The sequence below is a fragment of the Globicephala melas genome, chromosome 5 (genome assembly GCF_963455315.2).
Source record: "Globicephala melas chromosome 5, mGloMel1.2, whole genome shotgun sequence".
Classification (NCBI taxonomy): Eukaryota; Metazoa; Chordata; class Mammalia; order Artiodactyla; family Delphinidae; genus Globicephala; species Globicephala melas.
The window spans coordinates 82,542,650-82,686,828 of record NC_083318.1 but is presented as its reverse complement, the minus strand read 5'-3'; the positions used below and the strand labels follow the sequence as shown (position 1 = coordinate 82,686,828).

Sequence of the window (144,179 nt, the reverse complement as noted above, 5' to 3'; positions counted from 1 at the left end):
TGTCAGTACAACACACAATCAAGCTACGGAGAGAGCAAGGAACAGATAAGGGTCTTTTAGGCCATTTAAGGGTTTTTGCCACTAATTTTAGAAAAAGTTTTTAAGAATGAAAATTATCCAGTGTAATATAGCTACATATTAACACAGACAATTTTTATTGGTTGTAATTTAAAACAAAGTATTTTTTTTTCTTTTCTTTTCCCATTAAATGTGTTCATTGAACAAGGTTCCTTCCTGATGCTGTATGAAAACTCACAGTCTTACAAAATTTCTGACTCCTGTTAGTTTAAAAAAAGAAGGCTACTGTCAATTAATATCACCAAATATACCCTGAATTCAAATATTCTGCTTAGGGGCTTCCCTGGTGGCACAGTCGTTGAGAGTCAGCCTGCCGATGCAGGGGACACGGGTTCGTGCCCCGGTCTGGGAAGATCCCACATGCCGCGGAGCGGCTGGGCCCGTGAGCCATGGCCGCTGAGCCTGCACATCTGGAGCCTGTGCTCAGCAATGGGAGAGGCCACAACAGTGAGAGGCCCGCGTACCACAAAAAAAAACAAAAACAAAAAATATTCTGCTTGTTAAATAACAATACTTAAATCTTCATACACAGGTGAATTTCTCTACTTTTCTTAATCAAGGATGCTAAGCAGATAAATGCAGGGCTGCTCTGACTAAAGCATTTGGCTGGCTGTCTAGAGTTCTGCTCAGTTGACCCTGGCCTTTCTCCCAGAGGTGACACAGAGTCACCATAGAGGCAGTCATATGAGATAGGGTTTGGAAACTACTAATATGGAGGCAGGTATAAAGGGAAATACTAAGATGAATACAGATTGTCTCATAATGTTCTTACTTTATAAGTAATGAAATACAGGATGAAAAATATTTGTTACTGTAGCTAATCTTGGAAAATAAACTGGGAAGGAATATTCAGAAGAGTAGATTTGACCCCAACATCCTACACGGTCCATTATGTCTTTAACATTCTGGATGAAGTTCTTTTTGACATATTTTTTAAATGATTCCTCTTCTTCTCGCTGAAGGTTAATGGTATGTTTCTTATGATCTATTTCTTATACCCGCTAGTTTTTTTCTGATTTATGTTCTACTTTTCCTTAACAATAGAACCTTGCCCTGAACCCCAGCCTTCTTTATTTGATCCTGGAAGCCTGCTTGGCTCTCCCTGTCTTTCTCCCCATGCCCATAGTCTCAAACTACTTTAATTTTAAGTTGGATCCTTATCTCAGTTATGTTTTTTATCACCACAATGAATTGTACTGCCATCTGTCTTACTTCTCATATTGACTGCTAGCCATAATGTCCATTATTCTCTACTGTATTAAACCTATTGGATATAAATCAAGCACAAAAAAATCAATCGAAAGTACAAAATCAAAAGGTGACAAAATGGAATTAAGACTTATACAGCATAAGGGTCAGTCCAAGAGTTGGTCCAGTTCCTAAAACCTCAATTCTTTCTATATTTGAATGTTTCCTCTTCTTTGCTTGTCTAAATGAAAAGTCCCAGGATGCTTTTTAGTCAAGTACTGTTCAGATCTCTTTTTTGTTATATTTATGTTTGAGAATATTAATGCCAGAGCCCTTATCCACAGTCCTAATAGTCCCTCAGTGACTTTCCAATACGTGACACAAAATTTTCTTATTATTTCTTTTTATATTTTGTATAGCCCACCTGTAATACAAGAAAATTCTTATGGTAAATCTGCTGCATATATCAACTTCAACATGTTAACTTGAGTGTTTTTTTTTAACAAATAATAGAAGTGGTTTATGGATTAAATCTGTTTTTCAACATTTACAAATGTATCCTATACATATTTTATTAGCTCCCACAACTATTAACAGGAAAAAATAGCAGGTATAAAATAATATGATTTTGGAATTTTATTATACATTAATATATGAGAAAATAAATCTGCAAGCTTTCATCCATTCACTTTTGAAACATATTTATTTAGGGTCTGTTATTTGGTAGTGTGGCTCAGGCATAAAATAAATCCAGACCCCCATTGTTCCCATTTTTAATCTAGATCTCTAACCTCAGAACATCTACTACTGTATTTATAGCCATAATTTGTTTTAATGTTTTGGCTAGTCTTGTGATTCAGTTTTGTTACAAATAAGTATTCATCCTTTAGCATCTTCATCCTTTTAAATATGGCCCCAAGTTTTTTTATAATTTCTACACATATTAATGCATATAGGTGTAGGTCATGCAACCTGGAAAATATTAAAAATAAAAAAGTAGGTTTGATTCATTCTCAAGAACATCAAGCATCATCAGATTTTGGTTTTGTTTGTTGGGTACATTTCATTAATAGAAATATTTATTATAAATATATATTTACTGTTAATATTTCAAAAAGAGTATTTTTTAAAGTTTCCACTTAAAGATTCATCTTAATCTTGACAAATGATTTTCAACTGTGTCTAGCCAAGTAACCCTAGAATACTGGTAATTATAACATAGAATATGTATACTAACTATAGATCTGTAGTACATATATTTTTTTCTTCCAGTTTTATTAAGATATAATTGACATACAGAACTGTATAAGTTTAAGGAGTACAGCATAGTGATGTGATTTACATATATCATGAAATGAGTACCTCAGTAAGTTTAGTGAACATCCATCATCTCATACAGATACAAAATGAAAGAAAAAGAAAGAAAATTATTTTTTCCTTGTAATGAGAACTCAGGATTTACTCTCTTAACAACTTTCATATATAACATACAGAAGTAATTATATTTATTATATTGTACATTACATCCCTAGTACTTATTTGTCTTATAACTGGAAATTTGACCTTTTGACCACCTTCATCCAATTCCCCCTCCTCTTCCCCCACGCTTCTGATAACCACAAATATGATCTCTTTTCCCATGAGTTTGTGTGTTTGATTTTGAAGTATAATTGACCTACAATACTATGTTATATCTTGTGTGTATATTTAATATGAGAAACTGACAAAGTATAATAAATGAGTATAATAAAACACATTTATACACAGGCCCCAGGTATATCTTTTAATGGAAAATGATTAAATACAATAAATTATTATTAGCTAGTTGATTTTCTATGGAGCCTCCTCATCAAATATTTTTATAAAGTGTCCTTTATAAATTAAATCAGCAAATACTTACCATATATTGTAACAGCAATTTTCTATCAACACTTCATCAACAAAGTTTTCAAGAAAATATTTTAGATTAAAATGCTCTATATAATTCTATTAAATGAAAGAAAATAGTCAGAATATTTCTATATTATAATATTTCTAAATGAATGTAACATAAGTCAATTTTATTGATCTGCTCTTAGATCTTTGTATTAAAATGGGGAATATATAATATCACCTTTATTTTCTCTAAGTTATAAAAATTACAGTGTTTCTAATGCACACCAGATATGTGCAAAATCCCTTTCTTTTCTGTTATAAAATCTGTTTTGTAGCACTAGGAAGGCTACTTTCATTTACATGTTAATTGAAAAGAAAATAGTGGGGAAATGTTAGCAAGATGATAAAAAGAAGTCTATTTATCCCACCTAAACTTCGGTGTCACTTACTCATTCCTGTTAGATAGAAAAATAACAAGACTATCCAATTAATTACTCATATAGATTGCAATTTTGCAGCTATCTCCTGGCAAAAATGAGAAATCTATTAATCAATGAAAATGGAATGAATCATAATCTTCCCTTCCCCCTACACACAACTTTAATTTTTGTCTGATATGGGCTGGGGTTTTTGTGTAGATTTGAAGATGAAGAAGCTCATTTATTTAGACAGATTTCATTCCTAAAATGTTCCATTAGTCTCTGCTGTTATGAAATCAAACTACTCTGTATAAAATCCTGTTTAGTTTTCAAGATGACAGCCTTGCTATCCCTAAGAATGGCTAGAATGGTGTGATATGTTTATAACTCCCTTGTTTTCAGTATAATTGAGAAAATACTATTTATAAAGCTGAGGGAGCTGTATTACTTCATATATTTAATCATACTGAAAAATATCTGGTGAAAATTATAGTAATATTCCCTATTCAATCAACTACATGTATGTGAGTAAAATAGCTAACTGTTTAGCTAAACAAAAAAAACCCTACCTATCCATCTTATTTTTGTGGAAAAATATAATATTTGTAAGGAAATATGTATTTCAGGTTGATTGTCTTCTAAACTCCTGCAAATTTTTTTCTTTATCTTTGGGATAGCTTGATCTAATGTCTCTCATTCAAACCTGCAGAGGATTCTGTGCTTGATAATAATTATAATTTCAATTCTTTATCAAAATAATTAAATGACATATATATGACTAATTCTAAGTTTATTACAAAAAAAATAATCACTGGGTTTAGAAAGGGGACAAACAAGGAAATACCAAATCATTCCCTAGTATAAAGGGTAATATTTTTAACTTAAGCAAACTCTATCAAAAAGCAAATTGAGCAACAGATATATACTAGTTGTCATGAGATAAAATATAAATAGTAGTTTTAAATGGATATCTTTATACTTTCATAAAATCTATTAACACTACATCTATAAACAGATTTTTGAGGCTTCCATTAAGCCAATTAGAAACATCCCCACAAACCATGCCTCTGAACTCTGAAGAGTTTTGAAATTTAACAGTGAGAAAAGGAAGAAAATGTAAAGTCAGTCACCACTCATTTCATCCTATATCTTGGAAAAATTGTTTTATTGTGCCAAAACTGGAAGAAAAAGTGTCTCAGCTCTTCTTAATACTATTAACTCCTGAAGAGATTCTCTGAGAAATCCATCACCTCTTGTGCCCAACTCCTTCACCTCCATCATCTATCCATGAAGATCTCAATGGAATTTCCCTTGCTGCAAGCCCTCTGCCCACTTCAGTCCCACTAACTCTCTTTGCTATTTCTATGCTACCTCAAAGCTTAAAATAATTTGTCTCCTGGCCCAGCACTGGTAAGCCTGTGAGGCTAAGATCTGTATGCATAAAGCCATAGTAAACCAGCTTTTATCTGGAATCTTGCTTTATCCTTGAGCTTTATCCTGTAATTGGGATAATATCCTCCGTTTCAAATGCACAAGTGTTTTTAGAAGAAATTACTCCTTCATGTTTGGTCTGTGGAACAGTATAAAGGTTCTAATCTCTGATACCACAATATAATTATCATTTGTCCATTAATTTATCCATCTGTCCATTATTTTGACAATATTTATTGAACATCTACTGAGTGTTAGGTAATATTCTTGGTGCAGGGACTAAGTCATTCCACAAAACAGATAAAGTTCTTGACATCCTGGGTCCCACATTCAGGTGGAGTAAGAAATAAACAAATAAATCATGTGTACTCTATAGTTATGTGATGCCTGGTAAGAGGGACAGGGCATCTTGGGTAAGTCTAACTATTTTATAGAGAGTGATCAGGCAGAGCCTCTGTGACAAAGTCACAATAGTTCAGATAACAGAAAGAAGTGTCAGAGTGAGCATCTCCCACATGGAGGCATGGGGAGGTTTCAGGGAGAGGAAAAAGCAAGTGCAGAGGACTTGAAATAGGAACATCCTTGGTGTGTTTGGTGCCCATAAAGGAAGTAAATAGTACTGGAAGAGAATAAACTACAGAGATGAAGGTTGAAAATGAAGTTAGAGAACCATATATGTGGTGGGGAGATTACATGTAGCTCTATAGACCACTGGAGATGTTACAGGGTTGGCGTGCGTTGTATCAAATAGCTCCGATCCAGGAGGTCAACAGAAGACGCAGACCAGCAATCTCGGTCCTTGTGATAGCAAGCAAAGAATGGCAGACTACCACTTCGGGCTTAAGCGCAAAGCAAAGTTTATTAAAGCATGGTTACACTCTCAGAGGGAGAGCGGGCTGTTTCTGTTAAGTGAAACTAGCCCTCCTGTACAGGCTTAAGGGCATTTATAAGAAATGTTCATCGAGGAGGTGGGGTGCGATCATGGGTGAGCGACAGGGGATCATTATTCGATTGACAGTCCAGAGTTATGTAACAAGTTCATTATTGTGCATGCCCTTACCCTTGATTCACTAAGAAAAGGCCACGGGCGGGGGAAGGGGCAAAACCACATGCAGATTTTATTATAGTGATGGTATAATGAGTTTGGGTTTACTATAGGTTATAAGCCTGTGTAGTCTGGGCATGCGCAGCCTGGGGAAGTTTCCTCATGTCACTCTACTCCCTCTTTATCAGAATAAGTTGCTTAGCACCCGACCATAGTTTCGCCTGTATGGAGACTGCATGTTGGAAGCAGGGAGAACACTTAAGAGAATACTGAAATAGTCCAAGTGACATAGATTAGATTGTGCTACAGTGCAGGGCATGATTTGATTGTATATGTGTTTATGTGTGTGTGTGTGTGTGTGTGTGTAAATTTTAAGGAAAAAACGTATTGGCTATTAACATGACTTGGATGTGGGGTGAAAGAAAAAGAGAGAGTCAAAGATTGTTCTACTTGTGACCTTGATAAAAGGTTTCTTTGAACTGGTAGGTATGAAAGTCTGATTAGAGTGAGTTTAGGAAATAATTAGAGGTAAAGAAATGGAGTCAGTGAGTAAGGCTATGTTTATTTAGGAGTTTGGTTTCAAGAAAGAAGGGAAAATGAGATAGTTACTGAAGGGGAATGTGAGGTCAAGACAATATATATATATTTTTTTTTGTAAATAAGAGATGTTATAGAATCTTTTGCTATTATATCTATAGAATTTGTTCTAAGAATGATACACTTGAGAAACAAAATGATGGATGAGGAAGGGTAAACTACCTGGAGCACTACCTTTGTTATGCAAGAAGGGATGAGATCTAGTTTACAAAGGAGGTTGGTTTTAGAAAGGAGTATAAGAGTTTACCCCATCTTAACAGTAGTTAAAACAATTTAGATGAAAGCAAAATTTACTTATTCATGGGTAGAAGGAATGTGTGGAATATCTCTTTTGATTGATTTTATTTTCACTAAGAAATGTCAGCATGTTTATCTATTGATAACTTGCAGATGGAAGTAGTTCCTGAGTCTGAAAAGACGAAGAATTTGAAGAAACAAAACTAGGAAACTAGGAGAGTAGAGTAAAAAAATGTAAAATGGTTAAATTGGTTCTCATGACTTTTAATTGACTGTTTTTTAGGTTCATCAGAATGGAATTTAGATTGAATATGAGACTATTTTTCCTGAAGAAGATAAGAGTTTATTTTTCCCTAATTTGTATCAGTAATAGCCGAGAGAGAGAGAAAGAAAGAGGGAGTTTTCTTCACTTTGCTACCATTCTTACATTGTATTATCTTAAGACTTGATTTAAGCAAAATAATTATTTCCCCCAACAGATTTTGCATATAGAGCTAATTTTTCTAATCTCATTGATGAAAGGTTAATCCCATGACTTTTCTTTTTACTTTTATATAGTAAAATTATCTAATTATACTTAGTTCAAAATACATTTATTTTAATGATTAAAATATCTGCCTATATGTAATGATTAATTTTATGTGTCAACTTGGCTAGGCCATGATACATAGATATTTGGTCAAATGTCAGTCTAGATTTTTCTTTGAATGTATTATTTTTAGATAAGATTAACATTTAAGCCAGTAGACTTTGAGTAGAGCACACTACCCTTCATCATGTGTGTGGGTCTTGTAAAACAAAGAATGTTGCTTGCCATCAAGTCATTAGCCATTGTAGTTCCTGTCATACAGTATATATACCCTGAAAGGAATTCAAGATGAAGTGTTCTGTGTTTTGCATATAGGGACCCCTAAATAGTTCAGATAGTTCAGATTCAAATTCCAAAAAAGAATTTCAATGACCTCAGATTCTTGTATCTTCCAATACTTAAAAAAGCACTAGAATGATTGACTTGAGGTATCTGTTCATTGTGATTAGAAGTAATATTTTTATGCTTGACTACATGTATGACCCAGCCAAAAAATTCATATGTATATACTAGCCCCTCCCTATCTCTTCAGAGCAGTTCCTCAGAGCTATCTGAGAGGCTTCTCCCAGGCTATAGTCCTCAGTAAGGTTCCCAAATAAAACTGAAGCTCACAGTTCATGTGGTACATTGTTTTCAGTTGACAGCCTAATCCAATCAGTTGAAGGCTTTAATGCAAAAGAGACTGAGCTCCCTAAAGGAAAAGGGAATTCTACCAGCTGACTGCCTTTGGACTCATACTGCAAGTCTTCCCTGGATCTCTAGTCTGCTAGCTTGGCCTGAAGATTTTGGATTTGGCAGCCTCTACAATCACATGAGCCAATTTCTTAAAATCTCTCTCTATATATCTATCTCTGTATCTATCAACCTATCTGTATCTATCTATCCATCTATCTACATATACACACATATACACACACATGCACATCCTATTGTTCTGTTTCTCTGGAGAAACCTGACTAATAATATACTACATAATAGGCAAACTCTGAATCATATTTCTGAATCATATTTCAAGTTCAACTTATATTCTCCTTCTGACCTAACCTGCTCTAACAGGACACCTGAAGTGAGTACAATTGATTTTCTTTCTAATTTTCCCTAGTCTTATGCTTCTTTTCCTCACAATCTCTCCAACTTGCTAAACATGGTTTATGAGTATTCCAGTGTTGTAGCAGTAGCCAGGTCAGGTCTAGTTGACTAGTACTATCATGATCTATCATTGACATCCTCTAAGTTTAGTGGGTAATCAAACTATTTCTTGTGGAAAGCTTTGTGGACTTTTCAGAGACTGTTCTCTACTGGGGATCCCTCATCTGTATTTCACTTAAGAGAAGTCATACTTGCACCATATGGCCACTTAAAATCCCTCCTGTAACTCTTCTGAGAGGGTCCACGCCTCCTCAAGGCAGTCAGTTGAGAAAGATTTAAAAATATCTGGTCTCCATCCCCATTTTTAGTCCCTGAGAGAAAGATCTCATAATTTTGTGCCCCAACAAACTCTGGGAGGATTCCTCATGAATATAGCTCTCCTGGTTCTGTCCTTCACAAAGTCTTCATGAAACTACCCATCCTGGCTCTGTAAGCAGACTGCAGGGGACAAATATCAAAATTTGTCTGGTCTTTCATAAAGCCACTTGACTGAACCTGACTTGAGAGAGAAAATAATTCAATACCTTTCTTCATTGTGAGACAAGAGAATATATTACAGAGCTGTGATATTTACCAAAGAAATTCTAATCTCCAATTTCTTGAGGTCTTAATTTAAATCACTTTATATCCACAATCTGAATCAGCCACTAGTGCTACAAAATATAATTGTTAAACCTAAGTGAAGCAAAATGTTTTTGTTCGATAGTCTGTTTTCCTCTGTATCTCAGAACCATAAATTCTAATTCTAAGGATATAATATGTAATTCTAAACATAAATATTTACATGATCTTTTCTATTCCAAAAAAGGATACTAATTATAAGGCATTGTTGTTGGGATTGTTTTGTTTTTGTGTTGATTTCTTTTTTAAAGTTTGCTCATTTCTGGTATAGAATTAATCTCCTTTATTCCCTTAAGATTTAATCATATATTTCCATCAAACACTTGGAACAAAAGTACATGAACACATAATGAATAAACTTACATAATTTAACAATTGTGTGAGGAACCTGGCAGTTTATGTTAATAACCTGAAGTTTGGCTGAACCCAAATGAGTGAGTTCCTGGCCACTCAAATAAGAGAATAAAATGTGAAGAAGTTCACAGGCGAATTATATCAAACATTTAGAGAAGAGCTAACACCTATCCTCAAACTCTTCCAAAATACAGCAGAGGGAGGAAAACTCCCAAACTCATTCTACGAGGCCACCATCACCCTGATACCAAAACCAGACAAAGATGTCACAAAGAAAGAAAACTACAGGCCAGTATCACTGATGAACATGGATGTAAAAATCCTCAACAAAATACTAGCAAACAGCATCCAACAGCACATTAAAAGGATCATACACTATGATCAAGTGGGGTTTATCCCAGGAATGCAAGGTTTCTTCAATATACGCAACTCCATCAATGTGATATATGCTATTAACAAATTGAAGGAGAAAAACCATATGCTCATCTCTAGAGATGCAGAGAAAGCTTTTGACAAAATTCAACACCCATTTATGATAAAAACCCTGCAGAAAGTAGGCATAGAGGGAACTTTCCTCAACATAATAAAGGTCATATATGACAAACCCACAGCCAACATCGTCCTCAATGGTGAAAAACTGAAGTCATTTCCAGTAAGATCAGGGACAATACAAGGTTGCCTACTGTCACCGCTATTATTCAACATAGTTTTGGAAGTTTTAGCCACAACAATCAGAGAAGAAAAAGAAATAAAAGGGATCCAAATTGGAAAAGAAGAAGTAAAGCTGTCACTGTTTGCAGATGACATGATACTATACGTAGAGAATCCTAAAGATGCTACCAGAAAACTACTAGAGCTAATCAATGAATTTGGTAATGTAGCAGGATACAAAATTAATACACAGAAATCTCTTGCATTCCTATACACTAATGATGAAAAATCTGAAAGTGAAATTAAGAAAACACTCAAATTTACCATTGCAACAGAAGGAATAAAATATCTAGGAATAAACCTACCTAAGGAGACTAAATACGTGTATGCAGAAAATTATAAGACACTGATGAAAGAAATTAAAGGTGATATAAATAGATGGAGAGATATACCATGTTCTTGGGTTGGAAGAATCAACATTGTGAAAATGACTCTCCTACCCAAAGCAATCTACAGATTCAATGCAATCCCTATCAAATTACCACTGACATTTTTCACAGAACTAGCACAAAAATTTTCACAATTTGTATGGTACACAAAAGACCCCAAATAGCCAAAGCCATCTTGAGAACGAAAAACAGAGCTGGAGGAATCAGGTTGCCAGACTTCAGACTATACTACAAAGCTACAGTAATCAAGACACTGGAACAGAAACAGAAATATATATCAATGGAACAGGATAGAAAGCTGAGAGATAAACCCACACACACATGGTCACCTCATCTTTGATAAAGGAGGCAAGAATATACAATGGAGAAAAGACAGCTTCTTCAATAAGTGGTGCTGGGAAAACTGGACAGCTACATGTAAAAGAATGAAATTAGAACACTCCCTAACACCATACACAAAAATAAACTCAAAATGGATTAAAGACCTAAATGTAAGGCCAGACACCATCAAACTCTTAGAGGAAAACATAGGCAGAACACTCTATGACATAAATCACAGCAAGATCATTTTTCAGCCACCTCTTCAAGAAATGGAAATAAAAACAAAAATAAACAAATGGGACCTAATCAAACTCAAAAGCTTTTGCACAGCAAAGCAAATCATAAACAAGACAAAAAGACAACCCTCAGAATGGGAGAAAATATTTGCAAACAAAGTAACTGACAAAGGATTAATCTCCAAAATTTACAAGAAGCTCATGCAGCTCAATATCAAAAAAACAAACAACCTAATCCAAAAATGGGCAGAAGACCTAAATAGACATTTCTCCAAAGAAGATATACAGATTGCCAGCAAACACATGAAAGAATGCTCAACATCATTAATCATTAGAGAAATGCAAATCAAAACTACAATGAGGTATTATCTCACACTGGTCAGAATGGCCATCATCAAAAAATGTAGAAACAATAAATGCTGGAGAGGGTGTGGAGAAAAGGGATCTCTCTTGCACTATTGTTGGGAATGTAAATTGATACAGCCACTATGGATAACAGTATGGAGGTTCATTAAAATACTAAAAATAGAACTACCATACGACCTAGCAATCCCACTACTGGGCACATACCCTGAGAAAACCATAATTCAAAAAGAGTCATGTACCACCATGTTCATTGCAGCTCTATTTACAGTAGCCAGGACGCAACCTAAATGTCCATCAACAGATGAATGGATAAAGAAGATGTGGCACATATATACAATGAAATATTACTCAGCCATAAAAAGGAATGAAACTGAGTTTTTTGTAGTGAGGTGGATGGACCTAGAGACTGTCATTCAGAGTGAAGTAAATCAGAAAGAGAAAAACAAATACTGTATGCTAACATATATATGTGGAATCTAAAAAAAAGAAAAATGGTCATGAAGAACCTAAGGGCAATACAGGAATAAAGATGCAGACCTACTAGAGAATGGACTTGAGGATACGGGGAAGGGGAAGTGTAAGCTGGGACAAAGTGAGAGAGTGGCATGGACATATATACACTACCAAACGTAAAATAGATAGCTACTGGGAAGCAGCCGCATAGCACAGGAAGATCAGCTCGGTGCCTTGTGACCACGTAGAGGTGTGGGATAGGGAGGGTGGACGGAGACGCTAGAGGGAGGAGATATGGGGATATATGTATATGTATAGCTGATTCACTTTGTTATAAAGCAGAAACTAACACACCATTTTAAAGCAATTATACTCCAATAAAGATGTTAAAAATATGTGAAGAAGTTTACATATACAAATGGTTTTACTCATTAACTAAAAAATACGGATGACTTTCTGTTGAAATCTAAAATGAGTATTTCTTTTGTTGAGTATTAGAATATATTTTTCCTTTCTATGTTCAACTAATCTACAACAAAGGAGGCAAGAATACACAATGGAGAAAAGAGAGTATCTTCAGTAAGCGGTGCTGGGAAAACTGGACAGCTACATGTAAAAAATTAAAATTAGAACACTAACACCATGCACAAAAATAAACTTGAAATGGACCAAAGACCTAAATATAAGGCCAGACATTATAAACTCTTAGAGAAAAACTCAGGCAGAACACTCTTTGACATAAATCACAGCATTATCTTTTTTGATCCACCTCCTAGAGTAATGAAAATAAAAACAAAAATGAACAAATGGGACCTAAATAAATTTAAAAGCTTCTGCAAAGCAAAGGAAATCATAAACAAAATGAAAAGACAACCCACAGAATGGGAGAAAATATTTGCAAACAAAGTGACCAACAAGGGATAAATTTCCAAAATATACAAACAGCTCATGCAGCTGTTTGTCAAAAAAACCAAGCAACCCAACCTATAAACGGACAGAAGATCTAAATGGACATTTCTCCAAAGAAGACATACAGATAACTAAAAAGCACATGAAAAATGCTCAGCATCACTAATTATCTGAGAAATGCAAATCAAAACTACAATGAGGTATTCACACCGGTCAGAACGGCCATCATCAAAAAGTCTACAAAGAATAAATGCTGGAGAGGGTGTTGAGCAAAGGGAGCCCTCCTACATTGTTGGTGGGAATGAAAATTGGTACAAACATCAGGGAGAATAGTATGGAGGTTCCTTAAAACACTAAAAATTGAACTGCCATATGATCCAGCAATCCCACTCCTGGGAATATATCCAGAGAAAATCATAATTTTAAAAGATATATGAACCTCAGTATTCATAGCAGCACTATTTAAAATAGCCAAGACACTGTCCTCAGGCCGACCATGGTGGACGATTTGAGTGCAGTTGATCCGTAGCCTGTGCGTCCTGCACCACCTCCTGTGGAAGCTTGAGCAGGCTGTGTAGCTTTCTCCCTTTGTCTCATAACAATGTCAACCAATGAGAATGGTAATTCACCATCTGCCCGCCTTAAAAGATTCAAGAACAAGGGGAAAGACAGTCCAGAAATGAGGCGGCGCCGAATAGAAGTTAATGTGGAGCTCAGGAAAGCTAAGAAGGGTGACCAGATGCTGAAAAGGAGAAATGTCAGCTCTTTTCCAGATGATGCTGCTTTCCACTGCAGGAAAACCGCAACAACCAGGGCACTGTAAATCGGTCTGTTGATGACATTGTCAAAGGCATAAATAGCAACAATTTGGAAAGCCAGCTCCAAGCTACTCAAGCTGCTAGGAAACTGCTTTCCAGGGAAAAACAGCCCCCTATAGTCAGCATAATCCGGGCTGGTTTGATTCCAAAATTTGTGTCCTTCTTGGGCAGAGCTGATTGTAGTCCCATTCAGTTTGAATCTGCTTGGGCCCTCACTAACATTGCTTCTGCGACATCAGAACAGACCAAGGCTGTGGTAGATGGAGGTGCTATCCCAGTATTCATTTCCCTGTTGGCATCTCCCCACGCTCACATCAGTGAACAAGCTGTACGGACTCTAGGAAACATTGCAGGTGATGGCTCGGTCTTCCAAGACTTGGTTATCAAGCATGGTGCAGTTGACCCACTGTTGGCACTTTTGGCGGTTCCTGACTTGTCATTTTTAGCATGTGGTTACTTACATAATCTTACCTGGACACTTTCAAATCTTTGTCGCAACAAGAATACTGCAACCCGCCTTAGATGTTGTTGAGCAAATTCTTCCTACTTTAGTTCGTCTCCTGCATCACCATGATCCAGAAATTTTAGCTGGTGCCTGCTGGGCTATTTCCTACCTTACCGATGGTCCAAATGAATGGATTGAAATGGTTGTGAAAACTGGGGTTGTACCCCAACTTGTGAAGCTTTCAGGTGCTACTGAATTGCCAATTGTGACTCTCGTGCTAAGAGCCATAGGGAATATTGTCACTGGGACAGATGAACAGACTCAGGTTGTAATAGATGTAGGAGTACTTGCCATCTTTCCCAGCCTGCTAACAAACTCCAAAACTAATATTCAGAAGGAAGCTACGTGGACAATGTCAAACATGACAGCTGGCCACCAGGACCAGATACATCAAGTAGTAAATCATGGATTAGTCCCATTCCTTGTTGGCGTTCTCTCTAAGGACGACTTTAGGACACAAAAGGAAGCTGTATGGGCTGTGACCAACTACACAAGGGGTGGAACAGTTGAGCAGATCGTATACCTTGTTCATTGTGGCATAATAGAACTGTTGATAAACCTCCTAACTGCAAAAGACACTAAAATTATTCTGGTTATTCTGGATGCCATCTAAAATATCTCTCAGACTGCTGAGAAACTAGGTGAAACTGAGAAACTTAGTATAAGTATTGAAGAATGTGGAGATTTGGACAAAATTGAAGCTCTACAAAACCATGAAAATGAGTCTGTGTACAAAGCTTCATTAAACTTGATTGAGAAGTATTTCTCTGTGGAGGAAGAGGAAGATCAAAATGTTGTGCCAGAAACTACCTCTGAAGGGTATACATTCCAAGTTCAGGATGGCACTGCTGGGACCTTCAACTTTTAGATTGTACATCTGAGGCATAAAGTTGTTTGTTGTGTACTATGTCTGGTAGAAGTTTGTTTCTTAAACTGTCTAAATCTCTGAATATCACCAGCCAAAGTTTAGCTCAATTTTCTTCACATATAGGAAGCTAATGTATAGAAATAAAGTAAAATTAAACAGATCTGCAGCAAGGAGTAGAGATCACAGGTCAATGGAAAAACCCAAACAAAGGCTCTCTAGCCCTAATTCTGGCTATCAAATTCCCTGTTGCAGGTTTGCTGGACCAGAGGTTTTTTGCTTAACTCTCCCTTATTCATGAAATATTCTAGTATCCCAACCATAAATCTCCCTTTCCTCCCTTTTCCTTTTGTTTTTCACAGTTAAAGTTGGTTTCAGTCACTTGCAATTGAAGCAGTACTTATTAATACAAAATTTGATATTTTTATACTGAGAGGAAATATTTTTTTGAAAACAGAATGCTATACTCTGATCCATAGGGATTATACCACCCAATTCCAATTTTTAACCAAACTTTTATCCATATGCCATATATCTCTCAAAATAAGAATTCAAAATGAGTAAATTATAATTGAAAAGATAGTGGAATGCACACAAGGAATCTAAACAAAATAACCTACCAAAAGAAAAGACTTAATTCTGATATGCTTCAGTTATTGTTATGGTAACAAAGAGTATAAGTGACTAAAACAAAAATCTTGAAAAGTCGTACTTAAATATAATACATTATGGGTTCATAATTTATTTTAGGATTACTTGTGTATTTATTAATAATATGCTTATAAGTCTACCTCTGAATAATCATCTTGAGTCATTATATAATCACATTGCTATGATAGGTACCAACTCCTACTTGCCCTGTATTTCCAATTTTGATAGTAACATTAATATTTAATTTTTCTTTTGTTTTGTTTTTAATAAGAAAAAATTAAATTGTTCAGCTCCATAGCCTTATGCCATCTCACTGGCAGCAATCTCTCCCTCTGTCTCATATTTTCTTTCTTAGGAGTAACATAATTTTTGTTTTATCTTATGTTAATCATTTAGTGAGGGTCTCAGTCTCAGTTCCAAGTGGCTTAACAAAAATATTGCATAACGGTTCATGCAATGCTCTCACCAAGAGGATTTCTAATGAATACAAATAGCTTTGCCCCATTAAAGTACCAAACAACAGCAATATGCAAGAACCATTTTGAGCCTAATGGGATACTGTAGTCAGTTCCCATCAGGGTTCTAGCTTACAAGCAACAGAATTCAGCTCTGGCAGAAGTAAGAAAAAAAGTGGAATTATTTTAAAGGTACGGAGGATGAGAAAGGGTCACTAAAGCCTGGAGAAATAGATTTTATATAGGACCAAATCTAGCATGTCTGTGGAAATTAATAATTAAGAACAGTCAGTCAAGGCACTTCCCCACTCCTGTGCATCACCACTACCAATGGATGTCGTTGCCCTTGCTAGACACCTTTGAATATTACAGTTTCCTCTCTCTTTTCAATGGAGTCATTCAATCAAGAAACTAAGTTGTTGGCAAGAAAGACTACTTACATAAGCCTAGGCTACCAATATCTTGTCTGGCAAAAAATGAAAATAAGAACATTCCCCTTTCAGATTGCCATGTCCAAGGGGCATAATGGGAATTCCCAAAACTTGTAAGAGTATTCAAATGTCCTAAGGGCAAGAAATTACAAATGTCAGTACCACTATTTATGAAACAGACTAAAAATATGGACAGCGAATAATATAAAAGAATAAAAGAGGAAGTAGGAAGAAGTCAAATCTTGTGGTATTTTGACTAAAGTGTTTTAAATTAAGTTTGTTTGTTCTAATTAAAGAGCACATTAAATCAATATTTACAGCAATTAAAAATAGCAATATTAGTATTTTAGAGTGTGAAGGGAAATAGTTGCATGCACTGCTCAAATGCATAAATTAGTAAAAACCACACTGGAAAATTATTTGACAGTAGATAGAAAAATATTTAAAATGTACATATATTTTTATATACATTTCATGTTCAGGGACTTATAAATAAAAGAGTAGAAATATTCACAATATTTACCTATAAATATGACCTCCTGATAGTCTCTGCCCCTCTCCTAACATATCTCCTTCTGCAGTCTTAGTTGTTTATAATAAACCTACCAGCAACTCCCGTTTGTGTCTTGCTCCAGAATTTGATCTGGGGACCAAATTATCCCCACTACTGCCTCTCCAGTATAAGTCCATCATCTTTGGCCTAGAACATTAAAGCAACCTCCTAACTGGTCTCACTGTTGTCTACTCTTTAGTCTATCCTCAACAAAGTAGTCAAAATGATACTATTAATTCAGATCATACCACTTCTCTCCTCAGAATCCCCAAAGACTTCTCATTTCTTTCCCAGTAAAAGGTAAATCCTCACTACGACCCCTAAAATCCAGCATGACCTGACCCTCTGGTACCATCTGATGTCATCCCATGCTCTCCAATGCCTCCTTCAATCCAGCATTCTGGCTTCCTACTCATGGCATGTTGCCACTTTGAGACTCTGTACTTGCTGTTTTCTCTTCCTAGCATGATCTTCCAGGTATCTGTATGACTGGTTTCTTATTCATATGTTAATCAAAACACTTTCTCAGAGAAACCTTTCCTGGACATGCTAATATTTCACACAGCAAGCCCTAATAATCTGTATTCACCTTTCCCACTTCATATGTTTTTTTCCTCAACATTCATCACATTAAAAAAATACTATATACTTACTACTATGTTATTTAGTGCTTGTTTTCACCAAGTAGATTGCAAGGTTTCTGCAGACAAAAATTTTTCCACATTTATTTCACTATCATATCCTAAAAACTGAGCATAAGAATGGAGAGATGGGAACAACTTAAATATTTGAAAGCTAGATGATTGGTTAAATTGGTTTATATATATAATACCATAGAGTCACCAAATTTATGTTGTAGAAGAATATTAATTATCTTGAGAAATAGTCTATGAAACTCATTTATATTAACTTTTCTATGTATACTTTTTATATCTTAGTAAAGCAAAAACAAAATAGTTGCTTATACTAAGATGTTATCATTTCTTGGAGTTGTGTTTAAAAGTGTTTTTCTGAATTTTTCATATACCACAAATTTTCTAAAATGAACCTGAACTATAATTGTAAATAAAAATTCACACTATTTTCAAAAAAGCTAATCCTAAAGTGAATTTTTGAAGACAAAATGACCAAGACATACGTAATTGAATGACACCAATTCTCACACTCTGTTAACCTAGTGACTCCAAAGGATGATAAGTAAAAAGAAATTCCCAGCCAGATATATTTTAGTGAAATCAGAACCAAAGATAAAGAGGGTATCTTTAGAGCATCCTAAAAGGGAAAAAGAGGAGTTGGATGGGATAGATAGACTACTTAGAAAAAAATGAAAATAGAGGGCCAGTTGATATCTTAGTAGTAACAATGGTTGCATAAACAACAAAATAATAGCTTCAAACAACTGATATCAATTGCACACCTAATGAAACTCTCTCTTGAGAAGAAAAGGGGGAAATATTTCCAGATATACAGTATCATACTGGGTTAGTTCCAACAGAGCATCTCTGTAGAAAACTGAAGGATGAGATTCAAGGAAAAAGAAAAATCATCTAAGAAATCTGAGGGAAAAAAATGGTAATCAAAGGAAATAGTAAATGTTTGGAAAATCGAGACAATCATTTTTTACAGCAATACTGCATAATAATACCAAATATGTGGGATAAATAAATCAATATAAAATAAACATGCTGAATAACAACAGCATGTGTTAATCACACAAAATAATCTAAAGTTCATTATATCACTTCAGAACTGAGAAAATCTATCAAATAGGATTCACATTATTAAGTTGAATGTGAGTACCAAAATTTTAAGATAAACCATTAACGAATATAAATATGTGTAAAATTCCCCCAAAAAAAGGAATAGGAAAAAATAGTGTAACACAAAGGAAAACAAAGAATGCATTAGAAAACAATCTAAGAAAGTGGTTAAAGACAGAATGGGTAAGAAACATATAAAAAAATAGAAATGAATCCGTATTCATCGTATTGGCATATGAGAGATATGTGATAAATGTAAATGGTCTTAACACTCCAGTTAAAGAAAACTATTATCAGAGTTGATTTTGAAAATCAGATTTCAGTTTCCTTGTTCAAAATAGGATACGACAGTCTGTGGCAAGCTAATCCTTACACTGAGAACAATCAGTAAAACAACTTAAAATATAAAAGTGATTTGTTCAGTCCAGGCAGAGGACTACTGCTGGTGGAAAAAGAAAACAACAGAGCTTCTGGTGGTTGCATGGGGCTGCAGTGACAAATCTGGACACTTGAGAGTCCTGAACAAACAATGGGTCAAAGAAGACATCAAAAGAGAAATCAAAGAGTGTCTCGAGACAAACAAAAATAGAAATGCAACAGCCCAAAACTTATAGAATGCAGCAACAGCAGTTCTATGAGTGAAGCTTATGGCAATAAATGTCTATATTAAGAAAAAAGAAAGATTTCCAATAAGCAAGCCAACTAGGAATTAGAAAAAGGAACAAACTAAGCAACTAGAAAAAGAACAAACTAAGCCCAAAGTTAGTAGAATGAAGAAATAACAAAGATGAGCAAAAATAGAAAGTAGAAAGGCAATAGAAAAAAATCAACAAACTGAGTTTGGTTTTTTGAAAAGATAAACAAAATTGTCAAGATTTTAGCTAGACTAAGAAAACCAATGAGCAAACACTGAAATAAATAAAATCAGAAATGAAAGAGGAGACATTATAACTGATACAACAGATATATGAAGAATCATAAGAGATTACTATGAATAATTACATACCAACTAACCTAGAAGAAATTTCTGGAAATATACAACCCTCCAATAATGAGTCATGATAAAATAGAAAATCTGAACAGACAAGTAAAGAGATCGAAGTAGCACTAGAAAATTTTCCAAAAAAGAAAAGTCCAGAAACAAATAGCTTCACTGGAGAATGCTACCAAGCTTTTAAAGAAAAATTAATGTCAATCCTTCTCAAATTCTTCCAAAGAACTGAATAGAGAAGAATATTTCTCAACTTATTTTACAAGGCCAGCATTTCCTTGATATCAAAGTCAGATGAGGACACTACAAGAAAAGAAAACTATAGGCCAATATTTCTGATGAATATAGATGGAAAAGTCCTCAATCTGGTCTGAGATTCTGGCACCTCTAAAGTCTTTGTGTTTTTCCAAATCCCTACCTCTGTTCTTAGTGGCCCCCAGGAGATTAGAATATGTCAAGTCCAGTCAGTGACCCAAAGGTGGGGAAATTTCCACATTCCCATTCCCATTTCCAGAGGACTTCTAATAGCCTGCCCTGTCAGCTCCCAGATAGGGGCTGATTGGAAGCCTTTCAGGCAGCAGCTGTGAAAGCTGGGATGTTCTATAGGCAGTCTAGCTCTTCTCAGGCAGAAACTGGGAACTGGTTATTTTGCCTACTAGCTCTTTGCTGAGCCAGAGGGAATAACCACTGGGGTGGTTGTGCATCCATATAAAACTGCCCTTTGTCTTTGTGTTCTTGAGGACATGAAATTGCAGAACTCCATCAGCTCCTAGAACTAGGTGATTTAGGAGCCAGTCTCTTGAGTGGCAGCCTTAGAAATTGGGGCACAAGATGGTGGACACTTTCTTCTAGGGAGAAACTGGAGACTGTTTTATTGTTGGAGCAAGCTGGGAGGAGAAGACAGGGCAAGTAAAGCCCTTTCAAGCTCCCAGAGGATCCCAGTCAGCTCCCAGATGCAAGCTGATTAGAAGTTTGACCCTCAGCTGGGAAAGTATGCAGTGAAACCCCATTCAGGGAAAAACTGGGAGCCTTGAGTTTTCACCTGCTCCTTCTGAGCTGGTCAGGGTTGGGTTGGGGGTGAAACAAAGCTGCCTCTTTGTTTCACGTGGTCCGGGAGACTTGCAAATGCTGAGACTCATCAGCTCTCAGAGGTGGGTAATTTGGGAGCCAGTTTCTCAAATAGCAGCCTTAAAAGTTGGGGTGCTAAATGTGCATCTCTGGGAGAAGCTGAGAGTTGAGGGTTCCATCCTGAATAGAAAACTCTGTACCAGGGGCTGTGTTGTATGGTGTGGGTGTTTCTCAGATTTTCCTACTCTTTTCAGTGTGGGTATTTTCTCAGTCACTGAATGTATAGGAGTCACTCAATTAATTTTCGTATTTCGGTCAGAGGGAATTGACCCCTGTGTAGTAGTTTATTCAGTGTGTCTGTAAGAGGAGAGAAAATCAGAAGTCTCTTATTTCATCATTCTTGCTGACATCTTCTCATCATTTCTTTTTAAAAATGAGTTACAAGTCCTAACCAGCAGAATAAGAAAAAAAGACAATGTAAAGATTCAAAATATTGTTATTTGCAGACAATTCAGAGAAAGAATATAAATCATACAAAGTTATTAAAGGTAATAAAATATTAGTTTCTCCAAATTGTAATCACAGTCAAAATCTACACAATTTTCCAAGGAATGTGATAACATATATCTAAAATTAATATAAAAGAGAAAGAATCCAAACATATACAAGATATACCTGCTGAACAACCAAATGGGAGGATTTGTCCTAGTTCATATTATGGCTCCTTATAGTAATAAAAATACTATAATAATGGTAGAGGAATGGGCAATTTCACCAGTTGCACCAAATAGAGACCCTGGAATGAGATTTATACGGAAACTTCATATAGAGAGAGATCTGGTGTTGCAAATTAGCAAGGCAATAGTGGCCCATTAAATCAATGGTGCTGTGTCCATTTGTTATTCATGTGGGAAAAAATATGAACCCTTCATTACAACATAAATTTTCAATTCTAATGAATTATGTAGTTATATTTGGAAGGAAAATTTTGAAAACCTTTAGAAGAAAATATAGAGGAAAAGCTTTACCATTTTAGTAAATAGAAAGTTTTCTTAAAGATCCAAAAGCAGTTAGGCAAAGAAAAAACCAACAAATTATACTACCTTGAAATTAAGAATTTGTGTTTATTAAATATACTACAGAGAGGGAGAAATGACAATTCAAAAATTTGTATATTAACAATATACATAAGCAATAAAATTTAAATACAGAACTGTAAAAAGCCTATACAAATTATTTGAATGAGCAAACAATTCAATATATAAATAAATATATAAACAAAAATCTTGAGTTGACTGTATTGAACAAGGAAAAGCATATCATCCAAAAATCTATGATGACATGCTTGACCATATGAGTAATCTAGAAAATGGAAATTAAAATTGCAGTCAAAAAACATTTTACACATATTGTGTTGGAAAAAATGAGGCTGGTGATAATATCAAGTGCAGAAAAGCTTGTAGGGCAATGGAAATTTTATGCACTCTACTGAAAGTGTATGCAACAACTTTGGAAAACAATTTTTATTTCCCAATACAATTGAACATGTATGCACATGTACTTCTGGGTGTACAGCACAGCTAATGTGTGTACCAAAGTCATGTTCTTACATTTTTGTTGCAGAATTGTTTGCAAAATAAAAAATTGCAAACAAAAACCCTGACAAACATATAATAAAAAATTATGTACAAACACAATTAAATAAATTTTACTATATGCCAAAACATGGAACGATATGATCTGACCATGTCATGTCTAATGATTGGTGACTATATTCTTCTATTGGAATCCCCTCTCACTGCATGCATGAATATATCTAAGTTTCAAAGAAAGTATATTTGGGAGAAAATGCAAATCACAGAAGAATGAGCACTGCTTATATAGATATCAAAAATTGGTTCTCAAAACCCCAAACAATACTATTTTTTTTAGGAATAAATAAGCCAAAATTAAGGAAAGGGTTAACTGAAAGAGAAAGCAAGATGATTTTGTGGAGGGGCATAAAAAGAACTTTAAATATTAGTTTTTAATTTTATGCCATGATACTTCAGTTTTGTTTTTTTAATAGACTTTAAAACTATATTATGTGGAGCATTTTGTACTCACAATACATTTCAGAAATAAAATGATTGAAACTCAAATGTACAATCACATGTTTATGTATATTTTCTTTTATATAGACAGAGTACCCACTACACCTATATAAACATGCACAAACACAAAGATTGGAGCCTATTAGGGTTAAGGTTTTAATATATGTCTCCATCATACAAGGAAACCTCCCTTTTGCTTATAAATATTTTCGTTTATCTTCATATTTTCTCCTGAACAAACTTTGGGGTTGAAATACTTTGTATCAGACAGTCATTTAAATTTTCCTCAGAAGACTTGGAGTCAAGCCCAGATGTGCCCTTTTTATAACTTTGTCAAATTGCTTAACCACCAGTTAAGGTTTTGCTGTACCCAGTTCTATTTAATGAAAATTTAAAAACCTTTAAAAGCACACACACACAAAAACCCTATCACACATGATTGTTTTGAGGAGCAGCTCAGATTATTAGAAAGTGTATGAGTGGCATTACACAAAATGTGATAATTTATTTGCTGTTTGTTTTCCAAAATCAACCTGTATGCTTTTCTGAAGTACAAATTGAAGTAGTATTAATGTAATTTGAATCAGGAATATGGTTGGTACTTCTCTGTTCTTCTATAATAAAAGCAAACATTATCTCATAGCAAATGACTTATTTGCTAAACTAATGATGACACAATTCAAATAACTCAGTGTGCCAGGAGCTATTCCACACAATGGAGTTTTCAACATCCAACATGACCTGCCACAAACAGTATAAGATTATGACTAATGATAGTGCCAAAGAACTATTAAAAATGTCAATTTATTTGTTTCATTTTGGCATTGGATCTTCAATTAAAGTATGTAATTATTAAGTAGAAAATCAAACAAAATTATTTTTCAATTTTTCAAAAATATGCATTCAGTGAAACGAATGTACAATCAAATATGATGATTCAACTGTATTTTAAAATGAGCTTAGTTTTTTCTTAATCCGATTTAAACTAGAAGAGTAAGATCCTATAACTTTGAAGTGTCTTTCCGGAAACCTCTTCAGACATAGAATTTACAAATTTATTACAAACAGTATAAATGGATATTAATTGCTTTAGTAATCTAAAGAGCATATCTTAAAAATTAGCCAGACTTTATAACAAGTTGAAATGAAAAGTGGTATAGAGTGAATATGTGAGTCTGAGCAGCATGCATGTGTGATAAATATGTTGTTTTACTGATGTAAAACTTTAACACTTTATGTAATGTCACACTAGTATGAACCATAAATCCATTACAGGCTGAGCACATAAGGGAAAGTAACATTTAAGAGAAAATCCCAAATCTGAATCTACTGAAGCAGCCATCAGTACACATTAGTTTTTACCCTAAAAATATATTGTCGCTCTGCAAAAGGTAAGCAGTCTTTTTTTTAGTGCTGTGGGAAAAGTTTCATATACCCATGTGTTCCTTATTATGCCAGGTAGTGTATTTATTTTCCATTCTCTATTGATTCTAAATTTCTATGTCAATATTCTATTCAAGATTATTCTTTATCAGAGTAACTGGATTAATAGATCATTTAGTTTTGCCAAACTAGTAAGCATTGATGTGGAGAATATGAAATACTAAATGACACAGGTTGATTTTTATGAGAAAAATGTATATTTAGAAATTTGACAAAAAATACTTTGTATAATTATGATGTGGATTAGGGGGAAATGAGAGGCTGTGAGATAGCGCATTAAATAAAATATGCATAACTTTGTTTAAAGAACAATTTCATGATTACTGAAAACATTTTTTAAAGAATTGTGACGTATAAGCACTTTTAAAAAATTTAAACTGTTGCTGAACACATTAGCTAGCCAGTGTTTGTGTCTGTTCTCAAAACTGGGATGGTCTACCTCCACTCTTTTTCTCACTTACTACATGGAAAATTCAAGATATCTATTTAGATTGGCAACTAAGAAATATTACTTATTCTATAGTATACTTGCATAATGTAGTCTACCTGAAGAAACAAGAAAAGAAATCCTAGAAATTCTTTTAAGAAAAGCTTCTGGTCTAAACATTTTTCTAAATGCAGAGGCAAATACATGTATATTTACATATACATACATTATTGTGTATCTTGTACATTTTGGTTTTGATAGCTACAAAACTACTAAATCTTAAGACTACTTTCAGCTACAATGATCTGCAGTACATTTAGACTGTCTGCTTTGTTTCATGTTTAACTTATTCAAGATACATTTAATAAATATTTTTCTTATACCTACTATATGCCTGACAATTATTCTTGGTGTTGAATATACAATGGTAAACAAACAGATTACTTCTTACTCTGTGGAGCTTATATTCTAGTGGAAGTAGGAGGAGAATATTTAAGATACATTCTTAATGTGTCAAATGATGATATGTGCTCAGAAGAAATGATGGAGGATAAGGACCCAGACTTGTGGCCAATAGAGACAGAATGGTTAAGAACATCCTCTTTAAAATGATGATATTTAAGCAGAGACCTGGAAAAAAAATTTTAAGTGGTCTTGCAAATTATCTGAGTAATTGGACTCCAAGGAGAGTGAAGACAAGTTGCAAATCTCAGGGGAGAGATGCTTGATGTTTTCCAGAAACAGCTGAACCAGAGTGATGGAGCAGAGTGAGCAAAGAGAACAGTGGGAAAAGACAAGAGATTGGGGCTCCAGCAGTACAAGACTCTGCAGTGTACATTATCTTTGCATTTACTTTTTAGGGAGATGATAAGATAGATTTGGTTTACTCAGGGCTTGGCTTTTGAGAAACAAGATTAGAAGAAGGAATAGGAGTTTGGAGGCTATTGCCATATTCAAAATGAGAGATGATGATGTCTTGAGCGATATGATGTCTTCACAGCATTTTCTGTGAAGGTTGTGAAAATGCTCAGATTCCAGCTATTTTTAAACAATAAACTCAACAGCATTTGCTGTTGGACTGGCTATGGGTTGTGAGAAAGGAGAGAGAGAAGGTTGATACATGAATGCTGGTCAGAAAAACTAGAATTGCCATTTACTGAAATGTAAATAACTGCAGGGAGAATGTTTGTTGGAGAAAATCAGGATTTTCAAATTTTGTTTTGTTTTTAGACATGCCATACTTGAGATGTCTCTTAGATTATTTATCCACATGAGATATAAGTAAGTAATTGGACATGGGAGTGTGGTGTTTATGGTACAGACCAGAGCTGGAGCTGTGATTTTTTTCCCCATGCATAGGCTGCATTTAAAAGTATATGACTTCCTGAGAATCCATTGCTCACTATTCCACTTTCTTCATGCCTTTGCTCAAATACCACCTACCCAACTTTTCTTAGCACTGATTTATTTTTCTCCTTAATATTTACCACCTTCTACTACACTGTATAATTTGCTGTATATTACAGGTCTCTCTACCCAACAGAATGTGCACTCCAGGAGGCAGGCTGCTTGTTTATTTTGTTCATTGATATATCTCTACCTGTTGAAGCAGGCCATCAAAACGATGTGACCACCAATTGACCCGTGAGCTGGACCTGGGCAATTGGAGGCTCCCCACCCCCTCCTTGTCCTTTGAATATGCTTTCAGCTTGCCTTCCCTGCTCCCAGAAGCTGCTCCAAGCATGCAGCCTTGAAATAGAAATGTGAAGCTATCCGTACTGGTATGTGACTGTGACTGAACCCAGTTAGGCTCTAAATAAACTTTTAAGGTTCTGGTGGGCAGGTGAAGAAATCTACTTGTCTTTTGGCTGCCCAAGACAAACCTCATAAGTAAATTCCCTTGCTTTTTAAAAGTTACCCCTGCCAATCTGGAGTGGCTACCTTTTTCTTAGGTTTCTCCCTACCCTCTGTGTAAGGGGGCCAGTTTCAGACAATACCCAGAAAGATCCGAGGAGTTTTTGAAGTAACACTATCACACAGCATAGTGTCTGGAACGTAGCAGGTGCTAAGTGAATATTTGTTGATTAAAGAAAAAGCCATAAAACAGAATAGTATTATTTAGAGAGTGATTGTTATGTGGAGAAAGCAAGAGTTTTGGGACTAACATAAGGGAAGAGCAGCAGCGTTTAGGGGTTCAGGAGGAATTCTAGAAAGAAATCCTTGGGAGACTATGCAAGTGATAAAGAAAGAATGAGGGGAGATGGAGTCTCAGAGGTCAAAGGCTGAAAATGTTTTAGAGATTGTGACTTAGTCGGTTAAACACTGCAGACTGGTTTGAAAACTGAAGACAGAATTGAAAATTTGATTTGTAAGAAGAGGAAAGGAAATGGGACAAGGATTTCAGATAAAATTTGTAAGGGTTTCTATATAGAGAGGAACATAGAAATAAAAGGGAACTAGATGGAAGAAGACATGGGGTAAAGAGAAGTTGTTTATTTTTTAATATCAGTGATATTATGACATTTATAAGCTAATATTAATGATACTGTAAGGAGAATTAAAACTGGTGATACAGAAAACAAAGGACTAATTGCTGGAACAATGTTCTTAACCAGCAAAAGGAAATGGGAATTTGTGTACAATTGGAGGCTCTGTCCTTAGGTGGGAGAAGGTCAGTCTTGCAATATGAGTGCAAAGAAGTAGGAATATATGGGCACAGAGGCAGGTTTATTGACAGATGTGGAACTTGTCTTACCACTGCTTATATTTTCTTATTGGTATGTGAAGAAAATTCAACAGCTGAGAGAGAGAAGGGTGGGGTAAAAGTGCTAGAAGAATAAGAAAAATGAGAAAGTTCCAGACACTCAGATATGTCCAGTTAAATACAGATGGGTCAGGAGTGGGTGGCAAAATGTACGGATTAGCCCTTTCCAAACAAAGTCTCTTACTATACATATTGGGCAGAAGAGAAATGATTTTATAACACATAATCTTCTGTTAACTTTTATTATTAAGAACTCATTTTATACATAGTTTTATATATATGAATATTATCACATTTACATATATACACATATGCACTTTCCTTTTTCATTAGCATTTAACCTTCAAAAATTTTAGTTTAATTTTCAGTAATGTATTCAGTTTAACTGCTTTTAAGGTCGACAGGCATAATAATAAGATTTATTAACAAGAAAGTTAATAGACATAATACTGGTTTGTTACATAAACTTGAATAGATGTAAAATAATGTTAACAGACACATACTTGTTTATAGAAAGATTTTAAATTGTGTTATATCAATCAGAAGTGAAATAATAAGCACATTAATATTCATCACTTAGCTGATGACCTATGTGATATTTAGAACCAACTTTAGAGTGTTTATAAAATCATCCTGCAGATTTACTGTTTACAGACAGAAGAAAAGAGTCAAGAGAAATAACTAAATTAGAAGAAAAACAATTTATGGCATTTTTCACAGTTCCTGTTATAAGGTATTGGTGCAATGTAAATTTCATAGTAATTTTATGGTAATCACTCATTTCTATACTTTATTCTAAAGTGCCCATTATGTGTAGACTCCACTAAAATATAAATGATGTAATGTCATAACAGTGAAACTCATTGCTCTGAAGACAAGCCAGGAAACAAAGCTACTAATACACTTACTAGGAGGTTAAAAATTGCAAGATGCCATGGATACCTGGAGGAAAACTCCAGATCCCTACTATTTTTTTCCATTTAATCTCATTGCAAATGAGAAATACATTTTAAATTAAAAGCTTGTAGCCTTATATATTTATTCTTCATCTCTTTTGAGTCATATAGTTTGAGACTTTTTCATTTATACCAGAAGTACTTCTTATTTTTAAGTAGTTACAAGGTTAAAGAGTAACAATAATAATATAAAGAACATCCTTAACGAAGATTTACCATTTTTTGACTTGTATAAATACATTTTATTTTCCTAAAACTATTTGAGATTTAGTTCCAAACATCAAGGCGCTTTCTTCCTAAATAATTCAGCATTTATTTCCCAAGTACACTTTCTTAAATAATTTTGTTAAAAATTATTCAACTTAGAACATTAACTATTTTTACAAAGATATTATTTAATATACAGTTCAATGTGTCTTCATTTATCTCAGATTCATCCTTTATAGCATTACACTAATTTCTACCTTATCCTGCATCCAATTGAGAAGTAAATACTAATTATTTTTCATGTTTCTTTAGTTTTTCTTCATCTGAAACAGCTATTTAGTAATTATTTTACATTGTAATTTTGAGGAATTTAGTTCAGATGTCTTATTTATTTTTATCTGATATTTCTTTATGATTAAAGTGAACAATTATTTATGGAAAGAGTACTACAGAATTAATATAGCCTTCTCAGTATATCATATCAGGAGATACAAGATATCAGTTTATGGTATTTTGTTGATGTTAATATAGATCACTTATGGTGATGGCTCCCAGATTTCTTCAATGAAACATTACCACTTTCCCTCTTTAATCTGTGATTATTTGATAGACACGTTGAAACTATGTAAATATCATGTTTCATTGTCCATTGAAGATTCTTGCCAGAAAAATTTTAATATGATGATAGCAAAATGGTGTTTTTGTGGTTCTCTTATTCCTTATTACTTGCTATTCTACTGTAAAGAATTGTCATTCTTCACTATTTATGTAATTGCATAGACCAATAAGAAAGGAGATACAATAAAAATCCTGAATTTTATATCTTTCTGATATATGATATTTCTTAATTCATCTATTGTCAGTACATTCTACCAGGAGACAGAAATGACAGAGTTTGAGTATGACTCTTCTGTATTCTTTTCTTTTCTTTTTTTTTTTTTACCTAGGTACAGTTGCTTTACAATATTGTGTTAGTTTCATTGTACAGCAAAGAATCAGCTATACATATACATATATCCCCTCTTTTATGGTTTTCCTTCCTATTTAGGTCACCACAGAGCATTGAGTAGAGTTCCCTGTGCTATACAGTTAGTTCTCATTGTTATCTATTTTATACATAGTAGTGTATATATGTCAATCCCAATCTCCCAATCCATCCCACCTCCTCATTCCCCCCCTTGATATCCATACATTGTTCTCTACAGAGTATGACTATTCTTGACTGGATGTTTCTTTGCTAATATAATCAAAGGAATATTCTGGTCCCACACACAATCTAACCAAATATTGATATTCACTGTACTTATTAACATAAAACTATATCTTACCCATTATTTTATACCATCTTAAGCATAATTTTTATATTGCCATTCATTTGTACATTCATTAAATTTTTTTGAGCACCTTCTATACTACACACTAGGTATTGTGCTGTATCCTTTCAAAAACAGGTTAAGATAAATACTGATATTTAAAGAAAATACAATTCCTTTAGAGAAACTGCATAATATACCAAATCAAAAGACAAAATAACATGGCTCTGAGTATGGTGCAGTTTAATTTCATTATATAGTAAACAGAAGGATCCTGTGATGGCCTATTTTAGTCCTTAAGAAAATTGTGTAACTCTAGGTATCACTATGGCCCAAGTAAATTCCAGAATGGCTAGGATGTAGGAATGGCAGGAAAACTGACTCATGCGTCAAATTTAGAGTGAATTGAAGTCAGAGAAGCATAAGCCTATATATATGTCAAGGGACATTATGTTTGTTATTTCGTTAAGAACAAGCTCCCCAAAGAGCAGCACCAATTGTTCTAAGATATCACACACACACACACACACACACACACACACACACATGCATTTGTAAGCACAGATATACTCACACATAGATGATATTGTGTGTTTGCCATTGCAAAATGTGTGTTGATCATTTTGCAGCCACATTTATATTTTGATAGTGTATACATGTAGCTTATTGAATGACTTTAACTATGCAATGACAAATAATAGATCCCTACATACGTATTTAGCTCTGTATGTGTATGTATGTGGTCATAAAATGTGATGCTGGAAAGTGATTAAGAACTTGGACTGGTTTGTGACTATGTCACTTTTTTTTTTTTTTCCTTTGCAGTACGCAGGCCTCTCACTGTTGTGGCCTCTCCCGTTGCCAACGGAGCACAGGCTCAGCAGCCATGGTTCATGGACCCAGTTGCTCTGCAGCACGTGGGATCCTCCCAGACCGGGGCACGAACCCGTGTCCCCTGCATCGGCAGGCGGACTCTAAACCACTGCGCCACCAGGGAAGCCCTATGCCACTTTTTGACTATTCACTTTGGTGAAGTTACTTAAATTCTCCATGCCTCTTTCTGCATCTATAATAAAAACTATATTATACAGTTGCTATGTGGATAAGCACTGAGTATATTGCCTGAACCATAATATGCCTCACATGGTCACTGACTATTATTCTGTGAATACCAAATACTTCACTACAAGCATAACTTCTGCTGTTTTCTAAATAGATTATGCAAATCTTGTGGCATAAAATATATAAAAATGAAAACAACATTACAACTCCAGAGAATCACCAGACAAGATAATGTTTCAAATAGCGCTAGTCAACCTCTCTCCCTCAACTTGAAAATGCACCTCAAACATCTCAGGTCATGCTACTTAAATTATTTGAAATGTGCATGAAAAACCTAAATAAAAATAATATTACTGACTTTTAAATTATGAGGATGAAGAGTTAATACCCTCACTCTGTTTGTACTGTCTCATTCTTATCTTTCTGATGTTTTTAAGTTTTCTTGAATATCTATGAAACCAAAAAATGTGCTGGCCTCAATCCCCCAAGCCCAATGAAGAAAGAAGCTGTACATAATACAGCTGAGTTCTTATTTCTCAAATGGAAAACTTTTTGTTTGACCATGATTTCCTCACAACTTACCAAAGTAGAGATAAAACTGCCTAGAAAGTGTATGTGTTTGTTTCTAAATATATATAGACCCCGAGTATTTGGATTTTTTTTTTCAAGTTTTTCTTTCAACATTGAGAAAGAAACTCTATAGTCCATACAGTTCATGGCAACACATCCCTTACAGAGGAGGAATAGGCATGGCCTCAGCTCCCAAAATAAAGGACAGCACTTGCCAACACACATCAGAGAACAACTGCAATCGCATGGCAGACTCTGGGAAGGGCAAGCCTGAATGTCTGGAAACTCTCCAGGGATGAATCAGAGAACACAGGAGAGGGCATAGCCAACTGCCTTAATGAAAACATTGTGTGCAATCAAGGATAAATGAAGAAGGCAGAGCTGAGTTAAAGACTGAGATTAAATGGTTTGTGGTGAGTTTGTAATTTATGTAAATGGCCCAAAGAAAACATTTTGGTAAATACTGAACTCAAAATTAAAAAAAAAAAATAGAGACAAGTTAAATAGAAATACATGGTCTGCTTGAAACTGAATATGAAGTAAGTTCCTCCTCCTTTTTACTTTTACTTTTCTACAGATATTTTAATTTTACAAGAAACTTGAACCTTGTACACACAAGATGAGACTATGCTTTCCTCAATTTAAAACAATGACTAAATCTCCGTTCAATTGATTCACTTTTCAGGAAACCATTTAGTTTCACCATAGTCTTAGTGAAATACAGAGACTTCCATTCCAGTCTAATTTATTAATTACTAATAATGTATAGGATTTCACGGTTCATTTTCACAAACATTATTTTAACGGTACAATAACTTTGTGAGGGCAAGACTACTATGCAGATCTTATTTCTATTTGTATTTTTTATTACAGGTGATTTTAAACAGGAAACAAACTTTTAAATATTACTTGGATATTATAGTTCGAAGGATCATTAGATATCATTCTGAGCATGCGTTCATTTTATGAATGATACAACCAGTATTAAGAGAGATTTCCCAGTTTATCCAGTATCACACAGCAGACATTGGCAGGGTTAGACCAAGAATCTACAGCTCTGAATTTAACTCCAGAGTTCTTTCCCCTACGTTTCAGTCTTTTTAGATAGAACTATTATTTATCTATAATCTGAATTAATTTATTCATCATTATTTCTTATTGATGACTGTTTTAGATCAACTATCCTCATGTTGGTCAAAAATGTAAAACTGAAACTTTGTCATGGTAAGAACACCTGTTTCTCTCTTAATCCTTTCCTTTATTACAAGTAATTTATTTCATATAACCAAAATAAATACTCAATTATTATATAAAATGTTTCAATGATTATCTATTAGTTCAAATGTTAACATCAGTGGTTTTAACCACTTAGTAGTTTCAGAACTTTAAGAAGCTTGTGTAATAAATCAGGATATAAAATATTCTTTTGGGAAAACTCATATCCTCTGGAGACTCAGAAAATAATTTATTTTCATATTAGTGAAATCCTTTCTATCTGCCTTTAGCCTGCCTATTCAGAGCCCATTTCATAGTTCATTGGTGTCATTAAAATTGAGAAAATTAGAGAAAAAAATAAGACTATATAAACTTTATAGAGGAAGAGGTTGATAAATATACTTGCAGATATTTTAAGGAGTCAATTGAACTAGGTTAGAAATCTGTCCACCCATCAGTGTGGTAATTATGAGTAAATTTCACTTTCCAGTGACTGTAACTATTTAGATTTAGAAAAGTAGAGAAGAGGAATAATCTGAATGCTTGAGTAGGGTGATGGGAAAGAAAAGCATAGATCTGATTTTGGGAGGTATAAATCTGATTTTGCAAACCAACACTGAAAATGTATGTTGTATGTGTATATTGAACACCCTCCATTTTTCAGAAACTTCTCTATTTACTTTATATGCATTGTCTGACTATATATCATAAGAGTCTTGCAAAATGCATAATGTTATCAAAATGTGACTGCTAATGGAAAGCTTGACATCACATAGCCATTTAAATATTACAAGGAACTTCTTGAACCCATACTATTTCTACTAAATATGTTATTTGCTAGACACATATTACTTGCTTATATATTTGCCTAGGTCCAAGTACAGTATGATTTGATGTTTATTTTAATATTCTGCTCCCACCTTAACTTCCTAAAATCGAATTCTTTGTACCTTATATATAAAATTTTCTTATGAACATTGACCAAAAAATATCCATGACAAGTGGTTGGTCTTTGGCTTCCTATTTCTTTCTTTTTCACCCAACTAACTCCAGGTTTAGTGTCCTTGAGGATTTACTCAGGAGACAGTACAGATTAAAGACATAGGTCTTATCATGAAGTTCTTTCTATTATCAAAGGAGTCCAGTGACTACCTTATTGTGATGTCATTGATTAGTATCTCAACTTAAAGAGGAAAATTTATTCACATGATGATTTATTCATTCAACAAACAATGTTGAGGACTTAGTATATGCCAGGAATTATACTATGCCTTGAAGGTAGAGTGATGGACAAAATTAGATCTGATCTTTGCCTCATGAATTTTATGCTGTGGTGGTTAAATATCACAAATATGTTTGGATAATTACAATCTCCATTACTTGACTAAAGTATCAACAAAAAATGTAAATACAGAGAAATGAACTACTCTCTAGAAAAATGGCTGAGAACAATTTATCCAATGATGGGCATAATGTCCTTTCTTTTTACATCTTTGTCATTGATTCATAGCAAAAGTGTATCAATTCTGTAAATTCCCAATATTATAATTTTATAAGAATATTCATTGTTAACATGGAGATGTTCAAATTTAAGAGACTATGAATTAGAAAATCCACAATGCAATTTTGGAAATACATGGCATATCTATCATAAAAACTGAACTAAGAAACAGAAGACCCTCAATATTGAAGAAGAACAAAGTCGGAGGGCCAACATTACCAGACATTAAGACTTATTATGAAGTTACCATAATAAGGATGATGTGGTGTTGGCAAACGAGTAGACAGATAGATCAGTGGAACAGAATAGACAGCCTAGAAATAGACCCACACAAGTATAATCAAGCAATTATAGGCAGGTCAATGGAGAAAGGATAGTCTTTCCAACAAATGGTACTGGGACAGCTCGAAACCCACATGCAAAAAGAAAATGAATCTATTCACAGACCTTTTATCTTTCACATACATTAACTCAAAATGGATCATAGACATAAATGTAAAATGCAAAACAATACAATTTATAGAAAACAACACACCAAAAGCCCAGTCCATGAATGAGAAAAAGTGGTAAGTTGGATTCATTAAAATTTAAAACCCTTGCTCTGCAAAAGATACTCTTAAGAGAATTAGAAAACAAGACAAACAGGTAGAAGGATGTGGAAAACACATATATGATAAAGGACTTATATCCAAAATACAAAAGAACTCTCAAAAATCAACAGCAGGGGAAAAAAAAGCAATTACAATATGGACAAGAGATCTGGACAGACACCTCACCAAAGATGTACAGATGGCAAATAAGCATAAGAAAAGATGCTCTACATCATTTTTCATTAGAGAATTGCATATTTAAACAATAAGATACCACAACACACTTATTAGAATGGCCAAATTCCAGCAACAGTGATAATACCAAACATTGTGGAGGATGTGGCACAACAGGAACTCTCATTCACTGCTGGTAGGAATGCAAAATGGTACAACCATTTTGGAAGGCAGTCTGACAGTTTCATACAAAGCTAAACATAGGCCTACCGTTCAATTAAGCAATCACACTCTTAGTTCTTTACCCAAATAAATTGAAATTATACTCATACATAAACCTGAACACAAATGTTCATGGCAACAACGAAGATGTCCTTCAATAGATGAATGAATAAGTAAACTGTGGTACATTCATATAATGGGGTATTATTCAGTGATTTTTAAAAAAAGCTCTAATTTTAAATGCATATTGTTAAGTGAAAGAACCCAGTCTGAAAACATTACATACTGTATGATTCCAACTAATGATATTCTGGAAAAGGCAAAACTACAAAGACAGTGAAAATATCAGTGTTTGCCATGAATTCAGAAGGAGTGCAGAGAGGGATGAAAAGGTAGAGCACAGGACATTCTCAGGTCAGTGAAACTATTCTGTATGATGCTATCATGGTGGATACATGAATTTATCCATTTGTCAAAAGTCATAGAACTTTAGTTTAGTTTAGTCCTAAAACACCAAGACTAAAGTCTAAAATGAAGTATGGACTTTAATTCATAAATATCTATCAATATTGTTTCATCAATTGTAACAAATGTTTTCACATTAATGCAAGATATTAATAATAGGATGTATAGTGTATTGGGAAGGAAGAGAATAAATATATGGAAACTCCGCACTTTTAATTGCCCAATTTTTGTTTGAACTAAAACTGCTCTAAAAATGTCTATTAATTATTTTAAATGATCTAAGAAGTAGCACTTCAAATGGAAAATAAATTGAAATGATATGCTTTCTGTCAAAAAAATGAAAAATATGAGGATAAAGAAAAATGATATTGTAAGCCCCCCTCTTCACATTTTACTTAAGTAAATGCAATTGGAATAAAGATTCCTGTTTTATGCTACATTGTTTTATAATAATTTTCTATTATAAATATATTTAAACTGCAATCTAGTTTAAAGTGGTATGCCAGGTCTAGTATTAAACAAATAGTAATTCATGGTATTAATTTCATTATGATGTATTTAGCAATAATCTTAAAAGAACACCTTAGCATATATAAAACATTTTATTTTTAAAGCTACTTCAAAATACAAAATGAAACAATAAATAGCATAATATCTGAAATGTTTTTTATTCTCTTCCAAAATTTTTAACTTAGGTGACCAGCAGACAAAAATCTACAATTTTCTCCTTTTAAATAATGCCATTTTTTTTTGCATGTGTCAGTATATGTTTACTTCATACCTTTTACTTTAGAATAATTTTACAAAAACATTGAAAAGAAAGTTTTTTGTGTAGTTTTTACTCAGTTTCCCCTATCTTAACATCTTGCATAACCTTGGTCAAAACTCAGAAATTAATATTGGTATAATACTATTAATTAAACTTCAGATGTTATTCTTATTTTACTGGATTTTCTATTCATTTATTTTCTCTTCCAGAAAACAATCAGGATACCACATTGCATTTTTATTCATGTCTTTACATAGTCTCTTTTGATCTGCCACAGTATCTCAATTTTTCCTCATTTTTTATATTCTTGACAGTTTGAGAGAATATTAGGTATTTTTGTAGAACATCCCTCAATTTGTGTTTGTCTGATATTTTCTCATGGTTAGACTGAGGTAATAAACTTCTGGAAGAATACCCCAGAGGTGAAGTGCCCTCACCTCATGATATCAGTTGGTACATGATATCAGCATGACTCTTCGTGGTGATATTAGACTTGGCCTCTAGGTTAAAATGCTGTTTGCCTGCCAGGTTTTTCCACCATAAAGCTTCTATTTTCCACTTCCATTCATTGTGTTACTTAAATGAAACCCACATCCAAGGGGAGATTTTTATATATAATTTGCAATTCTTGTATATGAAAATTTCACCCCTTGTCCCAATTTATCTATTATTTATTCAATCACTTATTTATAACAGTATGGACTCACAGATATTTACACTGTTCTTTGAGTTAGAATATATTATCATCAGTATTTATGTTCTTACTTGAATTATTCCAGTGTTGGCAATGGGAGCTCTTGCAGTTTGGCACCTGTGTCCTTCAACTATTCTCTTCTTTTTTTTTTTAAATAGAAACTATCTCTGAAGATTATATTATATGGGTTGCACAGTTATGTTACCTTGCTATAATGTGCTAGTAGTTTACCTCAGCATGCAATTAATTTACATCATTCTGCCTACACCGTTAAGATACATTTATTGATCGATTATTTATTAGTTGATTATTTGTTTAATACATATGTATTAGGCACCTGCTGTGTGCCAGACACTGTTCTGAGCACTGTGGATAGATTAGAGGATGAGATCAGAGATATTAAAAAACGCTGATGGGGCTTCCCTGGTGGCTCAGTGGTGAGAGCCCGCCGGTCCGGGAAGATCCCACATGCTGCGGAGCGGCTGGGCCCGTGAGCCATGGCCACTGAGCCTGCGAGTCCGGAGCCTGTGCTCCGCAATGGGAGAGGCCACAACAGTGAGAGGTCCGCGTACCGCAAAAAAAAAAAAAAAAAAAAAAAAAATGCTGATGATGCAGAGCCTTGTAGACGTTTACAGAGAAATTTGGCTTTTTCATTACATAAAATAGGAATCCCCAAACAGTGCGTTAAGCAGATAATTGCATTACCTGTTTTAATATAAGGATTGATCACTAGCTGCTGCCTTATAAAGAGACTATAAATTGAACAATATTGACAAAGGGAGATCAGTTTGGAAAAGCAATACAGGTGAGATTGATGCTTTGAAGTTAGCTATGGAGATGGTGACAAGATTGTGTTCTGGATTTCTGATGGATTAGATCTTAGGTGTGGGAGAAAGGGAAATGTTAAGGGTAATCCCAAGTTTAAAGTCCTGAACAACTGGGGTGATAAAATTGACTGTGTGTGTGTGTGTGTGTGTGTGTGTGTGCGCATGCAAGTATATATACACATACATCCGTCTTCTATTTTTTAATAATAAATATTGAGTGTGCTGGTGGTCTAGAGTAGGAAAATGATAACTGAACAATGTGTAAGTGAATCTCCAGCACATAATGTGTAGTCCAAATTTTTAAAACTACATTATTTTATTTAATTATAAAAGTAAAGATTAGTTTAATGTAGATATTTAGATTCCCCCATCTACTGTTGTAGCCATTTCCCTTTTCATGTTTTCATTGAAAATAACATCCCAGAATATTTTCCTGTAATATTCCTTTGAATCAGTGACACTGCAGTTTGGATTTTTGTCAGTTGTTCCTTCATCAGATTTACAGGTCTCAGAGTACCAGGAATCTTTCACAAATCCTTCTTTCTAATTTGTTTATCACTTTTCAGTGTTCATTCTGAGATTATTTGAATTTGCCATAACCTAGTTTTGTGATAAATGTGATGTTTAGTACTGATTTTGTATATAAACTTAATGATCTCCTTATGATGTAATGTGCATAAAAATGTTAAAATAAGGTTTACTTCCTTTTCCTTAAATTATAAAGTTCCTCTCTATATATTCCAATCTTATAGATGATTTGCCATTTTTCTACTCCCTGTATGGAATGAAGAACTTGTCTGCTTTCTATCAGATGTATATGTGTGCATTCAAAACATGGCACAAATCTTTATCCTAGGCAGCATTTACCAAAAAATGTTGTTATGTAATAATGTACTAGGTATTTTAAAATCTAACTATAAGATAGCAATAAGCTAATTTTAAATACATCTACATGTGAATGTGTGAATAATAATATATGTGTTTAAAGATTAGTGTATCCAGAATTCAGAGATAAAACTCTTGTCTATTCTTATCTTACTTTGGAATTTCAGATACTACTGGCCATATTAAGAAGCAGAGATAAAAGGAGAAAGCTAGAAATAATTCCAATGCTGGTCAAGTAATCTACATTGCAGCAATTCACAATAGTGTGTTATATATAGAAAGAGATCAGTCATTGTTTTCAAGCCTGCTAAATAAAACTGAACTCTTGGAATTGCATGCCACTTGACCTTTCCAGGTTTCACCAGCAGTATTTAACTTGTTTGAAGGGAACACACTTGCAAGTGTCTCCTGTTGACAAGACAGATTCTCCTGGTAGTTCACACAATGTTCAAAAGGCACAAGTTCCTTGCTTCAGAACGCAAGAGAGAATTAACTTCCCCAGGAGCTACACGGTCCATACTGAAGAATGACCTGAGAAATTTTCACTCTTTGTCGCAATTTATACTCTCAGCAGGCCCTCTAAGATCAACTCCAGCAGTTAAACATTCAAAAACTACTCACTTTGAGATTGAAATACTTGATGCTCAAACCAGAAAGCAGATATGTATTGTGGACAAGGTGAGTTTCATTTATTTATTTAAAATTCTCTTTTTTGCCCCAAAGATTACTGATCACTTGCTTAATGCTGATAAGGCAATACCAAAATGTATTTCTGGATTTTAATATTAATTTTAAGATGAGTGGGATGGATACTTTATAATATACTTTAAAGTATACTTTATATACTTTGTTTCAGTAGAAAATATTCATTGAATTTTCATACTCAATTTAAATGGTAGCTAATAATTATTAGGTTTTGGTTTTCCTCCTAACATTGGCCATTGGCAGCAGGTAAAATTTTAGTGCTCACCTTCTCAGCCTACATGACAAAATATCTTTCTATTCATGCACTTCCTTGCATATTCAAATTTTCAGTCTTAATAGTGTTTGTAGAAAACAGCAAGCAAAAGGCCCCAAAGTTATTAAAAGTAATATTTAGCATATGTGATAAAATTTAGTCATTTGAAAATTATTTATAATTGATTTAACTGTCTTGAAATATAACCATTTCACATTTTATGAAAAGTTAACTCATTTCAAAACTACAATGTTTAAGTTCCTAAAAAAAAGTCTTGCTTAATATGCTGTTCCTCTATATTCATATCACATATCAATGTTTCACTAAGGAAAGATAAGATATATACTTCCTAGGTTACAAAATTAAAAAAACAAATATATGTGTGTATTGTAGATATACATGTGTATGTACAATATTCCAGTCATTTTCAGTTTTCCTAAAGTTTGAAAAAACATTAGTATTTCAATTTATTATGAGAAAGATTGACATTTTTAATAAGACATATCTTTATTTTGCTTTACAGACAGGTTGAATAAGTTTTTTTCTGTTGTTCTAAAATTAAAGTTCAATCACTGATTCCATTTATCTATGCTCTAGCTGTGTTTCTAGATAAGAGGAAAAGAGAAGAAATTGTTTACTTGCTTTTAATTGCCAAGAAGATAATAATACTTTCTTATTTAGTAATTATAACACTATGGCCAGCCTATTACTCGTGTAATATTAACTTTTATTTACATATGGAAATGAAAAATACAGACCTTTTACAAGTTCATGTAGGTCATATGTGGCAAATATGAAATTCAAAACCATTTCTTTGCAACTCGAAATCATATTCTTTTCTATAGTACCACTGGGGCCATGTATAAATGATAAATATGAATTATGTATAACAGACCTTTAAATTATAAACTTCAGGCATGTTACCATTTAAGTATCTCAGTAAAATGTATTTTTATATCATACAGGAATAAGACTTTTTTTTTAATTGAAGTATAGCTGATTTACAATGTTTTGTTAGTTTCAGGTGTACAGCAATGTGAATCAGTTATACATATACATATATCCACTCTTTTTTATTTAGATTATTTTCCCATATAGGCCATTACAGAGTATTGAATAGAGTTCCCTGTGCTACAAAGCAGGTTCTTATTAGTTATCTATTTTATAAATAGTAGTGTGTATATGTCAATCCCAATCTCCCAATTTATCCCCCCCCCTTATCCCCTGGTAACCATAAGTTTTTTTTCTACATCCATAGAATTTTAAAAATAAAATTATCATCCAGAGGTTGTTGATGTTTGCAGTTTCTCACTACTGAAAATTTAAAACTTAGAAGGAAAATACAATGAAATGAAGGGGAATAAAACAATAAGTGGAATAGATATTATACTGGTCAAGGATTTCCAAAGACCAAAATTCTAAAATGAGGCTGGTTGTGTCTTTTCTGATATGTGTCTAAATGTTGACACAAAATCTCTTTAAAGTAATGAGAAAATGTTGGGCTACTAATTATTTTCCTAGTACATTTAACATTTCTGTTTTTGAGATTTTATTTGAAGCTAAGACATGGAGCTTTACATTTTTAGGTATTAATTAAACTGCACAAAATTTAAGCATGCAGAAAGCCATCATTCTTTCGAGGTAAGGATTTGGTTACACTTGAACTGTAAGAGTCCTGGTAATTGCATCTCCAGTGGCAAACCTTTAGGGAAACTCAGTAGACTAGCTAGAGATTAATTTTGGATTCCTCACAGACTTTATTGCACAATCAACACCATCTGATGTGCAACCTACTGCATCCAAATCTCTGACTTGTCAGCAGCACAAATTTTGTTTTGTCTTGTTTTAGCTTTGTAATTTAAAACTGTCTCATAAATAATGTCTCATAATAGTGTCTCATAATAATGGCAAGACATTTAAAAGAAAAAATAATCTGGATTAGTTTACTTTTTTTTTTGCTTAATGATTGTAAACATGAGAAACATTTTGTTTGTTGTCCAATATATTGTTTTTTTCTTGGACAAATTAACAGCTATATTAAGAGTAAGGTCATGTTAATTGCCTCTCATTAGACTTGGTTCTACCCAGTATACAAAAGAAGTGTTGCTTATAAATTAGTCCCTGTCTTTCAGTAACTATAATGTTATAAAGTAGTCAAGGTTGAAGGTCATATATTTTGGAACTAAGTATACCTGGACTGAATCCCTGCTACATCAGTCATATTTATCAAAGGCTTGGGAAAGTCACTGAATTGCTGATCCCCAGGACTCTTATTTAGAACATAGGTTAATAAAATCTATTTTGTAAGCCTATAGTGAAGAGTAAGATATGTAACACATTTAGCATAGTGTCTTGAACGTAATAGGGAAACTAATTTTTTTAATTTAATAATCACTTGGAAAGAGAAATTTAATCTGCATACAAATCCAAGAAAAAATAAGTGATGAAACTCGTGATACTGGCACAGTCTGTAAATTTGACTTCTTGACAATTGCCTATTGACATGATCTGGTATAATGCTTATGTTAGATATGAATTTTCAAATATGAGTAGGATGTATGTATTTTAGTAATATATGCTGATCTCAGAAATTTTGTTTGCATCTAGATATTATAACTTTAACTTCAGAATGGACAAAGTATTTACTCAAGATATTCATAAGACAAAACCATTAAATGAATTCCTTGGATTAAAGAAAACATATTGAATCATGTTCTTTTACTTACACACACACACAAACACACACCCCAAAGAACCACAAATCCTTCTACTGCCTTCATTATCTTCTCCAGCTTCTATCCCATTTATCTCCTTACTTTCATTGTGTTCATGTTGTCTGTACACATTTTCCTCTTCTCATTCTATACTGAACCCACTGTATTCAGACATTTGCCTCTATCACTTCTCAGAATATGAACTTGCTGAGGTCACCAGTGAGGCAGTAATAAATACCTTGCTAAATCCAAAGGTCGGTTCTCATGCTTCACTTACTTAGTATATGGTCAACATCTGCCACTGCTAAGCACATCCTTCTCCTGAAAACATGTTTGCTCTTTGAGTTCCAGAATAACACACACATTTTTTAAAAACCCATATCATTGGCTTCTCCCTTTTCTCCTGCTGCTTCTTCATTATCTGACTTATTAGGTGTGGACTGTCACCAACTCAGTCATCAGGACTTTTCCACATCTTTAGTCATTTACTTTATGGAGTCCTATAGCTTTAAATATCATCTGCATATTGATGACTCATAAACATAAAACTACAGCTTATTCTTTTCCCCTGAAATACAAATCCATTTATCTATGTATGTATCTATCTGTGTATTTATTATGTATCTGTGTATTCATCCATCTATCTATCCATCTACTTGGATGTTTACTAGGCATTTCAAACTTGGTGTATCTAAAACTGAGCGCTTGGTCTTCCCAAAAAAATTTTCCACAGAGTTTTCCAAATCAACAAGTAGCAACTACATCTTTCAAATAGCTCAAACCAAACACTTAGAGGCATCATGACTCATCTCTTAATCTCACAGCCCACATACAATCCATCTTCTTTGATACTTTCAAATATATCCAGACTGACAAATTTTCACCACCTCTAATGCCCGCACTTCTAAATCTTTCCTCTGCTCTGTCCTTAGCACATTCAATATATTCTCTACATAGCAACCAGAACTAGCCTGTTAAAATCATGTCAGATAATATCATTCCCTACTCAGAACTAGTCAGTGTCTTCCTTTAGGTCTTTACTTACCTGTCACTTTTTCCTTGGGGCCCTTTACCTGTGTAAAATTGCAAAATCTGCCAGTATCCTCTATTATTCTTCCCTGTTCTACTTCTTTGCTAACACTTATCACTATTTAACATACTGCTTATTTTCCTTTTTTTCATTTTGGTTATTATTTGGTCTACCCCTATTATTCCAGTTTCACAAAATCAGGGCTTTGGGTATTTTCATTCCTGTATCTCCAACATTTAAAACAGTGCTTGGCCCAAAGAAAGGGTTTAACCAATATTTACTGAATAAATCGATGCCTGTTCAAGGGATATATGGATTTGATAATGCACTCATGTTTAGCAGTGACAGTTTTTGGATGGAGGAGTATGATATTTGAAAGTACTTTTTACTATTTTCTAAATCTAATTATCAATCAAATAAATGTAAATATATTCACAGAAAAGGACATTTAATTAAATCATTCTACTGAATGCCCAAATTCCTCTCGGCTTGCTCCCAACAAAAATGTATAGAATTCAACTTTGTACTGTGTATAATTTACTAACAAATAGTCATGTTCTGATTACAAAGGCTAACAAGCCCTTCATAAAGAAGGAAATGCAGATGGGAATATTTAACTGATGTAGTTATTTCCCATGAATAATTAAAATAATATAACAATAAAGAATGATGAAAATGGAGAGCATATTTTTTAAAAATATTGTTAAATATCACCTTAATTATTTTTTGGAACATCAAAAATGTATATGAAAAATACATTTTAAAAATTTAACAGTGTAAAATGGAATAATTTCCAGTTGCTAACTATTCCTGTCTCACTTCTATTTTTTAAAATGTCAGAAGCTTATCTAGTGACAAGTGGATGATTCAAGAGCAAGGAAAGAACTCTAAAATGTTAGGGTTGATAAACATTTCCAATATCATCACATTCTTTTTTCTTTAATCTTTTCTTAAAGGAACTTGACCTCAAGAGCCCTCTATCACCTATATACGCTAAGTAAAAATTCTCAAAAGTTTTTTAAAGGCTTCTTATGAATAAAATAAAGTACTCAAAAATTCTCCTATCCTTTTAATGATAAAAATACCAATGTTCACCAGAAAACTGTAGAGAGAATAATAGGGTAGTAAGATTTCATAAAAACTGTACTTTTAATACTTCGGTTAGAAAATTTGAGAATTCTTAATGTCTGAGTTTGCCACTTTTAATACTTCACCTTGTACATGCGATTTAGCATATTTATGCCTTAATTTGCTCATCTGTAAAATGAGAATAGCACCTGCCTTAAAATGGCCTAATGGCAGTTTTCAGAATTTCATGTGTAAGCAAGTAACAATATCTTCTTTCTCTTCCATTACTCCTTTCTCCTTCTCTTCTGTTTTTTATTCCTCGTTTCCTCCTCTGTTTTGTTGCTCTCTTCTTCCCATGCCTGTCCCCTTTTTTCTCCTCTCCACCCCCATCCCCTTCATCCTATTTCTTATGATGCAGAATGATATAATTGAAAATTTATGACCTTTGGATTTACATAGACTACAATTTTAATATAACTCTGGCCTGTTTTTTCTTTTTCCTTGGATATGGTCTAATACCTCTGCCCCTTATTATCTTTTTCTACAAAAGGATTTAGATATTATTATTCTTCCCCTGTGTAGATGAAGAAAAGGTGGCACAGAGACTCGAAAAGAAGAACTTAGTTTGTGTTAGAACCAAGCTTTGAACCTGGCTAATACACATTCTGTGCCTTGCTCTTAACTATTATACAGTATAATGTGAAAGATTAATGACCTCCATTAGCCAAGATTCTCATGTTCTATTTAATTTCATGATTAGGGCATCTGACTTCCAATACAATGTGTTTCAGGACAGAGGTAGGAAGGATCTTACACATTCTATTTTATATATATAAATATAAAATAGCATTATTTAATAGTCAAACCTAGAAATTAAAAATATTTTAAATTCCTTTTAATAATAAAGACAAAATATGCTCAAATTTTTGCATCATTAATAATTAAGAAATTAAAATAAATAGTTCCTCCCAAAAGAGGTAAGTAATGTAATCATTTTATATGAACCCAGAGGATCTCCAATGTCAACCTCTCTTTTATATATACTTGAGAATTCCGTAATACAGCATGTGGTTCTAACTTCAAAAAAATCAGTGTTTAATATTATCTGCTCTGACTTATATTTCTCTCAGAAAATGTAGACCTATTATATAGATTTGGTCACAATATATAGTCCAAATATATAATGTGATGAGAGACAATGTAGTAAAAATGTGTATGCTCTGAAGTCAGACATATTTGTGTCTGCACTTGAGCTTTGCAAATCATTAAAGTCTTATCACCTTAACATATTACTTAACTACTCTGAGTCTTGGTTTTCCAAGTAGGGTAAATTACAAATCAAAGTAGGGTAAATATCTATCTTCCAGGAGTATCTAAGGATTTTATATTTGTATGCAAAATGTAACACCTTGTCTGCCACATGGTTATTTTTCTGCTAATGAACATTGTATTTTAGATAGTGGCAATATATTTTAAAATATTATTATTCCATTAAAGTAGGAAAATAACTGAATTGATACTTTTCTATTATGACTATAAAAATTTAGGCATTTAAAAATGATAGCTATTATTATCCCTTTCTGAAATGATTAGGAAGCATTAGAATTAGAAAACATAGTCACAGGGACCCATCTTTGTAGTATCAGTTTCTAGAATTCTGTATCCTACTCTCATACTCCAAATAATATGCATTGGTTACTTATACTATGTTATACCATGAAAGATACCAATGGATATACAAACATTGCATGTCAATTTAATAGTAGAGAAAAAAACAAATATACTCTAGAAAACTATTCATGAGGGGAATTTACAAAACTAATATATAGTATTACATATAATCAACTAAATTATGTCTATATTTTTCCACTTTCCAATTGTATCACCATCTAAGAAAACTGTTTTTATTTACAGTTAAGCTAAGAAGATGTACTTGCATTTTACTTTCTGCTGTAAAAGCTATGTAAAGCTATGTTATTTGCATGGCTACATGATATGAGCTCAAAGGTTTTGAGGCAATCATTGTTTGAAGTAATATTACCCTTAAAATGATTTCAATTGACTATTATCAAGTACCTACAAGAACGTCTTGCAGGGGCATAATCCTAGAACAGCACCTGCCTTCCATTTCTCTCCTCCCCTCCTTCCTACTTTCGTTTTTCCCTGTTTTTCTTCATATACGTTGAAGAATACCAGCCTTCTAGTTGGTAGGCCCTTTAATAGACACTAGGAACATCAGCATAGAAACCAATCCAAACCACACAAAATCTGTTCCCTCCTCTTCCAATGTTCACCATATTGTAATGGATAATTACATGTAAATAGTCCAACACAAGATGATATAACCTAAGCTAAAGTAGAGGTAAGAACAAAGTGCTGAGCACAGATGGATGATTTTTTTTCTTCTATTGAAGAAAGTGGCTTTAGAAATCTCTTCCTGTTATAAGGAGTCCCAGCACACTGAACGATCATCCTGGGGATGGCTCTAACAGTAAAGGGCAATCTCCTAAAGTAGAAATTATCTCCTCTAAATGCCTTACATCCTCGGCCTTTCAGGCTTTAACTGAAAGCATATTGCTATAAGCACACCTCTGGAGAATTTAGGAAGGAAGGCAAAGATGAACTCCCTACCTACTTAAGAACTTCAAATGTGTACACTTTTCACCATTAGTATACTATATTTTATTAGTGAATTTTTAAACTGACAGTCATTAAATAATTTTCAATCCCTGTTGATCTACTGGGATTCAACTAAGTAAACTGAGCCCACCAGTCTGTCACCACATAAAGCCTATGAAGCCTATGAATGTCACACACATTTATTTTCCTATGAGAGGTTAGTTCTCTTTTAGACAGATTTATTTTGAACTGCCTACTACATCTAGCTAACATATATTTCAGAATTGATCTTACTCTTAAACCAAGGAATGCTGTACTTCTGCCTTCTTATAAACTCATCATTCTAACATCATATTGTAAAAAGACTGAATTATTACCTCTCCTTTTTTTCTTATTGTAGTTTTTTTTCTCATTACACATTTTTACTGCCTCCCAAATAACCATGTAATATTACTTCATGTTGGGTGTCTCTGAATTGTAATTATTGGTTATTTGATTTTTTTAAAAAAAATCAAAATGTGAGGTAGTTAGTAATATCCTTTTAGAAGACATTTGATGAATTGCTGCCTAACTGAGCCCTTTACTTGTCAATACTGATCTGTGTGCCATTAAATATATATTTATTATCTGCTTCTCATAAACTTTATTTAATAAAATCCTGTAATAGTCTGAATTTAATTTAATCACAACTTTAACATAGAATCCTGAGGCAATCATTCAGATATAGGCTACTACTTTTTTATAGATAGAAAAGTTTCAAAAAGCTCTCACTCTAAAATCCCTGAGAAACTATTTCTATCTAAAGAGCTATTTTATGTAGAATTCTTTTAACTCTTGACATGATAAGAACACAAACAGCAAGAATAGCCACAAACCCTGAGGTGTTGATTGCTAAAATAAAACTGGCTTTATTTCAAACTGGGAAGAAAGAAATCAAATAGGTTTTTTGTAATTATAAATAAATAGATCCATAAATTTACTTGTTTGCTTTTACTTTTCAGTTGGCATTTCTGGCATTGTATAGACATAATGTCTTCCTAGGCCTTTGTTGATAATAGAATTCAATAACTTAATGCTCCATGTCAGTTTAAGTACGTAAGTACAATTTGGCTAAAATACCTAATTTTCTAGTTAACTGATATTGAGGCTGTTCTGTATTATAATAGAAAAAAAATCTGGACTCAAAGGTTAGCTTTACTTCTGTATAGAAACACACTCATTTCCTCTTTGCCTGATTATGGCTCTTCTATTTACACATACTACTTTTCACTAAAATGATGCATAATGTGTATGTGATGGAATGTGCCATTTTTCCATATCTGCTTATTGCCTCAAAGTTATTCATTTGGGAGGTTGAAGAGGCCAACAATCAGCAAGTGTTTGCAACATGATCAAAGTGTCCTCATCAATAGAGAATTCACCTATGAATATAATTCTTTAATGAACTGATGGAGAAAGTCTCACCTGAGCCAGTTTATCAAGCTGCTGACTCTCTAGAATCTCTCCCTGTTTTTACTACATGCAATCAATCAGTAAATCACTTCATTCTATACACAATATATCTCCTTACTGAACTGTACCCATCCAAGTTTAAATTACCATCATCTCTAACATATGGACTGATCTACACTCTACATGATTCTTCACTGAACACCCACAGTATATGTAGCAAAACAGAGTAACTATACTATATATACTAAAAATATACTATTTCTATCAGATGTAGTTATAGCCCACAGAGTTTCCACAATATTGCCAGGTGAAATAGAATTTGGCATTTGTTATTGCAGGTGAAATAGTTTTGTTATTGCATTATCACTTTGTCACCTAGAGTCTGTTCAATTTACAGAAGCCAGAAAACATATGTCCAGAGGTAGAATTCCTTACCTGTAAAATACTTTTCATTCTTATGTTGTGGTGTATTTAATGAAAACATTTTACATTTAAAACTGTCAATTGGAACTACGAATTCTGTGCTTGCCTTTTCTACATTTAAGTCTGTGAGATGAGTGTACTCTAGAAGCCTATGCCCTGCATAACTACTGAAGACTAATTTTTCTAGTTTCAAAAGAAACTGATAAAAGTTTCAAAAAAATGTTAACTGTACAACAATGAGGAGAACGATAATGTTATCGTGCCTAATAGCTACCACTTCTGGACCATGAGGAACAGAGACTAAACTGCCTGACATATGCAGTGGGGAAGGAATTTTGATTATTATTTGCGATCATGATTTTATGGACACTATATATAAGATCACACTGGTGATAGAGGTAACTTTGTAATTCATGTAACAAAATAGTTGATTTTATATTTATTCAATAGCTGATGAGCTGACTATATTTTATTTCTGTCATGTGCTTAGGAAACTAATGTCTTTCTTGGTCAATGATGGAAAGCCTATGTCTTATGTAAAGCAGGGAAAATGAATTATATTTCATATTCTGTCTCCCCAACCTGAAAAAAACTAAATTTTCTGGCCTCCCTCTCTTCTCTCCTCCCTCCCTCTCTTCTCTCTCTCTCTCTCTCTCTAGCATGTATAAAATAATGTTTGAAATATATATGTAACATTATATCTACATACCTATATCTATCTATCATGAGAGTAAAATAACATGCATTGTGTATTCTTACTTAAGACACACAGAGAAACGATGGAAATAGTGCCTGGTTTTATGGCCTTCTAGAATATTCTAGATAATAAAATTTTAATCATTTTGGACACTGACTTTAGAAGCATTAAAAGCATTTTTGGTTTCTCAACATCCATGGGTAGGAAGTGGGCTCTTGGAGAGCAGATACCTTGTCTTTTAGTTCATAGGTCTCTGAGTTGCATAAGTACATAATACCTCACATCATTCAGACATCTTGGACATTGAGATTGATACCATAATTGAAAAGAATTTTTCATTGCTTCTGTGAGGACATGGTGTTGTATTTTGAGTAAATGATAGGGGTGAGTAAAGGATACTCATGAGTAAAGGATAGGGGACCAACTATTTGATCAGAAGGTAAATATTAAACTCTGGTAAATATTGGTGCTGTTTATTAAGATTTTTTCTTGTTTTCACACAGAAACATGGTAGAATTAAACTTGCCTACCTCTTCAAAGTAACGGATTTTGTTCTGTGAAATGAGAGTGAAAGACATGTATTTATTTCCTGAGGGAAGCTTTAAAAACCTAATCTAATTTCACTACCATTTTTCCCCCTAACTTTTGCCTTGGAAACAAGCAATTTCCATATGTTGTCTGCTATGTCAATATAGATCCTAGACTAAGGAAAATGCAGAGTAGTTGCATCAGTCAACCTGTGATATACATGTAGTGCATGTGAAAACATAGCATATGTTGTTTCAAACCAATGAGTTTTGCAACACAACCTAAACTATTCTGACAGGTGCATTCAATGAAACTTGAATTAAAGATGAGAGTCATGATTCTGTCATTTCAATATTAGTGATCCTTTCATCATTAGAAAAATATAACAAAGAGAAAGAGAGAGAGGAAAAACAGTTATACATATATATATGTATATATATACATGTATATGTGTAATGTTTCCTTTTCTATTTAAAACTGTAGGATTACAGTAAGGCAGGATTACTCAAACTAAAAACTTCTTCATGGTAAAGAAAACCATCAATAAAATGTAAAGACAACCTATGAAATGGGAGAAAAATTTGCAAACCATATATCCAACAAGGGGTTATTATCCAAAATATATAAGGAACTCATATACCTCAATAGCAAAAGAATAAATAACCCAACTTTAAAATAAACAAAGGATCTAAATAGACTTTTTTCCCAAAGACATACAGGTGGCCAACAGGTACATGAAAAGATTTTCAAAATCACTAGTCATCAGGAAAATGAAAATCAAAACCACAATATCACCTCAAACCTGTTACAATGGCTATCATCAAAACAACAAGAGATAATATGTGTTGGCCAGGATGTGAAGAAAAGGGAACCTTTGTGCACTAGTTGGCGGGAATGCAAATTGGCACAGACACTATGGAAAACAGTATGGATATTCCTCAAGAAATGGAAAATAGAACTACCATATAATCCAATAATCGAACTTTTGTGTATATATCCAATGGAAGTGAAATCATTATCTCAGAGATATCTGTACTTCCATGATTATAGCAGTATTATTTACAGAAGCCAAGTATTAGTTACAAAGCAGTATTATTTACAAAGTATTATTTCCAGTATTATGGAAACAACCTAAGTGTCCATCTACAGATGAATGGATAAAGAAAATATGTAAATATATTGTGTGTATATATATATATATTCATTGTATATATATTCAATGAAATATTATTCAGCCTTTAAAAAGAAGGAGATTCTGTTATTTGCAACAGTATGAATGAAACTAAAGGGCATTATGCTAAAAGAAATGTCAGACAGAAAAATTAATACTGCATGGTATCACTTATATGTGGATTTTGTTTTTAAGTTAAACTCATAGAATCAGAGAGTAGAAAAGTGACTGCTGTTGGCTGGGGGTTGGAGGAAATAAAGAGAGGTTGTTAAAAGGGTATGAAATTTCAGTTATAAGATGAATAAGGCCAGAGGATCTATTGTATAACATGATGACTATAGCTGACACCACTGTATTGTATAATTGAAATTTGCTGAGAGTACAACTTAAATGTTCTCATCAAAACCAAAAAAGTAAATATGTATGGTGATGGTTGTGTTAATTAACTCACTGGGGTAATGTATACGTATATCAAGTCATCGTGTTGTACATTTTAAGTATCTTATCATTTAATTTTTAATTTTACCTCAATAAACCTGAAACAAATTTTAAATAAAATATTTTAATAAACACAGAAAACTGTAAAACAGGTTAATAAAATATCTTATTATACAAAGAAGATAATTCAATAAATTGACTATATTAGATGCTCCACCTATTCACTGGATATTAATTTCTTCAGTGAATATTTAATGAGTACTTAGTGTATATCTAGTAGGAGATATTGAATAAAATAGGCAGCAGAAGGGGGATGATTCTAAATATAGGAGGTTGGATCAATAGAACTCTGAAATTTCTCAGATAACAAAGTTGAAAATTCATCATTTATAAAAAAGATTCTAGTTTGAAAAACTCTTTGAATATTAGTGTCATTAATAGAATAGAAACAGTTCTTGGCTTAACCCACATAGCATTCAGTTCTGGATGTTTAAATTTGTGATCACTGTCAGATATCCATGTAAATGTATTAAATATCTAGCTGTATATATAAGTTTGCAGCTATGAAAACAAGTTAGTGCTGGAGATATACACCTGAGGGTATGAAAATACATGGCATTCAAAGTCATGAGAATGCATTAGATCAGCTTTACAGATAAAGCATGTCTTATTTTTACCCAGGACGTAATGTAAAATGATGTAATGAAGGTATTGAAGCTTCATGGCTCACTTAATCATCAAACATTTTTTAGATTTTCAGGCATATTAAATAATAAATGTTTCATTGTTCTAAGATGAAATATACTCAGAATTTGTTTAATTGTTGATGAATTTGTCCATGAACATGCAATACACAGTGAAATTTGAAAAGTAATGCAATCACTTTCAGTGGCTGGCACTCTGTAGTAGCATTTATGAAGGCAGTGAGCCAGTGATGCAGAAATAATTGTAGCATCTATCTCTGTGGTTTGATGTCAAACAATTAATTAATAATATAAACTTTCTAAAGTTGGTTTTCCTCCCTAATTATTTTTTTCTTGAAACTCATTTCACATTCTCCACATTTTAAAAACTGTAACATAAATCTTGAAGTAGCTAAAAAGAAGTTTATGACCATCACTTCAAAATTTGAAGTGATCTCTGATGTTTTGGAAGTCATATAAAATCTATCAAGGTTATAAGATATGGAGTCCTTCCACATCAATAGGTTTAATCTAGTTATCTAAAAAAAAGTCTCACAAATTTTTGAACAAGTAAAATTTATTTTATAAAACAAGTAAGAGTGACTTTCAGTCTAGATTAAGCAATGACTCCAAATAATCAATGATGGACAATAACAAAGGTTTAATTCTCACTCGTGGCATGCCAGTGTGGATGAGCTGTGGCTGTGCTCTGAGCTCTCTGTTCTGTAACCAGGTTGATGAAGCAGCTCTTGTCATTGTCATTATCATGTCAGTTTCCAAGTAGAGTGAACAGACAGGAGGCATCTTAGTTTCGACTACTATAAAAAGTGACATAGACGGGGTGGCTTTTAAACAACAGAAGTTTACTTCTCAGTTCTGGAGGCTTGAAGTCCAAGATCAGGGTGCCAGCATGGTCAGGTTCTGGTTAGGATCCCCTTTTGGGTTGCAGACTGCCATTCTCTTATTTTATTTAGAAGACTAAACGCTCTCTGGAGTTTCTTTCATAAGGGCACTAACTCCATCATGAAAGCTCCACCCTCATGACATAATTACCTCCCAAAGACCCCCAGCTCCTAATAACATAACATTGTGGGTTAGGATTTCAGCATTTGGATTTGGGGACACACAAACATTCAGTCCATGGCAGTTGGTGAGCTACACTCTGGCTTGTAAAGCTTCTGCTTGGACATTAAACATTTGTTTTCCTCTCATATTTCACTGGTCAATCTGTGTCAGGGCTGAGTTCAACATGGTAGAGATACCGATTATTCCCTCTAGAAGGCCTGTCCTCGGAAGGACAACAAGTATTTTGAGCAATTATAAATCTACCAGAGTAAGCAGACTCTTTGCAACGAAGTTATTTATTCCAAAATTCTCATTCAAATTCTACTCACAGATTTACTTAGTTGAAACAATACTGGATGCCTGGTTTATAAGCAAAAAAGAGAAGTGACACTGTAGCAAGAGAATGAAGGGAAAAGTTAAGAAATGAGAGCCAGCTTCCAGAACATGTACTTGTCATGGTAGAATTCAGTAGCTCCCAGATGGTCACGTGAAAGCTCATAATGCCTTTTAGGACCTAAGGCATGAAATTGACATTGCCTCATCTGTCCACATTCCATTGTACAAAGCAAGCCAAAGAGCCAAGTCCAACACAACCAGCATCACTTTCTAGAGAAGTGGAAATGATGAACAGAACAAATATTTGCTAAAATAACTAATATGCCACAGATATTCAGTTTCTAAGAACCATTAAAATTATCCTTCTTTTGGTAGGGCAATAAATATATTTTAGAAAGAAAATTATTCAAAGTGGATGGATTTAAATATTTGATGCATAAAGAGGTAGGTAAAATCCTACATTTCTAGAAAACTGGCCACCCATAATAACTCTTTTCCCAAGAGATACTATGAATCTTAAACTGTGGATTTCCTTGAATCACCAGGGGGAAAAAAACCTCACGTTTTAAGATCTTATGCAGTATAAGATTTTGGTTATATTTTTTGTTACTGTTTTTTGTTTTGTGTTGTTTTGGTTTTTGCTGAAATTCAGTTTAACTGCATTGTGCATCTTTCAAAAGCAAATACTAGGTATCTTGAATATTAAGGTTAAATATTTATGGAGTCATGAATAGTTTCAGATTTATTATAAAACTAAACATATGACATATTTCACAGTGGTACCATGTTAGTTTCATTTTTGCATATAGAATTTGACATTTGAGTGTATTTTTTTAAAGTTAATTGACATATCTCTTTAACATCGTCAGTAGAAAAAAGCCAAAAATTAATTACACAACAGAGTTAACATCGCAGGTGATTTACAAACCTGTACAATTTTAAAAAGTAAACATCACCCTTCTGAATTTGTTTGTAATCTGTACAATGAAATGGTTGAGCGATAAATTTCTTTTCCTTGTCCTCCTTACATGATTAATGTTTTTAATAGTTCTTTACCACTTGAGAGAAAATACTCAAGAACTTAGCAACTTAAAATAAAGGCCATTTATTTATCTCATTACTCTGTTATTTGGTTTAGCTTATAGTTGTTCAGCAGATCTGCTGATGTCTGCTGGGCTCAAGCCCGCTGCCAGGTAGCTGGGTGATTGATCTGGGAGTGAGCTCTAGGAAAGGGTGCAACAGGGCCATGTGTCTGTCATCACTGGGGAAGCTAACTCGGGCTTCTTTATGTGAGGATGTTGGCAGAAAGAATAGAAATACATGACCTGTCGAGTCTTAGATTCATGACTTGCACAGCCTCACTTTCAACACATGCTTTTGGTTAAATCAAATAATAAGGCTAGCTTAAATATAATGTCCAGGGAAATAAACTCTAGTTCTTGATGGGAGGATCTGCAAAATATTGTGGCCAATTTTACAATCACCACAATAGTATAGAATAACATATACTTTTATTACTAATAAATATTATATACATATGTACATATATACAAAACAGATTATAGATACTACTAATACTGAGCCCATTATTATTATCACTTTCATTGCTATTTTCACTATATTTGAGCCTTTATTCAAAATATATTTCATGGCACTTATAATTGAAGTATTCATAAACATCACCTTTTCCATTTACAACTAAAAGCAAAGCAACTTTGGTAAATGTTCTTGTCATTGTCACTGCAAATCAATAAATAGAAACCAATTATGTTTTAAGCAATAATTTTTCAATGGACTATAAATGCTTACTTCTTCCAAGACTTTTTATTCTGATTATCATTAGGCAATTATATCACTTAAATATGGCCCTGAAACATTTTACAAACTGCAATTAAGAAAATTCAAACTGGACACTGAGTCCACCATCTCCCCAGATTGCCAGAATTCTGATTAAAAACAACTTTCCTTTCTACCAAAAAAAAAAAAAAAAAAAAAAGAAAATTCAAACTAGATTTAAAATATATCACATGGACTTTTTATTTCCCCTTTATCTGCATTTATATTTTGATGAACAGTATTATTGATGTAGAATTTTTTTACTTATGGAAAAATCATCTTTTTCAAAGAAATGAATATAAATTAATTTGGATTATGCATAGATACATTAAGTCTTTTCCCTATGATTATGAAGCTGAATGATTAATCAATAGGTAGTAGAATATCATTCATTTGTTAACTATTTTCTTCATATAGTTAATTTTCATGTAATAATATGTGTGACTATTTGGAAAGGAATATGATTGTCATTTGATCACTACAGGGTTTTTTTTCTTTTTAACATAACAAAAGACACCTTTATTACGCTCATCACTTAGGAAGTTCCAAGGGTTTTAGGAGCCAGAAACAAAAGGAAGACAAAATATATATTTCTTAATATAAATCACAATTTCACACAAACCAAAAGAGTTTATAAGAACACATGAAATAACCCCCACTGCTACACACATACATTTTATACCTTCTTAGTGGTAATTTGACTGACACAAAGATCTACCTACTTCATGATATATAAAAATAAGAAGCAAAGCTAGATATAGACTACACCTCATGACCAATGTTTGAGCCTCCTATATTACTTAGAAATTACCCAGATATCCAAAATTATACTTACCATTCATACTAGATTTTAAAGTTAACTAAGGGCCTTGGGAATTATATTTAAGCTGACATATTACAGAACTTAATTATTGTTGCTATCAAAAAGTTTGTCAGAATTGTACTTCGGTTTAAATAAACATATAATTTTTTCTTACTAGTTATTTATTTTGTACATAGTAGTGTATCTATGTCAATCCCAATCTCCCAATTCATCACACCACCTCCACCACCCCCACCGCTTTCCGATCTTGGTGTCCATACGTTTGTTCTCTACATCTGTGTTCTATTTCTGCCCTGAAAATTGGTTCATCTGTACCATTTTTCTAGGTTCCACATATATGTGTTAATATACAATATTTGTTTTTCTCTTTCTGACATACGTCACTCTGTATGAGTCTCTAGATCCATCCATGTCTCTACAAATGACCCAATTTCATTCCTTTTTATGGCTGAGTAATATTCCATTGTATATATGTACCACTTCTTCTTTACCCATTTGTCTGTCGATGGGCATTTAAGTTGTTTCCATGTCCTGGCTAATGTAAATGATGCTTCAATGACCATTGTGGTACATGACTGTTTTTGAATTATGGTTTTCGCAGGGTATATGCCCAGTAGTGGGATTGCTGGGTCATATGGTAATTCTATTTATAGTTTTTTAAGGAACCTCCATGCTGTTCTGCATAGTAGCTGTATCAATTTACATTCCCACCAACAGTGCAAGAGGGTTCCCTTTTCTCCACACCCTCTCTAGCATTTGTTTATTGTAGATTTTCTGATGATGCTCATTCTAACTGGTTTGAGATGATACCTAATTGTAGTTTTGAATTGCATTTCTCTAATAATTAGTGATGTTGAGCAGATTTTCATGAGCTTCTTGGCCATCTGTATGTCTTTTTTGGAGAAATGTCTATTTACATCTTCTGCCTATTTTTTAATTGGGTTGTTTGTTTTTTTTAATATTGAGCTGCATGAGCTATTTATATATTTTGGAGATTAATCCTTTGTTTATTGATTTGTTTGCAAATATTTTCTCCCATTCTGAGGGTTGTCTTTTCGTCTTGTTTGTAGTTTCCTTTGTTCATAAGAGCTTTTAAGTTTTATTAGATCCCATTTGTTTATTTTTGTTTTTATTTCCATTACTCTAGGAGGTGGATCAAAAAAGATCTTGCTGTGATTTATGTCAAAGAGTGTTCTTCCTATGTATTCCTCTAAGAGTTGTATAGTGTCCAGTCTTACATTTAGGTCTTTAATCCATTTTGAGTTTATTTTTGCATACGGTGTTAGGGAGTGTTCTAGTTTCATTCTTTTACATGTAGCTGTCCAGTTTTCCCAGCACTATTTATTGAAGAGACTGTCTTTTCTCCATTGTATATCCGTGCCTCCTTTGTCATAGATTAGTTGACCATAGGTGCATAGGTTTATCTCTGAGCTTTCTATCCTGTTCCATTGATCTATATTTCCGTTTCTGTGCCAGTACCATATTGTCTTGATTACTGTAGCACTGTAGTATAGTTTGAAGTCAGGGAGTCTGATTCCTCCAGCTCCGTTTTTTTTCCCTCAAGACTGCTTTGGCTATTTGAGGTCTTTTGTGTCTCCATACAAATTTTAAGATATTTTGTTCTAGTTCTGTAAAGAATGCCACTGGTAATTTGATAGGGATTGCATTGAATCTGTAGATTGCTTTGGGTAGTATAGTCATTTTCAAAATATTGATTCTTCCAATCCAAGAAAATGGTGTATCTCTCCATCTGTGTGTGTCATCTTTGATTTCTTTCATCAGTGTCTTACACTTTTCTGAGTACAAGTCTTTTCCCTCCTTAGGTAGGTTTATTCCTGGGTATTTTATTCTTTTTGTTGCAATGGTTAATGAGAGTGTTTCCTTAATTTCTCTTTCAGATTTTTCATCATTAGTGTATAGGAATGCAAGAGATTTCTGTGCATTAATTTTGTATCCTGCAACTTTACCAAATTCATTGATTAGCTCTAGTAGTTTTCTGGTGACATTTAGAATTTTCTATGTATAGTATCATGTCATCCAGAAACAAGAAAGGACACTACATAATGATCAAGGGATCAATCCAAGAAGAAGATATAACAATTATAAATATATATTCACCCATCATAGGAGCACCTCAATACATAAGGCAACTACCAACAGCTATAAAAGAGGAAATCAACAGTAACACAATAATAGTGACGGACTTTAACATCTCACTTACACCAATGGACAGATCATCCAGACAGAAAATTAATAAGTAAACACAAGCTTTAAATGACTAAATAGACCAGATAGATTTAATTGATATTTATAGGACATTTCATCCAAAAACAGCAGATTACACTTTCTTCTCAAGTGCACACGAAACATTCTCCAGGATAGAGTACATCCTGGGTCACAAATCAAACCTTGGTAAATGTAAGAAAACTGACATCATATCAAGCATCTTTTCTGACCACAACGCTATGAAATTAGAAAGCAATTACAGGGGAAAAAATGTAAAAAACACAAAAACGCGGAGACTAAGTACAGTGCTAAATAACCAAGAGATCACTGAAGAAATCAAAGAGGAAATCAAAAAATACCTAGAGACAAATTACAATTAAAACACAATGATCCAAAATCTATGGGATGCAGCAAAAGCAGTTCTAAGAGGGAAGTTTATAGCTATATATGCCTACATCAAGAAACAAGAAAAATCTCACATAAACAATCTAACCTTACACCTAAAGGAACTACAGAAAGAAGAACAAACAAAACCCGAAGTTATAGAAGGAAAGAATTCATAAAGATCACAGCTGAAATAAATGAAATAGAAACAAAGAAAACAGTAGGCAAGATCAATAAAACTAAAAGCTGGTTCTTTGAGAAGATAAACAAAATTGGTAATCCTTTAGCCAGACTCATCAAGAAAAAGAGGGAGAGGACTCCAATCAATAAAATTAGAAATGAAAAAGGAGACATTACAACGGACACCACAGAAATACAAAGCATCATAAGAGACTACTACAAACAACTCTATGCCAATAAAATGGACAACCTGGAAGAAATGGACAAATTCTTAGAAAGGTATAACCTTCCAAGACTGAACCAGGAAGAAACAGAAAATATGAACAGACCAATCACAAGTAACAAAATTGAAGCTGTGATTAAAAATCTTCCAACAAACAAAAGTCCAGGACCAGATGACTTCACAGGCAAATTCTATCAAACCTTTTGAGAAGGGCTAACACCCATCCCTCTCAAACTCTTCCAAAAAATTGCAGAGGGAGGAACCCTCCCGAATTCATTCTATGAGGCCACATCACCCTGATACCAAAACCAGACAAAGATACTACAAAAAAAGAATATTACAGACCAATATCACTGATGAATATAGATGCAAAAATCCTCAACAAAATACTAGCAAACAGAATCCAACAACCATGAAAAGGATCATACATGATCACCATGATCAAGTGGGATTTATCCGAGGGATGCAAGGATTCTTCAGTGTACACAACTCAATCAATGTGATACACCATATTAAGAAATTGAAGAATAAAAACCATATGATCATCTCAATAGATGCAGAAAAAGTTTTTGGCAAAATTCAACACCAATTTATGATAAAAACTCTCCAGAAAGTGAGCATAGAGGGAACCTATGTCAACATAATAAAGGCTATATATGACAAACCCACAGCAAACATCATTCTCAGTGGTGAAAAACTGAAAGCATTTCCTGTAAGATCAGGAACAATACAAGGATGTCCACTCTTGCCACTCTAATTTAACATAATTTTGGAAGTCCTAGTCACGGCAATCAGAGAAGAAAAAGAAATAAAAGGAATACAGTTGGAAAAGAAAAAGTAAAACTTATCATAGTGTTTTTAACAGATTGTTTTCTTAATGATTACTTATTAGTTTGCCCATAGATAACACTATTTTATTTGAAATAGTCCTTTAGTATTTATACAGAAACCACTTCATTTAAATAGGATTTGAGCTTCCTTATTTCAGTAATATCATGTTTTAATATCATGTATTAAGTCTAAACTTTCCTGAATGCAAGGATTATTTTCTTGACATCACAAACCTGCAATAGGAAAGCATAATCAAAGTCATCTAAGAAGTAATCATACATTTCACCAGGCTTTATTTTATTCTTAAATATATGCTTTTAATTCTGTGGTCTTCATGATCCTCTCTAGTCCTAAAATATCCTCGCCTAGTTTATAAATCATACATCCTAAAAAATATTCCAGAAAGACCATTCACCATGGAAAATTGTGTGTTCTATAAAACCAGAATTATTTTCTACTTTAATAAAACATATTTCTTTTTTTTCTTTATTTTGATAGGGTATCAAACTCTAGTTGCAATGTTAAATTTTCTTTCATATTTTCCATATGTTAGAATTTCAAGTTATAAGACAGAAAACAAGTGTATAGAAATAACCATTTATTTAATACATATTATATAAAGACTACCATTTTCATATTGAATAGAAATGAAATGGCTTTGCAATAAATACTATAAATAAATATTCTAGTCACTAAAGGACATTTAATTTTATTGAAGGATTATAAAAATTAAATATTAGTTTTAGAGTGGCTACTGAGATTTTATTTATGTCTGCAATGTTGAAATAATATAACTATACAAAAATTACATATAATAAAATCAGATATTCAGTCATATTTTTCACCATATTTTCCCTCTACTCATATTTATAATATTTATATGATATATATGTATATGTAATAAGAAAATAAATAATATCTAGGCTATACTCCTAAATAAAATTTATATTTACACATAATTTACTGGGGAGTAAAGTATTTATTTAAAAGCTTATTATTCAAGGTAGTGGGAAGCAGCTGCATAGCACAGGGAGATCAGATCTGTGCTTTGTGACAACCTAGAGGGGTGGGATAGGAAGGGTGGGAGGCAGATGCAAGAGGGAGGGGATATGGGGATATATGTATACATATAGCTGATTCACTTTGTTATACAGAAGAAACTAACACAACATTGTAAAGCAACTATACTCCAATAAAGATGTTTTAAAAATTAAATAAATAAAATAAAATCAATATCATCAGGGTAATGTTATATTAAAACAATGTGCAAATAGATTTTTTCCAGTTATGAAACTTTAGGATAATAATAAAGTATCTTTTGTTTTTTATTTTAAAAAAAGCATATTATTTCAGAAGAATATATTTTTGAAAATTTCTATGGTAAAAATTATAAAGAATTTATTAATGTTTATTTTCTTTTTGAATTAAAAATGAATTGACTAAATGTGTTATTGCAACATATAAAGAACCATTTGTTATGATACTAAAAATTGAAAAATATGTGTATATACGTACATATAGTATTTTGACATAACAAAAACTCATTTTAAATAATCCAATGTAGTATATAAAGAAATAAAATTGATAGGCTAAAAAACAATTATCTAATTTCTTAAATAGTAAATGAAATCCAGTTAAATTTAAAATGTTTAAACCTTATTAAAACTGATATTTCTGCATATCTATAGTATCATGTCAATTTCATTCATAGCAAAAATTCTTGATATTCTATAAAATATCAAACATGTTCTGAATTTATAAGAATGTTTTCATATAGATTGCTTATTTGTATCTTAGTTACAATCTGAAGGTTATTCACTAGTAAAATAATATATTTTTACTCAGAAAACTTCCTGTCCATTCTGAGTAATGTATATGCAACTATATATTCTATGTGTCTTTTTGTTTTATGTATACTATATAGTCTCTCTGTGTCTTTAGTAAACACATTTTTTTACAAAGTTCATTAACAATTTTTGGTTTGCACTTTGCAATTACTCTGTCAAACAAATTTCAAGTTGTTATTTTTCCTTACTATTTAATGTTCATTTCTCTAAGCAGGACAAACAGTATTCTGGAGATATCTGTTCATTTTAAGGAGTTCCTGAGAAAGTGGCTAAAATATAGTTTTAAAAATTAGTAATAGTGCAAAAAAAAAAAGTTTTTTGTGAAATACTGCAGTATCTTCACAGGGGGCAAATTCAAGCAAATCCTAAATTTCACTTGAATGTGAAAAGCTTTATCTAAGTCCATCAACTTAAGTGTTGAATAAAGTAATGATGACCCAAAATTCAACTACGATCAGTTGAAATTCAGAGGTAAATTTCTGTTTCAAACATCATTTACCTTGTGTACTTAACATTTTAAGATTAATTTCCTCTAATTAGAAGGAAACATTAATGAAGAGAATTTCAGGATTTCAGATGACGGAATACTTATTTCTTCCATCTGCACAATTAATGGTGATATATAAAAGTGAATACATTATTGTAATGATAGTTTGTCCTTTTTAAGAGGTAAAACTGGCTAAAAAGTAGAAGTTATTACGAATAAACTTCTTGATGAAGCTACAGAGTCATCAATTTAGTAATCAGAAAGTCCTATATGCTCTGTTAATTATCATCTTTTCCTCTATTTGTGTTCTGAGTACAGCTAAAGTACTGAAAGAGTTGATCAAGCATAGTCTTGTGGCTAATTGAGCAACGCTGTCTGAATCATTTAATGGTTAATTATATTCTTTTCTGCTGTATTTGACTAAAATTGCTCCAGAAAGGTCAGTTCTCAAAGATTTATGCAAAATCAACATTTTAACAAGTGAAAGTCCAATGTAATTTAAAAAAATAAAAAAAAAATTTAAAACTTTGTGAGAAAGCTTTTAATAACAACCCACTTCCCACATGTAGGTATTTTCAGGAGAACATAATCTTAGTCTTGAAAGTTTGTAAATTCAGGAAAAAATATGCATATATAAATTAGAATATTGTCATTTAATGTATGCTGGTTTGGGAAAAAAACATACAGCTTTTCCATAGTAATCTACTTGTGAAACACTTCATATCAGATCAAGGAGCTTCTGTTTTCATGTGACTTTGCATTCACAGCTTTACTTTTGACTTCAACAAAAGTGACTTAACACTTCCTTATATGCTATGTGGTGTGCTACATGTTGAGACACAAACTGCAATACAGAAGATCATTGTTTTCAAGAACCTGATAGATTGTTGGAACTGCCAGCGCGTAAGCACAAGATTATGTGCCCTCATAAAGCAGAAGTTAAGCATATAGCAAATCCTAACAGAGGGATTGTTAATTATGAAAATTATTATTTTTTAAAAATTAGATGGCCCTTGAAAAGACTGATGGACCGGTATTTGTTACTGTAGAGATAGCACATGGATTTTAGGCATCCCTGTCAGAGGACACAACATATAATACTGCTTCGTGATTAAGTAACAGTGAGATAAAGCAATGAACATTGTTAAAACAAATCATCCCCTTTTAAAAATATAATTCAAATATCAAATGCAATAATCAAAATTAAAATGAAATATGACATGTTCACACAAATAAATATATATTACCCTCTCTAAAAACTTTTTCAAATATTTCCTAACATATTCCAGAAAAGGACAGTGCTATGAACAATTTAAAATTTCATAGTAACAGAATCATTTAGGGTTCTTTTGTTATTTAAAGCATAACATAACTGGAAATTAATATCATTTTTCATTGCCCAAATCTTAGAACTTTCTTGTTAGTAAACTATATAAATAGAAAAAATAAGAAAAAAATTCTGAATGGTATATCACACACTTGGTTATGGGAGGGAGTGGAATATAGTAAAAGAAATGAATTCATCATCATGCTTTTGATATATAATACAATATTAAATATAATATAATAATGTTAATAAGAACTGCCTGGAGTATTATTATGTGGCATCCCTTTATGCACTTTTTTTTCATTTTGTCCTCCAAAATAGCCATAAGAAGATTTTTAGTGTAGCAAAAAATAAAATAATGTATGCAATATTCTATACATGTTTAGAGAAAGGAAATAAATTTGACTTCCATGATCATGAAAATGTCTTTGATGTAGACTTTGAAGGATTGTTGGGTTTTTCATAAGCCAGTGAAGAATCAGAGGCAGAGGGGAATTTCAGTTGGCAAGTTTGATATGAACAAAATCAGAAAGTCAAAAAGTACTGTGATGGCTTGAGGTGTTTGGATAAAACTCTTATCATGAATTTTCCTATTTAGATGAAGAAATATTTTTCCCTTATGCACTTTTCTAACATTAGAAAGAGGTAATTTTAGTAGATTAGGATCAAATAACAATAATATACTTAAAGATTCCAAAAAAAAAAGGTATCTAACAGATTCTTGATGGACCTATTATATTTTTGGATGGAAGTTTTAAAAACATAACTAACTACAGGGTTTAGATAGGATATATATTTTTTTCTTATAATATTTTGAAGTAAACATTTCCCTCTTTTGTCCATGTAAATCAATTTTATATCCCTGGCCTCCTCTGATAAACTCTTTTACTATATATTTTTTCTCTTTTTGCATTTACTCATACTTTTAATTGATAGTCTCATCAATTTGGAAACCAGAAATTTAATAATATGGGCAGAGAAAATTCAAAAGTATATTTTGAGATAAAAATTTGGATGGACTCACATGATTATACTATTATTATTATATACAAATATAAAACTTTGGAAAAAGCTATACTGATGAAAATTTTCAAGGTTGTCAAAGCAGTAGTGCCTAAAGAGCTAAACAAAACAAGCTGGCTATTTTGTACTTATTTTACATTTTGAATATATTAAATTATGTTTTCTTCTTAAACAAATATGTAGCAAACAAATGAACACTTTTTCCTTATAATTCTATTTTATTTTTCAGGTGACACAAAAATCTACTATTCATGACGTGAAACAAAAATTTCACAAAGCATGTAAGTTTTATACACAATTTTGAATTTATATTACAGTCTTTTTTTTCTCAAATTGCTTAAGATTTACCTGTAAGAATAAGTTCAATATTACGCTGGAAAGAGTGTGTGGAAATCATATTTTTACATGGAACTCAGAAATATTCTATTCTATTCTAAACACTTCTTCATTGTGAACATTTTCATATCTAACTTTCTAATTCACATTTTAATCTTCAACACTCTTTCAGTTTTTTATTTGAACTTTTTTCATACTAACAAGAAACTTCCTATATGTGAAAGGCATTAATCAATATAAGATATTTCTTTACATTTAAGCAAATATAGAGCAAATTTTTACTTCAGTATTTATACTGGTCAAATATCTTCCACACAGAAATTCTTTAAACAATGCATTTAAATTGTTATTTAATTTTAATAGCTAGATTTAAGAGATCTCATTAAGAGATCTCCTGTTACTATTTATCGGGAAATAATTATATGAGATTTCTTTTATTTTTACAACTTTTCAATTAGTTTAGCTATAATTGTTAACATAGTGATAATGTCTATAATTATTAGGTAACAATTTTTAAGTAACTAAATTTTTAGAGCAGTTTTAGATTCACAGAAAAATTATGCAGAAAATACAGAGTTCCCATATACACCTGCCCCACAGGGGTACAGCATTCTCCACCACAAGCATACAGAGTCGTACATTTGTACACCCCCCAAACTTACATTGACACATCATAATTACCCAAAGTCCACAGTTTACATTAGGATTCATTTTTGGTGTTGTACATTCTGTGGATTTTGCTAAGGAGCATTTTTAATACTTTTGGATTTAGTTGAACAACATTTCTTTTCTGAAAATAGTTAAAGCTCACAATTTAATACATCAAATTGTTTAACAATACTTGAGAGTAAAATTGGTAGAACTGTTTTATTATTTTCATTATTTTCTTTCAGGAAAAATGTAGACTATTTGCTGAATACTTTTTGTGTATATGACATTATGCTAGGCATAATGAATAATCAAATGAAGATAGAAGACATCTTATTAGCCTTCAAAAAATTGCTCATGAAGAAGATTTTATATATATATATATATATATATAAAGAATATAAAAATAAAACCCAAGTAGTCAATGTATATAAAATTTATAAATATTTGGGGAAAGCTCTATTTAGAATTTTTAATAGGAACATAAAGCAGATACAGGATGAAACAGAATTATTTGAAATATGCTTAGCCAGTTTAAAATTCTTGAGGCAGGTGAGTTTTGATATTTTGCCATAAGGACATGTAGGATTTGGATATGCAGAAGAGAACCAGAAATGCATTATAGTAGAGAAAAAAGAATAAAACAAGTGAAGTGCAGAGATCTCTTGTGGATTAATTCTCTAACTTTTAGCTTGGTAATTAAATTCTCTGTATATTTATGCCAATATTTTCTAAATTATTGAAAACTCAAAATTTCTACCTTAGTACATATGTGAAAGATGTTACCCTGGTTATTTCAAGTATTTCCAGTTTATTTACATTCTAAATGCATTTGTTTTGTTAAGCTAGCAATTGAATTTCCATCCTTTGAAAGACTTAGTAATTTTATCTAGTAAAGTTTCAGAAAGTTTAGATTGTAGTAATAAGTGCGAAGACATTTAAAAAAGACTTTTTTGCTATAAAGCAGAAAGATACAACAAAATTATTTCATTTAAGTTAATAATGACAATGTAAGAATATATTATTTCTATCACTGTCTGGAAACAAGGAAGTTAGTCAAAAGCTAATGTATGTTTAGAAAGAATGTGCCGTCACCTTGATGTGTGATATTATGACTATTTTTATGTTAGTTTGTATCTACATATAGACATAATTATACAGTGACTTAAAATTTTAGAACCAGTTCTACATTTATGTGGTCTAGAGCCTTTTCTAGTAATTAGGAAAGTGAGGTGTAATAGCTTGTGAAAAATCCTAGTAACATCCAGTTTCAGAACTGGACAGTTGAAAATATGATGATAATATGGTTAGTTTTAATACCTGTATCAAGACTTAAGGATTTCTTGACCCCTATTATTTTATTCACTTTTTGAAGCACAGTTCTAAACTTTATCAGCTTTAAATAAATTGTAACTTTTTCTACTTTTTCAAAATTACCTTTACTTTAAAAGTATACCCATCACTTAAAGAAAAATAAGATTCAGAAGATCTTGTATTTATTATAGTGTATTTCAAAGACGTATTGGTCTTCAGGTTTTACAAAGTACAGAAACACAAAAACATTTTTTTCTGTATCACATTACAGAGAAATATCTAGAAGTGAATTAAATTGGACATTATGCTTAATGCATTTGCCAAACGGTGAAAGGAAATAAAAAAATATTGCTAAATCTAACAATATGTGACTGTATATATAATGGTAAAAAAAATTATGTGTTGATTGCCTTAATATTTCATGTTTTTAGCATATTTTAAGATTGACCAATATTGAATACTTTATTCAAATTCATAAATTATTTTAACATAAAAATATATATTATATATGTAGTTTTATATCTACAGTTGTTTTATAACTACAGTTTTGTAACAGTAAGGTTTTTACAGTTACTTCTTTACTTTTTGACACCAAATCATTTTTTATTAAGATGTTTTGGATGATGTTTATTTTTAGGCCCTGGAGTTATAATAGGAATTGTTAATCTTGTAAAGAAAAGAAAATAATATATATATATATATATAACTCTTATCAGAAGACTAGGTTTCCTGAGGGGAAAATTCTCTCTACATGTCGTTTATCTCTATCCTTTCTTCTCTTAGGTGTTCTGACTAAACTTGATTTCTTGTCTCCCTCCTATTTCTCTGACTTGTGTTAGTGTAACATTTTTCTTAGCTCTATTTTAGAACTTTCTTTACTCTGATTTTTCTTGTCCTATAAAATGACTATCTTATGCTCTTCTAAGGCTCATAATTTTTCAGTTCTGCTTTGTTATGAGTCATATTTTAGATTACCTTGGTGACACCATAACAATCAGACTGGTGAAGAGGTGGAAAGGGGAGGAAACTACAGTCATAATATTAGCTGTTAAGGCAAAAGGAAAAGAGCAATGGTTTTCATGAAAAAGAGATAAAATTATAAATTATATATATGCATACACATACAAATATATACTTTGACCTATTTCTCCTCTTCTTATTTCATGTACCAAAATGGTGAAAAGCCCTCAGCTGCAAATCCTCCACTAGTCTTTCTTTATCTCCATTTATTTATTCATTAACACTTGTAATTATCATTCTTGTTTGTATCTTGAAGTCTCTCCTGGAGAGCTTCAGTGATTTTCATACTCATGTCTCTATACACCACACTCTAGTCATTCTCATCTTCTCACAAAGGTCTCACAGAAGAATTAAACCTTGCTTTGAAAACTGAGATGAAAAATAAAGAATTATACAAGTCCAGGTGACATTCTGCCTAAAACTATGTGGATCTTTTTTTAAGATTTCAGGAAACTTAAAAAAAACTTCCCGTGGGCTTCCCTGGTGGCGCAGTGGTTGAGAGTCCGCCTGCCAATGCAGGGGACACGGGTTCGTGCCCTGGTCCGGGAAGATCCCACATGCCACGGAGCAGCTGGACTCGTGAGCCACGGCTGCTGAGCCTGCGCGTCTGGAGCCTGTGCTCCACAACGCGAGAGGCCACAACAGTGAGAGGCCCGCGTACCGCAAAAAAAAAAAAAAAAAAAAAAAAAAAAAAAAAAATTACTGGAGATATACATTTGCTTGGATGAGCAATACACATTCTCTGGATACATACCTAACTTTCCATAATAAAGCAATATTATGTTTGTTTATTCAGCAATATTTGTTGAATGTTGAAAAATATTTATTGAACATTTACCATGTACTATGCATTGATGTATTCATTATTGATGTAATACATTATTGCAAAATTTACCCTCCTAATTTACAGACTCAAAACAATACTTCAGAATGTCTTTTTTCCCTTTTCTCAATAACCCTGGATATTCACAGATATCAATTTTTAGTAATTAAGGATTGGAAAAACAATTTCATTTAGTATTAGATTCCATGTATTGGATCACTAGAGAAGTTTTTCATACCCTTGTTTGTGATTTATATGTATTTTTTCTGGATATTGCCCATTCAAGGTCTTTACCCACATTTTTGTTTATTCAGATGTTTTTATTGCCTTAATAATATATGTCTTTACTAATTGGTGTACAGGCCACAGTCACTGTTTTTTATTTTCTTCTGGAAAAAATAAATCTTATAAATCTAAATTTGCCAATTACATATTTCATATTTTCTGTTTTATGTAGCTTAGAATTATTTTTTTCATCCTCCAAACTTTAAAAATGTTACTGATGTTTTATTTTTACACTTGTAAGTTATGGTTTTGTTTTTTACATAAAATATTTTTGGTATCTGGAATATATCCTGGTATAAGGAATGGATATAGGATTCTCACCATTTCAATTGTCTTTGTCATTTTTAAAATTTTAGCTTCTACTCACATATTATTAATAAATTTATAGAGCTGTTTTCTCTCATATAGATATTTTATATATTTTCTTTTTTAAATATCTAAATCTTAGAAATTTAAATCTTAGAGAATTACTTCTACTTTAAAAATGTTCCCATGGTCATTTATTTTGTATCATGATTTCTCTCTTCTTTCATTCATAATTCTCAGAAGATAACTTCTTGACATCCCTTTCATTTATTTTTAGGGTTCATAAATTTGAATTCTAAACATTTTCAGGGGCATAATGCTTTACAAAATTATAATCCCAATATTTATATAAATCAGTAATATTTAATTTTTAATAGTTACCAAATATCACCCTGAATAGCACTCTTATCTTTTCACCATATAGTTTATTTTATTTTTTAAAATAAATTTATTTATTTAATTTATTTTTGGCTGCATTGGGTCTTCATTGCTGCACACAGGCTTTCTCTAGTTGTGGCGAGCAGGGGCCACTCTTTGCTGTGGTGCAGGGGCCTCTCATTGAGGTGGCCTCTCCTGTTGCGAAGCACAGGCTCTAGGAGCACGGGCTTCAGTAGCTGCAGCAAGCAGGCTCTAGTTTGTGGGCTCCAGAGCACTGGCTCAGCAGTTGTGGTGCATGGGCTCAGTTGCTCTGCGGCATGTGGGATCTTCCTGAACCAGGGCTCGAACCAATGTCCCCTGCATTGGCAGGCGGATTCCCAACAACTGCGCCGCCAGGGAAGCCCTCACCATATATTTTAATGAGTACTAGTTCTCTCTTGAAATGAGTTAGAATAAACTGTCAAATAAAGCCACACTGAAACAGCTTTTATTCATAGTACCATCTAAATGATTATAGGGTAGCATTATGTGGTATTATATAAGTATTCTGTGCATTTTAATATACAGAACTTAGGGTGTGTGTGTGTGTGTGTGTGTATGATTAGATGTTAGGGCAAGGTGTATCATCAATTGAACATATTGTTAAAATATTTACCTTTTCCACCATAGAGCTGGGCAAGTATAGAGATGTTCTAAAGTCTTTTCAGAAAATTATGAAATGCATTTGTATGAATTAAGCAATCTTTCCTGGCTAACTTATTTAGTATAGACAAAAGATTTTCAGAAACCCCAAATAATGTATATATAATACAAATATATTATGATTAACACGTTACTACTTGTTATATCTATATGTTCTTAACAAGAGAATATCTTAATTCCCTATTACAGTATCACTTGAGTCTAAAAGCCTATCTTGGTCATTTCTGGGCTGTACCTAAGTAATGTAGGAGAGTCAAAAGTAAAATGATTTAATCTAAAAAGAATATTTTAGATAGACATATCTATAGTATAATTTGAGGTTGACTGTATGTTCATCAAGTAAAATTCCTATATTTTGTCATAATCCACAGTACATCATTCATCTAGTTAACTTTTAAAATTTAAGTCATTAAATTTTCTTTCACATAAAACTTCACCTTCTGTAAGATTCATGTTATTCTAGTTTACTACACTTCATTCCTCTTTATTTTGTACTTACCTACATAACCTTTCTCTATTTTCTTTGATGGCTCTAGAATCTGACTAAAATTTCACCTTCATTCGAAGTTCTGGCATTTCATTGAAAATTACACCTAAAATAATAACCATCCAGTATGCTAGTCCCAGAACTCCTTGATTTTCTGCTATTTTCACTTCCACTCTGCTTTAGCTACTTACCCCCTTATCAATACCATGAGATTTGTCATTAGTTAGAAGTTAATTTCAATATTTGAAACTCTGAACAAATCTCTTGACCATCTATTATTCTAAACATCTCTCTCTTTTGCTTCAGGACTTCCAGTTTCTGGAACTCAGGGAGATACACAGTCTCTAGAACACCACCTGTCTTTGGATTTATCATCTAGCTTAACATTGATTTTTTTTTTTTGTAATTTACCTAAATTGCTCTCTTTCTGGTTGATCCATATCAAATTCTTAGCTCCACTGTGCAATCCTCTCTCCATATCGTTTAAATAAATGAGATTTATTCCTTTACTCTCATTCTCCTTATATCTTCAGATGCTTCCTCTTTATTCTTTTATCAAGAGTATCTGATGAATCAACTGACAAAGGATTAATCTCCAAAATTTACAAGCAGCTCATGCAGCTCAATATCAAAAAAAACAAACAACCCAATCCAAAAATGGGCAGAAGACCTAAATAGACATTTCTCCAAAGAAGATATACAGATTGCCAACAAACACATGAAAGAATGCTCAACATCACTAATCATTAGAGAAATGCAAATCAAAACTACAATGAGATATCATCTCACAACTGTCAGAATGGCCATCATCAAAAAATCTAGAAACAATAAATGCTGGAGAGGGTATGGAGAAAAGGGAACACTCTTGCACTGCTGGTGGGAATGTAAATTGATACAGCCACTATGGAGAACAGTATGGAGGTTCCTTAAAAAACTACAAATAGAACTACCATATGACCCAGCAATTCCACTACTGGGCATATACCCTGAGAAAACCATAATTCAAAAAGAGTCATGTACCAAAATGTTCATTGCAGCTCTATTTACAATAGCCAGGACATGGAAGCAACCTAAGTGTCCATCAACATGAATGGATAAAGAAGATGTGGCACATATATACAATGGTATATTACTCAGCCATAAAAAGAAACAAAATTGAGTTATTTGTAGTGAGGTGGATGGACCTAGAGTCTGTCATACATAGTGAAGTAAGTCAGAAAGAGAAAAACAAATACCATATGCTAACACGTATATATGGAATCTAAGAGAAAAAAAAAAAAAGGTCATGAAGAACCTGGGGCAAGACGGGAATAAAGACACAGACCTACTAGAGAATGGACTTGAGGATATGGGGAGGGGGAAGGGTAAGGTGTGACAAAGTGAGAGAGTGGCATGGACATATATACATTACCAAACGTAAAATAGATAGCTAGTGGGAAGCAGCTGCATAGCACAGGGAGATCAGCTTGGTGCTTTGTCCCACCCTAGAGGGGTAGGATAGGGAGGGTGGGAGGGAGGGAGATGCAAGAGGGAAGAGATATGGGAACATATGTATATGTATAACTGATTCACTTTGTTATAAAGCAGAAACTAACACACCATTGTAAAGCAATTATATTCCAATAAAGGTGTTTAAAAAAAAGAATATCTGTATAAAATAGATAACTAATAAGAACCTGCTATATAAAATAAATAAATAAATAAAAATTTTAAAATAATAAATAAAAAAGAATATCTCAACTTACAAACCACTTCTAGCAATACCATCACTCCTTCTTCTATCCATCACTTAGCAGTCACTTCAAAATAGTTTTCTTTGTCAGCATGCCAAAGACCTGTCTAAGGTCACTGGCAGTTTCTGTTTTGCTGAGGCAATGGATCATTTTTGGTCATGTGTAACTTGAACTCTCAGTTGCATTTGACCTAATACACCATTCTTCTCTTTGATTGTGTTCATTTGTTTGTTGATTTTAACTCTCTGCCCATTTGATTTTAAGACATTATATATGACTTTTGTCATCTCTAAAACTTCTTGTTCCCAGACTCCTTTGAGGACCGCTCATCATTTTTTGGACTCTTAAATATTCATTACTTCTCAGATTCTATTTTCAACAATTTCCCCTTTTAATTCTACATTTCTTTCTCTTATGTTATGTTCTCAACAATTCCCATGGCTTAGAAAATATCACTAATGAATAAAAGAAATCAAAACTGTCTCCTTCTTAGAACTTTCAACTGTATATTAAACAGCCAATCTGGCATCTCAATATCTTGTACATATTGCAGACACCTAAGAGCAATTCATTAGAATTTTGACACACATACCTGGGGGAATAGACTCAATCTGGAAACATTCAAGGTTTTTTCCAAGTCTTAACAATTGGTGAAAACTGAAAAGAAGTAATCTTTGGGACAATATATAATAAAATGTACTTCATATTAAATCATCTTGTGATATAAAAATGTCATTTAAAAAGTTCTAGGGTTTATTGACATGGAAGATTTTCACCTTATGAACTGTTTATCTGCCTTAGCTGAAAACTGTGTTTGGATTTCTCAGTAATTGTAGTAGTTTGATAATGAGAAGTCATATATATCCTAAGCATTTTGTTTATATTTGAAGCTATTGGGTTTGGGGAATGACAAATTAATGTAAACTTTCCTAATCCCAAAAAAGGTGAAATATCTCAATTATAAGAGCAACTATTTGTGTTTGTTTGTATATAGGTCTGGCTGTGCAGGCATGTGTACATAAAGCCATATTAAAATTCTTAGATTGTGTTCAGAAATTACAATGCGATTTTCTGAAAGGGGCCTCTGATTAATAAATAAGTGACTACTACTGAAAAAATTACCAATTTGATACCATTGGTATATTTGAAATCTGCAAATCACCTTAATTCTCATAACCACAGTTTAAGTCTTTGTAATTTTTAATCTGTAATTTTTAATCTAGATACCTGCATAGACTCCTGTTGGATACATTTTCTCATATATTGACCTACTCTAGTATCTTGTCCTTACTACCTAACTACCTCCAGCATCAGGTTCAAGCTTCTTATGGCACAGAAGATTCTCATAATGTCCTCATACTCTGCGTGTATGTGTGTATGTTCATCTTGGTGGCGGCAAAGAAAAATCTATTTAATGTATAATTTGAGGTGTGGGGTGAGGAATGTTTCCTTGGTTTTGTCCCTGTTGAAGAGCAACTGTGTTTTGACTGTGACATTATTCATACTCTATTATTTATTTGCTCTATTAGTTTCTGTAACTCTAGTGAGTTCATATATGATTGATAAATAGGAGAATTATATTAGCATAGTGTGAAATTTACAATTGTTCTTACACATTTTTTATGAGCATGATCACTTTGCACCACTGAGAAACAGTAACTTACTGCAAAGTAAATAACATGAACACATGAAGAAGATGTAGGCAAATAGACACTGTATCACAGTATTTATTTCTTACCTGGCTCAATTTGTCCATGCACTCTGTCTTGGAAATGATTACAATCTATTTCCCCCTTATCTTTGTTAATTTCAGCAGTCACAAATCTTTCTTACACACATCACATCTTTCAATTAGTTGTTAAGAGTTTTTGATTATTTGCATGCATTATCTCGTTTAAGTCTCAAAACATCCCTAAGAGTTAGATAACTTTGTTATCCCTCCTCTATTTGTTTTCAAAAAATTTTGCTTAACATACGAGAAAAATAGGATTCAGAAAGGTAACTTGCTCAAGATAAATAAGACAACTAGTAGATTATAGTCTCAGGATTTAAACCCAGTCAATGTCCACAGACTTTGCAATTAACTAGTAACAAGACACTGATTCATTATACAGGGAAAAGGATTTATTATAAATAACTGATATTACATTTTATTAAAACTATGGTGCATATCTTCTGCCAATTATTCTTCAATAAGAGGCCATGTGTTTATTCAAATCTTATAAATTCACACATTCCTCTGTGCCAGGTAATCTTCTAATCTCCCTATATAGTGGTAATACAAATGACTATAGCTACCTATCCTCATGATGTTGCACAACAGTAAGGAGGAATGTATACTAAGCATCTTAATAGCTACATAAAATCATTTCAGATAGAAAGATCAAAAAGCAAGGTAATGGGAAAAAGTAACTGGGAAGTAGTACTGGGGTCTGCTCATTCTGATAGTATAAGGGAAACCAGGGAAGTGATAGCATCAGAGGAAAACCATTCAAAAACTCAGATTCAGACACAGAGAATGGAATAGTTGAATACAACAAGGTTTAGCATTTTCTAAGTAGTGAAGTAGTTAAGATCATTGATTAGGTGTGATTACAATTATGGATACTAGAATTGAGCCTAGAGAAAAATTTAAATGTGGGAAAAATAAAAAACTTATCATAGTGAAAATAGTAAGATAATTTTTGGGAAGTCCTTGGAGAATCAAAAATTATCTGAGCTAGAAATACTAACTTAATTAAATAGGAAGGAATGGTAGTGATGATGAGGAAGTAGGAGGTTGGAAATATGTGTTTTGGAGGCAATGCATTTATTGGTGAGCATGAGACTCTGGGAAAGAGTAAGAGAGTAGACAGAGAATATTTGGATGAGTAGATCAAGGCACTAAAGGACAGGGAATTTAAGTGATATTAAAATCACCTACAATGGTACAATGGTAAATGAATAGTGGTAGAGAGGTTGCTCTGAGTTAAGTCCTCAGTGACTTAGATGGAAATACCTGTGGATCATAGATGTCAACAAGAAGAAATAATGCTAAGTAGTAAAGTGTGTTGATAGGCATTACCTGAGGAGAATGGGGAAAAATGTTTTGGATTTAACAGCAAGGAGGATTCCTAATATACTTCTAGGCACACAATTGGGTTTGGCATAAAGAATAAATACCAGTTGAAGAAGATGCAGAAAAGTTTTACATTAAAGTAAGAAGATTGAGGGATTTTTTGAGTGGAAGTTGTTGATTTAAAAGTTGTTGCTGATGACAGACTATAAATGCCCTTAAGTACATTGGAGGAGTCTGAGAAAACATGGATAGGTGGACAGTTAGGTCTGATTAGTTGTTGTACAAAGCCAAATTGGGAGAAGTATCACTCTGATATTGGATGCTCTGAGACACTTGAACAACTAAATGATATCTAAAGTAAATGGGAGTATAGGCATGATGATCAATCCTGGTGGTTCCTTAGAAGTATGGTGGGTAATTACGTGAACAAACTGGTTATAAACTTAAACCAGGGAAGACAAAGAAATAGTTCAGTTGTGCTCTGTATGCTCTTCTTCCTGTCCCACATTTTCTTGCTTTGTGCCCTGTATTTTACTGTGAAATTGGCTTGTTACTTTATGTCTCTTGCTTTCATAATCTTTATTTTATAATTCTGAATATTTGTTTATGCAGCTTTTAAATATTTTTAGAACCATGTCTGTTTTCCTACAGAAGGCTTGCCTTGTGGTTGCAGATTATACAGCATTATAACACTTTGTCTTTCTTACTTGAGAACTTTGTAATAGCAAACTCTCTAGCAGATGCATTTTCTTTTCAAGGTCAGCAAAATTTATACACATTGGTTGATGCTGGTTTGAGTGTTAAAACTTGTTATTGGGTATAAGATAGGAAATTGTCCTCTTATTTTTCAGATACATAAACACTATCACACATATTTTTACTGGTTTCCTTGATTCCATTTTAGCGTTTTCACTTAATTGCGTAGGCGGCATTTATGGTGTACAGGGAATAAAATGGTTCATTTATTTCTAGTGAAGTACTATAAGGAAGGAATCATTTCTCACAAAAAAAACAACTGATTCAACAATATTAAATCACCAGAAAGTATTGTAGTACATCAAGGAAGGGTTTTGTATGATACTTGGTGTTTATTTCCAATGAGAAAAGAAACAGAAATCATGTGTTTGCCCATTTGTTCAGGCTTTTAGGCTTTTACTGTTTGGAAAGAGTATAAAAGTACTACTAAAGCAATGTAGCTAAAGTGATAATTCAACGTACACAGGACATTCTGTAATGCTACCGTGTTTCCTATTTAGCATTCCATGGCCTGGTCAATATTTCCTGTCCCTTAATTCTGTTTTGTACACATGAGAACTTCCCATTGGAGCAGGGCTTTTGCTGGACAGGAAAGGAGAAAGTTGTGTACATCTCTGGATGCCAGAATAAGGAAAATAGTTTGCCATTATTAAGAAAAAGTTTGGATTCCCAGATGTACAAAATTTTACTAATAAAACTGCTCAAAAAATTTTAAAAACGTTTTATCAAAATCTGAGATTAACTACTACTTTTTACATCCTTCTTAAATTTTATAAGGTATTCAGAATGCTTAAATCCAAAGAATACTTTCCACTTTGTACATTATTGCTGTCCAGTATTTTGTTTTTGTATATGAATGTAAATTATTACTTATTTATCATTATTAATTTATATATTCAAATTATATAGATATTCTGCTATCTTATATAAAACATCTACTTATGTGCTAGTTTCTTTGCTCAATATTGTTTAGTTTATCTCATCTCAGTCCTAGAATCAATTTCTTTTTCTCAAAGTTGATCCTTTGGATGTTCATCTACTAACAGACAACAAGGGTCTATTAATGGTAAGATTTGTTAGTCTAACTAATAATGTTACTATTTTATATTTCCTTTAAAAAATACTCCATTTGGAAGCTATTTGAACAATATCTCTTGTTGCCATCATTTTGAAATCTGTTCTCAGTCTAATTGCCCTTCATGAAATTTGAAAATATCAAAAAATGTGAGGTAATTAAAGACTGGATAAAATTGTATGTCTCCAGAGATTTACTTTTTTTTTTTTTTTAACATCTTTATTGGGGTATAATTGCTTTACAATGGTGTGTTAGTTTCTGCTTTATAACAAAGTGAATCAGTCATACATAAACATATGTTCCCATATGTCTTCCCTGTTGCGTCTCCCTCCCTCCCACCCTCCCCATCCCACCCCTCCAGGCTGTCACAAAGCACCGAGCCAATATCCCTGTGCCATGCGGCTGCTTCCCACTAGCTATCTACCTTACTGCGTTTGTTAGTGTGTATATGCCCATGACTCTCTCTCGCCCTGTCACAGCTCACCCTTCCCCCTCCCCATAACCTCAAGTCCGTTCTCTAAGAGGTCTGCGTCTTTATTCCTGCTTTACCCCTAGGTTCTTCATGACATTTTTTTCTTAAATTCCATATATATGTGTTAGCATACGGTATTTGTCTTTTTCTTTCTGACTAGAGTCTGTCATACAGAGTGAAGTAAGTCAGAGATTTACTTTTGCTTCTTCAGGCAGTAGGGCTGGACTTTGGAACTTACAGATCCCTTGAATCCAAACAAGTATTAAGATGATTCAAAATTCAGCTTCATTCTTTGTGAGAACTTGTGTTTCTGATTTGTCCTTATTTTGTGATACCGGTTGAAAAAGTGGGCTTTTACTAGGACTTTTCCTTCTTGATTGAGAATAAAATCTGCTTTTCTGTTTTCTCAGGCTTGTGAGTCTGTGAAAAGCCTTGCTCAGCTGTCTCTTTCAATATAAGCAGATATCCTGAGAGGAATGTGGCTTCAGTTGCTGGGCTCAGCTTTCTGGGATTCCCTTTCTCCCAGATATTAGCTTCATAATACTTCATTTTTGTTATTAACTCTATGAAGATTTTGATAAAATATTTTGCCATACTTTCTTAGTTGTCCTTAATAGGAAGAATTGGGTAGAACATATAGTTTACTATTGCAGTTAATGGAATTCTTTGCATATGCTTAAGGATGTCTAATGTATGGATTATCATTCAATTTTCTATTTCTTTTAATGTTTTTTATATTCTCTTATTCCTTTTAATTTTCTTCTTCTTGAGTAATTTCTTCTGGTTCATCTTCCAATTGACAAATTCTCTCTTCTGCCTCGTAGTATTGACTATACCATCATTCCATTACATTTTTATTACTATAAAATTAACTGTTTGTTTTCTATAAATTTTATTTGGTATTTTATCAAATAAAACTCTAAATGTTTATAGTGCCATATACTTTTCTCATGTTTTTGATTCCTTATTTTACATCTTTACTCATTTTTTAATAAATTTAGGTGATTAAGTTTATGAGACACTTTACATATCTGATGCTCTCTGGACTTAATCTTGGTCTTTGATCATTTATTGTATTATATGCTGCATTTCAAAGGTTAATTTTAAAAAGTACTGATGATTGAGTATATTAATTTGACTATTCATATCATAAACATACCTTGGAAGATTTATTTATTATCAGTGTGAATACACTGAATCATGATCATGGAAATATAGTTTCCAACCAAATGCAATCATTGACTATGGAAAGTCACAAAACTATTTATCCCTAAATTGAATCCATCAGCTTTGTTATCTGCTATTTTAATTTGTTATTTTTAGGGAAATAACATATTTTCTACAAAGTTACATTTACTTCAGTGCATGTATTGAAGATACACACACATATTGGAAGGTAAATGATTCAATGTATCTTTTTAATTTTCCACATATATTTCTCACCTGACCTTTCCTATTTTCTTCTAATTAGTTATATATTATGTGTTAATAAAGTCTCTGCCCATGAAATACTCCCATGCTTTTCCAGTATTCAGTCACTTCAGGCTTCTCTGAATTCCAATGTCTCTTAAAAATGACATTGTAAAATATGTTATGTGCATCATTCTGAGTCATCAGTTGTTCTTTTTAATTTATAAAATACTGAAGAATGGTAATCATGCCATATAGATTCTTATCGTGTATAAGTGGGCACTTAGTATGTATTAAATATAATTTATAACATTGCAGTGCATTTCAATTCCTGCATAAACAAGAAGACACAGATAGGGCTTCCCTGGTGGCACAGTGGTTGAGAGTCCACCTGCCGATGCAGGGGATGTGGGTTCGTGCCCTGGTCCGGGAAGATCCCACATGCCACGGAGCGGCTGGACCCGTGAGCCATGGCTGCTGAGCCTGCACATTCAGAGCCTGTGCTCTGCAGCGGGAGAGGCCACAACAGTGAGAGGCTCGTGTACCGCAAAAAAAAAAAAAAAAAAAAAGACACAGGTAAATGATCATATATTTGGCAAACTTGCAATAAGTTTCCATCCAGAGAGAGTCCACAGATTATGCAATACAAACAGTGATATGCCATTTAAACCATTTATAACTGACATGATTCTTTTGTCCTTTAAATTTGCTACTGAAATGTTTCAATTTCAAAGACATTAATATGCATAACAGAAAAAAAGATAAGAGGAAACAAGAATTTACTTCAAAATTTATAGCAGCATTATTTACAGCTGCCAAGATATGCAAGCAACCTAAGTGTCCATCAACAAATGAATGGATAAAGAAGATGTGATATAGATATATGCAATGGACTAATACTCATCTATAGAAACGAATGAAAATTTGCCATATGCAGCAACATGGATGGAATTGGAGGGTATTATGCTAAGTGAAATAAGCCAAACAGAGAAAGAAAAGTACTGTATGATATCACTTATCTGTGGAATCTAAAAACATACAACAAACTAGTAAATATAACTAAAAGGAAGCAGACTCACAGATATGGAGAGCAAACTAGTGGTTACCAGTGGGGAGACAGAAAGGGAGAGGATCAACATAGCGGTAGAGGATTAAGAGGTACAAACTATTATATATAAAATAAGCTACAAGGATTTATTGTACAACACAGGGAATATAGCCAATATTTTATAATAACTATCAATAGAGTACAACCTTTAAAAATTGCAAATCACTATATTGTACATTTGTATATAATATTGTACATCAACTATATGTCAATAAGAAATAAATAAATAAAATAAAAGTCCCAGTTAAGGCTTAGAACAATCAAGGGATTGAGGAATAAGAGTGGCTACATATATTCATTTTCCTGTCCTTCACTTATTGCTTTCCTTTTACTACTCTTTGACATGCTATTTACTGATTTAAAAGAATCAGAAAAAAAATAAAACACGGTATATTAGAAAGTTTAGTAAATTGAGAATTGAGAGTCTTGGGTGCTAGACCAGACTTAACCATTAAATCATTGATTTAATTTAGGCAAATAATTTCATCATACTTGGCCTTATCTTTTTCATTGTTATGATTAATAGTAGATATATTTTGAAGAATTTTACAGTATGAGTATTCTATGATGAAAAATTTTATGTCTGCTTATTATACATACAAGCATTATGCATGTTATGTAGTTTATGCTTATTATGCCAATTATTTTTCTTAATTTAATTTACCTTAAGCAAGGATTAAAAATATATATTATTAGGATGATTGACAAAACCTGATACAAAGTTTCAGATATTCATTTTTTAATAATACAGAATTATTAATAAATGCTTTTTTGAGAAGTGATATGTATCTTAAAAGTTTTTCAGTCCACCTCCCCACAAAATAGAGGAATTTATGCTACATTACCTTTTAAATATTCACATTACACATATCTATGAGAGGAAGCCAGTGGTTAACCACTTTCAGTGAAATTCTTACCTTGCACAAATACTCTTTCTTCCAGTTAACCCTAAAGGTGTTTTTAATAGTCCTTGTTTTTATTCTGCTTAATAATTTTTCAGTATTTAAAAATTACTTTCATTTTCCCCTAAATCTTTTTCTTTAGATAAAATATATACAATGTTTCAGAATCACCTCATGAAAAGCAGCATTTCAAGACCAATCATCATGCTTGATGTTTTCAACAAATGGCCTCTTGCCTGTTATCTTTTCTTCAAAGTGCTGTGTATAGATGTATGTTCAAAACTCAGATCTGGTGTCATAGAATTTAAGCACAGGAGACTACTACCATCCCTCTTCTGGAAAATTAATTTCTTTATTTTACCTCATGCTTATAGTTCCTTTAATTTATTTCTCATTACACTCTGGTTTTATTTGCTTGCCTTACAAGGTTATCTTGAAATGGGATGCCATTTGAAATGCACTTAGCAGCTACTGGTTCACAATTGTTTTTCAATTACACTTGCAGTTATTTTAGTTCATTTCAGGAAATCATTTTAGATTAAATCAAGTTGATTTCATAAGTTTTAGAGATTTTTTAAAAAAATGTTTCTTTCCTATAGGATTTTAATGGTCTTCTAATTATGTTTATTTTAGCATTTATAGTATTACTGTCATTTTCTGGGGTAAGAAAAAAGTCTATTGAAGGTGAAATGCAGTGTTCTATGCTCAGAAATTTACCATGAAAACCTCTTCATCAAATATTGATGATATCCTTCCTTTATTAATTTTCATATAGGGAATATCATTAAGAGATTTTGCATTATATTAACTTTTAGTACATATTCACATTATGCCAGACTTTATTATTCCAGATAGAATTCTAAATGGTTCTTTTGTATTAATGTCTTGTTATTCATCTATTCATATAACTATTTTTTCCATTTTTTATATTTTTAACCTTAAAATGAATCTGCATTGTTTTATACATATATACACATAGTCCTTTTATATGTACTTGTATTTGAAAAAAGTTAATATATAACATATTTATATTACATATAAACACATTAATTATATATAGTTCACTTTTCAAATGGGTTATTGAAAATAACAATTAATACACTTTAAATTTATGATGCTACATTTTTGAGGCTTTATTACCTAAAGGTTTTGTTGACATGTCACATATTTATTTTTCTGAACATTTCAAATGTATTTCCTAATATCCTGTATATATCAATTATTTAGAAAATATGGGCCTTCTTTGCTTCTTCCTCTCTGGAACTGTCATCTCCCAGATTAACTCTGACTGCAACACTTGTATCTAGTGGTAGGTCACAGTGAACAACCCAGACAAATTCACTTGTTTTCTCCTACATGCAGTTATGGAATTTTGAGGCACTGAACTGAGCCGCATAGAAACTTGTACAACATTGTTTTATCTTACTTATGCTAAATTCTTGAACACAGCCAGCTCTGCATAGCATATTCTTAAGAACTGCATTCTATTTCTCTTTACTCTTCATCCCATCTCACCGCACCAGCCACAAAGAACCCAAGATGTAAACAACAAAAATAAATCACTGCTTTCTTTCCCCAAACGTCTCTGTGGTCCGCTATGAATATTCCACCATGTTAATTAAGTGGTTTCTTTAATTAATCCTTAACTGTTCTCAGAATTTCTCCCTCCTAGTAGGACTGGTGATCAAGAAAATGGTAGAGGTTAGGGGGCAAGTTTTACCTAGAGTCTTATGTAAGGGAGTCAAGTTCTAGGTCATGAAGGATACTAATTATTTCTGAAAAGTTCCTATAGTACTTTTTCTTCTAAATTTCTCCTCTTTCAGTATTAATATGACACATATGTTTCATTTAAGTATTCAATACCATGTGTAATCAAGAACTAACAAGAATAATTTTAATACCTTATAAACTATACCACACTAAATAATTTAATCTATGCATGCTTTAGTCTGTATGTTGTAACTACTAATTGGCTCTATATTTTCATATACACAAAGATAGAACACATGCCATCAGTGAGTCAAGAATAAAATATTTCTCTATTGCTGACTTTTGTCATTTCTAAAATTGAATACCTGGAAATATGAATGGTGCATTTCAGTTAAAATTTATACTGTTGATCAATATTCTATAAGAGGAATTCCAATCATAATAAAATGATGGCAGTCAACATGTTCTTAGGTACATCTTGGCATATGTACTTGAGTGTATGTAGCTTATAACATATTTTAGATGATTTATGTCCAATATAATTATATTATTGCCCTCTTCCTTTATGTTTCAAAATTTTAAAACAAATCTTTTTGAAGAAAGAAAATGTTCAAACCTTTAAATCTGTTTTATTTATCTTACAGGATTTAATTCAATCACTGATGCCAATTTTTATAAAAAACTCTATAATACAGAGCTTTAGGAAATGTATTTTATTTTATAATAAAATACTATATATATATTAGATCCATATTATTCAGAATAAAGAATGAACATTAATCTTATAAAAACACAAATGTATCTCTACAATTTAAGTTATTGAAACAAAAATTCAAGAAACAATACTGAACCTGTCTATCCAGAGTTTATCCTAATATATGACATCCAGTGCCATGACAATCCATTTCTGCTTTATTCTATTCTACTCCTTTATATAATGCTGAGAATAACATTAATTCTATTTTTCAACTTACTAATGGGTCACAAGCAGTTTAGAAAACCCTATCTTACTAAAATAAATATATTTGAATTACATGCAGACATTACTTATTTAGGATGTTACTACATAGTGATATGAACACTTCCATTCATCAAGGATAGAACGCGAAGTCATGCCTAGAATATGACAGGAGTTACACAAGTCAAGTTCAATACCTTAAGTAATTTAAGATACTGGCAGATGCATTAGATCTACTACACAGTCATAATTCAGCTGTGAGCCAGTTGTCCAAATTCAAATGTACTCAGCATTATAAATAATATTCTAGACCATTCATATATGCTAAAAAACCTTGTACAACATGGGTCCTTTATCCCTTATAAACTGTCTTTTTCTCTGCTGTTCTTCCAGCCTATTCCATCTCACCCCAACAATCACAGAGCATTTCAGAAAATGTATGCTTTGCTCTTTGAAAAGATGACTGAAACTAATCTATAGCTTTAATAGGCAGTTATTAATTCTCTTTCACTAGGACACAGTATTCAAAGATCACAACCATTAAGTGCCGGGTTTATTTCATAAGTAGATTTATAGTTTATCCTTGTTGAGAGAGTTGGAAGGACATGGTTTTCCCTGAAGGTGTTTAGAGCTTCTGACTCCTCTGACTGATCATTGTGGATTCAGCCAGTATTGATTCATCTAGTTCATAGACATATCTATTTGCCTAAAATGATAGAGTAAGTTTTGCGTTGGCATTTCCACCATTAAAGGCATCATAAAGTGCTATTAAAAATGATGTTTTACATGAATATTGTTAAAATGGACAGAACTTGACAGCTTATGCACACTAATCATAAGTGCTCAATGACTATTTGTCAAATATAAATGGAATGTTATAAGTTTTGTCTTTTCTTCAATATCCATAATTGGAAACAATTAAAACTGTAGACATCTCTTTGCATTTGTTTCCATTATGCTTCTTTGGCAGCAGATTTTCAGTATGAATAATAAAGATAGCTATTTATAAATGTTTTTCAACAGATGATGTTAACATGCATTTCAGAACAACAAATGGCTATATAAATAATAACAATTATTAGTAAATACAAAACAAAAATAAAGTCTCTTTACCTGCATATTTTCTAATTAAAAAGAATCAAATGTCAGAGTTAAATGTCTGTGTCGTCCTCATTTGCCTTGCTATTACTAAATTTTGTTTAGATATAATCCTAAATAGCTTTTAACTTGTGATTACAAGTTTTGACTTATGAGTTTTTTGTCCATGAGAACTTGCATGTATAGTTGTCTTTTTGCAGTAAATTTAGAAAGAATTGATCCCAATAGTCTAGTTATGCCATGTTATCATTAATTACTCTGACACTTTAGAAAGTAATGTTTTGAGAATGAAATAACAACTGTGGAATATTCTTTTGATGATTTCTTCTTTTATTTTTTATTAACTGAATGTGCTTAAAATTGTACTTCAAAGTTAAGAATTAAATTTTCAATAGAGACTTTAAAATAGTAACATAGAATTCATTTTAAGAGAAAATAATTATATTCTGGTAATTGTGAACCAACATTTTTTTTTATGGCAGTGTGTAATAAAGGTATTTTGATTTTCCTAACCAGACAGAATTTTTAGTAATCTATGTATTACTAATAGTAGTATAAGTAGAAGATACTAAAGTGATGATTCTGCTATAATTAATATGCCCATAATACTAAAAGTCGATGGTATATATTATTCTGATAGAGTGTCTTACTCCTGATAGAGAAAATAACTCACTTTCACATGCTAATGTTAAATAAATCTTAAATGAAGTCAGAGTTCTCCAGTTTTAAATGAAGATGTTTAAGATTATTTTTTGAAGAATAATTTTCGAAAAGCACACAAGTCATAGGTCACTTATTTTAGAACATGTCCACAAATTGAATGCAACTACTTAAAAAGTCCTCAGATCAAAAAGCAGAAAAACACCACTCCTAAAGCTCCCATCATGCTTTCTTCCAGAACTATCCACAGTGCTTCTCAGCACCCTGCAAAGGATAACCACTATCTCCATTTCTGGCACTGAATGATAATTTTTATTCACTTCCTGAGATCTAATCTGTCTTCCAATGGAAACTATTGCTTTTAAAATGTGTTTAGGGCTTCCTGGTGGCACAGTGGTTAAGAATCCGCCTGCCAATGCAGGGGGGCACAGTTCAAGCCCTGGTGTGGGAAGATCCCACATGCCGCAGAGCCCGTGCACTAAAACTACTAAGCCTGCTCTCTAGAGCCCGCAAGCCACAACTACTGAGCCCATGTACCACAACTACTGAAGCCTGCATGCCTAGAGCCTGTGCTCTGCAAGAGAAGCCAACGCAATTAGAAGCCCGCACAGCTCAACGAAGAGTAGCCCGCTCTCACCACAGCTAGAGAAAGCCCCTAAGAAGTAATGAAGACCCAATGAAGCCATAAATAAATAAATAAATAAATAAATGTATTTATTTAAAAAATAAATAAATAAAATGTGTTTACACCTGTGCTTACAATTAAATGTTATTTTTCATTGAATAGGTCCAAAGTGGTACCCTTCTCGAGTGGGCCTGCAGCTAGAACGTGGTAAGAACCAATTTCACGAATCTATTTATTTAATTGAGTCCCTTTGCTGTCTCAATAGATAATATTTATTTATCACTTACTAAATGGCTGGTATTGTAATAAATACTTTAAATATATTATCTCATTTGATCCTCCCAAAAAGGTAATGTTCCCCTTTTATGGGCAAGGAATTTTAGTCTTACAGAAATAAATTTCACACATTCACTGTCAGTGTGTATTGGAGACAGGATCTGAACTAACATCTGTATCAAAAGCTTTTACTGCTATATTCCTGCAATCTACTGCTTCCTGATATATACTCAGGGATACAGCTTAGCTCTGTTTCCTTTTTTTTTCTATTTAAAAACAGAATAAGGGAGGTAATGAGGAACAGAATGAATGAATTATAGGGAAAAGTATTGTATCCATTAATAACCCTCAAGTATTTCAAAATTTCAAACCCTATTCTCCATTCAGAAAATTTATAAATATACACACTAAAGCGAATCCTGTTTAGAATCATTGTTTTTGACATTGCATCAACATGACCTTAAATTTGGACTTGTTAAATAAAAACTGTGGGTAGAATGTAAATTTGGGGGGGCTACTCAGTTCAGGTCCATGATAGTAAGTCTACAAGAGGCATCTATTAAGGAATTTCAATATCTAAATTTTTCCATTCAATTGTGAACTGAATTTTATTTTTCTGCAGTTTTTGCTTTTCCTAATATTCAGTGTATCATTTCTTAGATATCACATTCACTTAAGGACAAATGATGATTTTCTTGGATTTCTCTAAGATATTCTGTTTTCATTGTTATCTTAAATATTCCATCTTTCTATGAGATGTCTATGTTGAAAACATAGGAATCCACATCATTCTTAAAAGTCACACTTTCTTAAGGTCTCACATTTTTCCAAACTCAATTGTTCAAGACAAATTCCCATCTGGCTAGAGTTTAAAAGAGAATCATTGTCTTGTTTATTTTTGCCTCTGCAGGGCATAGTATGTGCCAGGCACATAAATACCTTTCAACACACGGATACTGAAATAACATAAAATGAAATAGTGGTTTTGTTTTCTGAACTTGACTCTTATATAAAAAAAACTGAGAATGCCACAGGCATCAATGTCAAGTGTAACTTCAATTTGAAGGACACTATATGGGACTGGGGGATTTCTGTTACTTCACCCTTTCTGGTGAATGTGACTTTTTACTTTCCCCTCACTTATATATCTGGTTAAGTGTTCCAGGGTGTGATCTGAATAAAGTATAACCCTCCAAGTGTTCTTTGATAGGAATATGATGGCATATTTTAAAAAACAAATCAATGCATTTAGTAATACAAGCAGGACATGGTGCCAAGAAGAGGTTATTTGCAGTAATGCAGAATTTTAAACCTGACTCTTCTACTTATCTTTAGAGTCTTCTTTTATAAAGTAGAGCTAATAAAGAACCTAACATGTTTTTTTGTGTGTGTGGGGGGGTGGGAAGGTTTGTAAGTAATAAATAGGATTATGTTTATAAAATGCTATAATGATTTGTATGTGGTAGATGCTTCATTGAACATAGTTGTAACTATTAATATTAAGGAAAAAGACTTAACACCAAAACAAAGCAAGGCATGAATATTTACATTATAGTTGCTGCCAGAATACATTTGCCAGAATGATTGCACTATAAGTAATGATGCCATGTGAATTTAGAGTCCTTTACAGTTTCCTGACACAAAAGACTGCTAAAACACAAATAAAAGAGTAAGCAATTGATTTTTATGTGAAAAATAGCAAAGGTTTATTTAGCTCAGTGCTTCTGCTGAGCTGGGCTGAACTTGGCTTTGCTTGGCTAATCTCACTCAAATAGCTACAGTCAACTGGCGGATTGTTGAAGACTGACCTTTTTAAGATGGCCACGACTACAGTCACTCCTCTCTGCTCTATGCTTCATCAGAATATTCTGGGCTTGTTATCATGGTGGCGTCAGAGGTGCAAATAAATGAGCACAAGCACTCAAGAATTCATGAGATTCAGGCTTAGAACTGGGATATGATCCCTTGTCCCACATTCTATTTGTCAAAGTAAGACACTAGGCTAGCCTATATTCAAGGGGTGGGAAAATAGACACCAACTCTTAATAGAAGGAACTAAAAGTTATATTGCAAATGGTGTTGTTATGGTAATGTGAATAATTGCAGTCATTATTGCAATAAATCTGTCATACAAACTGGTAACTAAAATGTGCTCTCTCTTATTACTGCGATTAATATACTTCATAATGTCCTGGAAGTACAGTGTTGAATTTCTAATTCTTAGAACCATTAGATTTGTTCAACAGAAAGTTGAAGCATGGGTAGAGTTGGTCCTTCTCTTCCCATCCCTGACTCCAACCATCCATACCCATTATAAAACAGCCTTGACAAACCCGTAAGGTTAGAAGTATGCACCTTAGTGTCTGGCCCATTCTTGGGAGAAAATGCCCCCCAAAAATGTATTACTCGAGTTAATTCAGGCAGAAAATTCAGTGGTCTTAAATGGTCAAAGTATCATATAGATGGATGGGCTTCCATTAGGCATGGTCTCCTGGGCCCACATATTCCGGGGGGGTCGGGAGCAAGAGCAGGGTGCTGCGCATGCCCCCTGCACACAACACCACCTAAGAGGTGGGCAAAACACCTAAGCCACCCCTCTGGCCCTATCTCTGGACACACCCCTACCCTCACCCCATATAAGGAACAAGCACTCCCTCGCCTCAGGGAGCGGGCATGCAAGGAAATCTTTTGTTTGTTCTCTCTTCCCCCTGCTGTAGCAGGAGTCCCAATAAAACCTCACCTGAATTTCTTGTCTGGCCTCTGATAAATTACTACTGATTAAGGAGGCCAGAACCCTAGTCTGTAAAACTAGTATCAATATATTGAAGCTCTGCATCCCTCTTTCTGACTCCTTCATGCAGATTTAAAGAATTTGTTATTAACTCAGGCCCACCTAGATGATCTCTTTTGAAGCCATATATCAAAACCTAATCAAGGAAGTGATAGCCTATTATATTCATGTTGTATTTATCAAAATTAATATATAACAATTTTATATTTTTATGTTACGTTAAAATACCTATAATTGTAAATCTATGTCTTGGATTTTGAAAATCATCTAATGATAGTCATAAATTAACATCTTACTCTTTCTTTCAATAATAGAGAATAAAATGAAACCTGTACATGACTGGAGATAATATAAATCACAAATAGATTAACATAAACTACAATATAAATAAAAACAACAACAGCAACACTAGTAGCATTATACTTGTGAGATACATCCGTGTTGGTACATATGGCTCTAATCTACTCATTTTTCTTTCTGTACAGTATACTGTACAGAATAAATTTAAAAAAATTTATTAAAAAAAATAAAACAAAATATAGTTATCCATATCTCATTTATGAACACAAGATTTTTTACAATGTTTTGCTATTACAAACAGTGCTAAAAAGGACATCTTTGTACATATTCTTCAGGACACGTTTGCCAGACTTACCTAGTGTTTATTTTTAAGAACAGAACATTTCCCTTACACATCTTTTGACATGTTCTGTTTATTTTCCTCCTATTTAATGAGAAATTCCTTCTCAGTAATCTTTGCGGTATATATGTCTTCTTACTTCAAAAGCCTGGAGTGCTAGAAATCTCAGTCTTAGTTTCTATCTTTCCTTTTCAAACTGAATGCATAAATAGTCTCTTCATGCCCCATGGCTTTAACTGTTAATGACTTTTAAATCATCTACAGAGCTACCCAACTGCCTACTTGACAGCTCCCACTTGCAGGTCTAATAGATATCACACACTAAATACACCCTAACCGAAATTTTCATTTTCACCCCAAATCCCACTCTTTCCTCAATCTTCTTCATGACAGTTAATGAGAGTACAATGCACGTAAGTGCTCAGGTCAAAAATATAAGCACTGCCTGTATCTCACTGAATCCTTTTCTCTCAAGTTGAACCTGCTCTAAGTTCAAAATATGTCTGGGATTGATGAAATTTTAACATTTCCACCAGTGCCATGTTAATCCAAACAAACCTCATACCCTGATTGACGAATTTTGACTTCCTCCTAAGTAATCTTGCTCCCTTTCTTCCCAGTTACCACACAGCACCCATAACCATCTTTTAAAAAGGTGAATCATGCCTATCCCCAGGTGCTTTGCAATGACTTTTAAAATCATTCTACTCCAAATAATTTATCTTATAATAAAATCATTTATAGAACGGATATGTGTATCTACTGACACACAAAATTATACTTTAAAAATACCTTGTATCATAGTTGATTATGATATCACCTAATATTACATTTTCTCAGAACACAATATGATAGTAGCTAGTGGTAGTCTGTACTTTGTTTAAATAGCATTGGGAAACCACTGTGTATTTGAAAATTTGCCAGATATATTTTATAAAATGGGTTTATTCACGTTATCTTACTTTAAAGATTTACTGTAAATTGCAATTTCTATGTAAAATTCATCCTTAGCTTTCACTGGTTTCGCATTAAAATTATTTACCATTATGCCTTGAAATTGTATTAAAATGATATTTCCTTGTCGTTTAAGGTGGGCCCTTTTTGAAGGACTACATAACCATTCAAAGTGTTGCATCTTCCTCCATTGTCACACTTTATTTTACAGACCTAGGTCAACAAGTCAGTTGGACTACAGTAAGTATCGATTTGAAATGCAATAAACATGTCCCACATTTTGACATAATTTGTTGACATAGAGGACATTTTCTGTCAAATAAATTCATAGCGAAACAAAATATTGCACTAAAGGTATTTTAAATTTTCCATTCTTACTATGATCAGTGGCCAAATTTCCATTCAAGAATTGGAGAAATGAAAATACATGGTTGGAAGGAGGATAAATCCCTTTTTAAATGTCAATCTATCTTATGACCGATGGCTTTCTGCTTTCCCTATGCTTTGTCAGTTACATAGTGTTTCTTCAACTTTTCCTTCTAAGAGCCTCGGGATAATGAAGACCCATTTGTTTGGAAAGAGTGGAGAGAGAATATTCAATAAAAAATGTTCCAAGGCAGTGGGGAGGACATTTTAAAGACTGAGAGTGAAGTAGTAAGACTTCTTTGTGTTGTGAGGGGTGGGGCATTCTTTTGACTTTCTTGAAGGAGGTGTTTTCAAAGTGGTGGCAACTGAATCCAATAACATTAGAAGAATGAAGACCATATTAAAAAACAGGAGGACTAAGAAACATAAAATACTTGACACTACTTCACAAGTATTGACATATTCATGAGTAATGGAATAGATGGAATATCTTCAGTAGAAAGAAGCTATGAAGCTATGTGATATTTAGTGACAGGCAGTTAAGGAGTTAATCTGATAAATAATTTTGACTAGTGCAATCATTCTATTATTCAATTAAATTAAACCTATTTTTATATTGTTCAGATTTTAAAAGTTTTTTTCTGATTACCTTCTATTTAATATTTGTGATATGGTTACTTTCAATATTTTCTATTCAAAATGGCTTTCTTTTGCCAGCATAGTGCTTTGAGTTTTCCCTTTATAGTTAAACAATCAATTTTTAAAATTATTACAGACACATGATAATTTATACATTGTTATTTAATTCTCAAAAGGAGAAATTCCAGTTTACATTCATTAATCAAAATGTTGTCACATGCTTTACTTTTCCAGCAATTTCTCCTTTAACATACATTATCTTCCTGTATTTAGATAATTCTTTTAGTGTGTTTGGTTAAATGGTTCCTTTAGTTTCCAAGATTTTCTGAGCCTCTGAGTACTAATTTGTTGCACTAAAAACTGAGTTTATAGTATTCTGAATCCTTGTGAAGTATATCATAATGTTTACAAAACAACCTACTAATACATGCATCAAATAAGCAAAGGGCTTAGTGTTTAAATGTGATATCTACAGACCTTTGCTAAAAGAGATTTTAGTCTAGCAGATTTTGATTTTCGAAGGTTAAAATATTCACAGAGTCTTTGTCCACATTTATAATGAAAAGGGAATTCTGTCTACAGAAATAATATCAGAGTGAGTGACAATAACTGTGAGTTCATAAGAAATTCCAGCTGCAGCATTTGGATAAGCACTGAGGAGAAAAAGTGCTAAGGTAGAATTCTATGATAATTGTACTAGAAAATTATAGCTTACTTGGGAAGAAAGTCATTTAGGTGACAAAGAGAACTCTGAAAATAGGCTGGATATTTTAAAATCAACCCTATGGTTCACACACTCTTTTGCTCCAAATGAGTCAGTCCTATTAAATGCTAAAAATATACACATTATATTGCAGTCACACCCACTTTATATCAACCAAATTATACAATAAAAGCTATATTTTTACCACACATAACGTTCTTGCACATTCATAAAATATTAAAATGTACTCCTATAATAAAAGCATTATCGTAAGTATTCTTTTTTTTTTTTTTTTTTTTTTTTTTGCGGTACGCGGGCCTCTCACTGCTGTGGCCTCTCCCGTTGCGGAGAACAGGCTCCGGACGCGCAGGCTCAGCGGCCGTGGCTCACGGGCCTAGCCGCTCTGCGGCATGTGGGATCTTCCCGGACCGGGGCACGAACTCGTGTCCCTTGCATCGGCAGGCGGACTCTCAACCACTGCGCCACCAGGGAAGCCCTATCTTAAGTATTCTCTTTGTAAGAAATAATCTCTTCAATTTAGCAAAGTCAAAATTAAGATTTTAATAATTTTCATGAAATAAGAGTTTGTTACAGAATATTGAGAAAACTCTTGCCTCATGGAACTTATTGGAAGACTTAGGAGAAAGGTTTATTATAATAATATAATAATCCCCATCACACAAATCCTATTAACTAAAGATCTTATTCAGTTTTCACTATTTTTATATTCATTCATGTGTGTATATAGTCCTATGCAACTTATCTCTTGCATAGATTCATGTATTCACCACCAAAATCAGATACAGAATTATTCATTCCCACAAAGGAACTCCCTCATATTACCCCTCTGTATTCACACACTCTTTTTCCTATCCTGGGGCAACCACCAATCTGTTTTTCAACTCTATATTTCTGTCATGTGGCAATTGCTATATAAACAGAATCAAATATTTTTTGATTGACATTTATTTTTCTCTAAGCATAGTGCCCTTGGGATCCATACTGGCTGTTGCATGTATATCAATACTTAGCTTCTTTTTATTGGTGAGTGGTACTCAGTTGTATGTATGTAACAGGGTTTGTTTAATTATTCACCCATTGACAGACATTTGACTAGTTGTCAGTATTTTGCTGTTACAAATAAAGCTACTACCTATCTGAGTGTAGGTGTTGGTATGAACATAGTTTTTTATTTCTCTGGGACCACTGTTGAGTTTTAAGAGTAACATTTATATTCCACATACAAGTTCTTTGTCTGATACGTGGTTTGCAAATATTTTCTCTCAGTTTTAACTAGTCTTTTCACCCTCTTAACAGGACTTTTGTTGCTGTACAAAAAGTTTTCAATTTTAATGCAACCTAATTTAGTAATGTTTTCTTTTAAGGATCTTGCCTTCACTATCATATGTAAGAAACTTTTGCCAGGAGTTTTTCTTTTATGAGTTCTTCTAATGGTTTAATAGTTTAATATTTTACGTTTTAATCATAGTTTTTTATTATAAAGAATTATCTATTTTTTAATTGTCAAACTTAATGTTTATTTTTAATTTGCCTCATGTGTCCTATAATCTATTGTTGGCTATTTTTTTTTCTTACTCCATATGGATTAATTGTCATACTATCTTTTCTATTAGCCTCTCTGGTATTTTGGTAGTTATATCTTATTTTTCACTAACTCTAGTGATTACCCAAGAGATTATAATATGCATCTTTAAAATATTAAATACTAGTAAAAATTGTTTGTTTATTAATGTGAAAATACTTCACAGAGAGTTGAATACCTTTAAGGTATTTAGGCTCCTCCTGAATTTTCTATTACTGTGATATATTTTAATTATATACTTTAAAGTTAAAATCCACTACTATAATATCACGTGGCCAATCTTTATTTAAATTTATCCTTTTCACTGCAATTTCGTTTTTCCTTCTAATACTGAGCTTACATCTGGTATCATTTTCCTTCTTCCTTAAAAACACTTTTAATGCTTTATTCTGGTTCTGTCTTTGATGAGTTCTCTCAATTATTGTTCATCTTAAAATGTATTTATTGAACTTATTTAACTTCTATTCTTTGAGAATATTTTTGCAGAAAAAAATACATGTTGGCAGTTATTTTTGTCCTTACTTCACAAAACTGCATTATTTTGACTTCTGACTCCCATTGTTTTTGTTGAAAAGTCTACTGTACTCCTTAAGTCTTTTCCCTGGCTTATTTAAAATTCTACTTTTGTTTGATTATCAGAAGTTTGATTATGGTGTACATAGCTATGATTGTGGTTTTATTTATCCTGCTTTGGGTTTATGTGTTATCTGAGTCTATGGTTTGATATATATTTAATTTGAAAAATTAGCATAATCTTGTCATCTTTTGATTGTCTGTTATTCTCTTTGTATTCTCCTTCTGGGATTTATATTACGTTTTCATACTTTTCAGAGTTTTCAAATATCTGCCTCAATTCTCAATCTTTTATTTTTCTTTGAACATTAAAAGATTGTTTTCTAAATCTAACTGATAATTCTGTTATGTGAATCTTTAGTTCTCCTGTTTTCAATGTCCTTCGTTATGGTCAAAATATCTTCACTCCTTGTATACCTTCATATTTCTGACTTAGTGTGGGAAAATTTATGTGAATAAATTTAAAGATAACTTGAGGCCTAGGATGATGTTATTGTCTTTCAAAGATAATCTATCATTCTGCAGATGGACTAATGGCACTATTGTGTACAGGTCATCTCATTCCAATCCATGATTAAAATGATTTCAGACTGAGCTTCAGTATCTATGAAGACAGATCTATTTCTGACTCATCTTCACTCCTAAGTTGTAACTCTTCTAGATCCCAGCCCAAATCCTGGAGATTTTATAGAGCCACCTCTGTCTTTGAAAGATACCAAGCAATAATTTTTGTACTTCCATTCTCAAGCACCCTCAAAAGTTTTGGTCTTTTTATCAGGCTGTTACCAAGCTTCAAATCCCAGGTCAATCACTTCTCTGGAGCTCCATTTAAAACATCTTGACCTTCTAATTCTTCAGTGACTCAGTAGCTCTTTGGAGGCTGAAAAACATTTCGATCAATTTTTCTTGCTGATCTCATTAGGATGGTTTGTTTGAATAACATGGGAATAGAATTCTCCATTATATGTTATACATATAATAGTTTTTTTTTTTCTTTTAAGAAAACCCTTCTAGTATCATATTACCTTCAATAGTATTCACTGAGTAAAAAGTGATATTACTACTGGGAAATGTTTTTGTAATTTTACTTAGTAGCTCTCCTATCTTTGGAAAATTAAGGTTGGCACTACTTTATTTTTGTCAGCAATTTCCAAAAACTGTGAAATGTGCAATTTATTTTGCTTTTGACTGTCAATTGCTATTTTAGAAAATAAGTAAAGCCAACACCACCCTAATAATGACAGGACTAAAAAAAAAAATTAAGGGAGAATGAAATACATTAAGTGCAGTCTAAGTACAAGGGTCTTAAATCAGTTCACAACAATTGCAGCGGAATGTTTCAATTTATATTCTCTAAACAGCTTATTGCCTTCTTCCTTTTCAATTTAGATATATACCAATTTGAATATTCCACAGAAGCTCCAAAAATCCCAATTACATAGCTTGCCTAGTAGAAATAATGGATTTTACATTTAAAGCAACACCTAAGTTTAAAACAGAGAACTTTCTATAAGGAGATGCATGAAAATAACTTGATGTCAGAAATAAATTGGAATTTAAAAGTAGTATATATCTTCAAAGTAAAAAGAAAGTGCATCTGCTTATTTTGAATATAGAATCTCTATTAAACTTTTAGATTATGGAATTCCCAGTCTTTGTAAATTCACCTGCTTTGCTTAGGCTGTATACCTGTAAATACATATGTTTGTATGTTTACTTTGGCTTTAGTCTTGTTTTTACTCTTTTTTGGTAGAAGAAGAGCAATTCCTGTTTCAGAAGTCTGTTTTATTAATATTTCTCTGCATGGCTCTTGTTTTTCTTTACTCTAAATCTATTTTCTGATTACTTCCTAAATATAATCAAACATCTCTATTCCTTCTATCTGCACCCAAATAGACATTTTGCTTGAAAGATGCATTGTCTAAAAGTTATTTGTTATTATCCTCCAGTTCTTTCAGGTCCGGATGTATCCTTCATACTTCGGTACTCTTTTAACCCCCATGTTTCAGCATGAACAATATTTGTGATAAAATGCTGGGTCTTCTAGAACATATTATTGTAAGCTGGCAGGCTCCCCTGATTTTTTTTAGGAGATGATGGAGACAAGATTGTAGTTTAATTTTCTCTGATCCAAAAAAGTTTCATATTTGTGATAACATTTTTACTAACTTAATAAAGAGTGACATTTGGTCAGGTTAACTATTGTTTACAACATTTTTCATTTCTGACATATTACAATAGAACTTGCTCAAAATTGACTTGACTAGGTCAGAGGCATTGAAATAGATATTTTAAACTTTTTGTTGTAATAAAACAATCACTATCCTAATTGTTCTAGAGTATTATTAACTAGATTATATTATCAGATATTCAAAAGTGGTAAACAGGGCTTCCCTGGTGGTGCAGTGGTTAAGAGTCCGCCTGCCGATGCAGGGGACACGGGTTCGTGCCCCGGTCCGGGGAGATCCCACATGCCGCGGAGCCGCTAGGCCCGTGAGCCATGGCCGCTGAGCCTGCGTGTCCGGAGCCTGTGCTCCGCAATGGGAGAAGCCACAACAGTGAGAGGCCCGCGTACCGAAAAAAAAAAAAAAAAAAAAAAGTGATAAACATTTTTATTCCATATCTGAATAATCAGGAATGTTGTATGCCATAAATTAATATAGTCTCTTCTCTCAGTAAAAATGTTGCTTTAATACTGAATTTATTGGACGTTGCACTGTTCTTATCCTCACATAGACGTCTTTCTTGCCTCATGAGATAATAAATATCATTTAGAAAAAGTATAACTGAAGAAACCTGCATGTATAAATAGCAATTTACATGTATGTATATATACATATATATGTAATTATATGTGTATGTTCATATATCATATATTTTAACCATGTAGCTATACAAAATTCTCACCAGAGATAAGAGCATAATTAATAATCAATGTGAACACCTGTATTTTTGAGCAAAATATGTACAATTTCAAGTTTCCTACCTTAGAAAAATGATAAAAATTGGCAAAGACAAAGCAAAGTAGTAACGGCAGTCGAATTAATCATTGTCATATTTGTATTCTTTATCTTCTCTTTGAACACCCATAGAGGAAATTATTTTTGCTTTTTTGCCTGAAATTTTCAGAATGTGACTTTAACCTGGTTTTAGCATCAAAACAAAACCAAATAATTGACAGTCACCAGATTCAGAAAACTATTAGAAAACAAGCCAATTATCTTTCTGCAATCACAAGGTCTCATTTTCAATTATCTTTCCAATTTTTATGATTGTGTCTCTGTAGATTGGATATCTCTCTCCACATACATGGTTGCCACTTAGCTCCAGAATTCAGAAGTCAATCTTATAAAACTACTCACTCAGACTCATTAGAATTAATCTAAAATTTCCAAAAATGAGAAGTAAATTATTTCAATCTGAATAAGTGTCAAATCAATTGAGTTCAAAATGACATGGCCATAAAAAGATTAAAAGAAAGAAAGAGAAACTATTTCCCATTCCATTCAATGACAAAGACAGTTAACACAGAAGATTCATTTGTATGGGGCTGGAGAGACATGAGAAATGCATTTATGATTGTTTGATTAAATAAAAATTCCAATTTACTATTTATGAAGAAATCATTATGTTCAATATTTTTAGTTAAATTAACCATTTATGATTGTCCTTTTCCTTAACACTTGGCTAATTCTTCCAAGGAAGACTTCTTGCTATTTGTGATAGCACTTAATTTAGTTCTTTTTCAAGAATAGATGCTCACCTGTCCATTTCACCAATTTACGTAGCAGGCTAAGTCTGTGGACATGCTTATTATGGTCCTAAGTAAATCTTAATCATATCTATAAAATGTACTGTTTAATCTAAATCACCTTCTTTTTTTAGGTATTTTTGGCTGAATACACAGGACCTCTGCTAATATATCTCCTCTTTTATTTGAGGATCCCATATATATATGACATGAAAGAGAGCTCTAGAAGATTACGTCACCCAGTAGTACAGTAAGTAATACATATACATGGAACATATAGATTAAGGAGGAGACAAACTAGTACAGACATTATGCTAATAAATATTTTTTGTAAACACAATTATAGTGGATTGAATTTTAGGGTAATATATTTTAGATAACAAGAAGTAATGTATGCATGCTAACTTTTAAGTTTATAAACAGGAACTATTACTTAATATACTTAATACTTTAAGTATACCTTAAAGCAGAGGTAATTTCAGTTAATAATGATCACAATCAACAAGAGAAAAGCTTAATATTACAAAGTTGAGAGGCCATATATAGGACTCAAAATATTAATACTTCCCTAAAAACATGGGCAACATTGCGTAGAAAAGAAATAATGACTGAACTAATAAACTGGAAGAAAAAGGTTTTAAAAATTACAAAATTAAATTTTACTTTTAACCAGGACAGTTATCAAAGCAGAATATATAACTACAGTTCTTCACGTATTGTGGAAATAGTCTCCCTCTCTCTTTCTCTCTTCATATCAAATAACAAATTAAAGAGAAAGAATAATCATTCAAGATGCTACATTGACATGTAGAGTTAGAAATTTGTTAAAAAAAAAAAAAGGAACCTGGACAAATGACTAAACTCTAAGTGAATTAAAAAGCAAAATTCAGGTCATAAGGATGCTAGAAGACAGAGAATAATTTGACTCCTGGATTTCTCATCTCAGATTTGTCTTTCCTTCATTCTTAATTCTGTACTCCAGCCACAATTACCACCCTTGTCCTGACACCTACCATGCCCTTACACACCATCCCTCTTCCTCCATTGCCTCCCTCTTCTTTATTTTTTTCAAACTTCAAATAGAGCTCAATATTACTTAGTATTAGCCATTCCTGTTCCTTCAATGAGAAATACGTTACTAAAATGTTTTTCCTTTATACAGTTTATTACTTTAAAATTATATATTTACATAGTCATTTGTGTCTTTCCCTCTATAGAGTTTAATTTCTATAACGGGTGTCTTTTGGTGCTCAGTCAATTTTGCCGCTTAACACATTACCTGATTTATAAAAAAATACTCAATAGTAATGTTCTGTATGAATAAATACATGAACCAGTTACATGAAAATTTATTTTATAGTAGGCACTTTTAGAGTATAAAAACAGAGGAACCTGATCTGGATGTGAGTTCTGAAATGGGCTTTTCTATGAAAGTTATGTTTGAACATTTTTCTTTGTTTTCTGAAGGGACGTGTCAGATTTTAACTAGTAAATCTGAGGAATCTTCATATGGAAATTATCTGTGGTACATAGCAGTTTGATGCTTTGTAGGAGCAGACAGAAAGCTAGGAGAGTAGAGGCACAGAGAAGCAAGGGGAGATTGGATCTCAGGGATCATAGTCAGGTCAGTATCTGGCAAGTTGCTCAGGGCCTTTTGGAATGTTAAAGTCTACCTTTCTTTTTCTTAAGTTAAGAGAATGCCCAATTCATTTAGAAAGTCTGGGATGGAGTGTTCATAGGTGAATGTATTTGCCCTCATTTTTTAGATCAAACATATAATGTGTACCAGATATATATCACAGCATGAAAAAAGAACACTTTTTTTTTCCCCAGCAGCATTCTCAAAGGAATTGACCGACAGTTGGTTATTATTCTTAAACACAAACACAGCATGCTTTATAACTTCTCAGTGATAAATGTATCTGTCCCACATTCTTCCTAAGGAGCAAATATGTGAAGTTTATATTAAATCATTCAGAGGAGATACACACAAACACACAAACTACTTTTGAAATTTGAGTGTCTAGTAGAGGTCAGGTCACCCCTCATATACCACACTCCATCTAAAAAAAACTCTAAAATCTTCTTTTTGTTGCCTTTCCTGAGCCCTTCTCAACTCCTGGAATCCTTCCACTGTGCCCTCTGCAATTCAAAGTCCACTGTTAGCAAATTTCTTATATCGTCAACCTTTTATCTGAGCATTGCCTTCATATTCTTCCTCAACAGAAACCTGGTACACTGCCTCCCTTGCAGCTCTATAAAGTGTCTTTTTTCACAGTCCTCATACCTTGAAACTTACTTGATGAAACATAAGATATTTTCAAACATTACATTTGGGAAAAAGAGACCCAAGCCTATTTATGGATGTTCAATTAGTTTAGCACTGGAAAGAGAAAGAGTTGATGTTTGAAGGGAGGTCAACCATAATTAAATAGAATATTTTGGAATGAAATCAAACTTAGTAAGTGCAAAGTCCAATAATGTGCAAAGTGGTATATATCCAGATATTAAGTCATAGCTAGCTGCTATGCTAATATCTATGCCCTAATGGTGAAATATAAATTAAATATGTGAACTAATTTAATCATAGTTTAAATTAAAATTTCTCATTCAGTGCTCTGCTACATTGCTGGGCATAAGATAATTTTTCTGCTTTCTTACAAAATGGAAAATTCTACTACTCAAGTATTTATATAAATATTCTTCAAAAGAACCAAGAAGTTAAGAGAGATGCTGATTCTCTTACCAGTCCTTTGAACCCACATGCAACCTCCTATATCAGGATGTTTGTTTTTGCTTCTCTTACTGTCTAGAAAGCTCTGTCCCCAAATATCTACACTTTGTTTTCTCACTTCTTTCAGAATTTGTCTATTGTTCTTAGATATACACATCACACAGAACATGTCTCTCCCATAATAGGTGCACAATTATATTTTTATGAATTAATGAATAATGATCTATTCCCTAATGATTTAGCCAGGTTGGTTTGTTTTTGTTTGATTAATTATTTGTTTTCCCTAAAGTCATTCTTATTAATACCAGAAATCATTAATTCATTGTGTTTAATATAAACTTACAGTGTAGACTCAATGTTTGATTTTACATATTGTAAATGAAATGCTTATTTTTATGCTTAACCTTTATACATTTAAGTATATGATCTTTGATCCTTATTGATTTTCTTGAAAAACAATTATAGTTTTTGAAGTTTTACAGGTTTATTTATAATAAAATAGATGCATATTTTAATAGAAAATATTTTAAATATAAACAAGAAAACATGCTTCTATAAATCATATTTGACATTTACTTTTTAAATATTAGTTATATAAATGACAAGAAGAGGTGATATGTTAGAATAGCAACAAAAACAAAGCAACACAAAATACTGCAATATGTTAGGCAGTCAAAGACCAAACATAAAACAAACTAAACAAAACAAAAGCTGCATTGACTCCATAGGAAAGGAAATTCCAACTTTTTCAGTCTATGGTACTTGCTAAAGGACAATCAGACAATGAAAAAAGTATTTTGGATATTATAAAATGTCAAATGCATTGTAAGTATGTTTTGAATACTTTTAAAGTTGTAAATTTTCTGCTTCAGTCTTAAGGCATTTTGAAATGAGCATATTTACAATTATTATATTTATATATATATTCCTTGGGCAGATGTAAACATACAGTTAATGACTGTTGTTATGAAATATTTTGAGAGTCATCAGAAGTAAATTTATAGAAACTGTTGTTACAGTACTTTTATTATTAAATAAATTTAGAAATTTTCTAGAAAATAAAAATATCAAAAAAACTTGTGTTTTGGTTACCAGAAACAATATTTCCTGATAAATAGAAAGTTGTAGCATACAAATGAACCTATTTACAAAACAGAAATAAAGTCACAGATGAGAAAACAAACTTACGATTACCAAGGGGGAAAAGTGGGGGAAGGATAAATTGAAAGATTGGCATTGACATATACACACTACTATGTATAAAATAGATAACTAATAAGAACCTACTGTATAGCACAGGGAACTCTATTCAATACTCTGTAATGATCTATATGGGAAAGGAATCTAAAAAACAGTGAATATATGTATATGTATAACTGATTCACTTCGCTATACAGCAGAAACTAACACAACATTGTAAATCAACTATACTCCAGTAAAAATTAATTTTAAAAAAGATGTAACTTCAAAAATAAGAAAAAGGGACTTCCCTGGTGGTCCAATGGTTAAGACTTTGCCTTCCAATGTAAGGGATGTGGGTTCAATCCCTGGCCAGGGAGCTGAGATTCCCACATGCCTCGAGGCCAAAAAACCAAAACATAAAGCAGAAACAATATTGTAACAAAGTCAATAAAGACTTTAAAAATGGTCCACATAAAAAAATAATAAAAGAAAAAAAGAAAAAGAAAGTTGTAGTAAACTAAAAAAAAAAAAAAAAAATTAAAACATCTTATATATAAGGTGACCCAGATTTTTTGGAAGGGAATTTAATGTGTTTGTGTTTTATTTTCTTTCTAGCTTGGCCTGCTTCTGTCATTGTATACACTATATCCGATACCTTTTGGAAACCTTATTTGTTCACAAGGTTTCCGCAGGACATACACCTTTGAAAAATTTGATAAAGGTGGGAACTGATATGTTTTGTAATTTTAATTGTTATTGAGAAATTTTATGTATTGGATCATCTACATCATCATTAAATCATGTTTATTTCTCTCAAGCTTAGATTTTTCTATTCAGCTTTATCAGCATATCTTAAACATTCCGCTCCTGAAATGCCATTTCCTGAGCGATCTAGTTCATTGGAGCTGCCCTCAACCAATAACATTACATAAAATATTTGGCATGACCTTACGTTACAAGTTACATACTTTTAGGCACCTTTAATTTTGGAAATACTTAGCACTGAATTCAGATTAAGTGCCACTTGAAGAGGAAGAATCTCATATATAAACCCTCTTATAAATATACATTTGTGTGATTAAAATGATGATGCTACACCCTATAATTGTGATTGGTGTCAGTGTAATGACAATATCTTTGCTCTTCCCCAAAATGGTAAATACAAATGTTATTAACCATCAATTAACTATCAAGAAAACGGGAAATGTTCTGGAACATTGAAATGGAAATGTACATTAGATAACATGGTGTAATTCAGTTTTCCAATTCAAAGTAAAATTTATTTTATTTTTTTTCCAATTTAAAATTTAGTTTCAGAATGAATTATTTCTTTACTAAAATATTCCTGAGTTTTAGCAAATATCTGTTTTCTTAGAATTTCAACAAGCAGACATTCTATTGTCATTATAATGAAACAGTAAACTCTAGAACTTTTACAAACCTCAAAAAATCATTTAGACTAGCTTCTCTTTTGAGAGAAGTTATTAAAATTCGTCATGTAAGATCATCAACATAGCCTAGTACACCTAAAATGAGGCCATTTCCCTCTATAATCAATCAAGAAACATTATTACTAATGATTAAATAATTCATTCTTTTACTCATTTACTGTTGGAAAATAGCTGTTTATTATTTTTATTACTTCACTCCTATATACTACTTGATAGACAAAAGCTATTCTTGAAAAATCTTCATAAAATATATTGTTACATTTCTCTAAATCCTCATTTATATTAACAAGTGTTGAGCAAAGAAATGCATTTTCTTAGTGATATCAAATAGATACTTTTAAAATGCTACTTTACTGAATGAAGAAGCATTCCATTTAACTAGCTTAGAAAATTTATAACATTTTTTATACCAAAATGCTGCAGTGTGGCATATAAATGTATGGGGTGACTTCAAATGATGTGATATATATATTATATATATATATATATATATTCCCTAACTTTTATTGTGTTTTATTTGTAGAGTTGTGCCTTTTATTGGGGATTCACTTCTTGGATTGCCTACTACATTAATCACCCACGGTATACACCACCATGTATGTAGAATTTATTCTTCTATACCCATACTAAATTGCCAACATCAAAACTCTGTTCTAAACTACATAGAGATAATGAACGACATGGCACATATAGAGGAATAAGAAAATAATGTCAATTTTAAATTGCTTTCATAATACTCCATTAAATTTTTATGTAGGCTTAAAAGACCAAATTTGACTGACATATTTTGATTTATTTTCTTTCCATAGAAACTCTAGCAAAAAATGTAAGTTGATTATAAACCTTGAAAATGACAGACAGTAAAATGAAAGAGTAAAGATGAAAAAGAAACATGCCATATAATCACATAATCATGTACAACCATCAGGATTTTTAAAATAAATAAATTATTATTTTAAATATAACTTCAAAAGAAAAAAATAGAGGCTTTTTTTTCCTGTGACATATTGTTCTCTATTTATAACTTTATTAAATGTCTTGTCCCTTGACTCAGATGAAGCAATTTAGTGAACTGCACACTGGAACCAAATCTAAATCCTCAGCTCCTTATCTTGGGGGAAACATACCTGTCCTGATCAAAGAATTACATTTCTTTTATCTTCTGTGGACCTTTCTCTTCTCAGCTTTTACTGTAGCTCACAAGGCACACACAGCAGAGCCCTATTGTTATGTGTTGACATTTCATATTTAACTGAGAGTTTTTTGTTTTTTGTTTTTTTGCGGTACGCGGGCCTCTCACTGTTGTGGCCTCTCCCATTGCAGAGCACAGGCTCCGGACACGCAGGTCCAGAGGCCATGGCCCAAGGGCCTAGCCGCTCCGCAACATGTGGGATCTTCCCGGACTGGGGCACGAACCCGTGTCCCCTGCATTGGCAGGCGGACGCTCAACCACTGCGCCACCAGGGAAGCCCCTGAGAGTTATTTTTTGTGGTCTATTTCTAGTTTATAAAGTTTGAAAATAAATGGATATAAATGATGTATTCAAGCTTTATTTTAGATTTTATAAAATAACATAAATCTTAAAGACATTAAAATAAATTAATATCTTTTCTTGAAGCACTGACACAGAGAATTACATTATTCAGGGTTTTTGCCAAAATCAGCAAATCTAGTTCAGCAATCACAGTAAATGATTGCAATGTTCAGAACTTTAACTCTTCTAAATACTAACAAATTAACTATGAATATTGAAGGAGAAAATTCCCTGATCTCACAAAACTCTAGCTGATTTTTAAAAATATTTTAACAGAAGATGTACCTTCTAAGTTTAGAACATGAACAGAAAAATTTTTTAAAAGATATTTTTTATCCATAGTATGTTTAAAAAGAGGAGCCTCTGAAAAATGCTACATTCATATATCTGATACAAAATAATAGAGGTTAACTGTGTCATATATGCAAAATATTTATGGAACACTTATTGTTTGTCAAGAACTGTAAAATTGCTATTTCTTTTGTAATTAGAAACAATATTATTATGTAGGTGTTAATATTCCCCATTATATATTAGGAAAATAAGGCTCTGAAAGTTTAATTTTACTGTGCTTAAGACTCTTAAATGAATATGATGTAAGTAGGACTCAAATAATGTGAAAATATATAGAGCATTACAATACCTATTCCAAGTGGAGGGTGAATATCATATACATGCACTGCATGCTTTGCATGGCTCTGATATGCATGGATTTCAGTTTTTATGGTTTATTTAAATAATACCAGCCCCTAAAACCATGCTTCAAATTCAGTTACCACATACCCTAATTGTAATTTCACAATTGCAGCTAGCTCTTTAGTCCACATATCACTCTATAAATAATGGATGCACATCATGGTCAGTGACATCTGATGGTGGTTGATAACTGCACATCTCTTATTCAGTTCACTCACAACCAGCAAATAACTGGAACAATTGTGGAGTCTGGGAAGTCCAAGATCAAGGTGCTGGCAGATTGGGTTCCCTGGTGGGGACTCTCTTCCTGACTTGCAGATTGTTCCCTTCTCACTGTGTGCTCACGTGGTGGAGAGAGAGAAAGCAAGCTCTCTGGCATCTCTTCTATTAAGGACACTAATTCCCATCAAAAGGGCCCTAACCTCATGACCTCATCTAAACTTAATTACTTCCCAAAGGTCCATCTCTAAACACCATTATATTGAAGATTGTCGTTTCAACATCTAAATGTTGAGAGGCACCATTCAGTCTATAGCAATAGTGGTGAGGGGCCTAGGATAATTAGCCCACATTGCAGGCAAATAATGGGATCTAAGTTGTCATGTGATTATGACATTTGTTAGGTTTTATTTTTTCCTTAGAATTTCACTTTTCTGCATAAATGCTACAAAAAGTTCGATCCTTGCATTCATTATCTCTGCCTAAGATTTTTAAAGATTGTTCTTCCCCTTTTATAACTCTTTGATTAGAATTTATAGAGTAAAATTTTTGATTATATATTAGATTGTAAAAATCCAATGCTGTTCCTTCAAAGTAGAACTAGTACAAACTACACTATCTTTATTTTTTAATTAATTTTATTGAAGTATAGTTGATTTACAATGTTGTGTTAGTTTCTGCTGTGCAGCAAAGTGAATCAGTTATACATATACCTGTATCCACACTTTTTTAGACTCTATTCCCTTATAGGTCATTAGAGTATTGAGTAGAATTCTCTGTGCTATACAGTATGTTCTTATTAGTTATGTATTTTATATATAGTAGTGTATATATGTCAATCCCAATTTTCCAATTTATCCCTCCCCACATTCCCCCTAGGTAACCATAAGTATGTTTTCTACATCTGTGACTCTATTTCTGTTTTGTAAATAGGCTTATATGTGGAATCCAAAAAAAAGAAAAAAACGGTACAAACTACATTATCTTTAGATGAGATGAACTAAACCTGAAAACATAGATAAGTATAAAAAATTTTTAAATAAAAATTTTAAAACTAGATACTTAAAAACCTATTCCTAAATAACTATTGAATTTAAAAGTAAAAATACATTACAGAAAAGACAATGACAAAGTGACAAAAGAGTAACCAGTACATATCAGAGCTTTTTTAGCCAAGTAGTTATAATCTTATTAAATAATCATATTTAAGGAAAATGAAACAAACATACTAATTAAACAAGTTAAAAATTCCTTTATATTAAAACACTGTACTCAAATTATATGCTGCATTAAGTTCAGGTACTTAAGAGTTGTAGAATAGTTGAGCCAATTTTTAAATTATTTCCCTTGAAAATTTTCTTTAAAACCTGAATGCTTACAATGTAATCTTCCTTCATTTCATCCTCACAATTAGAAGAAACAGTGGTTGTATTTTTTATGCGTGTTTAATTTCTTCATCATATTTTTCTGTGCTTTCACTTTGTATATGTTCTTTTGACTTACATACTCAAGTGTTTAATTCAGGATATTTTGTCCTTACTACAGATATGATAATTAATTTTCCGTTATTTTTATGTTGCCATAATTTACATTGTGCTTTGCCCCTTACATCAATTGGGGTTTTTTTTCACCTCTTTCTGTATTCTCTACACTAACAGTTTCACATTTTTTATAGCCCTATTCTCAACAGATCTGACTGCACAAAATAAATAGCATTTGCACATTTACACACACAAAGTACTTAAATGAAAAACAACATATTGGTATGTATTTCCAACGCATATACCATTAGGGAGGTCACTTTACATACTTGAACAATATTTAAAATAAATAAGAAAAATATATTATCATAATTGGACTGCCCAATGGCAGGAATATTCCATTAACCATAAACTGGAATGAATATGTTCAGGAAGTTTAATACAAAAATATTTAGTATCAAAAACAGTCAAGGAAAAATGACCTATATTTTTGCCTATCTAAATGTGAAATATTATACAAATTATAAAAACATTATATAAGGTTTTAATGGTATCTAACATTTTTTCTAGAAAGTTTATTTCAAATTATATTATCTGTAACTTTTTTTGGAAATAATAAAAATACTTTAAAATTACACTCTTTGGCCCAGTACCTTTATACCACATCATTATTTTTTCTCATGAAAAAATTGAAACAAGGCATATCTTCACAGTCTTGATGAAATGTTCTGAACCCTCTCATCCCTGTGTTAATATCTATTCATTTTTTTAGATAAAAGTTCAGTCATGTACTCAAAGTTCTCCCTGATCTCCCTGATTACAACAAATCTTTCTTTTTAGCTCTTATATTAAATATTGCATAGATCCTTCTCAGTAACACATTAAAGTTGCATGCTTTCATTTGTTAGCGTGTGATGAGTATTTGTTTCCTTGTCAGAAAATAATTTCTATTAAGATAAGGGCTGCATTTGTGTTTATTTATAATTAATTTATCCACAGTCACATAGCCTGCCATATAAATTACTAAAAACTAGTGTTGAATTAGTGAAGTTTAGTCTAGTAGTAGATACAAATTTTTAAAAATTATGCTCTATAGGGATGAATACCAACTAATTATTATGATTTAGCTAGAGAAAAATATTTAATTATATGGCAAAATGTGTATAACATAATATTAAGGGACTAAGTGATTATAAAATAATTCTATCAAATATGGTAAAAGTATATAACAAATATGTATATTTCCAAAGGGAAAAATCTGAATATTAACTGGTTTTCCATGGATGAATTTTATTTTCCCTTTACACTTTTATGTCTTTCAAAAATGTCTCCATTAATATATTTTATTTTATAATAATATATATGTACTTTATTAAAAAAAATTCCAATACATGTACATGTTTTACATATATCCATGCATAAATACTTATATAAAATTTAACTATATTACCCTCTTAAGTTTCTAGCCCATGGAAATAGAACTTAAATAAAAGATTTATATGGAAAGATGTTTGAAACAGTACTATTATTTATAAAATTAAAGTAATTCTAATTATGCAGCAATTGGATAATATTTAATGTTTTAAGACTAGCCACATTATACATTGTGATGTAGTTTCTATCATACCTTTGACCACGAATATTTAATAATATCGTAAAAGTCTTTAAATATATTCTTATGTAAAAAACCCGATTCAAAATGAGTATTTACATTAATTTTTATTTGTAGATGTGTTTATATAAATAAATGCAATTTACATAAAACTAGAAGAAATGCAACTGTTAATACAGATAATGAGCTTATTAGATAATTTTATTTTTCATTATTTTTGTATATTCCAAATTCTCCTCTATAAACAAGGTGAATTTAGAACTCTGTTTCAAATTCCATTTTGTTCATTACTCTTTATATGGTTTGGCAAGTTATATAAAGTATAATTTTTTACTGTAAGGTGAGAACAATAATATTTGCTTCATGTGTTTGTTTTTATGGTGAAAATATATAAAACACTTAAAATATTGCCTGTTGCAAAACATCAATGCAAAAATAAAAATTACTATTATTAGCATTTTTCTTTTTATTGTTGAACATTTAAAAAGAAGAGATATTATTGAGTGCAATTACACACTAGGTCATACTAATATGCTTTTAAAATGACAAACAAGGTATATTAAATCTGTTTTCAAATAGTTTAATAATAAAAATTATAAATAGACTCCATTTATATTCTAAATATCATTAGGTCACTAGAAGATAAGTATACATAGAAAGCAAAATATTGTCATCTCTTTAGATTGCAAAAGTATCATTGCAAAAGGTCAGATAGTACATATCACATATCACATAGTACTGTTTATTAGAGGGTAGTGATATCCAATAAACCTTTCCTGAATTATATCTATAGTTTGCCAATCCAAAAAATGAGTGTTTACATAACATCTTCTTCTGCTTTCTAGCATTTGGAAACAGGCAAGTCACAGTATCTGCTATCAATTTTCTGGTATGTATTATTTATATAATTTGCTATTCATGCTCTAGTTGTGACATTATTAAGCATTCAAATAGATTGCATTTAAGGATTTGTCATGTAGAAAATATGATTTATTTTTATATTATATGCATAATGGCATTAAATTAAATAAATCAAATAACTTCCCATAATCAAGTCATTAGCTCTCTAAATCTTTTCATCAAAATGTTCTACTCATCTATAAAGGATGAGTAGAATTATTTGAAATATAGTAAAATTTGGGGGAAAAATTAAACTCAGTAATTCTTCCAATTGTCTGCACATTTACCAACTTACAAACTGCTAAAAGCAGAAAGTTTTACAAGTCTACCTGATGATTATGCAGAAAACTCTGGCGTAATTATTAAGTAATTCTGAATGAAAACAAAGTCTACTTTTGTGAATGAAACAGGGCTCTATACTAATTGTCCTCAGTCCAGTTCTTTAGATCATTCTATTTAACTTCACATATGCATTGTCTGAATCTGATACAAATCAATCTGACTACAAAATATTCTTTATTATTTCTGAAATGCATTATTTTATTAGATATATATTTAGCTCCACATGCCATATAACTCCATGATTTCATTCTTTAGTCGTGTTTTCCCTCATTCTTGCCCTTGATAGATTAACTTTCATTATTCCTGTCCCTGATACATTAATAAACACCCATGACTCACGTACATGACAAGATCCTTTGTGAAGTTTGTATTGAACAACTTATACCCCACCATTTCATACAAGGAACAGATTATACACTACACTTTGTAAAAAGCTCTCATATGAACCTCTATGTGTATGTGTGTGTAAATACACATAGATATATATGTATATAGAATTAATAATTTAGTTAATAACATCCACTACTGTGTTGGCTCTGAGAGGGGCAGGTTATGCTTTTATCTTTTTAGCACCTAGTATTGTACAAGTGTACTCACCACTTGCTTGAATAAATTACAAATTATTTTATTTAGAATTTTAAAGCAAATAGTTTGTAAATATATCACTGCCTTTTACTTTTCCATGTGTGCATATTGTTTATAGTCAGCAATCTTGCAATTCATTTATTTTGATGCCTTCATTGTTAACCTATGTTGAACCAAGTCTAATGTTCTCTGTGTATTAACTACTCAGTAAATGTGAGCAAATGGAAGAATAAATTGATGAGTGAACAAAATAATAACCACACACTTGCTATTTATTCAGATATGTATTTAGATTAATATCTGATTGTTTTATTTTTCCTCCTTAAGATATCTCCTACTTTTTTTTGCAACTCATTTACTGTCATTTATTTCATTGTAAATATTTACACAGCTCCCATTTTATATAATATTTTTGATTTCTTCCCTTTTCTCAAATGTGATATGGTTATAAATCCATGGCTCTGGTGTGAAAGAAAAATTTTAACTTTTTAAAACACTATATGTCATAATAGTTATAATATTTTTCTTAAAAAGTGAAAAGATACATAATTGGAAATAATCAAAATTCTAATAGTTTGCTATGTACATTTTCCCCTAAAGATTTTTTAAAAATATGCCCTTTTTATTAATATACTAGTTCTTCCTTCTCATACATGCCTTTATTAGTCAGTGCTATTTTATACATTATCCACTGGAAAACATTTATTAAATAATAACAAGAAGAATTAGGCAAATAGGAAAACTTTATCACAGTTGCTGTCTTATAGGAGCCAAGGCACCAAACTACACAAATACCAAGTAATAGTAGCATAGACTATGTCCAATACAGACATACTAGGTAAATGTAAGAACTTTAATTCCACATTTCAAAGCAACATAAGTTCCACTGTGACTCTGTTAAAATTGTAAATTGTGATGACAAATTTAAAAGGCCTTCTAGCATAACCCTCCCAGACTTCAGACAAGACTACAAAGCTACAGTAATCAAAACAGCATGGTACTGGCACAAAAACAGACATATAGATCAATGGAACAGAACAGAGAACCCAGAAATAAGCTCCCACACCTACAGTCAATTAATCTTCGACAAAGGAGGCAAGAATGTATAATAGAGAAAAGAAAGTCTCTCTGGCAACTGGTGTTGAGAAAGCTAGACAGTGTCATGTAAATCATTGTAGTTAGAACACTCCCTCACACCACACACAAAAAATAAACTCAAAATGGCTTTAAGACTTAAATATAAAACATGACACCATAAGACTCCTAGAAGAGAACATAGGCAAAAGATTCTCTGACATAATTCGTAGCAAAGTTTTCTTAGGTCAGTCTCCAAAGGCAGTATAAATAAAAGCAAGAATGAACAAATAGGACCTAATCAAACTTATAGGTTTTTGCACAGTGAAGGAAACTATAAACAAATGAAAAGACAACCTATGTACTGGGAGAAAATATTTGCAAACAATGCAACAGACAAGGGCTTAATTTCCAAGATATACAAACAGCTCATACAACTCAATAACAACAACGACAACAAAATCAAAAAACAACCCAATCAAAAAATGGGCAGAAGACCTAAATAGACATTTCTCCAAAGAAGACATACGGATGGCCAAAAAACACATGAAAAGATGCTCAACATTGCTAATTATTAAAGAAACACAAATGAAAACTACAATTATGTATCACTTCACACCATTCAGAATGACAATCATTCAAAAGTCTACAAATAACAAATGTTGGAGAGGGTGTGGAGAAAAGGGAATCCTCCTACACTGTTGGTAGGAATGTAAATTAGTGCAGCCACTAGGGAAAACAGTATGGAGGTTCCTTAAAAAACTAAAAATAGAGGTACCATATGATCCAACAATGCCACTCCTGGGCATGTATCTGGAGAAAAATCTAATTCGAAAAGATACATGCACCCAATGTTCACAGTGGCACTATTTACAATAGCTAAGACATGGAAGCAACCTAAGTGTCTATTGACAGACGAATGGATAACAAAGATGTGGTATATAAAATGGAATATCACTCAGTCATTAAAAATAAAATAGTGCCATTTGCAGCAATATGGATGGACCTAGAGATTATCATACTAAGTGAAGTAAGTTAAACAGAGAAAGACAAATATCATATGATATCACTTTTATGTGGAATCTAAAATATGATACAAAACGGAAACAGACTCACAGACCTAGAAAACAAACTTATGGTTACAAAAGGGGAGAGTGGGGTGGGGGAAGGGATAAATTAGGAGCTTGGGATTGGCAGATGCAAGCTACTGTGTACAAAATAGATAAACTACAAGGCCCTAATGTATAGCATGGGGAAATATGTTCAATATCTTGTAATAAACTATAATGGAAAAGAATAAAAATAAGTAAATATAATTAAAAGGCCTGCTAATCCTGGAACTTCTTAATGTAGGCAAGACACATTGAACTTTTACTAATAAAATATGATAGTAAGATATACATTTTAGGAAATTGATTCTAATACAGAATATAACAACTAGTGAGTTTATTGAGCTTGTATATAATCACCTAAATTGAAGATTCCTACCATATTCTTATGAGCATAACACCCTATAGTTCAAGGTTAAATTTTTCATTCATAATAACTGGAAACATATGTGTGAGTTTCAGGTTTATCACAAATACATATGTGCAAACAGTTTAGAAAAAATAAGCAAACTGTTTTTAAGTCTAATCTATTTTAAATTATTTTATATTAAAATTACCAGTATATAGTAGAATCAATTATATAGAAGAAACAAAGGGGAAATTCGTGGGTCAATCTTGTATAATATAAAATTCAACCAGAAAATGTATCCTATTTGCAAGTGCTAATGTTTTTGCTAATAAAATGTTATGTTTGCAAAACTTCATGTTCTTCATTTACTGATCTATACACTCTTTCAACACAGAAGAAGAAAAGTATTATTCATTAAAGTTGGTTTACCTTCTGTAGTTATGTAGAGCCAGATTACCACTTGGTAAGAAGATAATATGTTAGAACTGTGCTGAATATGATTACAGTTAATTCTTAATTATTAATGGATGAATCATCCCTTTTGCAGACTAACCATTAACAATTATAACTTTTTCTTCTACTCCCTCCATTTTCTTTCTACTAATATTCTGAGTTCCCTAATACACTAAACAAAATATGTCAAGCAAAACAAGACACTTCACAATGTGTACATAATATATTCCAAAATTAGGTAATGATTCTTTGTGGAAAATCTGATTTTGCTGAGTTTTGACATGTTTAAACTATGTCATGTTTAAACATGTTTAAACTATGTTCTAAGAAGTATTTTATCACCCCTCTTTTTGTATAAATTCTTTTTGACTTGCAACACAATTTACTTCCCTTGAATATATTCTGGTATCACAAAATCTACAAGGAAAAAATCAAATATGGAAAATCAATTATATGCAACTCTGTAAGCACTTTAGAATATCTCTCTACAAAACTTTTAGATGTAATTTTGATTTTTCTGCTGCAAATATTGTTGAGACACACTATAATCCAGGCTCTTCATATTTCTATGATTCCCCTAATTATCCTCTGAACCCAACTTCACCCACAAAACACCAAAATTACCATTGCAAAACAATATATATTTTACATAAATAATAATCTTGTTTCCTTTATCCATTCTTTCTTTCAACTTTATTTTTGCTCTCCAGAAGCAACTGATTGTCAATTCTTTGTACATTGAGCATTACATCAGAAAAGAATTTTTTTTCTTGCTTTTCTTACTCTCTTCAATAATGTACAAAATGGGAGGAATAGATAATAATGCATAAGACATGGTTTGAAAAGTGGTGACATTAATTTTTCTCCGTGGTTTTACCTCTGTGTCCTCATTCTCACAATTAGTTATTCACTCATTTAGGTTGAGTTTGTTTTCTCATTATTAAAATGCAAATACTCTTAGAGAAATAATAAATTAGGCTCTTATCAAGAAGCCACACCTGCTCTTGTAGCATTTAGCTGAAAAGGACATTGTACATAGTACAATGATTTTTGATTAGGGGAGAGGATTCTGGGAATGATATATCATAGCTTTTAATAAGGGTGGAGGAGAGTGGGTTCCTGCTGTGGAAACCACAGAAAGGCTAGTGAAGTGCTTGTGAGTATTTAGTATTTGTGGATGAGATGAATGAGGGGAAAAAAAGATGTACCACAGTTAAATATTTTCAGCAATTTGCTCAGATTTGGTCATGACAATTTTTTTCTGATCCTCTGCCAACTCTTGAGAGATACGAATAAAATGATCTACATTTACTCCTTACTGCAGACTTAAAATCTAGGACTCTGTTTTCTCATCATTTTCACTTCTTCTCAAAGCCCCTGAAATATCTGACATAAATAATAACATAAATAGGAATCAACATTTATACCTAAATTTGAGCTCACTTCTTCTTAAATAACTTATTTAGAAAACTAGTTTTAAGAAATTAATGATATAAAATTAATACATATTATATTTTGCTATTTCATTATAATTTGTTATAATTATTGTTGTTTTTCAGCTAAAACTGACTTACTCCTAATAACAGTAGTGATTTAAAATAAAATCAGCAGTTACTATAACCATAAAAATTATCATCTTGATATATAATTATCAAAATATATAATTATAAATTATATATAAATATATAATATCAAAGCTAATGTAAAAGAATCCCCAAAATAATGACAAGTGTTTTAACAATAATTAACTACATAGTATATATTTATTTAAAAAAATAATATTTATTTAAAAAATTCTACTCTATTGTGCTATTCTTATACTATATTGTTATGCTATATGTGCACACTCTTTTGTTATACAATATTTCATGAAAGCTCTATGGATTAAAACAATTCAGATATCCCCAAAATTGTGGTAATGAGATGGATCAGAGAAATAAAATATTTTTAAACATTAAATCAATTCCAAAATCAGACTTCGGGTTACAATTTATGAGTGAAAATATCCTCTCCTATAGCAAAGTTTAGGCAATAAACTATTAGTCTCATGCAAAAAATAAATTACTAAAAGAACTAGTAAAATTTATCATTCATATCATACAATAATATAAATATGATGTCTGAAATTTTTAAAAAAATCTTTCAGTTTTTCATTTTCAAAAGTATATTGGTTAAAGCAAAGAAAATACGATGGAGCAAAGACAGTCATAAGTGGTGCTGAAATGACTAGACATTCACATGCCAAAAAAAAAAATCTAGGCCTAGAACTTATACTCAACACAAAAATTGACTCAAAATGAATCACAGACCTAAATGTGAAACACAAAACTATAACATCCTTAGAAGATAACATAGGAGAAAACCTAGATGACTTTAGGTATAGCAATGACTTTTTAGATACAACACCAAAACACAATCCATGAAAGCAATAAGTGGTAAGCTAATTTATTAAAATGTAACACTGCTATGCAAAGACAATGTCAAGAGAATGAGAAGACAAGCATAGACTGCGAAAATAATTTGCAAATGACACATCTGATGAAATACTGTTATCCAAAATATAAAAAAAAAACTCTTAAAACTCAACAGTAAGACAAACAACTTGATTAAAAGATTGACCAAGACCTTAACCAATATTTCACAAAAGAAGATATACAGATGGCAAATAAGCATATGAAAAGATGCTCCACATCATCTGTCATCAGGGAAATGCAAATTAAGACAACATGATACCACTATACACCTATAGAATAGCCAAAATCCAAAACACTGATAACACCAAATGCTGGTGAGGATGTGGAACAATGAGAACTATCATTCACCGCTGATGAAAATGGCACTGCCATTTTAAAAAGACTGACATTTCTTACAAAACTAAACTTACTCTTACCATGTGATCCAGCAATCATGCTCCTTAGTATTACCCAGAGGAGTTGAAAACATATGTCTATACAAAGCCTTGCACAGGGATGTTTACAGCAGCTTTATTCATAATTGGAAAAATTTGGAAGCAGTAAAGATATCCTTCAGTAGGTGAATGGATAAATTGTGGTATATCCAGACAATGGGATAGTATTCAGTGTTTAAAAAAAAAAAAGAGCTATCAATCCATGAAAAAAATATGGAGGAACCTTAAATGTATATTTAAACCAATCTAAAAAGCTTATATACTGTATGATTCCAACTCTATGATATTCTGGAATAGCCAAAGCTCTGGTGACAGTAAAAAAAAAAAAGTCAGTGGTTTCCAGAAGTTGGGGGAGAAGGATGAACAGGAGGAGTACAGAGGATTTTTAGGGCAGTGACAATACTCTGTATGATACCATAATGATAGATAAATGTCACACATTTGTCCAAACATAGAATGTATAACACCAAGCAAACTGTAATGTAAACTGTGCACATCGGTTGATAATGATGTGTCAATGTAGGTTCATCAAATGTAACAAATGTACCAGTCTGATGGTGGGTGTTGATAATGAAGGAGGTTATGCATGTATTGGCAGGGAGTCTGTAAATCTCTGTAACTTCTCCTCAATTTTGCTGTGTACTTCACACTGCTCTAAAAAAATTGTCTTAATGAAAAAAAATCATAGGTTGGTATTCATACACTTTCTGTTAAACCAATAATTAATATATTGAATATATTTCTTCTGAAACACATGTATATTATCCTTTTTAAAAAATGGAATAAACAAATGGAATCACATATAAGTGGGTTTCATAATTAAAGAGTAGAGATTAGGAATTAGAATAAAGTTCTATAATTTTATGATCATAGTAATATAAATTATCATAAGTTATGACTTAATGAATGCTGAGACAGTATATTGGCTTATAGTATCAAACAGTATTTCAGTGTATGTGATATACCTTATCCCTTAAAGTAGAAACTAACTCTCCAAAAAGAAAAAAAAAGAGAAACTAACTTCCCAAGATCAGAGGAGTTGATGTATTTTACAGGTGAAACTTTTTGTAATTATATATTTAGCCTAGATTTTCCTTATTTTTGAAATGTTTATTAAGGTAAAATAAATATAACAAAATTATAATTATTGTTATTATCATTATTATAGAGAAAAAATAGCCGAAACTCAAGCTTAAGAGTGTTAGAAATATTTTAGCAGATTCTGTTTCATATAAATTAGTAAAATGATTATCACATTGCTTAAATGATAAAGTTATAAGATATTAGAACTGCCAATAATTAATAAAAATGCATATAAAAATGTAGGGATAACATATGCAGAAAAAAGATAGATTATGGTCATCGTCTAAAAATATTATGAGATCACAGAATAAAGGTTACTTGTTTTTGCTGTGGAAACTAAAAGTATTTTAGTTTGATAATATGACAGCCTGACTACTTGATTGATGGCTACAAATTCTATATTAGGGCATTTGTCTGCTGTTGTTTGTTTTTCTAAGACACATCACTTTCACTATTTAAAGCAGAGAATGCTTAACATGATGAAACTTGTTAGGAAGAGCAAGATATACATCTCCCTTCAAGCTGGTCTCCCTGGAACTTTTGTTTTGGTCATTGGCCACTGGCATCTTTGCTACAATGCCAACATGCTATGACTGAGTCACAATACAACCATCTCCCCTTATCTGTGGGGGATACATTCCAAGGCTCTCACTGAATGTCTGAAACCTCATATAGTACTGAACCCTATATATATCATGTATTTTTTCTAAACATACATAACTATGGCTAAGTTTAATTTATAAATTAAGCACAGCAAGAGAATGTCAGAACAGATTAGAATGGCCTGAGATTTCATCATGCTGCTCAGGATGGAGGGCAATTTAAAACATACAAATTAATATCTGTAATTTTCCATTTAATATTTTTGGACCTCAATTGACTGTGGGTAACTGAAACCACAGAAAGTGAAACTGCAGATAAGGGGGAGGGGCTACTGTGCCTAGTATTAAACAATAAGAATCTTACTGCTGAAATTTTATATATTCTGATACAATCATGTCTTTCAACCTGAAAACAGTAGAACTTAATCAGGAATATTTTCAGAAAAATCTGTGGAGTACAATGTGATGCATGATATGTCACTTCTAATATATTAACCAAAGTGCTTTGTGGTTTATTAAAATTTAACATTCCCCACATTGTACATTGTTAAATGTTTAGGCGTACTGATTAAAAATAAAATTGTAATCTCAACGAACTGAGAGTACAAAGGGTGCTGAAAGAAGTAAAAATGCTTTCATTACATTCTGAATCAAAACATTTTTTAAATGATGATTTTTTCCATGTAAAAACTGTGATTTTTTTCAATTCTGTTAGCTGGAAATTTCATATTTCTTATTTATTCACCTAATGATAACTCTGAAGAAGAGAGTGGACTATTGAATCATTTTTCAAATGAATGCTACTGTGAATCAACAAGTAGTCAATAAAGTTTTTATAAAATCAAGCACAAATGAATATTTTAAAATTTACTTTAAGCCACCCATATGCATCCAGGTACAAGTCTATTTGAATTTTTATCATTTACCATTCTAATGTTCTTTCTCACTTAAAACATTTTACCTAGTGGCTTCTTTTACTTTTAATTGTGGTAAAAATAAAAATATCATAACATTTACTATCTTAACCATTTTTAGTGTACAGTTCAGTAGTGTCATGTATATTCATACTGTTGTGTGATAGCAATTTTAAAATCTAGCCCATCTTGTTCTTCACAACTAAAGAAATTTTGGTAATATCTGTGGGTTGCTTATATTTTGGATAGCATAACCTGCTATTAATAACGTAGTATTTATATATTGAATACATACTTTGCATTGAATCAGGTAAGGTGTATATGACAGACAAAGGAAACAGTCCTATCTTCAGAGGCTACATGTTGCAAATTCAAACAGTATTAGCCCAGGAGATATTGTTAACCCTGAAGCTTCTTAGAGGGTCATAGTTGTCTACTAAACAGGGACAACTAGTGGAGTGTACATGATTAAGGGGTCAGGTGACAGACAAGCAACAAGTGACTTTGTGGGGCAGTACTGCTTACAATACATTTTCTAAACTGAGCTGAAACCAACCAGGAACCATACTACTACCCTTGCAGTGGAAGGGTTGCTACTGTGTTAGTAAACCTGGAATATATAAACCTATGCCAAATATATCTTTCAGTGATACGGCTTGTGTCTTCATGCTGTGAAAATTTACCTATTGTATCAAATACAAAGCAGATAATCAACAGGACCAGATTAACGAGGCAATTTGAACATAACTATCAAAAGGGATCAAGAATACCTTCAAAATCTCTACCTCAATGTAACTCATTCCTTTCATTCTACATATGTCCACAGCAGCTTCTTTCATTGTTAAAATACAAAATTTCTTCTTCTTACAGTTAGAGTAATAGTATATTTTTGGATCTTTAGAATCAATATGTTACATGGATATTTGTATATCTAAAAATGTATTTTTTAAAAAGACAAGTATATCACACTGAAAAGGTTGAAATGTTTTGCAGATTTGTGAAGCTGGAAATCATTTCATCAATGTAGTGTTGGCTCATCCCAATCACACAGGTTAGTCACTTTTTTTAATCTCCTCTAGAGTGAATTATGCTAATTGTTATTTTTTAAAGCAATAGTTGGAAACATTTAAGATTAGTATTCCCCAATTATTGCTCTTTTATGCCTAAGTTTTCAAAATATTTGAACTATATTATATTCCCTAATTATGGTTTCTCTAAAGTGAAGTGTGCATGTACAAACACAAACACACACACACACACACACACAATCTCTCTGTCTCTCTCATTTAAATATATGAAGAAACAAACATGATTAAGAAGTATGAAATCCTTTGATGAATATCCACATTTCTTAGGTTAACTTTCAATTCTTAATCTAATTTGCACAGTATGTTACAATCCCACTGTATTTCAAATGACTTCTTAAACTTTTTCTAATAAAAGTGAATTTTCTCTGAGAAATTCAACGGCAGTGAAATAGCAATGTTTGGGAGAACATTTTGAATTTACTGGTTTGCCAAAAGATTTGAAAAAATTTACACTGTCTATATAATTTAAAGGTATTTTTGGTAAATCAATACTCTCATTCAGGTTAAATTATAGGTAGGGATTCGCAATGGCTTACTGTACATTGTACATAATTTAACTGTAATTTCCAATAGCAGTGGTCAACATTTGGATTTCATGTTTTTATCAATCTAGTTGCAAATATAAAGTTGTGTCTGTCTCTTCAAGTTTGTTTTAACTTGAATCTACCTGAATTTCTTAACATTTTCTTGTCTTGAACAGTTCTTGCAGGCTGGGGAAATATATGAAACACTTTCCAGAATATTTTTTTCTATAACACATAAAATTACAAAAGAAATTTATTATATTAGAATATTTGTGAACACATAAAAGCTGTAATATTATATATAACATAAATGTTTTGATTCCTACATTACATAACACTTTGATCAGTACCATATTGATAACCATAAATTATATATATGGAAATCTAAAACAACTGTAATATTATTTGAAAATATCTCTGCCTGAAAAAAATTAACAGAATAATGCAAATAGTATTGTGTTTTGTTGTCTGCATTTGTATTGAAGTAAATCTTGCATTTTATTTAGAGGTTAAATGCCATTTTTATCTAATCCAAATTCATAGATCTACTGATTTCTCTTTGGAAGTATGTGAAGCCCAGATGAAAAACTTCTGATAGTCTGACTTTTTTAAGTATAGAAGCAGAACACAACACAATTTTACAAAAATGCTAACATTGCCAAAGTTATGAATATCACAACTTTTAGTCTTGACCCTGACTCTCTAACTGTGACTTTGCTCAAGTTTCTTCATCTATCTGGTATATGCAGCCATTACTTGAAAATGAAAATTTTAAATCATCACGTTTTCAAAGTCAAACTTTGGAAATGTTTATGTGAGACTTTTCTATGTGTGTGTGTATGCTTTTACTCCACCCTTTACCTTGCTTTGTATGTTGCTCTTGCCAAGTCAGAAGCCAATCTAATCTTCCCTCCTTGATTAATTGGCTTGGTCTTTTGCCTCTAGACTCAAGATACTTTTTGTTTATTACTGAAGTCTATTAATTTTGTACAGAGTTTTGCAGGATGTGTCTTAGATTTGATAATTCCAGATCAATTTTCCCAGAGACATGATGTAATCTTCTAGTAGGTTGACTCATGTCTTTGTTTTAATTCTAGAAAGTTTTCTTGTATTATAGTTGAAAATTTGGTTTGTTACATTGTGGACTGTGTGGAGAGGGTGGGGTTACATTACACGCATGTTACATCTGCCTCTATTTTATATATCTATCACTTTCTGTTTTTAACTTTTTAGATTTTTTTTCACTGTTTTTGTTCATCTACTTAATATCCCCTATTCTACTGAACATTCTACCCTTAGGCAAACTGAAAATATGTACCATATTAGTAATGTGATTTTTTCCTACAATTTAATTCTTGAGAAGAATCAACTATTTTTTTGTTCCTGTTTTGTCCATACCTATTTTGAGTTCTGGGATTTCTTAACAGTTATATTCTTTGTTATCTGCAAATGCTTCTATGCATTAAATTTTTTCTCTGTTTTAATTTTTGGGGGACTTATTTTTATCAGTTGGAAAAAGTTCTGGCTTTTGTTTTTATTCATATAAAAGCCTTATGTGAATACTGATCAACTTATATTCATTTTAAGAGTGTAGATTGTCCCTGAAGAGAAATAACAAGTGTTTTTACAGATGGGGTGATTGAAGTGAAGTCTATAAAGAATAAAGTGTGCTCTGGAGGGGATGGGGTGTTTCATTGTGTCTTTTGATCCTCTATACACTCCTTTGTTTTCTAAATTCCTTAATTCCCAGAAATACTACCTTCTTTCCCTTCCCCTCTAAGCCTTCAAAGTATTTTCTCCTTTCTTAGAAGCAGTGCCTTCTAATATGAAAACCTCCGGACTCACTACTCTCAAATCATTTCATTTCAGTTCTCTGTATCCAGTGTCCTGATAACCTCAGGTCTCAGACGTTTTCTCAGAGTAAACCCTCTTCTTCTGATCATGAATTCTTGATATCTGCATACACAGTGCACTCTTTTTCCCTACATAAAATCCTTATCCAACTCTCAGTTCCTGTGTCACCTCTAAATGAGTCTCTGTTGCTCTTGGATTTTTATTTCCCCACTTACATATTAATTCAAGTTTGTAGTAATATCTGTACCTTAGATATGCTTTAGGCATGAATTATGGATTGGGGGACCATTTTATATTGACTGTTTAAGCAAGATGTCACAAAATGTGTTCCCCAGAAAACACAATTTGATATAGAACACATTTTTAAAATGCTTATTACAAAGTACTGAAAAAAAGGGAAGAATTGTGCCTAGTAGGAAACTGAGTTGTGATGTCTGAAGGATGGCCTCAGTCATTTCTCTAGGGTTATCTGAAACTAGGAGAACACTTCTGAGTTACCCTAAGTTGGAATGACTAGAGAAAAGGTAGGTTGGATTTGGGGCTCCCTGGAAATGGGGAAATTATCTAGGATAAGGCAGTTCTCTTTTGTCAAGGCCATCCTTTCAGAGGGTGTAATAGGTGAAAGCTTTCTGCTACCAGAAGAAATTTGAAAGAGACATATTTGTGGGAAATTACACAGCCTTCACTGCTGCACATGGCCTTGGTCTAACAACTGATTTGTACCATCTTCCTCCTCCACAAACTTCTAGATTCCCTTCACCCTCAACTGACACATTTAACAACTCAGGGATTATCTGTGGTATGACATGGACCCTCACTTGAGGGTCCTTATCAGGACATGGACATGGCCCCTGTCCATGGGTCAAGGGAATACCAGAGATGTCCAAATACTAGAGGCAAAATATACTCTTCTTACCCCACTGTATAACAGCAGGTTTACCTCCTTTTCATGATAGGATCAATTACTCTGCCAAGAGTAGTGATTCATTCCCCACAACACTGGGGTCTTCAGGTTTTAAGATCCTTGTTTCCAAGTGGAGAATTTTCTGTCATGGGACATGGGTTGATTCCTATTCAATTATAAACCTTATCTTATAGATTTAAAGGTGTACTTTGACCCTAAATCAGCATTTCAACTGTGCCTTCAACAGATTAGCAAATTAATCCATCAGGTTGGCAACTTTTTTTTTTTTTTTGGCGGTACGCGGGCCTCTCGCTGTTGTGGCCTCTCCCGTTGCGGAGCACAGGCTCCGGACGCGCAGGCTCAGCGGCCATGGCTCACGGGCCCAGCCACTCCGTGGCATGTGGGATCTTCCCGGACCGGGGCACGAACCCGTGTCCCCTGCATCGGCAGGCAGACTCCCAACCACTGCGCCACCAGGGAAGAGGTTGGCAACTTTTTGATGATGCTGTATTTGATATGAGAAATTGTTCCTTTGGTTATGGGCCCACTTCTGTACTTCCTTTTTGAAAAATGGATTTCTTAAAGTAACAGTGTATTGTGGATGGACCTAGAGTCTGTCATACAGAGTGAAGTAAGTCAGAAAGAGAAAAACAAATACCATATGCTAACACATATATATGGAATCTTAAAAAAAAATGGTTATGAAGAACCTAGGGACAGGACAGGAATAAAAACTCAGACATAATGAATGGGCTTGAGGACACAGGGAGGGGGAAGTGTAAGCTGGGACGAAGTGAGAAAGTGGCATGGACATATATATACTACCAAATGTAAAATAGATAGCTAGTGGGAAGCAGCGCATAGCACAGGGAGATCAGCTTGGTGCTTTGTGACCACCTAGAGGGGTGGGATAGGGAGGGTGGGAGGGAGATGCAAGAAGGAGGGAATATGGGGATATATGTATATGTATAGCTGATTCACTTTGTTATAAAGCAGAAACTAACACACCATTGTAAAGCAATTATACTCCAATAAAGATGTTAAAACAAACAAACAAACAAATAGTGTATTGTGGAAGAGATGTGTTAATTGATCAAATACTTTGTAAATCCTCAGATAATAGGACTGACTCAGGACCTAAAGGAAGGAAAGGGAAATCCATTCACAGAGTATGTGTCATTTCCTGCAAATATGAATTGCTGCCTCTTTAAAAATAGAAGGTGTTCAACAAATCACCTTGCCATCAGGTTACTAGATCATATCTGTGCAGAATGGTGCCTTGTTACAGTCTAACTGGTGTTCTTTATTGGTGACAGTTTAGACACTTGGTAGCGGCAGTAGTTATATCTGCCCTGGTAAGTGGGAGCTCATGCTATTGAGGCCAAGTATAGCTTCCATCCCTGCCACCATACTCCATTCATGCACCCATACTAGCAATAAGTAATCCATTACAGAAACAGGCTGACAGTGACTGGCTAAGTCAAATTTTCTACCTGTTTGTCTCTTCCATCATTGATGCTCCCTTTGGGGCATTAACATGTGGTACACATATCTTCATATTTCATGACCACTCATATTCATGGGCAGTCTTGCAATCCTTACTAGTTTGTCCATTTGACACTGCCTGTTATTTTATGTATAATGTAGATTGGATATATTTTGTTCAACTACAGAGACTCTGCCCACTGGGAGAATTTACCCCTCACTACTGTCTTTTAGGGTGTGACCCCTAAATGTGACTCTATTGTAGCCGCTGTGCATTTTGGCTTCCTCCCACATGCCAGCCAACTCATCCCTGAACTAAGCTCAAGGTCTTCCTCCTTTTCAGCTGGCCTGAAGGGATACCTAAGGTTTTCATGCATGTGAGTTAGGAGACATTTTGGCTCAACAGTGGTGTGTGACATGTCTGGATGCCTGGTAATGCAGCTTGTTTGTATCCTATTGCCTATTTTCAGTTTCATTCTGAATATATCACTTCTATCTTAAAATGAATTATTACTAGTCTTACCTAACCTTATGACTTGGTACATCTAACAGAACTCAGCTTATAGTGCTCAGTTAGGACCACATGGTCACTTGGTGTCCCTAGAGTAGAGTCTTAATTATACCAGGATTCAATAGCATTCCAGGACTATCTTGTCAAAGAGATATAATTCTGTGCTACAAAGCCATGGCCGGCTCTAGAATACCAAGGTTCAGGATTGTGATTATTCCATTGGGGCTAACCATAAGTTCCACATATTAAGTTTTTCCACCACTGATAAATTTAATATGTAGAGTCTACCTGATTATAAGTCCAAGTGCAGGAGTGCTTGCAGTAAAACTTGAACCTGCTGCAATTTTCTGCCTTGTGCCCTACTAAACTTTCACAGCTTTTTGTACTCCATGGTGTGCAGTTCAGAGGAGGTTTCCCTGGTGTATAATATACCTGCCAAACTAGAAGAGGCCTACAAGGCATTTTGCTTCCTTCTTAATGATATGGGTTTCAATTTGCCACACATTTTCTCTGTTTTGGAAAGGTTGCCCCACAATCATTTGGCCCCTAAATCTTTGTAGTGTTTATTAGCAACCCCCCTTCTGTGGACCACACATGTCTTAGTAAGGCCACCAGCATACTAAACACTTCTTACTCATTCAGTATGAATAGCATAATGTTATTGATCTAGTGATTTTCAGTGAGATGCCCAACCAACCTGGGTCTTCTTGAGCTATTTTTTAGCAAAGGGTGTGAGTATTAAACAGTTAAAGAAAAAACAAAACAAAACAAAACAAAAAACAACTGAAACTCTATGCTATTTCCCATTTTAAAGAAAAGTAAACAATTCTGGCCTTCCTTTCTACTAGAGATGGAAAATACATTTGTCAATTCAGTGGCTATATCCATAGACCCAAGTTTGGGTTAATCTGCTTTAGTAAAGATATCATATCTGGTAATAAATTGCAATGGTGGATAATGTGTGATCAAGTTTGCAGTACTCCACTGTCACCCTCCTAAATACATCTGGCTTCTGCAGGACCTAAAGAAGTGAATTAAATGGAGATATAATGGAGAATATCATACAAACATACTTTAGATCTTAAATGTAGCATTAATCTCTCATTGGGATGCAGACTGTTTATATTTACAAAAGAATGAGTGCAATTTCAGAGGCTTCCACTTGGATTTCCCCACTAGCTCTTGCCCCAAAGGCCAGTAAATCAATGCACAATGGGATTATGCAAACTACAAAGTATGTATATTCCAATTATTCATTCAGTGTCTGGGGAAATAACCCCTATGAAGCAGTGGACTAACTGTGTTTAGCAGTCCTTAAAATGTAGGGATAGTCTACTCTCACTAGTATACAGTTCCCCAGACAGATGACCGTAGATAGTTTAGTGAAGTTATTTTAATGAATGATTGTGAGAATCCTTATATGTATACAGTTGTTTCCATGTTGCAGTCTTTCTCCCTGGGGTCCCAGACTGTTCTTCCATCAATGAGTTTAACTAGTTTAAGTCCAAAAACTGGGAAAGAAAACTAGGTTTTTCTGTGTCACAAGACACATTGGTTATTTAATCTGCAAACCACATCTGGAAGAAATGTGTGTTTGTGGATCCTGATCATTCCACTACCTCCAGGAATTGAACAGTCATAAACTGGCTTTAACCCAAATTACCTTGTGTGCACATTCTGCACCTGAAAGTCACTTACTATAACATGGGTAGGTTCCTCAATTATCTTTCTTTTGATGAATATATGGAGGCTACACAAAGATGTTTACATAAATGTTACCAAGAGAATCTGTACTATTAAATGGCGTACATATTTATCCTTATCTTGAAATGAGCAATGCATGAAATCTGCACATTGCCTAATATATTTTTCACTGTGATAGTTCAACAATAGTTACAATTTTGAAAACAACATACTGACATTTCATTATGACTTTAGAATTACAACTAAAAGAGATTAGTTGATGTGTTATCTGATTAAATCTTGCTATGGAGAATAAACAGTAATTTTATAATTCATATTTACTTTTACAAAATGTCATAGCTCAAAGTTTAACTTGAAATCATTATAAATTTGTTATCCAAAATATTTCTCAAAAAAAATTTGAAAGGCAAAAAGTAGCTAACAAAAATCAAGTGACAATATGCTAAGTATAATGAGAGTTGTAAATAACAATCCTGATTACTGAGCAGAAATAATTTATATGGTATTTCTGAATATTAACTATACTGATATTCACTGTAATCCTCCTATGAGCGATTTTCATACTTTTCTGATATAAATGACGTAATTATGAACTTCTCTTTGGATTTGCAGTAATTTAATAGAAAGAGGTTTGAGGTATTTAATATTCTCAACCAAAAATATATTCTTTGACACTAAAAGGAGAATAGGAAGAGGCATGCAATTGTGAAAACACATTTATGAATCTCAGTATGCAATACTGCTGCTCTACTTTGATAAAGTAATATCTATATATTGTTTGATTTTAAAACTTAAACAATTGATTATTATGGTGGTATTCTGTAATTTTACAGCAACATAGCTGTAGACATGGTCAGAAAATGATAGGGATTCTATTTCAGTCAAAAGGTTATAACATTTGAAACTGGGTCTCTTCTGAGTAATTTGTGAAATAGGTTTCTGTAAATATATGATGACATTTCATGTGGTATATAGTTGTTCTAGGGAATTTAGAATTATACAATAAATATGTGATCAAATTTGCAATATGTAACATCATTGACATTTTACTCTACTTTTTAAAAGGAAATAATGCCTGTTTTCCAAGTCCAAATTATAACCCCTTTACGTGGATGTTTTTCCTGGTTTCATGTCCTAACTACACCTATGAGGTATGCTCGCTATGTATGCAAGTAACTGAACTTTATCTGATAATATACTAAATACATGTGTTTATGTACTTACATGTATTATAGATTAATATATATATATGATAATATGTGTATATGTTTTATCTGTAGATATAGGTATAGCCAAAGATATAGATGATTATATAGATTTCAATTTAAGTTATAGGCATAGGAAACTGGAATAGTTCAACCACAATTTTCCCTGCAGAATATAGAATATATGTGCATATATTTATCTAGATTTAAAGAAAATTTTATAATGATCATATAAAATGTCTTGAGAAGCTTCAGGATTTTATTTTTTATCAAAAATTTTGGAATAATGTCTCATTTTCTTATGAATATGATACTGTTTTATGGGATTGTTTAATAACTTTATTATATTTAACAACAAAATTATTGTCTTTAGGAAATTTATTTCTACTTAGAATTTTCCTACTGTTTAGTTTTTAAATTACCTATTTAATTTCACAAGTGAACAAATTTCTAGACTGACTATCAATATTTGTTAATTTATGTTTTAATCTAACAGATTGGATCATGGATTAGTTTCACAGTCATGACGCAAACATTGCCAGGTGAGATCTGTGTTTACTGACATTTAATTGAAGTAGATACACTTTTAGGAGAAGTGATTTCTGAGAACAGATTGTATGGTACTAAAATTAGGCATGTTTGTAAAGGGATTTTTTGCCTTTATTTTTAGTTTGGATTTTTTTAGCAGTATTAAAATATATTGGAACATTATTTACTATGCATCTCTATATAATTGTGGCTTAATCCAAGCTAGAAAATGTAGTCCAAATATATTTATTAAGCAACAAGCTTTTGTTAAAAAGGAGTGGTAATAATAATACACTTCATTTTAAACCCTCTCTTGTGCATGTGCACAGACTTGCATGTACTGTGTCTTCAAGTGTTCATATGCATCTGTGAAGGGAAAGCTGGGAGCATGAATGTGTAATCTTGAATGCTGGTCATTTTAACACACAAGGAAGTTAAATTGTAATGAACTCCATGTATTAAAGGGATATGTGTCATATCCTTTTCATCAATTCTTTGTTCCACTGTACAAAAATGTGGATTAAAATTAATGCTGCTTGTCGTATGTGTGTATGTGTGTGTAGAAGTATTTTATACACATATGAAAAACTATTATTGAAAAATTCAAGGATATTTTTAAATTCCTTATTTGGGAGTATTTTGTGGCAGTGGGATGTAAAAAACATAGATTTATTTTGATCTCTATATACTTTTTATGTTTATTCAGCTATGCAATAAATATTGATTGAATGTATATGATGCTAGGCAATATACATGAGTAAAGAAAATTGATAGAGAACTATGCAACACGAGAAATATTTTAAGAAGTATATATGATTTTTTTTCTAATATAGCTTGCTACATCCATAATAAAAATAGGAAATAAAGAACAATTATTTCTTTTTTCTTCTAGTTGGGATTTTTACACTTCTGATGAGTATCCAGATGTCTTTGTGGGCACAAAAGAAACATAAGATGTATCTGAAGAAATTCAGTTCTTATATGCATAGGAAATCAGCAATGATTCCATTTATACTGTAAGAAAAAATAAGTGATCTTATCTCATATACAGAAAGCAGTATATAAACTCACTAAATCAAACTTGATAAAGGATAGTTGCCTATTATGCTCCAGAAACTCACAAACAACAGTATTTTTGCTTGAGTAAAAATACAAAATGGTAGACTAGCTGAATTTAGAGTAATAAACTTGAGGTAAATGAAAAGTAGAAATTATCGATATAACTAATGGTAAATAGCATCCAGTATGTTTGCAAGAGACTGACCCTTGAATGAAATGTTCTTACTGCATTAAATATTTCATAACTATTTGCTTAAGACCATTTAGAATATCTGAATTTTAAAAAGTAAATATTTTAAAAAGTTGTAACATTTAAATCACTTGAATCTTACATATTATTTTGATAGTAATTTAATTTTTTTCTTTATTGTTCAATATGTTATTGAGAAATATCAAATGTCTTATGTCAGTAGTTCAATTTCCTATATTAAAAGTTAAATATTTTTAATTAGCCATGAATCTTATTCATAACATATACATTGTATATCATTCTGAAATTATAACAATCAAAATATTTTCTAGACATTACTTATTAAATCATTTGAATATACTATATTGAAATATATATTTATACATACATCATATTTATATATGCATATATATAGAAATATATATATATATTTCAAATGGATTATATGTGATGATGAAGAGAGAGTGCATTGGAACTTTGAGATTTAGAGTGGAAAGATTTTTTGCTTTATTTTCATATTTTTAAATTCTTATGTCTTCTCAAAGTCAGTGTGGTATGTGTATGAGTGTGTATGTAAATATGCATATATATTTTGACAAGGAGAGGGATGATATTACAAAAATTAAATACATATTAGGTAAATATTTTTTAAAATCTTAGTTTATTCATATTTAAATTGGGATTATTTACATTGGTTAATTTCTAGAGCCTTTCCAATTATTAGATATAAATGTATCTAGATAAACAGATGGATAGATAGATGATAGATGGATATACATATATCAATATATCCTCATTAAAGCGTTTAGATATATACATATATGACAAAATATCCTTGGTAAAGGTAGGTCTATATGCATTCTGTGGGTGTTTACTGTTAATATACGTGACCAACTTTCAAGATATAAAAGAAGCACCCATTTAAAAGCTTTATCATTCCCAAATGCACAGTATTAATATATCTCACGGGAAGACAACAACAAAGTTTAATTCACTAATATTCATTCAGCAAAATAGTATGGAATCATAGTTATTTGTTGATGTAATAGGCTATCCCAAATATGTTTCATTATACTATATTCCCGAAAAATGTGACTACTCTCATCTTATAAATAAGATGCAATTACATTATCAAATTCTAAAGTTCTTTTGTGTGTATTTTCAACAATTGTGATTTTTATGTCAATGTAAAGGTTATGATGATATTAGCAACTCATAAATTCCCTGCTTTCAATAGAGAAAGACAAATAGGTCTTATTTCTAATTTAAATGAGGTATGTCTATGCATGATATCATCATCAAAGTAATATGGGATTGGTCAAAAGAAGTCTTGTAGTATGGGAAAGGAACAAGTTAAATGCTATGATTGGCCATATCAACTGGGAAACAGTACTAAAATACTGCCATTTAACATTCAAACTTTCATACTCTATTTATTGATAGATTTGTTAAAGGAACTAAATGTCAACTGTAGACAAACAGTAGATGAGAGCAGAAAAGGGAATAAATAATGCAGGCCTTGTTTTTTAGATAGTTTACTTAGTTAAAAGACAACATAATTCTTAAAATGAATTGTTAGTAGCATTAATTGAAATTAATTAAAACATGTATGAAGACAATATTAAAGTTAGTCTTTGTTCTTTTATTCCTTGGGCTACATGGGATATAAAGGAATGGATATTACCTCAACCTGTATATGCCTGTTAAAAATTATCTGCCCTGGTTGTATTAAATGTCCTGGTTCACATGATCAGTCTTCTCTCAGGCCATTTCTCCATGATAATATATTAGAATGCATTTGCTCTCCATTTCTATCACTTTTGCAGAACATACCATTAATAATCAAAAGAAACAAAACCCTCAAAAGTTAAAAAACTGAAAATATACCATTACCGGTTGGTATATAAAAATATACTATGAATATTTCTTCTGGAAAATGCATAGATATATGAATTAATGTCCAATGATAACTTCATAGATTGAGTTATCCATTCATTTACTTTGTGTTTAGTAACTCTCTTCTACATATTTATATGTGAATCAGTTTAAGGGGTCTTCAGGAGGAAACTACTCAAAGTAGACTGGACCAAGTAAGGAGTGAGTTTTTCACATAAATCTGCCCCTCATCCAAGTAGAACTTACTATATCTTTACTAATAAAGGTCCCATTCCAAACAAATGCTGGAAATAATCTTAAGCAGGAGTGGAAAAATAAAATCACAGGACACAGATATTAGCTTCTGCCTCCAAATCATTTAATGTAACAATTAGGATGCCTGGCAAGCTACAGTTTTGCATCTTCAATTTAAATTAAATATTAGTTTAAACATTAGGATGGTAGCTAATAATGTATTTAAATTTTTTGAAAATAAGTATTCAAGATTTAATAAATTAACATTAGAATTTTCTGACAGATATTAGATTTGTGATTACATATAGTATTACAAAGAAGCATCATAGTTAAATTAATTTAGGCATTGATAGTTAATTTTTAAATAATTGTCTAGAATGATTTTTTTCTATCCAAAAATGAAAACTGAAAACAGTGCTTTTAAAATACCACATCTTCATCTTTTATACATTTCTTATAAAAAGTGCTAGAGAGGGAGAGAAATCAAAAGAAAAACAAAAGTACAAAAGTTGAATCAGCTGCTATACCACCCCGTATTATCACAGCCTCTTGCCTCACTTCCCCACCCCTTCATCATTTCTCCCTAAAGCTACTACTTTAAAGGTGTTTTTGGGTTTTTTTGCATGTGTGTTTTTTTTTTTAATTTCTGGCTAAATTTAAATAAAAATAGACTCAACACATTTTGTCTTTTAGCAAGAGTTTTGTGGAAAATTATTCTCTAACTCATACGCAGACACAGACAGAGAAATTTTAAGCAATACCATTTCTTAAAAGAGACAATACAAATATGGTAGCATTAAATTTTTTTAAAATAAATGAAATATATTCTTATTTTTTAAATGTGCATGTTCAATTATATTTCTCTATGAAAAGATATTATGCCTAATACTGAGGGGTAATCAAATCATAAAATTCAACATTATAGCTGAATATCTTGTATATTGACCTTTAATCATCTTCCAGTAATTAAACATATTTTCAAGATATTTTAAGCTCAATTTTGAGTAACTATCATTCAATGCATGTTAAATTTTAGCAGTTGCTGTACTTCATTTATAACATTTGTGCTCATAAAATAAAATGACCTGTGAATCAATAATGAGGGTTACTTACATTTTTATTTTAATAAAAAAGAAAACTGTTGTAGTTGCTCCTGAATATTAGAGGTGATTACAGCAAATGTTACTTTATAAGTACAATTAAAGGCATTTATGCAGCTTTTGCATAATGATAATAATTAAAAACCATTTTAAAGGCTGCTTAAAAGTTAATTTTCACCCAGGTGCATATTGAAGCCTATAATTAGCTTTCCCTCAGAGGAGGTTTGATCATGGAAATGTACAAAAGCATTTTTGGAGGCAGAAGTTCCCTGCTAAAATGGGATTTTGGCTTTTAGCTGTAGTTCTATAATGGTGCTTAAAAAATGTAAGAAAAATATGCTCAGAAATATTTTTTAAAATGAATATAATCATAACAGATTTGTTTCCTTGAGAATATAGAAGACGTATTTTCATGTTATTTGACTGAGTAATATGAGGGGCAGGATGAGTCAGATGGTGAGATTGTGAATTTTCTCTCTAATTGGGTGACCTTTCAACTGACACTTTTAGGGTATTTAGCCAGGTGAATGATTACTGGAAGAATGTTTTAGACAAATAAAACTGATTTATATAAGGCACTGGGACAGGAAAACCTTGGTGTGCTTGAGGACCAGCAAGTCACCCAGTGTAGTTGGAACATACTGAGTAAGAGAAAGAGTCATTTATCCTGGATATGGAGAGGTATTGAAAGGACATGTCATGCATGGCTCTTAGACCAGTCTAGATCTATGTTACTTTGATATCTTATTTTAGAATATTCAATTTTGTCATAGAATACAAGAAAACGAGGAGTTGGAGGAGACACATATGAAATTGCATCAAGATAATTTCCAAGAGGATAGTAGAGAATTTATATTTTATTCTAACTGAAAGAAAAATTTTATTCAGGGCAAATAAATATTATAATGTAATCTGATATGCTTTTTAAAATGTATTATTCCATCTCATCTGGACAAATTGTTATGGGTAAAGAGATGACATAGGAATGCATTTAGAAGAATCCAGTAATATCCAAGGGGAGAAACATTTAGTTGTCATGAATGCTCTGGGTTTTGCTTTTGCTATAGAGAGAAGAAAATTTATGGGATCCCCACCACCATCTATGGGACATTCTAGTTTACAGGGAAGGATTGGAGTGAGGGCAAGATGGGCCTAGATTTCAAGTATTATTTAAGAAGCCCCTTTATTGCCCTGAGTAAGCAGACCAAAAACCACTTCAGTGTCAATAACCCCTCCTTCAAAGGGTTAGTAAGAGCTTCCCATGCCCATTCACATACATACATTTGCCAAAAATGCCCCAGAACAACATTCCTAGTTAGAATATGTAGGATTTTATCAAAGCCTATGAGCCTGCACAAATGCATCTTTCTGAAAAGGCTGAAAGGACCCAAAACCTGATTTTTCCAGATACACAAACTGGTCTTGAGGAAGATACCACTCCATACAATTCTGATGAGTCCCCCACACAAACAATTTTGTATGTACTGACCAGTCTGAACAGTGTAACCATCAAGATAAACTGTCCTGATCTTATTAGCCATATGAGACTGCTACATAAAAAGCTGGACACACTGAGTACAGAAAGTGCTACAGCAGGTTCAGAGGTAGAATAAATTCATCAACCTTCATTAAATTTTAAATTCTGATTTTAGATCCAAAGAAATCTCCAATAATTTTCCCACCAAAATCAATCAGACTTATTACACCCTAAAATTATGATACACAGTTGACCTTTGAAAAAGGTAGATGTTACTCTGCATATAACTTATGGTCAGCTCTCCTTATCTGCAGTTCTTTCACATCCCTGGATTCAACCAAGTACAGACTGTGTAGTACTCTAGTATTTACTATTGAAAATATCCCTGTATAAGTGGACCCCATGCAGCCCAAACCCATGTTGTTCAAGGGTCAGCTGTATATTCAAATTTAGCACTGTGCATCAAACACTATTTTAGTATCAAGAATTTTATCTAGAAACAATTGAGACAGGCATGATAATGTATATATGTATGCATGATAATGTTCAGGCAGACATCAGGTGTGGACTGAATGGATAAAGGATCCAACAAATCAATTTATGTTATAGCTAAATAATGGAGTTATTTGTAGCCTTTAAAATACATATTCTAGGAATTTTAATTGGCATAATTAAATCCTCATATGAAAGATTAAATAAAATGTAAAAATAGGTAAACAATTATCCTGTAGGTATTTTACAAAACTAAAATAATAAAAAAATAAACCTACCAAAGAAGACAAAAGAAATTTATTTACATATTAAATCATAATATAAAAGCAAGAATACCACAAATGATATCAAAATATTCACAATGATTTTAGGCTAGGAGGATTAAAAAAACTTTTTTCCTGTCTGTTTTATGCTTTCCAGATAGTTTTCCATGAACAAGTATAATCGATTATAAATTTTTAAACAACTTTATTAAACACAACAGATTCCTTAAGAACTGGTTCCTGCATTTTTTTTCTAGTGTAATCTCCACACATATTTTCTCATATTCCCTACATTTAAATAATAACTGATCAACATAAAATGTATTGAATTTTTCAAGTGATTTTATATGGCCAAATTTCTGTATATGTTCTTCATTTTATAATATGAACTCTCTTAAAGATCTTTTTTATTTTACTTTATATTAAAATTCACCTTTGTACATAAAATATATAGCAAAAAGTATACATTATTCTAAGTATAATCTGCATATAGTCAGATTATTTCAGAAACAGAATGTTCCAGCATCCCAGAAGCCCCCCTTCTTGCTACCTTGTAGTTACTAACCTCCCCAAAAGTAAAACTAGTATGACTTCTAATATAGATTAATTTTACAATTGCTGTAATTTATTCTTGTTTTTTTTCTTTTTTACTCAAAACATGCAAGATTAATATTGTTCATGTAGTTTTGCACACAGTTTTCTAATTTTGTGACATCCTCATCCCTTTCAATATCTTCATCAGAACCCTATGACACTGGTACCCTGATCCCAGCCTTTAGAACTGGCAGAAATATTTTTCCCCCTAAGGTACTCAGTCTATTATGGTATTTTGTTATAGCAGCCCAAAGTAAAGAAGACACTGAAATTCTTATTTCCCAGCCATAACAGGTAAAAACAGAGTTTCTTTTAGTTTTGAGGCTCCATTTCTTTGACGGTAGGTCATAATCACCTGCAGTCTAGATAAGATGCAAAAACAAACAAACAAAAAACAATGTGGAGTATTGTTTATATTAAGTAGAGAACTGTAACAACCTTTTTCTTCTTGGCATCTCTTTTCCAGCTCCAACATCTATATTCTTATTTCCCTAATTATTTATTCAATACACACCTATATTTACTACTGTTTCCATCATCTAATTAGCATATCTTTATTTAACAGAATTATTCAGAGTTTTCCAGTTTCACAAGAATAATTATTGTTTCCTCTTGGGGCTTTGCCATCTCCATCATCTCAAAACACAGAGTTGTACCCACCCACTTGCGTAAATCATCTTCTCATTCTTCCATTTCCCACAAAAATCTAACATAATCACAACTTTCTTTATTCGTAATTTATTTTTCAAACAGGTAAAAAATCATATATGCATAATTTATATATAATAAAGTAATCCTTTGTGAAATATATACCTCTATAATTTATATATATTTCACAAAGAAAAAACACATCTATATATTAACATGTATTATGATAAAATCAAAACAACGCGATAAGCTAACATTTATTGACAATCGGGAACTACATATTTTCATTTAATGCGCTCCAAATCTTCACAGTATTACTGAAGACATTGAATTTTGAGAGGGTATACATCAGTGGCTTACCAACAGGGTGTTTTTCTCCCACAGGAAATATTTTACAATATTTGGGACATTTTTGATTGCCATGACTGGGAGGTTACTACTGGCACCTAGAGAGTAGAAGCCAGAGGTCCTGCTAAGCATTCTACAATACACAAGATACACCTCCTCCAACACCCCCAACATATGTACAATAAAGTATTACCCAGTTAAAAATGGTAATAGTATTGACATTGAGAATCTCAGATATATAGGATAGGTAACTTGTCCACAATTATACTGTCTGTAATTAGTAGAGCTAAAATCAACTGTTTTATAGACTCTGTGTACATATATATATATTATAAGTCAACTAGAGAAAGAAGAACAAACAAAACCTAAAGTTAGTAGAAGAAAAGAAATAAAGATCAGAGCAGAAATAAATGAAATAGAGATAAATAAAACAATCGCAAAGATCAATGAAACTAAAAGCTGATTCATTGAAAAAACAAAATTGATAAACCTTTAACCAGATTCATCAAGAAAAAAATGGAGAGGACTCAAATTAATAAAATTAGAAATGAAAAAGGAGAAGTTACAATGACATTACAGAAACACAAAGGATCATAAGAGACTACTACCAACAACTCTATGCCAATAAAATGGACAACCACAAAGAAATGGACAAATTCTTAGAAAGGTATAATCTCCCAAGACTGAACCAGAAAGAAATAGAAAATATGAGCAGACCAATCATAAGTACTGAAGTTGAAACTGTGATTAAAACACTCCCAAGAAACAAAAGTCCAGGACCAGATGGCTTCACAGGCAAATTCTATTAAACCTTTAGAGAAGAGCTAACACCTATCCTTCTGAAACTGTTCCAACAAATTGCAGAGGAAGGAAAACTCCCAAACTCATTCCATGAGGCCACCATCACCCTGATACCAAAGCGAGACAAACATACCACAAAAAGAAAATTACAGGCCAATATCACTGATGAATAAAACTGCAAAATTCCTCAGCAAGGTACTAGCAATCCAAATCCAACAGTACATTAAGAGGATCATACACCATGATCAAGTGGGATTTAACCCAGGGATGCAAGGATTTTTCAATATCTGAGAATCAATCAGTGTGATACACCAGATCAACAAATTGAAGACTAAAAACCACATGATCATCTCAATAGCTACAGAAAAAACTTTTGACAAAATTCAACACCCATTTATGATAAAAACTCTCCAGAAAGTGGGCATAAAGGGACTTACCTCAACATAATAAAGGCCATATACAACAAACCTGCAGCTAACATACTCAACGGTAAAAAGCATTTCCTCTAAGATCAGGAACAAGACAAGGACGTCCACTCTTGCCACTTATATTCAACATAGTTTTGGAAGTCCTAGCTATGGCAATCAGAGAAGAAAAAGAAATAAAAGGAATCCAAATGGGAAAAGAAGAAGTTAAACTGTCACTGTTTGGGGATGACATGATACTACACATTGAAAATCCTAAAGAAGCTACCAGAAAACTACTAGAGCTCATCAATGAATTTGGTAAAGTTGCAGGTTGAAAAATTAATACACAGAAATCGGTTGCATTTCTATATACTAACAACGAAAGATCAGAAACAGAAATTCAAGACAATATATTAGTTCAAAATGTATCTCAAAACTTATTTCCTAAAAGTATGTCATAAATTGTTCTTCTCCTTATATTCTTTTGTGTTTATTAACTTTCACACTCTGTGGCATTTTTGAAACTACTCCTAGTTGATATACATTTTTTCAACAAAACGGAGAGAGTGAGTTACATCAAATGGTAATCTGGACATATCTCTCTTATTTAAAGCCATTAAGTGGTTCTCCATTAATACTAAAATTAAGACCAAACTGGTTGCTTTGTGGGTTTTTTGTTTCTTTCTTTTACTTTTTCCTGTTTTACTGAGCTATAATTGGCATGTAACATTGTGTAAGGTTAAGATATACAACATGGTGATTGGATACACATATATATTGCAAAATGATTACCACAGAAAAGTTAGTTAATACATATATCACCTCACATAAGCTTTTTTAAATTGGTTTTCTGTTTGTTTTTTGTGGTGAGGACATTTAAGATCTACTCTCTTAGCAATTTTTAAGTATAGAAGCAAGCTGGTTACATTGGTACACAGGTCTCTCCATAATCAGGCCATAACTATCTCAATTCCACTCAGCCAGAACAATCATTTATAGTTCCTCAATCATAATATTCTATTTTCAATATGTCTGCTTTCATTCATGCATTGTCCCTGCTTGTAATACACTTGATCTCATCCCAAGTTTTTCTAATACCCAAGATCCAGCTCAAGGTTTATGGTCTCTAGAAATTCTTTTCCAATCTTTTCTTCTCCAGTAAGTTTTATATTTTCCTTCTCTCTTCCCCTAATATCATGTGCATATCTATTTATTTGCTTTGTATTTAAAGTCATGGAGCTAAAGATAGGCAGACAAGGCTTCAGATTGTGTCCTCATATATATTAAATATGTGATATTTTATAAGGCAGATTTTTAAGTCTCAGTTAAAATGAAGACAAATAACAAACTAAATAACTTTGGCAAAGACATTGTAAATATAGTCCAAATAAGAACTAATAGAGAACATTAAGTCAGTTATATAAACAATTTTCTGGAAGCAAAATAGGATACTTTTTCTCATTCAATATCTGTCTAAATGTAGATAATCTGCCTCTGTATAACTTAGTTTCTTCCACAAGACACAGATATACTAATTTACTCAAATAAATTTATCTTATAACTATCTTGTAGGCCTTATCAGGGTATGGTTTTGATATAAAACTACTGTAAAATATTATATACTATAGGAATTATGATTTGAAAATTTAAATATAAATTCTAATTCACACCAAATTAGCGTTTAAATTAGTATTAAATACTAAAAATATATTTAGCATTTACTAAAGTTAGTCTTTAAATACTATAAAGATGATAATTTGGAAATTATAAACTAGTAAACTGGTCTTAACTGTTCTGAAATTAATTACAGGTTATATGAGAAAAAGAATGTAATTGTTATAGATTTTAAAATAGTCTTCTATTACTACTTAATAGTCATGAAAAACCACGTGTGTTTAGATTGTGTTTAGAATTCAAGGGGGAAAAGATATCTGTATCCACAAATTTTTCATTTGGAAAATCTCTCCAAACTACTTAATTCATAAGCATCAGCAATAGGCACATCACGTGCATTTGGTGACTTTCTATGTTGGTACCACTGTGCAGTTTCACTTTGACTTTTCACTTCATGAGCGAAAAGTTATTTTACATACCTATAACCTATGCTATTCTCAGAGTACTTTCCAGTTTTTATAAATTATCCTGCTAAGCTAATTCTTAACCCAGTACCTGAAGTCATCCCACAACAGCAGCAGATCTTGATTACAGTCTACCTTCTCATTTCTGCACACTCCAAGCCCTTGTATCAACTGGAACATTTCCACATTATTCACCAGTGTATCCTCTGTTGGTCCAGAAAATCTGTTTATTGATTCATTTGTGCACCTTCAGCATTTGAATACATATAATCTCCCTAAATAAACTAACTTCATTACTACCCAACAAAGTTTCATCAAGAGAAAAAATGAAAGCAAATGACTCTTTTAGCTATTTTGCTATTTAACATATTTTATTTTAAATAGCTGTTTCTCCAACTGATTCTCCACACCTGTGATTAATTAGAGGAGAATAGGATCATATATACTTTTAAATGTTAAGGCCCTGATTATTATTACTTGTCACTATTTATTAAGCACTTACAACTTAATTAACATGTGGATTTAAGTTAAATTTAAATGTAAGTGAAAATAACATTCTGCCTTCGGGTAGTACTGGCTTCTGAGCCAACCGAACAGTATTGGGCCAAATTTTAATATTCAAAATGTCCCTTGGGGCTTCCCTGGTGGCGCAGTGGTTGAGAGTCCGCCTGCCGATGCAGGGGACACGGGTTCGTGCCCCAGTCCGGGAGGATCCCACGTGCCGTGGAGCGGCTGGGCGCATGGGCCATGGCCGCTGGGGCTGCGCATCCGGAGCCTGTGCTCCACAACAGGAGAGGCCACAGCAGTGAGAGGCCCACGTACGCAAAAAAAAAAAAAAATGTCCCTTGAAGGTGTTTGTCTAATCTGGCTTTTAACAGCCTTCATCTCCATTACAATTAACTCTGTGTGTGTGTGTGTGTGTGTGTGTGTGTGTGTGTGTGTGAGAGACAGAGAGAGAGAGAGAGAAAGAGAAAGAGAGAGAGCGTGTGTGTGTGTGTATGCACACACATGTGTGTTTATCCAGAAAGGGGAAAAATTTTATTTCATAAAGCTATGAAATCATCTTTAAAGATGAACTGAATTGACAGCTTCTCTATAAAACTTTCCATAACCTGACCCTTTCTTTTCCTCTTCTCTTCTGGCAGGTTCAGGTTGTTGTTTCTTTTGGGCACCCAAATATGCTTACTATACCCTGTTATACTCAAATATACTCTATTAGAGCAGGTTATCTATCATATCATATTACATGTACTTATTATCTTCCTGCATTGGTAGATAGTATACTCTCTGCTTTTCTTAAAGTCAAGAATCAAGCTTTAATCATCCGTGCATCTGCAGTGATGAGTAATTATTCAAGAATACTATAGAGGTTTCAATCTAGAGATGACACACTTATAAAAGCTCAATTTTAGGGTTCTTTCTTTCCCTTTCTTTTTCTCTCTCAGTTGGAAATGTTGAATCTAGAGTTCTTAATGTGAAATCAGTTTTTGTTCTACGACAGTATGATTCAGATGCCATCTTTTCTGGCAACTGCTACATGGGGAAAAGCTCAGTTTTAAAAGACTGACAATTGGACTATCATTCAGTAAGTATTTAGAGAAAATGGTCACTTTTGTCTACTTGAACTCAGTTCACGTAAGAACACCACGTCTGTACACGTGCGACAGGCTACTGGGAAATGCAAAGCAAAGCAAGCAGCTTTATGTTCTAAGGACTATAAAACATATAGCGTGTGAGAAAAAAAATTGTTTTAATTTTCTCATTCATAGAGTAGGTATAGTGAATGATCA

General features: G+C 32.5%; 1 protein-coding gene and 1 pseudogene across 1 annotated transcript; both read left to right on the top strand.

Moving 5' to 3' along the window:
* Window positions 1-13,569: 13,569 nt before the first annotated feature.
* Window positions 13,570-15,202, top strand: LOC115865740 (importin subunit alpha-1 pseudogene; annotated as a pseudogene).
* A 24,484-nt stretch (window positions 15,203-39,686) lies between these two features.
* Window positions 39,687-131,822, top strand: TECRL (trans-2,3-enoyl-CoA reductase like). The gene is made up of 12 exons (XM_030880732.2): window positions 39,687-39,920; window positions 65,841-65,892; window positions 87,638-87,682; window positions 92,273-92,376; window positions 99,906-100,021; window positions 104,303-104,408; window positions 105,662-105,734; window positions 111,526-111,569; window positions 121,993-122,050; window positions 130,135-130,220; window positions 130,771-130,816; window positions 131,695-131,822. Exons 1-12 carry the CDS (start codon window positions 39,687-39,689, stop codon window positions 131,820-131,822), a joined length of 1,092 nt encoding a protein of 363 aa, XP_030736592.1.
* The last annotated feature ends 12,357 nt before the right edge of the window (window positions 131,823-144,179 follow it).

Bases quoted from the DNA above. Each gene is read 5' to 3' on its own strand.
- TECRL (XM_030880732.2), top strand. From the start codon at position 39,687: ATGTTCAAAAGGCACAAGTTCCTTGCTTCAGAACGCAAGAGAGAATTA. The intron at 39,921-65,840 runs GTGAGTTTCATT...TTTATTTTTCAG, and splicing joins AGATATGTATTGTGGACAAG to GTGACACAAAAATCTACTAT. The intron at 92,377-99,905 runs GTAAGTATCGAT...TTCTTTTTTTAG, and splicing joins AACAAGTCAGTTGGACTACA to GTATTTTTGGCTGAATACAC.